Source organism: Aptenodytes patagonicus, chromosome 1, assembly GCF_965638725.1.
Source record: "Aptenodytes patagonicus chromosome 1, bAptPat1.pri.cur, whole genome shotgun sequence".
Classification (NCBI taxonomy): domain Eukaryota; kingdom Metazoa; phylum Chordata; class Aves; order Sphenisciformes; family Spheniscidae; genus Aptenodytes; species Aptenodytes patagonicus.
Genome location: NC_134949.1, coordinates 77327281 through 77443487, shown reverse-complemented (window position 1 = coordinate 77443487; position 116207 = coordinate 77327281). Strand labels below are relative to the sequence as shown.

The 116207-nt window shown below is 40.0% G+C and overlaps 2 protein-coding genes across 9 annotated transcripts; both read right to left on the bottom strand.

Annotated features, from left to right (window-relative positions):
• Positions 1 to 310: 310 nt before the first annotated feature.
• Positions 311 to 39407, bottom strand: BMAL2 (basic helix-loop-helix ARNT like 2). Of its 6 annotated transcripts, XR_012995820.1 has the most exons (18): positions 39258 to 39407; positions 30672 to 30819; positions 29311 to 29346; positions 26106 to 26144; positions 23272 to 23429; positions 21070 to 21149; positions 20232 to 20324; positions 18118 to 18235; positions 17161 to 17304; positions 15233 to 15473; positions 14390 to 14496; positions 13644 to 13794; positions 12401 to 12456; positions 11483 to 11591; positions 5745 to 5832; positions 3890 to 3998; positions 2156 to 2582; positions 311 to 716 (listed from the first exon to the last, which is right to left on the bottom strand). XR_012995820.1 is itself a non-coding variant. In XM_076343504.1 (17 exons), exons 1-17 carry the CDS (start codon positions 39316 to 39318, stop codon positions 2446 to 2448), a joined length of 1875 nt encoding a protein of 624 aa, XP_076199619.1. In that variant the 5' UTR covers positions 39319 to 39349; the 3' UTR covers positions 311 to 2445. The 6 variants fall into 6 exon arrangements, 5 of the variants coding, with proteins under 5 accessions (XP_076199619.1, XP_076199590.1, XP_076199612.1 ...); XM_076343504.1 differs by having other exon boundaries at positions 311 to 2582; positions 39258 to 39349; XM_076343482.1 differs by lacking the exons at positions 311 to 716; positions 2156 to 2582 and adding an exon at positions 4789 to 4888 and having other exon boundaries at positions 3931 to 3998.
• An 8856-nt stretch (positions 39408 to 48263) lies between these two features.
• On the bottom strand, positions 48264 to 101477 carry STK38L (serine/threonine kinase 38 like). Of its 3 annotated transcripts, none has more exons than XM_076343445.1 (14): positions 101401 to 101477; positions 70694 to 70838; positions 68769 to 68820; positions 67340 to 67462; positions 66658 to 66741; positions 63810 to 63933; positions 63096 to 63250; positions 62128 to 62230; positions 61276 to 61337; positions 59397 to 59514; positions 58852 to 58975; positions 55909 to 56004; positions 54158 to 54249; positions 48264 to 52442 (listed from the first exon to the last, which is right to left on the bottom strand). In XM_076343445.1, exons 2-14 carry the CDS (start codon positions 70825 to 70827, stop codon positions 52315 to 52317), a joined length of 1395 nt encoding a protein of 464 aa, XP_076199560.1. In that variant the 5' UTR covers positions 70828 to 70838; positions 101401 to 101477; the 3' UTR covers positions 48264 to 52314. The 3 variants fall into 3 exon arrangements, with proteins under 3 accessions (XP_076199560.1, XP_076199567.1, XP_076199576.1); XM_076343452.1 differs by lacking the exon at positions 101401 to 101477 and adding an exon at positions 76702 to 76722; XM_076343461.1 differs by lacking the exon at positions 101401 to 101477 and adding an exon at positions 73702 to 73712.
• Between the last annotated feature and the right edge of the window lie 14730 nt (positions 101478 to 116207).

The following is a 116207-nucleotide window of genomic DNA, read 5'->3' as shown; positions in this document are numbered from 1 at the left end:
GTCAGCAGACTAACAGCTGTGCATCAAAATAACATTTTATTGACCTGATTTAACCACATCCTCTGATAACCTGCACCGTGCCAAGAAAAAAACCTGTCCATATCTTACTAGAATTGTATTGTTATATGAACAGAAATAAGCACATACTATCTCAACTGTATTAAAAAGTATGTATTAATTTCATCGTAAATATTCACAAGTGACACTTTTTCTTGTAAGACTGTTTTAAACCAGAAAAATTCACAAACAGTAAAGGGAGCATCTAATAAATGAATTGAGAGCCACAATATTGATCAATGACTGCAAAAGACTCAGTTACATTTTTGTTTTTATTTTTTAGGGAAGTCCAAGAAGAATCCAAAAATAGTGGTTTGACTCTAGATGGTTATATAAATCTTGTGAAAGAACAAATATGCTCCTTCGATAACAACATCTGCACCATTTTCAAACTAATCCAGTTAAAAAAGAAAGTATGTTGAGGAAAGGCTGTATAATTTAAGTTATTTATTTACTCATTTATCTGTGTAAGCTGCAGTATTTCTTGTTTTATTTAGAATTTATTTCTAGAATAAAATAGAAAAAAGAAAATACATTTTACAATGGCAAAAATTTAAATTCTTAAATTTTATTTATACAAATAGCATTCTACCAATTCTTAGAAAGTACCTCTTTTTTTTTCCCCACTTTGCTCCATGATATAGCCCAAAATTCGTTTTCTGTGAAGAAACAGAAAAGCTTATTCTAATAAAGCTAGAGAACAGATAATTTTGGCCCCATGTCTGTAAAAAAAACATTTGAATGCAGGAAATCACATGCAAGTTAGAAACAAAAAAAAAATCTATAGACTTAAAAAAAAAAAAAATCGGTCCAACAAGCCGTTCTAGAAAACCTGGACAAGATGCCACCAGAAAATTCATCATTTGCAAAACGATTCATATCTATAAGATATAAAGCTGCTCTGTCAAAGCATAGGAAGTCAGTGCATGACAAAATTACGTATTCCTTCAGGAAAGGGTAGTTATCCAACAGTAGAAGTGTGACATCTAGTGGCGACTACATCTATTTGTTCACACACTTCAGCCTTCGTAAAAGGATCTAAGACAGGCTGCCTGTCGCTCATCTTTAGTGTTAAAACGAATGCAACAGTGCTTATGGCGGTGCCTGTGTTTAAATGTCCGTATTAAAAATATACGCACGTATCAAATGTCTTCAAATGCTTCCCTTTCATTACCCGAATTAAAAAAAAAACAGAAAAATTATGCTTTTATGATATATAATCGATGCAAAAATTTGTCTAAACCTTTAATACCAGAGATAAAAAGACCCACTTTATATATTAATGCTGTATTGTTCTAATACAACCTATTAAGTGCCATGTTCTTGAGTAATCTGCTGTAACTGCGATAGAATTCTTGCAAAAGCTGGCCCCCCAAAGAAGATCATCCTATATAGCATTTACTTACAGACAGCACTATATTACACAAATATTTTAAAAAGTCACAGACTTAAGCAATAGAAGATCACCCTGATCTCTCCAAAAACATACAGACTATAAAAGATACTATAGAATTTTAAGATTTTTTTCACCAATAGACACTGCTAGCCTCACTCTCAAGCCAAGACAATCTATCCAAACTTCTCTAGTGATGAGACTCAAGTGCTTTATTACAGTTATAGCATTACTTTTCCTAGGTTCCATGCACTGCCCCTCTAATAATACATTACAAATAATATGAAATAGTAATTAAGATTTTGCTGCTCTTTTCTTATACCCTTATCATGTTTGCGTACTGGGGAAGTGACTATTTTTCTCAAAACATTCTCTTCTTGTCATTATGGTGACCTAATTCAAGTCCTTGCTCCCAGAACTGTACACTTTATTTTCACTTTTGACTACAAAAACTGCACTTCCAAAAAGGGCAAGGAATCACAAATTGCATCATCTGAGAATTACAATACCTTATTGTACAACTGTAGTGTGTGCAAATCAACATTGCAATGAAATTTAATCGTTACAAATATTCTTAAACTAAGTACAGTAGGTTCTACAGAAAGTAACATGGGTAATGAATATTCTACCATTTGAAACAAACACAATAAATAAAAGTTTAAGTATTAAAACTAAGAAAAAATATTCCTGTACATTGTACAGTACCTTTTGGTTAAAGCTTCTTAGCAAAAATATAGTAATGTGTTTTAAGCATTCCAGTTACAGATGGTTCAATATTAAAATTTCAAGGATTCCTCATCATGAAAAAAATATTGCATTTTTCCATAGGTGCAGCAGAAACTGTCTCTCTCTGAACAAGACTTCAGTCTTTAAAAATATATAGACAGTAAGTATGAATTCAAATGAAACATTAAAAAATTATAGTACAGTACTGAGGATGTACGGTTGTTGTGCATTACGGATTTTACATTTCTTCTTATTTTGCAAAAGCAAAACTAGAGAGCCCATTGTATATCACTGAGTTCAGCTGGATCCCCAAGTCCTCCATCAGCCTCCAAGTAATTCATAAGAGCCGTCATAGCAGTGTCATCATTTTCACATATTGCATCAAAGTCCAGCTGAGAATTACCACCTATAAAATTATTAAAACATTAAGGTATGCAGTACAAACTATTAAGAATATTGTAACTTTCAACACATATTTGTTTTCAAACAGCACCTTCCTTTGAAGTCGAGGCAAACATTTACATTTAAATGTTAAAAAAGATAATCAAGTAATAGAAATAATGGCTGTCCGCAGACAGTTATAGGGACATACATAACTTGATTTAAGACGACTTAAGTCTTGCCAATCCATTGGACTACCTCCAACTGCTAGCTAGTAGAACTTGTATCCATGCAGTGAAATTCATGTCACCGAATTAGAAAACTGCTTTCGACTTGTGTCACCTTAGTGGGAAACACAACCACGTACCTGAATTCTCATCTGATGTACTATGCCGGACAAACTCCTGAAACCTTACGCGTTACTGTGCGTTAGCTCTAGAAATCAACGCTATACCCTTGCCTTTAACAATAATAAGGTAAAATGCTTTAGCTTAAGTATCAATGAAAAACATTTCCTTGCCTATGTTGGATAGATGTTGTTAGTTTTTTAATTTTTTTTTCCCAAAAAAACCCTTATTTGAGGATTAGCTTTTTTTCCCTTTGTTTTTTTTTTTTTATATAAAAGTCTCATAGCTAAACTGGAAGAGAGCTATAGGTTATAAATAAATACATAAATAAAGCTCTAGTAACTGAAATAAAAGAGGGAGACTGAAAAGTTTCTATGAGCTGAAATACAGGATAAGCATAAACATTGCTTTTATAGCACTTTGCCTTTTATGTTAAAAATAATACAGTGGCATTCTCCTCTTACAGGGTCAGGGAATCCTACCTCCAGACAAACTGCTGCCTTAGTGCACGCTTGAAGGGGGGGGGGGGGGGTGGTGGTGTCAAAAAAATCTTTCTGAAACATTTTGACTAGCCCTTTGTATTGACTATTCATAGCTTGCAGTTAAGAAAGAGATAAAGCGGTAAATGGTTCACAAATAACAACCAGTTCCCTTACATTGCACTGAAATACTTTTCCTTACCCACCTCTCTTTTCTGGAGAGAGAACTAATAAGTATCTAATTAAAACTGTGGCATGCAAGAATGCAATGGTAAACTCCTGTTACAGGATATTATGTTTGCCATGAGATTCAATCTCTGATGAAATTTTGCTGTTTGCCTTCCAGTGATAACTTACCTGTTTCAAGAGTCCTCTCATCTTAAGACATACAAATCTCTCTACCATTTATACATGGTTGTAAAGTGGTGCACTCAGAAATTACACCATTTATCAGAAATGTCTTCCCCTGCAACCCCCAAAATATCCACAAGAGAAATAAATCTTACTGAGGAGAGGTTCATTATTGGGAAATGGAATAGCACCCTGGTTTGGTTCTGAAGTCTCTAGAACTTCTGTTTCGGAAGGACATAACTGAATCAACTCTTTATTTGGCACCTGAAAGAACAGAAGTAGTAAAAGGGACAGAATTAAACCCTAAATTTAATCACAATTATTACATTACAGAAACATTATAAATCCCTGTCGAAGTATTAAGAACTAAATAGAGTAAATGAAAAATATGCATCAACAGGCAGATCTACTGCATTTAAAAATTTTTTTAGAAGTTCACATAGCACTGGACTTGGCTTAAATGAAAGGTGTTACTTACACATCTGTCAAAGATACTTCACAGTGATGGCATCTGCTTTATTGAGCATCTAATTCAATAATCAGCAAGTAAATCCAGCACAACAAATTGTACTGGTATATACTTTCCATGTCTAGTACCATAAACTACAAATTCCCAGTGACACCATATTTGTCAATGTCAACACATTCTAGCTAAAAAATAAAAAAAGACCCTTATACCTCCTATGTTCTATATGCATTAAACTATATGAATTATAAACTTTCTATCTAAAATCTCTTCTATTATTTTTCATCTTGTTACCATCATGATAAAAATCTAAGTAGTTTTAAATTACTTTTTGCACTTTGGAAAAATGAGGCTAGCAACAATAGAGATGGAAGTCATCCTAACCCAAACATATCAGAAAAAAAAAATCTTTTCTTTTTTTTTTCCCCCCTCATTTGTTTCATGTAACACATACATGCAATTTAGCAGGATAGATTTCTTGGGTTGCCTGACTTGTGTATATTCTACTAGGAAATTAATAAAGTTGAAATGCTTTACAAAAGCATTTTAGGAACAAATGGGATACCAAAGCACAGAATAAAGAAAAACCTTCAATGAATACAATGAAGTTATCCTTATGATGAGATGCTGGATGATTTAGGGAGTTCAGTATATATAAGTCAACCAACTCTTCTCCAGGGAGAAAGACCTGCGGTAAGGCATGGGAGAATTGATCATAAAAAAGGGAGGAAGCCAAAGCAATCCCTAATCCGGAAGAGTATTGTTAAGAAATGAAAATTGCCATGGGAAGATAAGCTGTCTTTAAATGGAAAGAAATTTACATTCAAAGAAGTGCTGATGGAGAAATAGATGTTTGTTCATACAGTGCACAATATACAATGTACTTAGGTAAAAAATGTTAGTTATTCCATAGCTATGGTCAATAACTATGATAGTTATAGTTTGTGGTGTTACCAGCACTACCAGATTAGCAAAACAGCATATTCTATCAATTTTTAGAAGACTACTGAAATACCGTCAAAGTAAAAATTTTAAACATTTCAAAACTGAGAACATACAGCATAGATTTTTAAAAGGGTCTTCAAGAACATTAAAAATACAAGTGAGAGAAAACAAGAACTGGTCTTTTGTTTAGGTTGTTAAACTGAACAGTTTTACTGTTCACACTTTTACTCTCTGATCGTTATTTAACAAAAGTTTTAATGCAATTCCAAATCCAGAAGAGTCCTCATCACATGAATCAAACTCATATTTAGTATATTCATAGAGCTTCAGCAGAGATCATAATAATTGAGTGGAGACTGCAGTCCTCTCAGCCTCAGGAACAGCCCCTTAAGGCTTGAACTGATGACTCCATAAGTAAGGTTGGAACTTCTGCTGCTGTCACGTCTTTCAAAAGACTTTCACAGCTGCCAGGTAGTTGGCAATACCTCACACATTCTCTCACAAAACACAAGTCAGGGTAATTTGGTTCAAACATAGGCTTTGAGCTATCTGACATTAACCTTTTACTTACAGATTTTTACAGGCAGTGACATACTCACATTGCTGCAGTTTACAGTTAAAGCTGGAGAAGGTGACTTTCTCAAGAGATGTGATGGACTTAACTCCCCAGATGGTGAAGAATGCAACCTAAAATTGTATATGCTCAGTTGATTTACCAAGTCACATTGATCATAAACTGAAAAATAGCCTGTGTGTTGCAGAACCCATCAGACCTCCCCAGTGACGAAGCACGAGCCAGCTAATCTGAGACAGTGTTGTCAAATTCTCCTGAAGATTCTAAATTCTCCTGCTCCAAGTTTTGATAACGCAAAAAGCAGAAGAGATCAATAAAGGCCATGGGTCATAATTACTGGAGCACGCTTTTATTTTTCTGTTTCATCACCAGCACTGACAGACTGAAGAGTAACAGGTTTCAGGATTACGCACACTGGGACAAATAGGTACATTTCAAATACATACAGAATACAGACAACATAAGGAAGTTCTGCTAAACGGTGGAGGGAAAACAACACATCCTTCTAATGCTCCCTCTACTATTATTTTGTTATACCTGTCTTTCCATATTTTCATAAAATTCCAACCAAAAGTAAAGACCACTTGTTTGTTACCAGAATTCTTTGAGCTAATGCTCATCCTCCCTCACCAAACATGCTAGATACGAAACTAACAGTGAAAATGTCATACCAGGGCCCTTTGGGCAGCTTGCTCCCATCTCCCCCTGCTCTTCCTGACTCCCAAAGCACAAGGCTATAGAAGAATTGGGGCACTCTGGATGCTTCTGTTTCCGTCACTTGGATTGGAGGGAAGATAGAAAATGGGTGAATAAACAGCCTGTCTTAAATAAGTCGAGTTATTTGTGTGGAATATTTGTTAGTCCCCTACATTCCAATATCCAGGGCGCCATTTGATAAGCAGTACTGCCATCTCTAAAAGCCAGGACAGAAACTCCAGATTTAATAGATTTATAGCATTGCTGTAACTGAAATGATCACTCATCAGATGCTAATTCAATTCAGATATGCTTGTAAATAGAGCTGTAGGCATAGTCCTGAAATTTTTAAAAATACTTGGTGATGCCTGATGCACAGCTTGAGAACCATCTGTGTCTTACTGATATTAAAAAAATGCAGAGAGCAGAGTCAGGTAGTAAATGCACTCATCCTATTGGATTATGTTTATAGTCACAGGTATTTGATGAAAAACAGCTGGTGTTAACCTCTGTTGATCACTCTTTTGTCTAATTTTGATTGCCTCAGGGTGTGCAAGATAGTAACTTGATTTCATACAAAAGAAAAATGAAGAAATAGCATGACGTTCTACTCTTCGGCTGGAAAGAAATACAGCATTGTTCTTGGCAATGATTCTGGAAAAGTGAGCTACATCCAGGTGCAAGCAACTACATCCAGACATCTCCAGAAACATTCAGTTGTTACTGATGAGGCCTTCAATGGCAAATTGTAGTTGTGAATGCCTCTTCCTCTTATAGAGATAAAAACTAGTTTATTTTCCCCCAAAACACAGGACTGTAGGATGAATATGATGCCAGAGATCCCAGTTACATAGTGCAACTGCTCCCTTCTATAGCTGGCTTCTTTTCAGAACTGCCCTTCCTTTGGACACAGAGTTTACCTTATTCTGCATGACTTTGCTCTTAACCTTTTCTTTCACCTGCATAGCAACTTCTTGGGCTATTAGTTTCAGCACAAGTTTATTTCTCAATTTCCAGTGTCCATGGACAACTAAGATCACTGAAACAAACACACAAGACTAAAATGGCTCAGATCACTGTGGCTGATGAAGCTGGCAAGCAAAACATTTTTCCTTTCAAAATCATGTGACATTGTCTATTAGTTGAGAAACAAGATGACTGTTCCCAAAGAAAGCAACATAATGTTGTTTCATTCACTAACCAGCATTCAAGATGTGAACATAACCGGGAAAAACACTAAGTTCAATCAATGACTTGAAGAATAAGACTACCTGATGCAGCTTCTTGAGGCGTGTGCTCCTCACTGCCAGCACTTTCACAAATATTTGTCCTTGGAAAGTAGTTCTTTGAATCCAGAACTTGCAGTTTTTTATTTCTCCTAGCAGTCTCACTTTTTAAGTTAGAAGCAAGTCTGAACTATCACTGTGATCCTCCTGAAAAGATGTTTTGGTAAATCAAACTGGGGTAAACATCCTGCTGCCTTAAACTGCTGCTCCATAAAGGAGTAAAGCCATGCTTTACTTGCTTTACTTATATGATGAAATCAAGACATCGACAAAATGAATCTCTGACAGATAGGGAGGTATGCATCATGAGCTTCAAGCTTATGATAGGCAGACAGGCAGAAAGAAAATTATGCCAGTGTTAATACTATGGAAGCTGAACTTTTTGATAAACAAGCTCAATTTCTGTAAGCTCTGTAGTGGACTAGAAAAATCCATTCTTCTTTTGGGATCAGGAAGCATATGAAATAATAAATATTCCTCTGAAATATCCCTAAAGAGGCCTCAGTCATACCTGCCTCACCTGTACAGCTGAATTCCATTTAAACAGACTAAAAAAAAATCCCACTCTTACAAAAAACATTCCCCCAAATTGGGGAGATTAATACCATAATCTCTTCTCCAAATTCCACAATTCTGTCTGTCGTAATGGATTCTTCTGCTTCCTAAGATTACAACAGATAGACTTTGCTCTCTTGTGACCTGCTGAACTGTCACAGAAGAGGAGTAATGGTTTGGTTTGACCTTCATACAAAGCTCACAAAATTCCCCTCTGTTGCTTAGGAAGATACAGCTCCTGAAACTGTTGCCTCCATAGCAATATGAAGAGAAAGAGCATTGCTTGTGGTTCTTAAACACAAATACCAGAACTTTCAAGGGGTAGCTTTGAAGAAAACTTTCCCAGGAATGCATTCATTCTTTCACCATCCAGCAAATTTACTATTCATCTACTTAATAAACTGGTTTCCTTAAGCTGATGACACACATGCTCGCATGGATGAGCATTTTCAGCAAAGGTCAGGTGATCTCAATCAAGAACATCACATTGAGCTGACTGAAGCATCTAGAACAAGAGTCAAATTAAGCTCTTGGGTCATGCCTGGATATTAACTGTCAGAGATGAGAACTTTTGCCAACTTACTTCAGTCTTCAGAAAAATATAATAAAAAGTGAATCTCCTTCCCTCTATAGGTGGTACCGATAGGAGGACATTAACAACAGTATTACCAAAATGTAACATCCCATCTTTGCTATTGAGAATATCAATCCTTTTTTTGTTGCCAGTGCTTTTCCTCCTCCTTGCTGGATAATCCCAGCAACCTGCCAACATGCTGTGGGATGGATTTTTTTTTTTTTTTGAAGTAGCAATCTTTTCATCCCATCACAACTAAACTGTTTATTCTTTTCTTCCTTTCATTGAAAATGAATGATTCCCTGTGCAATCTGACTATTCTAGTAACGGGATGTGACTTCATCGTTGGAAGGCGATTACGAAACACTGGAAACAGAATAAGAAACATCTACCACTGTCACTCATCACACTCTTAGGCTCTGACCATGGTTTTTACTGTTTCAGAAAATTAAATACTGTCTTCTGATGAAGAGACAACTGAGAATACAACCACAGTGCGAAGACACAATGTGTAATCCTGGACTTCAGCATGGATTTACAAAAGGGAACTTAACCAACCTGACAGCCTTCTACAAGGAGGTGACTACAAGGTGGATGAGGAGATAGCATTGGATGTTATTTACTTCGACTTTACTAAAGCTTCTCACATTGTTTCCCATAACATCCTCACAGACAAGCTGATGAGTCAGACTACTACTGAAACAGCAGAAGCTGACAATGCTATAGCATATCGATGTATGTACAGATTGGAGGACAAGAGGCTGGAGTGCAGCCCTGCAGAAAGAGATCTGGAGGGTTTGGTTGACAGTAAGCGCAATGTGAGTCAACAGTGTGCCCCAGTGGCCAAGAGGGACAATGGTACCCTGGGGTGCATTAAGCACAGCATAGCTAACTGGTCGAAAGAAGCAACTGTCCCACTAGACTCGGCATTGGCATGGCCTTACCTCAAGTACTGTGTGCAGTTTTGGGCTCCACAATATAAGAAAGATATAAAAATATAAGAATGTGTCCAAAGGAGGGCAAGAAAGATGGTGAAAGGACTAAAGGGCATGACTTATAAGGAACAGCTGAGGATACTAGGTTTGTTCAGGTTACAGAAGAGGAGAACGAGAGGTGACCTCGTTGCTGTCTACAACTTCCTTATGAAGGAGAGCAGAGAGGGAGGTGCTGATGTCTTCTCTCTGGTGTTCAGTGATAGGATGCGGAGAATGGCTTAAATCTATATCAGGGGAAGATATTAGGAAAAAGATCTTCACTGAGAGGATGGTCAAGCACTGGAACAAGCTCCCCAGGGAAGTGGTGATGACCCCAAACCTGTCGGTGTTCAAGAAGTGTTTGGACAACACTTTCAGATATAAGGTTTAACCTTAGGTTGCCCCATGTAGAGTCAAGAGTCCTCATGGGTACCTTCCAACTCAGGATATTCTGTAATATGAAACTATTCCTTATACCTCTACCATTGTTGCCAAAACTGGCATATTTCTTCCTGGAAGATTTAATATTACTACTCTTTCAGGTCCAGTTGCAAAAGTGCTAGTGGAAAGAACTACATGGGACCTTGGAACACCCTGCTCTGCAGACATAAAAAATTTCTTGGCATTCCTTTGCCTGGAACTGGAAGTATAAGATCTGAAGTCTGAGGGATGGCTTCATCATCCAAAGCTAACGCTTAGATAACTTGTCCTGTGCTGATGAGATGATAGTACCATTATCCTAAATTTGACCTTAACAAAAGTGGTTGGACCTTCTGATGAAGCCTTAATTCCTGAAAGAGTTGTGACTGAAAACAGACTTTTTCTGTGCATGTGCATCCCAAAGTCCTGGAATTAGCTGGCTCAGAGACTTTTTAAAAAAAGTTCTTAGACAACAAACACTGATACAGTGCAAACTGACATAGAGTAATAACCTCTCCCTCTATAAGTAAGTCAGGCACCACTGTGGGTGCACAACACAAAAAATACATAAGGATATCTTCACATTAAAATTATGTTTCTTCCTTTCAAATTCCTTGGCTATGCTGTGTACCTGCTAAAACTAGTTAGTTTTAAAAGAGTCAATCTTTAATTAACAATTTGAATCTTGTATGGATTCCCGTTTGGAATGATGCAGTGAGGTTTTTTTTTTTTTTTTAATCTATGGCTGGGTACTGGGAAGGAATTGTGCTATCACTTTAGTCTATGTTCAGGATAATCAGGAAAGGGACAAGACAGGCTATGAAAGCGCTCCACTGGGGACTGTTTCAAGGAAAGTTTTCCTAGCAGAGCAACGCCATCAGAAAAATACAAACACTACTCACAGACAACTGATTTTCCATTCCCGAATGGTTTATCTACCCATTTCAACATCATGTGAAGAAGCTGCACCACAGTAGTGCTTTTGAAATCATAGTTAAATAATACTTTCATTAACAATGGAAATTGCATGCCCAGAACAAAACTATTTATCAACACCAGTGATGTGTTCTGCCATGCATAAGACTAACATTAGGTTATAATTGGTATCTCATAATGCCACTGCTCAAACTAAAAATATTTTATACATATAACACAATAAAAAAAAAAAAATCAAACTTGAACAACCCCCACATAATCACGTATAACACTTCTCTATCTTTAGTTAAAAGCCTAATATATGATGTTAAGCAATTATTACCTTTGCAATTCTAGTATTTCATTTGCAATTTCGGTTCCTATACTTCCAGCACCAAGAACTGTTCCAGAGGACATTCCAGGTACACTTACTAAAGACTGTTTTACAGCATCTACAGTTAAAAAAAACAAAATAAAACCTTAAGTTTGTAGCAGTTTCGTTACACAGCAAGGAACAATCACCTTCAGGATTCATTTTAAAGCAGTTTTTGTTCTATATCTCTTATTTTCATAAATTAAATTCCTTAAAACACTAACTCAAGGGGGAGGGTGTTGTAAGTCTCATTTGAAATATAAAGATAAGTGAATAATATATTTGTGAAAATTGCTGATCTCCAGTAATGAAATTAACTTTAATCATTACCACCTCCAGTCTCTCTCACAGACAATGCAAAACACATGAGAAAAAAAACCCTTGGATTTTTCACAAACTGAAATCAGTTATTAAAAAGAACAATTTCAAAAGCAAAAATAAAAAGCCTTATAGCAAGATGACAAAACAGCATGTAGAAATCAGAATCTATGCATGGCAGAAAGATATTAACAAAATATATATCAGTATCACCCTACATTCCATAGGTAAACTCAGATAGTACAATTGCATTTCTTCAGAAAACCAGGCAAAATATGAAGAGGGTCTGTGACAGAAGCATAATAGCCTGTCAACCAAAATCCTAGCTATAGTAGAAGCTGCTAGGAGGAAAAGATAAGCCCTTCTGATCACAGTTATGTGAATGATATGAATTAGGATGCTGTGAGTAACTAGAAATTGTCACCAGAATTAGCTTTAAAAAAAAAAAAAAAAGAAAATCCTTCCTTGGACAACAACCTAGAATAAAAAAAATCCTGGATTGAATAAATCTAAAATTGTAATGATTGAACAGGAGATGCACCTATCATAACTGTAAGAAGCAACACTTGCCTTCTGCAGGCTGGGAACCATGGGGGACCTGTTCTTCAGCTGACTCGTTATGACCTCTGAGATTTAAATAAATAAATAAATAAGCAAGTTTTTCAAAGGCAAAACCCAGCATATTTATATTTGATTTCAATAATACTTTACACAGAGTAAAAACTAACATCCTCAAACTAGTAAAAAACCCTAGATATTCCTCACGTTTCAACGTTCAATCCTTTGTACTGTTGTTTCTGAAGCACTGAGTGAAATATTAGTTTTTAGTTATTCTCCAAATAAAGAAGAAAGGCCAATATAGTTGTCTGTGTTCCACGACAAGAGAACAAGGCTACCATTTTTACTCCTAGGAGGGAGACCAGTTAACCAGAAACAACTGCTACAAGGACAGGTCAGCAACTACCTTCCCTCCTCTAGACAGCTGCAGATGCCCAGATCTCCAGGGCAGGCAGAAGTGGCCTTTGGCTGTTGGGCAGCATAGACTGTTCTAACTGCTCTTCTCTGTCTTCTTGAGGAAAAAGGACATGGGCAAAATAGGTGGGAGATGTTGACTTAACACATGAACCAGCTACAGAATGGCTAAAAGGCCCCCTTGGCAACTTGGTTTAATGGAAATAAAAACCCCTCTGTCCCCCTCTCAAAAACCCAGTCATTCGCAAAGATCCTCAGTATCATTGGAACAATTGAAATTATAGCTCCATTGCAAGGCACAGAGAATGAAAAAGAATTAAAGAACGAAGAATTAAACACACACATTTACTGTTTCACAGGCTCCTCCCTTGCAATTAATTTGAAGAGTATCTTTTTGTCCTGCCTTGCATTTCTATGATCTATCAATTATGCTTCTCCACATTCTGACACATGGTAGGTAGAGTAGCACTTAAAACTAGGTCAACTGACACATGTAGTCATATAAAGCTCAGAAGAAAAAGTAGAACTAACTTCACATTTTCATTTATTCATATCTACTTTTCTTAAAAGATCCTTCCCTTCTTCCTTTAAGAAGAAACTCTTTCACCTCATTTTTTCCACTGGAAATAGCACAGTTTTCAGAGTTAAATCCATGACTTAAGCCTGAAATAAAAATAACTCATAAATGCAAAAAAATGTTCTTCCAGGTTACTCAACCACTTTTTGTGCAGTGTTGATATTTTCTAGTCTTGTTCTGCTTCTTAAACAGGTTGCTTTCTGTTAATACTAACTGTAATTAAGACAAAAAATAACATGGGAATTCATATCGTGAATTACTTACAATACCACAGTGTTGTTTGATACAATGTACTCCAGTTCTTTGGTCCACGGATTCATGAAACTAAACCACTGACTCTTTAAAGTAACAAAAGTCCCATCTTTTGCTCTAAATTTGTAGGAATTTGTAAATACTTTTTCTTTATTCTGCAACACTAGATAAAAAAGGAAAGTTGCAATCACCATATTTATACTTAGACAGATAAAGTTTAAAAAAAAAAATCTGTTTTACAGCATCGTAAAACCAAAATGTTTTTGATGGCCAGAAATACAACTTAAATGCCAGAACAACTGACAGGACAGGACCCCTGCTAAAATCAAACTACAGTTTCAGCAATGTTGTTAATCTTAAATTAAAGCCCAAGTACTAAGTTTCTGCAAACCACTAGTAGAGAAACTCCTGACTTCGTGAACTTTCATAATCAGTGCCTTTAATTACATGATTAGGCACATTTGCTCTTCAGGACTCCTTCCTCATTCTTATAAAGAATTGAAGCAGGGGGCTGAAAGCAGCCTTAACATTATTCCCTTGCGACTAAAGCACTGTACCAAGATCCAAGACAACAGAAGTTTCTCCCTGCTTTTATTACAAGCTTTACGCGGGCATGTCTTAATGCAGACGTAGAAAAGGACAATGCTAAGATTGTTTGATTTTATTAATTCTCAGCTTCTGATTTTTTGATTTGTACTGTTTTCACACCGCAGTTGCATGTAGTTACATGTAGTCTGGGAAGACCAATTATTTTGTACCTTCTTTATGTTTTTCAGCTAGATGATTGTGATCATCTTGATGGCAGTACTCGTAACAGGAAGTTCCTAGAAGCTCTTGTGGCAGATACCCTAAAATTGCTGTTGCACTGTTAGAAATAAAAACATGAACTACAATGGATTCAAACAATTGCAAAGCTTGTTTTCTTCAATATCAGATAAAGCAGAAAATTAATATTTAAAGAATATATTTTTAAATATATTTTAAATATTTTAAAGAAATAGATGCTTGTGTTCCTGTTTGGCAAAAAGATACAGCATTAGTATAGCTCTAAATAAACAGGAAATACTATTCACTGCAAATTATCCATTTGCAATGAATGGCAATTCAAAGACAAAATAACAGTTTTTAAACATGCAAACCACATGTACACACAAAATATTTATGATCATTAGGTCTTCCCATTAGCCACTCAGGGCTAATATATTTAGATATAATGTATGTGTTCCAAATAGTAAGATTTTAAGAAGTTCTTAAGTTTTTGGTTAAGTGTTTATTACTTAAGTCATATGCATATCTATGAAGCTCTAACGAGATTTTTCTTTATGAATAAATAAGTACAACAGTGCATTTTACGACATATTTTAATCTTGTTACCTCATCTCTTCCTATAGAACAATACACTTACTTTTATACATTACATTTTATGTTTGACAAAAAACCAAAGCCCAAGTACTCATAGAATTCAGAATGAACTGCTTCCTGTGTACAGCACCTAGAAATTCTATCATGCTTGAGAAATTACACTTCTGACAGAAAGTATTAGAAAATTTAACTAGTGGTGTCATTTTCATATTGTCTTCATTAAAGAACAAAATGCTTACCGCTGATCTACATAAACAAATTTTCCATCCATGGCAAATCGTGTAACAAATTCTGTTGCTTTGACTTTTATCTCTCCACTCTTTTGTGGAACAATATAAGGGTGTAACCTCCCAATTGCAACAAGGCAGTTAAAGTTACTACTGTCCTTTTCTACATCATTTTCCTCTTCTACTCCCACCTCATTAGGAGGCCAATTCTTCATATACCCAGTACAGTGAATGGTACAGTATTTTCTGTGATCTAATAAAAATAAATGAAATAAGAAGCAGTTATGGTTCAAAAAGTAAACTGAATTACTTTTTTTTTATTCTGTTCACCATGAGACCAGCAACTATACTTTATGCTTACCTACAACGACTGTACAAGGCTATAGGTACTTTTACAGAGTATTTTTTAAATTAATTTCATACTACTTCATTTTGGCTTACCTGGAGAGGGCGCTTCTAACCATATATAAGATTTAGGAAGATAAGTTATAGGTGTTGGCAGTTCAAAGACAGTCTCACAGAAAAAAAAAAGTAAACCAACAGTCTGGTAACCCACAGATCACTTTCTCTTTATGTTGTTTCATGTGCATTGTAAATTAAAATAAACTAGAAAGGCACTCTGTAGCTTCCAAATCAATGTACCTTTTGTGAACACTATGATCTTAACATACGCTTACTGCAATTGCTAAAAGAATCAGTCGAGAGAACAACCCAAAACAACCCAGCTTATTTTCTATTTATCTTAGGCTTCCGAATTCCTCAATTTTCTGGGAACACAAATATTTTAAAAGTCTTAAATCACAGTATACACTGTCATTTATTCCTATGGCTGGTAGACTTTTTGCTGCCTATGTAACATCGAAACACCCTCATACGCATCAAGGCATAGAGATGACATTATGTGTCCTACAGTAACTATCTTTCAAAAAATTACCAAAGTATTCTTGATATCTGTATTCTGAACAAATTATGCTTTACATAGATTTGACTGCATTAACACTATCAACCATGGAAAACATAACTACTCTGTAAAATGAAAAACAGAGTTATCCTACTGTGACTTTGTCACAGTTTCCCAGATTGACAAGGTGCCTCCCCTCAATACTGCTTTCCTGAGAAACATTTATACAAGTTAAATTCTTATCTCACTAAGTTAGTTGGCACATCAAGGGAGACTGAATTCTATTTACTTACAATGACACACCTATTTTAAGATTTGCTATTGTATGGTATATCTCAGCAATAACAGGTTACATTGAAAAACAAAAGTTTGACCCTGAAAAAATCCTCCTACAATTTCAGCACACCTTTGCAAAAATCAATACTAAGGTATTAAATAAAAGCTGGAAATTACATTTTAAAAAGATCCATTCACTGAAAACTTGACAAGACTATACTGCTGTACAGGCATACCAAAATAGGAACTAAATTAAAATTATTGGAAAAATGAATGGAATTACTCTGATAACTTTACTATTAAAAGCAAAAAAAGGAAGACTCATACTTTTTAAGTACATACAACACAAACAGTAAATCGGGAAAAAAGTTAGTTTACTTGCTTTTTTTCCTTCAAAACAGTAGATTTTGCAGGCCTCATTCACAGTTATCTTCAAGACATATGTTAGTTAGTTTCATTCTTCTGGTCTGTTCCAGTGCTTTCAAAAATTTCCCTGAGACTTCTAAAATTTGACTACAACAGACCGTACACTCCTAAACAGCCACTGTAACTCAGGTTCCTCCCTCCCTCTTTTCCAGGAGTGAATGGGGAGGAAAAAGAGTACAATTAGACTGTTTTTCAAAATGTGTCTCCAGTACATATTTACACTTCTCTACACTTGTGAAGTCAGCGGTAACTACAAGGGTCACACTACTGACTTGGAACTTAAATATACCAAGTTTCAAGACAGAAAGCCCCCACTTCATCTACACTGTTTGAATACCTTTCTTCTTTGGGTTGGGCAAGCACTCCTTTTCTTCTTTGACTGTGGTCCTACTACATTTTATCCGACAGAAGAAGGAACGTCGAGCACCAGAATTCAGTCGAGCTGGTCCACCTTGAAAATCTGTGTGTACTTGCAAGCCAGCTTACAGAAATTTAGTAAAGTAGTTAAAAAAACAAAATCCAACAATAAAACTTCAGAATACAAGGCCTTTTCTTCATTTTAGCTTCCAGCACATTCTCCTTATTCTTTAGTTGCCTAAATTTTGTCCTTACAATTAAAAATGAAAAAAGTCTAATAACTTAAATAGGGCAAAGAAAACGGGACTATCACACAGACTCCAAAATTAAAAAGAACTACCAAACTATTTTTAAACCCTTTTTGATATTTTGAATGGTATTTTAATAAATACACTTTATAAACTTTCAACTTCTATTTGGTACAAAGAAGAACTGCAAAGATGCTTATAAAAGCCAGCTATAAAATAGTGATTAGCTGCACAGTACATAATGTTTTCCATATCAGAAATAACTGTAAACAAGATTTGGTTAAATTAGGATTGACACTTAGCATTTTCAGAGAAGACAGTGATTCTTGATATTGAAGTATTTTATCCCATGTTCGACTACATCAGGTCTTTTGTATTGACAAGACCTATCAAATACAAGAAAAAAAAGTAGTATGCCTGGTAGGAAGAATGTCAAACCACATCTTTGTAAATGTTTAACAATGCAAATTTCAGTCATTCTTATTATCTAAAATAAATTCTTTTCTGAGCTAGCTTTTAAACTGTAAGTGCATTCTAAGCAGCAGATAAGCATTCAAATATGTTTGGTTCATAGAAATTATACCTCAAGTTTGTACATCCATGCACATACGAACACATATGTCCTGCATAATAACTAAATTTATTAACATCTCTTTAAAAAAATCTGAGCACATTCAAAGATGACTTACTTTTCCCATCTACGAGCTTCTCCCTAGGGGAGATATCCGAAGAAGAAAGTTGCTCCTTAACTTTTGCAACATCTTTTGGATGCAAGTAATCAAACAAACTTTGTCCAATTAAACTGGCCTAGTTAAAAAAAAAAACAAAACACCAAAACCAAAAGATATAAGAACCACATCATTTTAGAACAGGACCCCATACGTATTACTTATTTCAGAAAAGCAACTTTCTACACCATTAAAGAAAAAAAAAAGTCAAATACCAGAATTACTCTAAACATCAATATTTTGATCCACGTTTATTTGCCATTGTTTAATATTATTTTTATAAAAACAGGGTAGTAAAAACATAATTTGTTACTTCCCCTTTGCAAAATAGCAATTTAGTTGGATATTAAAAAACAGTTCTGTAAAACCGAATGTTTTATTTATGTACATGATTCCTGATCCTAGCCAAAGAAGGTTATGCACAAAATAACTCCACTCACAGATTATTGGGGGGGGGTGGGGAGGTAGGGAAATAGGAAGAAATATTCATGCTACCTAATGACTGAGCTCTAATTTGGTTGGATGAAATGGCACCACTGAGCTGTTGGAAGCAGGGGTCAGCTCGCTTCAGCACTCCTTAGTAGGGGATATTTACACAAATCTCTCTAGCTGGGATCCATTCAACCTGCTGACTCTGCTGATGCAAAGTAACTGGTCTGCTGCACTGCTGTAGGCAGCACTACTTTCTTTTGAAACAGGAAGGAATTCTCACAGAATTGGGCTAGTTTGGGTTTTTTGATTGCTTACCTTCACCACAGCAGGTCAAATCAATAGGTAGAAAGGAGCTCTGCTGACAAGCAGTATTCTAGATTCAAATTGCAACTCATTTTGGACCCATGCCACTTGCTATATGATCACTGCATACATAAAGAGGAGCACTTTTCCAATAAGCCAGAGTCAGAAATGGGTTTAATGAAAAGCTAAGAAAGCAGGATAAACATACAGCCTCTTTCATTTGCCCAGCCCCCATCTAACCCTAACGCAAAGGGAAAATGCTGAGTGCCACTGAGAAAGGCTAATAGCAGCCTTGTCAAAATACATAGGTGTAACAGATTAGGCTGCAGGATGGGATTCATAACCTAGAATGATTCCCAAATAAGCTAATAAATTCATGGGTTAAGTCAGTCACGTTCTCTGAACCTCTTTGGCTGGAGTAGTGAAGATCTTATGGGTCTGGAAGTAGGTATGTCTGATGTCCTTGAGTAAATTCAGTGTAGAAGTTTAAAGAAAAAAAAAATCTGCTTTATGCTTGTTCCCATAAGATGATTCATTTCACTTTAATTTAAAAAGATATAGTTTTGGGTTTTTTTAAAAAAAATAAAAATAAATCTATAAGACAGAGTCCAAACTGGTTACCCTTCCGTTTTGAAGAAAATGAACATAGCACAAATGGTTTCAAAGTTATAGAAGTAGACAGATGGAAGCACTAACTGTTTCAGCCTCTGTTTTTGGAACAGAAGTCATACATAGATACACAAACAAGTTATCATGCCTTGATTATTTGTGGTAATTGTCCATGATGTTAAATGTCAACTAAGGGAAGGTACTTATATTTTTCCTATTTCTCTTTTTCTACAGGCTAAGCTAACTCACACTACATCAGTTTCCTTCGAGTTAAGAGTATATACACGGATAGTTATTGTGGATGAGGTGTTATGTAGTGCATCTGAGCATAAAGGCATTACCAAGGAAAGCTTTAATTAACTTCCACTGCTGAACTACCAATTTTCCTTGGCCTAAAAAAAACCCCCAAATCACTTCACCATTTAAAAGAAAATCTCCTGGAGATAGAAATTAGGGCATCTTCAATTTATCCCTTCCTCTCAGACTAGCAGGTTTCTTAAGGATGATCAGTTGAAATCTGGTGCTATTACTCAGGTCAGGAACACTGACTGTACTTGCAAATATTTCATTCCAGGACATTCAGCCTTACTCTGAAGGAGGTTAAATCACAGAAATTCCAAGAAATGATACACAAGGACTGTTTTTTAGTAATATGCAATAAAATGGAAAAGTTTAAAAATTTCTAAGAAAATACAAGGTAAAAGCAAACCAAGAAACTCAGTTATAACCACCTGATCATAATTAAGTATTTTGCAAACTGATTCTGAGACAAACAGAATTTTTCCTCTGTTGCATCCAACCACAAATAGGAATCCATCTGCAGCCTGAAAATACAAAGATACTGTCTTTAAAAACATACAATTAAAATATACAATGAATATTGATGACTACAAGGAAGCACACTTTTAAACCTGATTTTTTTAATTAAGTTATAAATCACACCAAAAAGCAATTAAGATTGCAAGGACCAAATCAGACCTTCAAATACAGACCAGAGCTTTGGGAAGAGAGGAGGCCAGCTGCAAAACAGCTTAATTTGGGAGTCATCTTACAGATCTTGGCAAAGTCTGTTATTGCAGCAAAGGGAAAAGAAAATAGTTGCAAACGAGAAAGGGTAAAGGGGTGTGGGTATATGACGAAGTGCGAAAACAAGAAAGATTTTCTTTCAGGTATTATTTCTGCATCTTTTTCAAAGTACATATTTAAAACTTTAAATGAAGGCAAGCAAACAATTGCAAGTATATTTATGCGTAATTAAAAGCATTCTCTATACTTGCATGCAGACTTCAATATCAACATAAAAATTTTTATGTATTAAATACGCTGATTGTGTACAGATTTATTATCCCTTCAAGGGCTACTGTCTGCCATGCTCACAAATCATCTTCTGTACCCCTTTATGAAAAAGCATGTATAGTGTACAGCGTTTATAAACCAGTAATTATCAAGTACATCAAAGCACTTGCTTGAAGAAAAAGGTGGGAAAAAAAGCACTCTCCAACTAAAAACTCAAGGTAATAGCAAGCTTTAATAAGGACATCATTTAAGCGAGAGTTTCCTTCCACTTACCCTAAGGATTAACTGTCGGAGCTCATCATCCTTTAAAAATGAAGGTTTATACCGGACTTCTGTATAGGAGCTAGTGGAACCTGGAAAATAGATTATTTGTAGGCATAATGTCAAAAGTTACATTTTAAATTTACCTTTAACAGAGTTATACTTGTTTTGTATTTTATAAATTTTCTTTGCAACCACAACAGCTGAATGAAAAAAATTTAAAAATTCTAAAAATATTAAAAACAAAAAAACCTCATAAACATGTGCTGGTAATGAATATGGGCACACAACCAGTTTTTTCTTGCCCTTTATTTAGCATAAAACAAGGAAACTTCTGTTCAGATATCTTTAATGTACTGCTAGAAAAATGGTGTTATGAGAACTGAATTTTCTAGAAACATTTCGTAGGCCTATTTCAGAATCCTTAACATTTGCTGAATCTGAATACTTCCAATGTTATCAACTGTCATGAATAATGCTTCATTAGTACTACATATCCAACAATCCAAAAAACACTCTATTGTAGTTAAATTTAATGTCTCATTAAATGTAATGAGACTGACTCACTATGTTTACCATTCTAGCACCCGTGGCAAGTACTCTAAAATAATTTTTAGCTATTACAAGCATTTCCACAACTTCTTCTAGATTTTTTTTTTTTGTAAATAGCAGTTGAACTTTCCAGCAAATTTCAGCATTCACTATAATTCCACATAGTATCTTGTATTTTCTTAAAGCATTTGTTTTGAAGATACATACGATAACTGTGCTGGATGGAGTCCAGTTTTCATATCCTATTGTTAAAATACAAATGTTTGAGCTGAAGATTTCTTGTAGATGCTTGTTTAAACTGCAAGTGCAATTGCTGCCCTCCTAATTTGTCACATTATTTCTTTACGCAAAATTCTCAGCCTGCTTGGGCCAACGGGCCTCTAGAATTCCTTTCCAACCTACATTATTCTATGATTCTACTACTGTCAAGTTAGTAGCATAATTTGTTTCCTACACTCCTTTGACTTAAGACTAATGGGGTTATTACATATGTTTATTCAATTATCAATTTTTTTGCAATGCAGATAGCTTTTGATCTTTGCTTACAGTTGACCAAATTATTATTCTGAAACAGTGCTGCCAAAAAAATCGAAATCTTGTGTGCTGCTGATAGACTATGCAATATGCAACTTGTATTTCAATATAATTTTTTTAGGGGAGAAAAAAAAAAATCCCAAAATCTAGCTATAGCAAAAGGAGAGGAAAGAATATATCTTGGTTTGATCCTGACACTAAACCATTCACTGAGATCCATGATTAACTTTGCTAGCTGACTGAGGATATAAATTTTTGATAACTCTTCTTCTTGGTACTCTCTAACATTTCATGGTGTTTAAGACTTTAATGTAATCGAAGTCATCAACCATTCTCTTAAAGTATGTTTTGTCTTGAAATATTCCTTTTGACTACTGTTCTTGCAGGCAAAAAAAATAAGTTTGAAAGATCATTATGTCCAAATGTAATTTTTTCTTTAGTTTTATGCAACTGGTTTTGGTTTTATGAAGTTACACTGTAAAAGACTTAACCTATCACTGAAGTGAGTTCTCTGTGCTCCCTACCAGTGAACTACTTACATCAGTTTCTTCAGGTAAGCATTTTTTTTTAATGGTCTTTTTCCATGATGTTGTAAATTTCAAAGTCAACATATAAACATGAAATTCCAATACAGAGACAAAGGGTTCACAAATGTGAGAATAACAAACACGAGTATGAAGACCGTTTGCTTCTCTATTAGCACTACAGCTGTATCAGTAGATCGGTACAGCACCACAGATACTACTGTTACAGAAAGTATGATGGAAAGTGGAGAGATCAGAGAACATACATTTAATTTGGGGGTTGGAAAATAATGAAAGACAGACTTGCTTGATCGCTGTAATTTTAAAAACGATTCAAGGAGTGACTCAGTCGCAAGGCATACCCTTAGCAGACAGAAAATATCAGACACTGAAGGGTGGCTTTTTTTCGGCTATACTAAGCAAAAAAAAGAAATTAAGTTCTGGAAGCTACAAACATGTAAATTTAAATGAAGAACAGACTCGGAACTGAATTAAGTAAGGAAACGTAAAATAAACGACCTTTGATTTATTTAACATCAAAGAAGATACACAGTATAACTCCTGCTAGAACCAGGACTTTCAGGATTAGTTTCCCAAAACCCACCTTTTAAAGATTTTAAGTGTTGCACAGCCATCCGTAACACTGTAAGCTTGTCTAGCTTTCGTGCCATGGGATTGCACTGAGGTATCATAGCAGACAATTCCTCTATCAAATTATTCATTTTGTCTCTTCTTCGTTTCTCTGTTTGACTGTGAGCCTCTCTAAGGAGAAAAATTATTTTAAGAACGATGTAGAACACATGATTTTCCCCATAGTATTAATCAATTCAATTTTGGGAATGGAACATATCACAAGAAGTACTACTGCACTGAAACAGTTTTTCATACACTACTTGTATTTGACAATTGAATTGGATTCACTTGAACAAAGCAGAAATGGTCACAATAATGATGTGAAATATTGAGGGGAAAAAATATCTCAAGCAACAACTTGATTATATGTGGCAGGAACAAGAGGCTATGAAGACTTCTAAAAGTTAAATTCTTCTTGTGACCCTTGACGTCCAAGTGAATACCTTGACACCTTACTGTATACCAGAGAACTTTTGATGTCATTAGTAATCACTGGAACACATTTCTGCTCCCTGGCCCTGTCTCTACCTGGCCTGTGTAACTAAGATGGGGTATTCATTCTGCTACTTTTTTTTTTTTAAAAAACAAAGAACACTCTAAGCACTTGCTAAAGCATCTCTGAACTGTTTTATGCAAACTCACAACAATCTGAGATGATCCATGTCTTCTTGTTATCTCATTACCTTAAAAATTACTCAGATTGAAGACAGACTCAAACACAAGCATTTATTCATAGCACAGCACAAGCAACAGACAATACATTTATATGTGCTTATAAAAGATATAGTGGAAACTGAAAGAAAAAAGTTATGCCTCATCTAATTTCACCAGAGGTATTTCAGAAAGCTTTCCCCGTCATTCACCCAATAAGGTGGTAGAAAGGGTTTCAGCCTCTGTGCACACCTTGTGTTTCATCTCTTGGTAAGCCTCTGTCCAAGAGCTCAACCACAGAAAGAGATCTTTTCTTCTTGGACAGTTTTCATCAGAAAACCCCTTCTAAGGCACATGACAGTGCACATCACAAATACGTTTATACCTCAGGTCACTTTTTCTTTAATTCTTTCTAGTGGAGTATGTTAGCTTTTCTAGCTGATCTCCTCCCCTCTAACATCCTCTAGCAGATCAAGAAAAGTTTAATTCATTCTATTCCCTCCTTACCCAGAAGACAAGCTAGCCACTCAATTAAAATGAAGATTATTTTCCTTTCTGACTGAGACCAGACACAGAGGTAGTTAACCAAACTGAGGGACAACATGCTTTGGTTAACTGATCTCCAAAACCCTTCCTCTTAGGCATACTGTGACAGAAAGCATTAAAGGTAATAAAGTTAACTACATCTGGCCTGTTGAAAAAGAACAAACTACAGTTTGAAAGACCTAATCTTCTATTATTTTTATTTGTCCCCAAAATAAATCCCCTCTCCACACAAATAATTCAGGGTCATTCATCCAAGCAATTAGCTTTTCTCTCTCTAAAGCCTTTTTCAGAATTTAATTTTATCAGTTATTCTCAACTCTACAGGTTCACCCAACTTTTCCTTCGTGTCAGGTAGGAACAGTCAAGTAATATATTGTATATGCTCCTTGAACAGTGAACCTCAGGAAGACAGACACAAACATTTTGGGAAGAGAACAATCTTCCACATCTCTAAGAGTCAATAAGAAGTTATAGAAACCTGAACAGGTGGATGCAGAAATTCAGGTGATGACTGGATGATTCAAAAAGCCTGCTGTAACGTTCCCCAGTTACAAAGGGTAAGGGAGAAAAAAGCAAGTTCTCCAATAAGCTTGTGAAAAGAAACACTGGAGGGAGATAACTGTAAAACAAACCTTCAAAGTGTCTTCTAATTATTTTTTTTTTCCCTCCAATTAATGAATCAAAACTTAAGGAAAAAAAAATAACAATACAACGTGAAATTATTAAAGCAATATACAAAACAATCTTGTATAGCAATCTGGGATACTCAGTAAAGAAAAAACATGAATTTTGGAGTTAAACAAAAAACCTGTAAATATATTTTGGAACACACTCATTTCTTCCATTTAATTTAAATTACAAGAACACTTCATAATTATTAGTTAGCATGCTGTATAAATGCTGCTTTCGACAGCAGAGTGGATTATATATTTCTGCTTTGACATCTCTGCTTACATGACAAATGAAAGACACTTTTATTTTAAAGCAACTTTATAAAACAGCTCTAGTTTTACTAAGTGGCCTGTCTATAGTTTAAAGTATTTGTCTGGATGAATCATGAACGCATTCAGTCACACAACATTTCAAATCTTACAAGTCCTTTATGCGAATTTCCATTTGGATTCAGGTAAGATGCAAATTCAAAGTGCAATGGCAAACCTTGAATAATTCCCTATACAAAAACTTGTTCCAGAACAAGAATTCTTTGCCATGCTTTAGCTGAATCCATTTTCATGTGGGATAAATTTTAAATACCTCCAAGTGTAGATAAATCTAGAAAAAACAATTCTCAAATTCATACAGATTGAGGACCAGCTCCTCCCTTTATACATGACTTGAGTGTACTGCATTTAATTCTCACCTTGAAAATTTTATCGTCAGGTTTTTGCTAAACCATCTGAGATATTCTGCAATGTAACTTTCATTAAAATTAGCAGAAAATAAAATCCTCAAGGACGCTCTGAAAATTACTATACATTTAGGGGGAAAAAGGAAAAGTTTACTGACAAATACTTGACAGTTTTAATGAACGTTCCCCCCAAACTCATATTTTACTATTGTAAATCCTAGTATTTACTAACAAAATGTACTTTTATTGTAAATTAGTACCTGAAATCTTTTATTTTAACATGTTCTTCATCTTCACTCCTAGAGAAAACAAGATGTAGTTTTACATTGCATATTTAATACTAGGCACTTCTTTCCTCCCATGCATTCAAGAAGATATAGAAAATGCTACAAATTTACTATGGCTCTAACAAATGCAAACCCACAAAAATTACTAATATAAAACTGATCTAGCAAGTGATGCATAACAGAAAGAGACCAAAGCATAACTTCCACTATTCATAGTTATGTGAACATATTATGGGGATAGTTCATAATTACAGGGCTATTTCTACCCTGGAGAAAACAAAATTAATGGAACATTCAAATAACTTAAGTCCAGGCTTCATTTTTTTTTTTATTTAAAATTTTACAGGAGACATCATCTATTCATGGTTTATTTCCAAAATCTTACTGATGAAAAAAGCAACCCTAGCCTAGACTGGGCCTAAAATACACTTTAATTGCTCATGGTCAAAAAAAGTAAAAATTAAGTATTTTCCCATACAATATAGCAATGACTGGAAAGTCTATGTAATAAAATTGTAAATGAAAGACAATCATAGTGCCTGTATCACAACAAATACTTGGCAGCAGGAAATATAAAGGATGATTCAAACAAGGGCAATGATCTTTTTTCGTCCCTGAGATCAATGCATTCTTCACGACCATTATTAAGAATTTCAGAACGTGGCCTAATAGGTATGTTGCCAATTCAGTATGAGCGATTTGGTACTTGCAGAGAGGTAGTTCCCATACAAATACTGGCTACTATTTTCCTTAAAATAAATACTGATACAAATATTTTTAATCTTTCTAAAGCAGTTCTTTGGCTTTTTTTTAATTCAGCAGTGGAAACATCTCATGCAGTACTCTAATCTCCATTCCAGCGGAGAGACCCGCCAGCCTATGACCATTTTAGAAGAGGCATATGTTGTACCAGAAGGAGACAGGCCAATCAGTCAGCAGCTGTTTCCTACAAGGAAACGGAAGTAGGACAGTTGGAGATTATAGCTTTAGGAAAGACCCCAAAAGCCGCTTCCACCTGTAACTAAACACTGACCCCGGCAAGGATCCAGCAGCCAGAGCCAAATTAACACATGATTCAGAGATCCAGCTCTTCAACCTGGGATTTCACTGGAACCTAGGAATCTTTTAGACACTCTGATAAACCCAAACACAGGAGTAGGTTGGGCTCGCAAGACCCTGGACTTTTCTTCAGTGAAACTGTTTCAGATTTAGACAGGTTAGCAATAACTAATATTTTTATTTCATTTTAAAAGAAACTTTTTACCAGAAATGTGCATATACTATGAGGTCCAACAGAAGTTACATCGTCTGACCGTAAGAGGAAAAGAGGTAAGGGGGAGCCAGACCAACTGCAATGCAGCATGTGGCCTATTACCTAACTCTCCTTCTCCCTCAGGAGCTCCACTTGGGGAAGAAACTAGAACAAATTTGCTGCTCAAGCAATCAGTCACAGCCTTCAATGGATTTATATAACCTCTGTCCTAACAGCTGTGTTGTTACTGATATAAATAGCCAGATTAAAACTACCTTGACTACGTGAACATAGGGTGAAATTCTACCTCATGGCTATAATGTAGGTATACTTAAATGGTACTATAAAGAACAGAATCTATATTAATCAGGAAAAAATAAAGAATACCACCTTTTCCTCTATTTTCTCAATTGACTTATTAAACATACTTCCCCATTTCTTCTAAAATGGAGGCAGAGGTTTTAAAGACAGAAGAGGAGTATTTTTATTCACACTTTTCCATCATGAGCACCATGGAAAAAATCCACAAAGAAACAAACAACTTACCCCCAACGAAAGATTTTTATACTACCCAATAAGCCATGTACCAAACACTGACTGCCCTGCAGAAAGGGATCTGGGGGTGCTGGTTGACAGCAGGCTCAATACGAGTCAGCAGTGTGCCCTGGCAGCCAAGAGGGCAAACCGCATCCTGGGGTGCATCAAACACAGCATAACCAGACAGTCAAAAGAGGTGATCATCCCGCTGTATTCAGCGTTGTGGCAGCCTCACCTTGAATATTGTGTGCAGTTCTGGGCCCCACAATTTAGGAAGGATGTTAAGGTCCTTGAATGCATCCAGAGGAAGGCAACAAAGCTGGTGAAAGAGCTGGAAGGAATGTCCTATGAGGAGCAGCTAAGGACTCTGGGTTTGTCTAGTTTGGAGAAAAGGAGGCTGAGGGGCAACCTCATGGCTCTCTACAGCTTCCCAAGGAGGGGAAGCGGAGAGGGAGGTGCTGATCTCTTCTCCCTGGTATCCAGTGATAGGATGCGTGGGAATGACTCAAAGCTGCACCAGGGGAGGTTCAGACTGGACATCAGGAAACATTTCTTTACCAAGAGGGTGGTCAAACACCAGAACAGGCTTCCTAGAGAGGTGGTCAATGCCCCAAGCCTGTCAGTGTTTAAGATGGATTTGGACAATGCCCTTAACAATGTGCTTTAACTTTTCGTCAGGCCTGAAGTGGTCAGGCAGTTGGACTAGATGATCATTGTAGGTCCCTTCCAACTGAAATATTCTGTCCTATTTTATAAAAAAGAATACCACACAGCTACATATAAACAAATATATTTTCTAAGTAAGGTATCCAGATGCAGAAAAAGAAATCACAACAAAGTAATCATGTAATTAATAACTATCCCATAACATATATACACAAAGGGTTTACTTATGCCGCACAGCATAAGTAAATATGCTGTGCATAATCTTAACTCTGGTTTGTCACCTTGTAATAGCATTGTTTTAACATCATTGTGGTAGCTCTATCTTAAAAAGCACTTGACAAGGTTAAAACAAACAAACAAAAAATGTTTACATGCACCAGTCCTAGAAGAGTATGGGACCTTTCCTTCACTTCCCTAGTCGTCTTATTTAACTGTTACTTTTCATTCGTTCCCATTCTTACCTCAACTTCAATACAAACAAGTCTGGTAAAGTTATAAGCAAGTCAGAGTGTCGTCTTAGAAAGAAATATCAGAAAACCTTAACATTGGATGGACCTATCCATCCTGTTAATTAGCTATATGTTTATCACCTTGTGCTGTACAAAGACCTGCCCTTAGACAAAGCATTCCTTAAGGCAAACCACGCAGCTCATCTAGCCAAACAGGAAAATCTGACATGTTTATAGCACTGAAAACAGAAATGAATTCATTTATAAAAAGTACCTTTTCTGAGGATCACCATCAACTTCAACTGTATCCCTGCAGAAACAGGTAACAAAGTAAGCAAAATGTAGTTTGAAGCACAAAAAGATTACTCGATATACCCAATGAAAAAAAGCCAAAGAAAAATTTTAGTGGAAACCCCACTAGATTAGTTATTTTCAGCAAGAACATTAGTTTTTAGAAACTAATTTCTAGTTCTTATAAAACAATACTTTTTCAATTAGTATTTCAACTTGAACATGAATTTTTTTTATGACAGAAGTTTCATGAAATCAGAGAGAGATCCAAACTTCAGGGAAACACTATCGATGAACCAGCACTTTTACTGAACAGGTAAAAGTCAACAAGAGACACTGAAAAAGAATGGAGACTTTTTTTTCAGAAACTAATGTATTTCTGGAGTTTTCAGTGATCTACAAGATACACTTGAACCTCCAAGTTGACAATTATATCAACATCTACAGTATGGCTACATTCTGTAGATCAATGGACTATATATGGAAGAAGCAGTGATTAAAGAGAATTGCTTTAATAATCACAAATACATGTAAATTTCCTACCTCCCCCGCTTTTTTAAACATGGATTTTCCACACTAGTTTGGAGATACTTGTAATGCACTAGATCTGCAGGCTGACTTGTGTCCCTTACTTCTGGCTGATTAAAGTGATCTATTCAAAGCTGTATTAAAAAAAATATTTTTCTATGTAAATGATTATTTGGTTAACTGGCATCTGTTTGGCAGTTATAAAACAGGAGAAAACAGTTGACAGTATCATCTCAGTAGTCAAGCATGACCCACTTAAAAAGACTGAGTAGTAATGTAGGACAGTCCTCATTTTTAGGTCACAGGTCTGTCTGGACATTTAAGTAAATGGCTGCCCTAGTCACTGAAGAAGCAGTTCTGATTCTGCAGTTCTAGATCAAAGAGCTTAACTAGTAATCTTGTTTCACACTTTAAGGTGATATTCTAGTGTGCACTTTTGAGACTTCAAGCAACTTGGTAACAATTTGCTGCAACGAGAATTTGCCTTTACTAGCAGGCAAAGAAGGGGTGGGGAAAAAAAAAAAAAAAAGAGTTAGTATTGAAATTTCAGCATGAGACACATTACCCAGTCACTTCAGGCCAGGAAACGGCATTAGAGACATATATATATATAAAAACAACATATATCCCTTAGATTTAAGGATTATTTTTTCTATTTTTAATAACCCAGGACTGTCAAAGAATGCATTTGGAAGAAACTGTAATAAATAATGGTAATAAATAAAGGAAAGAAGATTAGACGGTTACCATGTTGCATAAATAACAGCTGAATGTCTCAAATTTATGTCGAGACATATACAGAATTGATTTACTTACTGGTTATCAGAATCACTTCCTTTGCGCTTCCTTGGAATCTCAGCCACAGAAGTGTTGAAAGAAGTGGTGGTAGCAGGCTTAGTTACTGGATTCATGAGGCTGGGGACTCCAGAAGCAATGCACGGGTTTCCATCTATTGAGAAATTATCTGTGAATGAGGAAAAAAAAGCTCAGTGTCCAGTAAGTGCTATATAATCGTGTATCCATTCTGATTTTCATTTGGAAAAAAAAAAATTGTCTGTGGCTGGCTTCTATGCCTCTGCACAAAAACCGTAAAGGTTACACTGCTACAACCCAAGTACAGAAAAGAGTACACTGTCTTCCCACAGTCCTGTAACGATCTCATCAACCAAATCAACACACCAATACAATATAAAATACACTATTCTCCTTCTTACACAATCTTAGCAGACTACACTTAAATCCCCCAGCACCTCAAACATCCTGCTGCAAAATCACAAGATGTGGCATCAGTTAGCAGATCAAAATACTGCGACTAACACTAAATTAAACTTAAATATATAGTGAACTACGTTTTTTAAACAAGGTGGACATCAAAAAAAAAATTGAAAGTTTGCCATAACTATGTTTCTGACATAAAATCTACAATTACACATAACGTCAGTCATGTAAGTCGGAAGAGTCTTGAAAGCTTGTCAAGTTCTACCTCAAAGTTCCCTTCACAATTCTCCTCTTAAGGAAAACTGCTTTGTTCCTGGGAGGGACAGAAGAGAAGTCACAAGCCAAAATAATCCTACCAACCTACTGGAAAGGAAAACAGTCTCAAGGAATCTAAGCACTATCACACTTTATCTCAATGCAAAGTTATCACAAAGAATCACCCAGTTGATGTCTAGGTAAAGAATCAGAATTAACTCTGTTTCAGCAAATGTAGGCACTCCTTCAGGCTTCATGTGCTAGCGAGGAAAGTATCCTATGTGATACATCTCGAAACAATAAAGAATTAACTCCATGAAGGGACAGATGAGGGATTGAGAGAGGTCATTTAAGGAAGTGAGCATCTCCTACTTTTAGCAGGAGGCAAAAACCAAGATGAGTACTTTCTTCATTGTGAGCTTTCTTCTTTTTTAGCATCTGGGCTGTCTGTAAATGATAGGTAAAAATGTGTAAAAAGAATGCTACACAGTGTTTGTTTTTTTCCTCTTAGGTGTAAGCACATCTTACACCAGAAAAATTACCTTCTAGGTTCTCATTTTCTGCTGAAATATGACTCTGGAGAGTTAAATGAAAATAGGCTAATACTTGAACAACAGCTTGCCCAGTCTTCCACTAATCCTCTCTCTACCAAGTCAGACTACAGAGAGTCAGCCCCTGTTTTATTTTAGAAAGCTCTTTAACTCATTAAGTCACACAGGAAGTTCCAAAAAAAGAGGTGGAAACTCAAAGAATCAATAAATACTTGACAAATAAGTAACAGCCTTTGGGCATCTGCAACAGAAAGAAAATTTGGTTACTTCAAATACACAACATATTCAAGTTAGGGATATTAAAAATATAGCAAAAGAAATGACATCATAAATACTACAAGGGCACAAATGGTAGACGTTTGAAATATTTTTATGATTAATCGTCACTTCACAATAGACTCATTTTATATTTCTACTATAAATTTGTGCAATTACAAAACAAACAAAAAACCTCCAACAATTCCAAAGGAACTCTTTATTTATAAAGACTAGTTTTAATTCACTTACATCATAGCAGCCTATAATTACTAGATTAAGTTATTGAAGTATAATCATAGTTCGTGAATATTCATGAAAGAGTACTTACTAAACAGAAATCTACATGTATCAAAGACAAGAATGCCTTCAGCACAACAGGTCCTTTTGTCCTGGAACAAAGCAGGACAGAACAGACCCACTGACCTAAATACTCCTTTGCACACAGATGGCCAGCTTGCTTCCTAAACCACTTCCCTTTAAAGAAACAAAATGAAATGCATCATTTACAGCTTTTCCAATTTATCCTTCATATTATCAAAATAACTATTTTTTCCTCACACTCAAGCAACAAATTCTGAATACTGCACTTACCTCCTCTACATTTCCTAACAAAACCCTCTTCTCTTTCTTAATTAAGAAAATCAAAAATGTTTAGATTATCAGCAACAATGACCTATTAAGAACTTCTACACCACAATTTTTAGGTGATAAATTGAATCCTAAATACTATTACTGTGACAAACTAAATACCATGTTAAATGCCATCTAACTAAATGCCAGTAAGATAGCTGATTGATCTTAAACAAAAATATAAAGTTAAGAATCTGTATTGATCCCTGACATGTACAGTATGCAGCATATATTCTTTATATATATTCTTTAAGATTCTCAAAAAAAACCCAAATCAAGCCCAAAAAACCAAAAACAATGCAAAAGAAAACAAACAGAGAAATTAATTTAAAGCTTCAGAACTACCAAACTTAGTAGAAAAGCAATTATTTGGAATTTAACAGACAAGAGCAAATCTTTTTAATACCTACTACTCACTGAGTAAGAAGCAGACAGAAACAGTTCATAAAGCTAAGTCAGCTTTGAGAAGTCAGTAAGAGCACTTTAAAATAATCTCTTAGGGCTTTATAATAGCTATCATTATGATACTAGGTGATTCCAAGGTGCTTACTCTCACCCTGAAGAGTGTCTTAACCTTGTGTAGTCTGTGATGAAGGATTTCTTTACTTCTCCGGCTTTGGGAGAGCTGGATAAAGAATTTAAAAATCTTTGGGTTCACAAAGCAAACGAGCTAGAATGCACCCCGATAACCAGGATGTGCTTCTGTGATAGGAAAAAGCCGGATTCTTACCTTTCATTTGTGCACCTGTCTGAATTTCTTGTATTTTCAATTTCTGTGAACATTTTCATACCATTAACGTCAAAACCAAACACCCCTAAGAACATATGAAGCAAAACTGAATGTTTCCCAATTTCATAGCACTCTTGCTTCATGAAAAATAATATCCAGAAAGACCATTCTTTGTTACAAGCTTATTTTCCTGGAAAACTGAAATCATTAGTCAATTTTCAAACTACTAGAAACAGTTTAGTTCAATTAGAGATACTTTGTTTTACCACCCCAAAGGCTATTTCTTACACTAGTCTGGTTTGCAAGTCAAATAAAATTCCAATTGAGAAATGACACTTTTTTAAAAAAAATTATTACTGTTCATTTCAAAGTTTTGCTAATGCCCTGGCATACTGATAACCAAATTTTAATGGTAAGTGAATAGTTCCTCAAATACGTATGTCTATTTATGATCTATGCTTAGCTCTCAGTATTAAGCATATATGCTTATCTATATTTAAAATATTTTAAAATCATATTATGCACATCAGGACAGATGAAAGTAATACTGAAAAAACCCCACTGTAATCATTCTCTCTGCGAAAAAGCAAAGGCCATCCAAACATTACAAACACACCATACTAAAAATAGCTCATTCCCAGTAAGTGTATTGGAAATAAAAACCTATTGTTTTAACATTAACTTTAGTACATTTCATAATCAGGCAAACAAAGTATTTAAGGAATGGTTATCAATATATACAGTTCTCATCACATCAACATATAAGACCATACCCTACTGAACTACAATGTCTCTCATGTTTTTCTAAATAAATAAATAAATAAATAAATTACAGTCCCCAAGGGGGTTGGCAAGGAAGTGAACAGCTGCAAATGAGTTCCATGAAACTACTGTTTAGGGATGGGATATGAAGTAAAGATGTAAGAAATCAACCGTATTCTTATGTTCAGCAAAGGTTCTGTGTAAATCCCATGCAATGCATTAAGAAACAAGGCTTGGGAGACTCTACATTTTTCCAATTACTGACAATAATATTTTCTAAATGCATGCCACATTCCTGAGCTGTTTTCTCCACTAACAGTTTTAAGGTTTTCAGTTCCTAAACAAACACAATCTATTAGAAAAGGCTTATGGCCAAACTCCACCAGCCATAAAAGGTGAGATTATCTGAACAAATAAAGATGTCCACATCTGAACTAGCCATTCTAGTCCCTCTCGGAGGGAAGACGACATTTCTAGGGTGATTCATCTCAACCTAAAATAGATTCCTACAGTGGGCTAGATGAAATACAACATTTCTAGGGTGATTCATCTCAGTCTAAAATAGATTCCTACAGTTGGTTAGATGAAATACAGTCCAAGAGTGCCTACCTCTATTCAGTAATTACATAAAGACCAAAGTAACTAGCTCAGACTTGGATATCTACTCTGTAGACATCGAAAGATAAGCGAGATGAATCCCACCCAAGGTGGCTATAGAACTACCGTGCAATTCTTAAAATATAACGGCCACAGGCAGCACCTGTTTGTGTCACATGCAACAAGTTTAAGCCCAAGACAGTCTTTCAAAATTATTGCCTTAATTATGCACTACCACCTCATGACCCACTCACCCCCCTATGAAAGGTTAGCTTTTCTGGCTAGGTTTAGTCCTCATAGGCTTTCCTAAAATATTACTTTAGTACTAAAACATTATTTTGACTTTTTAGAATCATCAAAAGGAAATCATACAAGATACAAATAAGCACTCCGAAAATCAGCAGAAAAACACTAGTCATGTAGGTATTAATAAATTAATTAAAAAGCTGTCAGTCAGCCCTTATTAGCCAGGTTAAAAAAGATCACCTAAATCCATCAGGATATTACAGTAAAATATGTTTGAAATAAAATGTCAATGAATAAGTGCACTTATAAAACTTATGGGTCTCACTCTTCATAGTCTGTGAATAAATGTACACACCAGACTTGGGAGAAATGTCACAGCTCTGCAGCTGCTTAAGTTAACAATGTGGTAACACTGGCACAACCTTTCTAAGAATAAGAAGACACTTTCAATCCAGCTTCCTATTTTGATACATTTTCTGGTAGAAGGAAAGGAGAAGAAAGAAGCTGCTTTGAATTGAAATTTCTAAGACCACAGATGCCACAGATTATTAAAATGTGTATTTTCCCAGCATGCACAAAAACCTTTAGCTAGAAATTCAAGCTTTGACAAGTTTAAAGAAGTCAAAATTATGTTAGAAGTGACTGTAGTTAAAGTGGCACATAAGGGTTCTTTAGTCTAACTAGATGAGTTATTAAAATTGAAATCTACTCACACAAGCTATGTCTACAGAAGCAAATACAACGGCATAACAGCAACGGGTCAGTAGAGAGAAGCAGCTGGTGCAGAAGCCCCTGTTTCTAATTTGTAAGTAGTTCAGGGAGCTTACACTAAATCACATTTAGTCTGGTTCACTGGACCAAAAATCCTTACAATGCATGTGTTTTAAAGCTGTCTGAGAACCAACCACTGGTTCAGACCCTTATGTTTGGAGTTGGAGTATGTTTGGTATGTGCCTGGAGTAGCGCTAACCTTGCTACAATAAAATTCTAGTTTAGTTTCTTCTGAAAGGAGTCCAGTTCCTTTATACCAAAACTGGTCTGCAAACCAAACCAATGAGCAGTAAGCGGGGAAGATGGGATTCAATTCAAACCAATGCTATTGCTCTGAACCAAAACACTAATGTGCACACAGCCTCTGAGCCCTTACTTGAGTTCAGGGTCTCAGTCTAAAGTCCTTAGGAGTGCAGTCATACAAAGAAGCAGATATATATACACACACACGAATCTAGGCATGCAAGCAACATAAATTTTCTAAACTGAGGTACTACTCAAGACGTCAAGTTGGGTTCTTAAGTTTTGTCACAATTGACATGCTAACTTTTTTTTTTTAAGATATGTCTCTTATTACCTAAGCAATTACAGATATATCTATCTATACAGGCAGCACACACACACAATAGCTATTGAGTCAAATAATTTCAAATAACTATGTCATGTAAATTGCTTTATTTCACTATGGAGTTATTTTTCTAAAATTATTTTAATGAATTCTTACTGCAGTTTTTCATTAGAGAATGAGAAAACTATACCCATATCCTACATACATACAGTACTGTATGAGGAAGAAAGTTACAGGTGCTGCGATATGCATCACTTTACAGGTCCTGCAGATCTGAACAAAGAACCATATTTTCTAAACAGGGGCAAGAGTTGTATTAAATATTCTTTTTACTTATTTATTTTAGAGCTTTAAAATAGGCCATGAAAAGCATCTTCAGACTAGTTACAGCAAGTCTGGCATCCAGATCATAGCCCACAACATCTTTCATTGAAAGTTGGGGCAACAATTTTCATTGGAGTTAAGTTGTGAAAACAATAGAAATGTACTGTCTAAAACATCCCCCCCCCCCCCCCAATTTTATAAGCATGCATAATGCAGGAGCAAGATACAGAGACTTCAGTAATGAAACCATCTTATGAACAACACTATACAGAGAATAAACTCTTATAGGTTAACTTAAGAACACTGGATTTGTTTTTAATATCACAAAATGATGAAAGGAAAATTATAATATCCTGAATTATAGAAACTTAAATCAAACATTAACATAGGCAACTGATTACTTTCTGCATCTATTTTTACTTATTTTCACCACTCAGAAGAGTAGTAGTCAAGAATCACAACTTACCAATTAAATAACACATTTACTTAATAGATTTCAAACACCAAATATTTGGCCAAACCTATTAGCGTCTTAAAAAGTATGACTGTAACTAGCTAATGAAAAGATACTACACAAGCCCTTGAAAGGCTACCCTGCTTTCCCAGTCGCTTTCAGGCTCAAACCAGGTCGCTGGTGGAAATCGAGTCTCATATATCATAGTTCATCACTGAAAAAAAAAAAAAATACCTCTCCAATCATATACCGCTAAAAGAATGGAGGGTAGCTGTTTTCTTGTAAGTTTTTGATTCATATTATTGTAAAATGCTGATTCCTATCAAGTCAGCTGCAGAAATTCCATGGTTTTAGCTGGCCCTGGAGTCCAAACAGGGAATTTTCAACAGAGTATTTGCAATGATTCGCTTCCCACAATCACCCGCCAAATTATTTCTTCTTACAATGAGTTTGATTCTTAGTTGATGTGAACTGTCCAGTTTATGAGTTTCCTTTTCATAATGTGCAAGTATACCAATAATAATGTGTACACTCAAGTGAAAAAAACTATGAAGCAGCTAACCTTATTGTAGACCTATTCCACGAAAATTAAGATACTTTTATCTTTAAAAGAAAAATAATAGAAAAAAACTGTTTCTTCAAAATCCATTAGAAGAATAGGTATAAACACGGGTAACCAAAGAAACCAGGGACGGGGGGTTCTTTCACAATAAAACATGAAAGCCTATGGTTCATTGCTTTCCCAAATCTATTTGGGGTTTTCTTTATTCTGATTATTTCCTTTCCTTACAGTATGTGCATGATATAGAAACAATAAATCTTTGTTTTAATTACAGTTTAACAGACTGCAAAAACTCTACAAAAAAACCCACCAAAAACCCCACTTTGTTTTCAAACACTAGATTACTTGCTACAAAATTATACAAGTATTTAAACAATCAAGCAGCAGAGACAGAAAAATGCCAATTATTCTAGACAACCAGGATCCCCATATACATTAAAATACATAACCCAACAGACATTCAGAAAACAACAACGACTACTATACCTAGAAGAATTGGTGCTAACTAAACAGAACTGCAATGATGACTTAGGAGAGATTTGCTCACTTCTGTTTTTCAAAACCCCGTGCAAAACACTTCTTTCTCCTCGGAGAGGGGAAGCAACATATTCATTTCAAAGCAGAAGGAGCAGTAACAGCTGCTGCTGGTTTACAGCTAGCCTTGTTTTAGTACCAGAAACTTATGATTAAGAACAAGGAAGGAACATCAAACCTTGGTCACCATACAAGCGTGGGCATGCACACACACACAGAAGCCAAAATCACTACACCTAAAATACTAAACTATGTTTACCTACAAAAAAATCATACTAGCGTATTAGGAACACATAAAACAGCTAAGTGTATATCAGAAACAGTAAACTACATACTAAGTTAAAAAAACAAAAACATGTTTAGTGCACATCACATCAGTATGATGACACATCTATAGCAGTAATAAACAGAAGCACAGAGTGAACATTATACTCGGGATTTCTCTGTAAGCGCACGATACGACGCCGTTGCATCCACCCCTGTGTACCTTTACTGTACTTCAATGGGAGAAAGGAGTTAGCAGCGTCCAGGTCATACTTTGGGCCAGCGCGCGTGCAGACTACAGCGTGAATTAAACCCCCACCACCACCACAGGGTGATACTGGGAACACGACTAGACCGAAGTGCCCTCACAGAAAGGCTATACCCCACGGACGGCGGCGCACAGCCTGGAGACACGCACCTCTGCCCTCGCAACACCAACCTCACAACAGTCACCCAGGGCTCGCTCGTGCCACATCACGGAGGCAGGCAGGCAGGCAGGCAGGCAGGCAGACGGACGGACGGACGGACACACCCCACCCCGCACCATACGTACCCATGATCGCCACACACACACATACAGTGCAACGCACCACCCACAGCCGTTACAGCGGAGCGGGGGGCACCCAGCCGCCGCCCGCCACTGGCTGCCCCCCAAACGGCCCCCTCCGCCGCCCCCACCTTCAGTGGCCCGCCGCTCCTCCTCGGCCCCCTCGGCGCTTCCCGCTGCTGCCTCGGCCATGGCGGGCGGCCCGTGCCCCGCTCCACAGCGCCCCCGGCACCGGCGGCATGCAGGAGGTGAACTAAGGTGAGGAGAAACAGCCCGTCCTGCCGGCCCGGGGGAGGGCTCACAGGCGCCCCGCCAGCCTCCCCCCTCACTAGCACCGCCTCAGCAGCGCCGCCATCCCCCCGCCCGGCCCGGCCGGCGGAACACTTCTCGCGAGATTTCGGGCCGCGCGCGAGCGGGGAGCGGCCGGTGTCCAACGGCCGCCGGTCAGGGCTGGCGGCACGGCCCCCTTCTCGCTGTGCCGCGCCCCAGGCGGGGGCCCTTCCCTCATCCCCAAACAGAGGAGGGCTGGAAGGGAAAAGTGGGGGAAGGCTGGTGCCACCCGCACGGCCCTCATCTAGCTCTCTGAGACCCGCGAGGGTAGTCGTGGCCGTTGGACAGGCCACGCCACACCAGCCGTGTTGAATACGATGGAAGTGCCCCAGCTCCCTTCTGGCATATTGGAGAGCCAGGGTAGGTGTGGGCCACTTCTGACTTTGCAGTGGAGGAAAATCCCCAAATCCCTTTGCCTTGGCCTGCAGACATGTTACATTTTCAGGGTGCTGTACAGAGGACACCTTGTCTGAGGAAGAAATCAGGATCTTGGAATGATTTTGTTTGGGAGAGGCCTCTTCGGGTCATCTGGTCCAGTGTGTGGTGAAAGCAGGGCAGAGAACAGTCACACATATCAGTAAAAAGTAGCATAAAAATAGGGTTCACTTTTACCAGTATATTAAATTGTGTTAGTAGACCTCGATTATACTAGATGCTGAGGCTGTAGCTATGTTTTTTGCTAATACCAGGAGTGCACTTTGGAAGTGAATCTGCCCATCATCCTTGCTGTGCTTTGGTTCACATCCTGGAGTAGCCTGGGTGTGTGTGAAGTGTATTCCTTTTGCATGGAGACCTCAAGATGCACTTCTAAGACCTTAATGTGCTGCAGCTGTTAACAGGCATTCACAAGATGCCACTAGAGCTAGTCTGAAATGAAACCTCTACAACACGTACAGTGTGGGCATTGGGACCTCAGCAATGCCTGTTCCACTTGACAGAACTGCTCTTACTGTGCTGCCCTGCTTGTTAATGTGGATGTAGCCTGTGCTTGCTCAGTTACAGTTGAAGGTGCGGCAGAATAGGCTGTTGCCTAGGACTCGCACATCCTTACCTGTGCCATTTTCATGGGCTGTGCGTGTGCCTGCTTCTGCCTGTTGGACTCAGGTATGAGGGGACTTGCACGTACAGTGCAGCTGGTATCACTCACCAGTAAGGCTGGATCCAGATGATCAGTGACCTGTGTGAAGGAAGCTACTTCTGCAGGTGTACTGTTCAGTAGGCTTTCAGAGCTTCTGTCTGTCATTAGTAATGGGGGGTCCTTTGGAACTAACAAAAGTATGTGTAATACTTTGCAAAGTATATTACATTCTTTCGTTACCTGTTTTAGTGGTTAACATCTAAGTCGCTAAAATTTATATCTTTGAGCTGCAGAGAAGTGATTGGTTTTTTTGGGTCCGGAGGCATAATAAAATTACTCTTAAGATAAAAATATCCTTTGCTAAAAGTGAAAAAGGAAGTGTGACTAAATACACAAAAAAGATCCATGTGGTTTTAATAAAAGCAAGAATACTATTTACCTGAGTATTTTCATCATTGACTACATTATGCTGAGGGGAAGTATATGTGTGTGAATGCCAGTTATCTGTCCAGGTCCAAGGAAGCTGCAAGCACGCAAAGGGTGAAGACAAACCTATGGGTTATAAAACTGCTCTTGCAGAAATAAATTGCTTGAAAGATAGTTTTTTGAAAGGCTGTTTTCTTCAAGAGGATAGTCACATGCAACCAAACAATGAGTCTGGAGCTGTAGAAACAGTGCAGAGGGGCTCTTGTAGTAATGTTTATAAGCACCTCACCACTGGTGGTAAGACTACAGGTGATTATGGTTATTTATAAAATGACAAGAGACTGTTTACTGTTGAATCTCTCTCAAAAAAAGAAAGCTTTTATTTTCCCCCTTCAAAATTAAGGAAATTTTGAAGTCCTACTAAAGATTCTTACTGTAGCGTGATATACCTGGACAAAAATCTTGTATGTGTAAAACAGCTGTTTCTATGTCTGTTTTTTCTGTGTAGGAAAGGTAATATTTTATCTTGGGAAAGCTAATGCCTTGAAACAGAAGTCTCATCAAATCTTTGCTTTTCTGCTTCCATCATCCCATCTAAGACAGCAGTTCAGTATTGTCTTTATTTTCATTATGTATAAACATGTATATCTGCCAAAACACTTTAAAAAACTTGAGAAAGTAAATCCTCACAAAATGACATGGGCAAAATCCATTTGAACACCTATGAATTTAATGTAATGTGGTGGAAGATTAGTAACTTCCCTCGTCAATGATAGAGCTGGGGAAAAAAACCCCCAGAAAACAAAGATGTGTTTCATTCATAGCTTTCTGAGATTGAGGCAGAATTTAGTTGGCTAAACTCCAAACTATAATCTTGACAACGATTACTCAGATGCAGTCCTGAACTCCGTTTGTGCCATCTTTTATACTTTGAAGCTCCCAACACATTTCACATTCGACTTGGAAGCCCCCCGTCTGTATGGGAGTGGGCAGCTCAGCATCTTGCCTGTAGCTAAGCCCAAGGGTTAGACTAAGCATGTGGAAGGGCAGAGTGGGTGAACAGCTCTAACAGAATATGCTCACCTGGCCGGGGAATCATGGGTTGCAGCTGGAGATGTTGTTGAACAAATGCAATTGCGCTACTATAACATTCTCAATGCACACCTTTTCATAAGGTACTACTTTTCCCTTGCAAATCCAACTTTTCATCTCAGAATTTTAGGTTATACGTAATCCCACAGTTACTATTGCAGTGATATATAAATTCCACCATGCTGGGTTCAGTTGGTCTTACAGAATTTGTATTGGAGAAAAGCTATTACAAACCACTTCTGCCCTAAATGAAATAAAAAGCAGTAGGAAGAGGTAAAAAACAGGAGTTAGACAGTGTTGCCATCTTTTAGAAAACAATTGTCATTAATGCACATTTGTTTTATTCATATACTACAACTGATATTGAAAAAAATTCCAAAAATTTGTTCATAGGAAACGTAAATGTCATGTTTGGCCCCGCTAAAATACTCTTTTGCCCCGGTTTTGAAGCTAAGAGCTCCCTCCTCCAGGTTTGCATCATCAGTGGACACCCAAATGTTAAGGAGATTTCAGAAGAGTGAGTCAGCCACATTGACTGAAAATGTTTCAGAGACTCAGTAACCTCAGAAAGTTGAAGATGGCCGTTGTTATAAAGCTTAGTGAGTTAAAGGTTTAAATAGCTCCAGAGAACTGTTTTAACAAACTTAGTAGCTTAACAGCTATTAAATACAAACTCTCTCCCTATGGCAACATTCAATAAGGACATTCAAAATGCAATAGTTTTGTTTTTTTTTTAAACTGACTCACCAGAAACAGAGCTCATGTACCTTATTGACATTTTATTTAATATTTTTTAGTGCAACGGTAGAAGTACTTGTAATTCAATGAACGCAGAAATTTTTGGCACTGTATGATATGTCTAGGCCAGAAAATCAGATCAATCCCTCAGCAATATTTCTGCCTGTCATGTTTTCTTCTGTGTATTTCTCATCCACACTCAATGTCACATCTCCTGGCACTTGGAGAGCTCTTATAAACATAATGCACTGCCAATTCATTAACACGGATTTTAAACATGATTTATTATACTTGTTTCTTATTCAAAGGTGGTGATTGGTCCCTTGGTTGAACATTTCATACATTTCATATATGACAGTAACTGGTGTTTATAGCATATAGTTAGCCTTGAGTCTTGGCAGAGTAGGATCCCACTTTATGTAAGGCACTGATTTTGAGTAGGCCACACTTGATATTTTTGCCCCGTTTTTAGGTGAGCACTTTCTCTTGAGTAGCTTCTAGCTATAAAATAGAGAACAGAATGCTTTATGTAAGCAGCGGATAGCCTCTTTTTTTCCAAACAGCTTATACAACAACTTGCTAAAGGTGTAAAAATAACAATCAAACCTCAGAGCAGTTAAATAATAGCCTGAGACTGGGCAGTTAAAGAAAGGTGTCTGTATTATTACTCCTTTTTCTTTTCTGTAAATGATTAATGACATCTGAAGCATAGCATGTCTTAACTGTTACACAGGACATGAAGAGCATCTAGTCAGCATTTCTCTGAAATACCATCCTGAAAAGGATGCGAATTTCTTTATGTATTTGCTGGGGCCAAGCTAGCACTCTAGCATGCACGCCACTCTTAATTAATGAGACCTATTTCAGAAGCTGAGAGTGACTGGAAAAAAGCACTCTCCTCCTCTGAGGGAATACTGAGAGGTTGACTGTGTTATTAGAGTGACTTATATTGCTTCACATAAAAACATACTTAGGTGACTGCTTAGGGCTAGCTAGCTAACTTTTTTCTACTGAAACTTAATAGCAGTAAACTGAAGTTACTCAGCATACCTGTAAATATGAATACAGATTTTTCACAGACTTCTCTTCCAGAACACAAGCGTTTATGGTTTCCCCTCAGACCACAGTATTACGTGGCTCAAAGTAATGTAAAGAACAATACCTGTGTCCTGAATCAAGTACGTTTTATAGAGTACATGTGAACAGGCTAACTAATTAGAGGAATGAATACAATTTAAAAAAAAAAAAAATTTTTAGTCTGTGGTTTGTGTTTGAAGGTCACTGGATTGCTTTTAAGGGCACCACAAGTAACTTTTTGACTTTGCTGTGAATTCTGTGCCTATGCATTAGTAAAATCTGCTATCATTTTAAAGCAAAAGTTCTTCCCCAAATCAGAGAGCCTTTTGCTTCAAAAAATATATAAATAGTATAATCATACTGTAATCAGCCAATTACAAAAATAAGCTCTTTAAAGTTATTTCCACTCAATAATTGGTACAGAAGCCCTTCAAAGAAGGAAAAAACCAGCACAAAAGAATTCAGGCATTGCCAGCAACAGGCTGTGCTATGCTGGCACAATACAGTGAGTGAAGTTGTATGGATTATGTTATGCAGAACATCAGACTGGATTGTGATAGTGATATAGTCTGGCCTTAAAGGTCTATGAATCACGGACAAATTCCTTGCATGATGAAACAAGTTTAACTTGAGAAGAGCTTCCCAATCCTACTTGCTCTCCCTCTCTGATCTCAGTATTAGAGCCAGTAGGATGAGCAATTTACTTTGTGGTTTTCTAACAAAATTAAGTCAAAAAGATTAGCATTTTCCAAAGTGCCTACGTTATTTTGGAGTCCTGGCTGGTGAGGTTTGTGCCCACAAATTAATTCACTTACTTGTAAATCTCTTACTTAAAAGTCTCTCAATTTGATGGTGCCACTTTTGATTTAAAAACAAAACAATCTTCAGTTTTTAAATAGCCTTTTCATTCCTGGCAGAAACGGGTATTTTCTGAATGCCTAACAACAGCCTAATGTCTAATGTCTCTGAAAAACAGTACTGCTCTTACAAATCTCTACACAAGGATAAATAAAGCTGCTTAGGGGGCCTGTTGAAACAAAAAGTGATTGAAATGTGCCTACGGTGCACAAGTAGCAGCCCCCAAGCTGAGTCCTACCTCTCTAGGACCAGTGAGAGCCCACCCAGTGCCTTTTCTGCTGTGGCTGAAAAAGAACAAAACCAGCTGTGAGGGCAGCGTATCTCCAAGGACAAACCACCTTTTCTCGGGTTTGTACACACCAATCTGTGAACCTCCGAGCTGCAATTGTCTCATCCATCTTGCCTGCGAAGCTCCCAACGATGCATTACATCACTGTCTGAAAGCCTTCTTGATTAAGCAGACTTGTCACCCGCAGTACAGATTCCTGATCTTTTCAAGTGTTAACAGCCTCATATTAAACAGCTGGTATAGGAACAACGCAAAGATACAGAAATGTAAACCACCTTAAACCTGTGCCACTAAGTCAAGGCAGAATTAACTGAAAAGAGAAACCGACTGTTGCACAGAGTGGGCCCATAAGTATGTCTGACATCACTCAGCAGAACTGTGCCGACTGAATGCAACACGTTCACTGTTCACTGCCTGTGAACTTCACAAATCAAGGTCATGCTGAGCCGTCTGCTTCCTAGAATATGCAAAATGCGTACTGGGGCCCAGTTCGGGTCAAATCCCACAATGATGTACTATGCTACTTCAGAAAAATGCATTTAAATAAATTGTACATTTTGCAAAGTTTCCTTGAGGCATTCGTTTAATTTTATCAGACAAAATAGGTAATATTTTCTTCCTTAATAGCAGAAGTACCCTGCAAGTCTGTCACCTTTGTATTTGAAGCCACAAGATATCCTCTTCACATACGGCTTTTCAACCAAGTGAATTCTATAGATAGTAAAATCTTGTTGTCTCATTTGTAACAAACATAAAAGCATGGCATCAGCAAACAGCTTGCTTTTGAGACCATACTTGTTCACTTCTTTCTTTGGGCTTTAGATAGGGGTCTTTCGCTGATGTCAGTGGGAGCTGGATGAGACCTCAAAGGCAGCCTGCTGGACTGAAAATCTTGAGATGTGTGTCTAGTTTACCAGTGATTCACTCCATCGTGATCAAAAAGTCACTGGAGTTCTTATCTGATCATTTGTTATTACTAAAAAGCTATATTGAAGTCAGAAGTAGACTTTGTAGGGAAATTAAGTGTCCAAGACTAGCAGAGCTATTGCAGTTTTTGATTAAGTCCTTACACTAGAGTACCTTCAAATCAGCGCTCCCATTTCGCGTCTCAAAGTTTTGTGGATGGCCACACGTGCACGGACGTGGCCCAGGGGAACGTCTCGGCACCTGCTTCCTGTTGGAGCTCCATTACCTTCACATTCCAGCCCGTACATCCACACTGAGGGGCAGATTCTGCCTAAATCCCTGGAAGGAAACAAGGTGTTGTGTAGACTTGGTGTGTATGTAACACTTGCTACCTGTGGCTGCCGTCTGTTTTTCAAAATGCGGAGCAGGGGCTCTGGTTACGCTTTTACACAACAGCTTCAAGGTCACAGCACTTAGGCTGCTGATGAGCTGTCCTCTCAACATCATTTAGTTTTTTGTGGGCAGGAAATGTAGACGCAAGGGCAAAGATTTTGTCTTTGGATGGGGGAGGATGGGCGGAGACACCTGGAGGGGAAGGAACTGCTGCCAATGGAAGGTAGACTGCCCGGGGACAGCACATACAGAGAGCACGTATTCCTAGAGGAGAGAGAAGCAGCAGCAGATGGTGGCTCACTAGAAACAGATTAAAGCAGCTGGTATGGAAACAAGATGTGGCATCAAGGGTCGGTTCAAATCAGAAACAAACTGTTCCTAGCAGAGCTCAGACTTGATTGGGAAATGAGAAACCTGGGTTACTTTCCCTCCTCAGCATGAGAAGGTTCAAGCCAACATGCCCCATTTCCCCAGAGAACAGTAAACTCCCCACTATCAAATAAGCTGGAGAGAGGTGGTGGGATTAGGTGATGAGATGAACTCTCTCTGCATGTGTAAAGATTAATTTCCCCTCACACTGACCGTAGAAGTGTTCCTGTGCAATGAAGTGTACAAATCCCGGTGCCATTAGTATTGACAGAGAATATGCTCGTTGTATTAAATATACATCGACTTGCCCTTTAACTGTGCCAACAGTTAACGTACCTGGTATCTTTCAGACGGTGACTTCTTTTAGGCAGAAGGGCATTCTGTGCGGCAGAGCCTAGCACTGCTGAACCCAGCGTGGCTGACAGGTTACAGTCTACCGGCACCCACTTTTAAAACCTGCTTTTATCTTTAAAATTCAGCTATGGGATAGGCATTTCAGAACCTCTCTGATATTTAAAATTTACATGCATGATCAGTAGAATTACCTTAAGGAAGTACATTAAGCAGTGCCTGAACTGCAAATACATCCTTGTCTAGCCCAGAGCTGGGAACTGCTATTGTCATCACTCCCAACAGCAAGAGACAAACTCTTTTGAATACTCCTCCCTTCTCTTTCCATAGGAAGATTGTCAGAAAAGACATTTTATTATCCAAAGCATAATTGTTTTGCTTACGTACAAGGCTCACTTTGTACAAGAATAAAAACATGAAAAACGCACAACAGGTATTTGCAGTATGTTTTATAAACACTGAACTATATAATATTTAAAAGTGGTTGATTTAAAAAAAAAAAAAACACATTTCTGCACATGCTGAAGGCATAGCCTTTATATTTGCCATTAAAGTGCTGTATTTTTGAGGAATACCGAGTTTGGTAATGCAAAGAGATAAAGAACTAAGCCTGCATTTCCTTATGATATGTAGTTCTGTGAGATAATATCTGGTTACTGGAAGAAAAGTGTAATCCCATTAAATAGAATTTGTAAAATTCTGTTAAAATTGTATCATTTACTGAGAGCAGCAATTCTCAAGTGGAAGGCTGTTACTCACTGGAGAGCTCCAGAGAAGGCCAGTCACCAGCTGCTGGCTCCTCTTTGCTTTCAGCTGCTCAACTCCGTAATAATTTTTTTACGTGACTATTTCACAACTGCATCTGCTGCCACTGCTCTAAACGCGAGGAGGAACGGGGAACAGTAGGGCAAAATTGTTTCTATAGTGAATCAGAGGACTCAACTGCCCGTGGAAGCCTTTCTTGAATAAATTATGGTCTACAGGGAAGAAGAAAAGTCTCTTGTGAAGAGCAATAACCATTTTAGAAGGAGCTTCACGTGACTGCAGTTGGTACAAGTTGAGTGATTTTTGCGATCGCTACTTTCTGATTGAGAGTAGCGACGTGGGTTTTCACTGTCCATGGAATTGAAAATAAAAATACACAAAATAGTGTCTCAATTCCTTAGATGCCTCCCATTCCGGAAGAGAAATAAATCCAGTACACTGGCGTGAAAAAATAAACCCAGCAACTTTACAAAAAGAATGCTACTTTTATTTTCAAATGCTGTAAAAAGCCTCATATAAATTTTTATAATGCTTCTATGTAACTTTCCCAACCACAACTAATGCAACAGTCTAGGAAAAATATAGCAGTTGCCATTTCGACTCCAAGAACGAGCTGCTGTAATATATCAACATTAAAAGGACAAGGTACAGTATGTTACAACGCTTGTAATTGCTCATATTATTGAAAAAGTGAGAGCACTTCCTAAGCATTAGAGTATAACCGGGCTAAACTGCAGTATTCCCTACTTGCTGTTGCAGAGGAGGAAAGTCACCTCTTTAGAAGGAGCCGACACAACACCCCTTGTACTGCTTATGCCCATTTGTCTTCATAGTGTGGAGAGCTTTCAGCAAGCCCCTTTGCACTTAGGTGAATTCACCCACGTCAGATGCTATTATTCCATACTGTATCCAACGGCTCAGGTGTTTAACAATTGACCTATAAAAATAACACTTATATAACTCTCCAGCAAGGCAAATTTAACAGTGCAAATGCAGTATCAACAATATTTGATTTCTGAATGCTGGCAATTTTTTTAACTCCTTTTGCACATGAAACAACCTCTGCTGATGTCCTGTACCTAAGGCCACTCACTCACGCTGACTGGAGATGGAACAAAGTGCAAAAGCTCAGCTGCGTTTCCCAATCCAAGCTTCCTCCCCAGTTTCAGGGTATTCAGATCCAGAATTTGGATTCAGGCTCACCACTTCCATCGATGCACTCAAGTTCTCCCTGCTGGAATAGGTTAACTTCCCAGCAAACCTCTGATAACAATCTGCATACACAATTCCACATTTTGACAAAAGTTAACAAAACATACTTCAAGAAAATAAATTTTCACATGGTTGTAATCATCAAGCCATTTCAGGATCTTTGGTACTCCAAGAATAAGAAAAATAAATGGCACGCTGACAAACATCGCCAAAGGAAAAAACACAACCATCCAAAGGAATAAGAGAAAAATAACATAGCAAAAGATATGTTGCACTTCCATTTTTTGAAAGCCAGTGTAGATTAACCTTCTGTTCTCTTTAATCCATTACAGTGTCACAGTTTCACCTTTAAAAAAAAATAATCTATCATCCTAAAAGCAGTAGTTAATATTTTGTTTAACTTGACTTACTGATTAAAATTATGCTATGTTAAAAAAAAAATATCAACTACCACAAGACAGGAGTTTATGCTAAATAGGCTGCAGGCTGTTTCCCTATGGATATAACTCCTTTGTGAGCACTGATATGATTAATCATCTGCAATTTTAAATGAGTATTATCTTTAGTGTTACGAATATAAGGGTTGAGCTTTTTCCCAAGTTTGTAAACCAGTATGTACAGACATAGTTGTTTAATAGATAGCTTTAAATTAAGTGTGTATTTATCTCCCCTCCCCCAAACCCCACAGGAAAAAAAAAATCACCAGTATTACTGAGCATTTGCAGTTTCCATGAAACTTATCTTGTCTTAGCAAGTTCAAGCAAAGACTTCTTTTTATATTATGCAAATAGGGTTACTGTGGTCTTTTGAAATGTGTTGTTCGCAGGAATTCCACTTCTGGTGCACATAGTGCCCCATGAATGAGATTGGAAATGAAAACTAATAAAAATTCTCTTTTGAATAGCAGTGTCCTTTGAGGCCAAATTTGCAAGCTCCTCTGTCTTGGTAGAATGGATTGAAGGCCGCAGAAAAGGAATTTCCTTTCCTGAGAAGCCTCAGAAGCTGCTAGGGCACAGGTAGAATGAAGTCTGAAAGTGTAAAGGTGGATTTAAGTGCGTTACTGTCTTTGGATGGATAACGGGTTGAGCTTCACTACATTGACAAGGCTAAAAACAACACCGGAGAATTTCTGAGGGATCTTGCCCCAACGGCAGTAAAGGGGTGTTAATTAGTGTAAGGTCTGGGAAGAAGAACTGGGAGATCAATGAGCTGTTCCCACTAAGTCCAGCATTTAGGCAAAAGTTTAGCTTAGCCGTGTTCTGATATAACACTGTATAAATTGGATGGGCCCTGAGGCACTGGCAATTCCTCTTTGGTGAGCCGGAGACTAAAATTTTTTGTAGAAATACAGTATAAAGAACAGATATTAGATGCTTGAAGGGAGACAAAATACTGGAGGAAAGACATCACTGAAGCCCTTGAGGAACCTAGTAGTTGTTGGATCAGGGAAGACTACATGCACATCAGTAAGCCACTGATGCACAGAAATCTTGCTGGTAAATGGTCTTTTATGCAGCAGATGAACACTCCAGTATGTTTTTAAAGCATACAAATAATTCAGAACAGCTGATACCATGGTGCCTAACAGCAATAAATATTTCTGTAATGGCTTTATAAATAGTCACTTCCATTTTGCTGCAAAAGCTAGTCTAATGGAGTCTTTCCTACTGTATGCCAAAACATCCTGTGCTTCACTCCGATGGGCGTTGCAGAGGTTTTAGAGTGCCTTTCACTTGCGTTCAGAGGAGGAAGACAGCAACAGTGACTCTGCTTGTCCAATTACTGGGCAATTGTTCATTGCTGTAAATCTCTTGTAACCAGAAAATGACATCAAAAATCTCTACTACATTGTGACAGATTCAAAGTACTGCAGATAATATGCTAGTACAGGCAGAGATACAGATAAATTTGCCAGCGACCAGATAATTGCAAACTGTTCGAGGAGTGCAATTCAGCCCTGAACTGCTGCTGGGCTGAGAAGCAAAACCATACCCTGCATATGGAGGGATTTCTGCTTCAGCTTCCTCGACCTAGGAGAAGGAGACCCGTCTCTGCTGTCAGTTTGTCACCGACCTGCAGACTGGGGAGAATAGCATTTAGATGCTCTGCCCAATTCAGTCGTGGTTGGTTGTGGTTCCTGGAAACTGGGCTGCAGATTCAGCTGATCCCATGGTAATCACATGGTCCACATTAGATGGAGATACTAGAAGAAGATGGAGCCCACAGGAGAGTCTGAGTCTAGTGGGGTGCTCCATTTCCTCTGGCTTGGCAGAGGCTGCTACAGGGTATTCTGGAAAGAAAAGGCTAGAGCAGGATCCCTTCTGCCTGGAACTTCTTAGGCAGACAAAAAAGAAAAAGCAATTTGATTACTTTCTAGAATATGTTTTGCACAGATAGAAGAGGCTATTTGAATTATGAGTAGCAAAACGATGATCTGCCTTACAACAGAGGCAGGAATGCGGTCCTGGAAACCCTGCCATCTTTACACGACTTAGGATCAGGGAAAAAAAAAATGCCCTTCTGTTAAAAATCTTTATCATTTTTATTCAGATTCCTTTTTTCTTCTGAAGTTGCCAACCGGTATCATCATCTTAAAATATAATACCCATCAGCTATCATTTAAAGCAGAAATACCACTAAACAGGTCACAGGGACTGTCTCACCACCACACAGAGTGGAAAAAGGAAGAAAGAGAAGAAGGGATAATTGGCTGATAGAGCCCTCCAGTGGGAGGAGCAAAGGCAGTCAGGGTACAAGTAGACCCCACAGGACACTGCTATTTAAAATAATCCAATGTTGCCACACTCATGGGGTATCTGCAGACCACAACTGGAACACCCTTGAGCAACTGCTCAGAGAATTTTGCAAATGTGGGCAATGGTTTTTTATACTGCATATCTAAAACCCACCAGGTAAGCAGTATAAGAACAATGCTGCATAAAATGATACGTTTTACTCCTGGGTGGATTAGATGGTTTACAGTACAAACAAAGCCACAGTACAGAGAGGCATAATTAACCGTTATACACACATAGGCAGTGCAGTTATAGGGATGTACGTTCCTTTTATTCCAGTACCTTTGTATAATAAAGTTAACAAAAATATTCAAATATTAAAAAAAAAAAGCCAGCTGGCACTGCCAACTAATTCCTGTAGTAGTCTTAGAAATCCTAATCCTGTAGAATTTCCTTGTGAAATTGATGCGCATCAGAGTCAATGTATTGATAACTAACGCCAAGCGGGTCTGGTGATGCAGCTACCTGAGGTTTGTATTTTTATTTCTTTTGTGGGTTTGTGTTTTGTTTCACAACTTCCCGGCTTTCATGTAGGAAGGGATCGAGCCACGCTGCGTGAGCCCTTCAAACCTCTTGTAGGTATAATTGAGGAAAACCCAGTCTTTGGATTTGTAGTCAGGTTCCGTTGTGTTTGGCACTAGAATTTAGAAACAAAAGTAAAACCAAAACAATTAAAACCAGCACTGCTTCTGAGAGGACTTTTCACAGAGCACTGACATAAACAGTCCTGAACTCATTTCTCTAGTCAGCAGAAATTCCTTGAGGAAATCCTGTTTCTAATCACGTCAGTTGCCTTTTGTCAGTGGTCTGAGAAGAGTTATAATTTCAGCATATCTCTCTAAAGTGGAAAAAGTTTTTTTTTGTTTGTTTAGGTTTTGGATTTTTTTACTATGCCTACACACCATAACAGGCTCCCATACCTTGACAGGAACCCCTAACACACCCACAGACTATACAATTACGAAAAACATAACATTTAGGATGCTCCACGCACAACAAATGCATATGTACATACAGTGTTATCCTCACCACAAACAGAAGAAAAAGATACATCCAAGTTCTCCCAAGAGAATGACACATATCACGCATATATTATTCTCCTAGGACTTCCTACCTGTTTATAGCTTCAGCGAGGCTTGTACAGCCTCCTTTTATTTTATGAACAGCCCACGTGGCTGGTGTGCTGCACACGGACATTTACTGCAGCGGGCTTCTACATTTAGCTCTCTGGTTGCTGCTTTTAGAGTTCTATAACAGTATTTTCAACTCAAGATGCCAAACACACAGATATCAAAGTTTGTATTTAGGTATCTAGATGTACAGTAACATTTTCAGTGGGTCTGAAATGCCAAAACCAATACAAATCTACTTGGCGTTATCCAAATATGGACTTAAACAGCTTAACTTAGGCACTGGAGATTGAGATTGCTTTTGCATTAAAAGGACAAACTTCCTTGCCATTAAATAAAAGCCATTTCAGAAAAAAAACCCAGCTTTTTGATAATTCTTATGGTTGTTAGCACATCTACACTTACCTGTCATCAATTAATCATTGTTATATATCTGCCTACCTTTAAGCCATTAATAATTAATTGAAAACAGTGGGAGCTGGAAGAATTTGGCATGTCAGAGAATCAAGCCTTTTATGTATAAAAATTTCCTACTACTTGCTAATAGAAATTAACAATTAAAAAAAAAAAAAACTTAAGTGATTTGCAGAGCCACTCAGGTTCATAAATCACTATGTTAAATAGTCATCTGTCTGAAAATTTTTGCCCACAAATATGTGAACATTTATGTTTGGCATGAAACTCAAAAGTCACTAAAGATCAAAAGCAAATCAGTGCATAATGTTTTACCAGAATTTTGGTTAGACAGACTGTATGGTAGAAAACTGGACTGTTTTCTGTGCTCACTATATATGCAAACCATTTTTACTAATAGATTTAACTGTTAAAATCTGTGGGCTTTTCTTTTTTCCTCCAAAGTCCTAAGGAAGTAGAAGCTATGAGAGATCATAGGTTTACATTTATATTTGAAAGAAAGTCTCTGGATCAAGTCTGTGTATTACCTTGATTAGGGTATCAGAAAAATGAATATAAACAACAACAACAAAAGCATCCGTGGAGTATATAAATCATAGAATCATTGAGGTTGGAAAAGACCTCTAAGATCATCGAGTCCAACCATCAACCCAACACCACCATGCCCACTAAACCATGTCCCTAAGCGCCTCATCTACACATCTTTTAAATACTTCCAGGGATGGTGACAAGTATTCTGTCTATGTCTGTGACAGAGTATTCTGGCATGTCATAGATAGAAATCTGGAATTTACAATGGCAGCCTCACCTGGCTGTAAAATATCAGATTCAGGAAATTCATCGAAGTTGGAAGTGTCATCAATACTTTTGATTTCTATAGGGATTGCAGCTGGTCTTTCCCTGCAAATAGAAATAAATGCCAGAATAGTGAATGCTAGGAAAAGATACATTAAGTTCTGGTTTTGTTTAATTTAGCTTTTTACAGTTACAACATCCCTTTAATTTAAAGCACAAAGGTTCCACTGAGTCCATCAGAGATGTATCTGACTTGCCTGTTTGCTGACATCATGGGGAGATTTATTGGTTTCCTATCTAGCATTAGAATCTTCTTGGCAAACTTGGGGAAAACATAATTTTCCCATTAACTGAAACAGCATTCCACACTTACCTGTCATATAGCTATCGCTACGATCTTGGTTGTCACCAAGAACCACTGTGGTTACCTTCGTTTCATAAACCCAGCCTACCCAGCCAAGCAGGATTTTACTTGCATTTGGAGCCATCAGATGTGTTGCTTTACAATTCCAGCGCTCATCAGCCTGGACCTCATCCAAATACCTTTTGACTGTAGCTCCTATTTCTGACACTCAGTCGCCAGTATCTCTCATCCAAAATGAGTTGGCTCTAACATGTTACTGCTTATTAGCTTAACAATTAGGCAGCCCTTTAAGAAGTTTGAAGGTGGCTTTCGAAGTTGCTTAAGTGATCTGTCCCACGAAAGCGTTCAAACTGGAACATGGCACTGTGGGAAAGTCATTAATTTACACCTGTAAACTTACTACGCTTGTAATTATTACAATTACAATTAAATCCACTTCTGGGTGGAACAGGGAAACCATTTTGCCAGGCTGCCAAATGTGGCACGAACAGATATGTTACTGCTTTTGCTGCTTATTAATGTCTCCCACACTGAAAATAAGTTAAACGAGGCTTTGTGCACCAGAGGAAATGAGAAGTACAAAAGCTGGACAATGACACGCCCACAATATGGATTTTCATGTAGAAAACTGTAGTATTACTGAAAGAGCAGACTACCTCAAACCTGAAAGAGCTGATCAGTAACTTTCAGTTGAAATGATGGCATCTGTGGGGCCACCAAAGTCTGCTCTAAGGGTGTTACCACTTTGAGTATGTGCAGATGTAGCTCAGCAGCTGCAGGCACAAGCTCAGACTGGAACTGCACAGCTGCCTCGGCCGGGTGCTCTACCCAGGCTTGGCCCAGCAGAATTTGGCCACAGAGGCTGCGACTCTGAGGTGAGTCAGTGCCTCTGCCCAGCACTCTGTGGACATTCCGGTTCACTCAGCTGTAGTATCTGCAGCGTGCAGTAAAGACATGCCCTGTGTTTTCCTCCTGCTTGCTGCCTCTCCTCTTCATTCATCTATTTCCCCTGCATTTTTAGAATAGAGTTTGCTTTTCTTGTGCTCCTATTACAAAAAAGTCAATTATAGCAACAGCTGCAGAGCCCATTACTACTGGAAGAAGAGCTCTCTGCTGGTATCAGAGCATATACATCAGGAATAACACAGCCACCCTTCCACAATTTCTTTCCATCCTGGGCACTCTTGGGGCATCTCAAGACAGTTAAACTCTGATCAGATCTATGAATGTCAGCAAGGCCTGAAAACCTTCGCTGTCACCCACCTACTGCCAGTAGCTGCCTTTTAAAATAAAGATAAATTGGAAATAATTATCCTTGACATCATAGTACATGAAATTCTTACTTTCATGGCTTTTATTCTCTCTATAAAATGTGTGTGTGTATATGTATATATACATACCTGATATGTCCCCAGTCCACTCCTTCAAAAAACGGATGACTTTTTATTTCCTCTACTCCATTACTACCAATTCTATTTTCTGAGTCAATACAAAACCTAAAAAAGTGGAAAAAATAAAGGGAATGTTACGATAAATGCAGACAGAAGCAAGAGCAAATAAAACTACTGTGGTATCCTGTATCAGGAATTTGAGGAAGTTCTTTCAAATTGTTCCATCGCTTGGGGTAACATAAAAGCAGCCCGTTGCATCTAGGAGGGAAGGGAAATAGTAGAAGCAGAATATTATTAGAGTCCCAAAACAAAAAGCTATGACGACAGTAACTTACACCTTTTCTAAACTGTTGCATCCCCATCTTCAAGGTTTGTGAAAAGTTGCTGCAAGCTCTAGCCTTGGAAGATTAGTTTGGAGTGGAGGCTTAAGTCCCTACCACTGAAAGCTCCTCTGCATGTTCTCAACTATTTAAAATCCATGTTTCAAAATCAAACTAACAGGAACAGATACACTTCATGAAATAGGACTACTCTCCGATGTCACACTTTGGAACTACAATGAGCCAGACACATTCAAAACATGCCATGTCCCTATTCTCCCTGTCACCCCCGCCTCCCTCTCCTTAGAGGTCCAGGTGCTGGTGGTACAAAGACCCAAGGCCTACTTCTGATATGGCCCAGCTGCATAACCTTGGCTCAGACTCCAGAATAAATTGTCAATTTATGAGAAGCAGCTGTGAGAAAGTCCATAGCATCAAGTAAAAAGAAAAAGGTGAAACTAGAGACAGAGATAGGATTGCTGAGACGGGGACTGTTACCTGCTTAAGTGGGCAGGAGGAAAAACACCAACAAGGAAAAGTATAAAATCCTAAAGAAGAAAAAAATAGGAAGGTAGAAGCTCTCTGACAGCAACTCAGTGACATCAGGATTTGTTCCAGGGAGCAGCAGAGGCTGACCCTTCTCCTCTGGACTGACGCCTGCCTGGACCGATGCCTAGCTGGCTGGAAAAGACTCTGAAGTATCTCATCAAGGAGATGGTGAGCATACCAATGCTTAGCCTAGGAGTTCATTAAATCCTAGCTATCTTTTGTATGTGTTAGCAAAGATATAACTGCTTTATATTTTTACACTGTCCTTGCAGTCTCTTTGAGGATGGCAAAAGGTGTCAACAGTGACACGAAGAGGGAGGTTTACAATAACAGGAAAAAACGCCCATGTCAAACAAAAAGCTTGGTCTTGCCAAGTGTGGAGTCACCTGACGACCTCCTGGAAATGGGGAGTACTTGGTAGCATGGGGATGTGGGCCTCCTGTTGCTCTAAAAGTCAGTTGGCCTTTGTTAAATGAAATCCTGTTTGCCTAAATGAGCAAAGCCTCTGGTTGTTGATTTAGTTATCCTGAACTCATAATCTCTCCACACGATCACATCATCCAGATTCCCAAGGCACTTTTCACATCAATACATTGCAATACAAAAAAGGTCACCTTCTCGCTAGTTAGTGAAATTTTCAGCAGGTAATTTAGTAACGTAGCAAGTTAGGCTATAAACTGTCTCCAATTACAATCTGTAATGTTCTTTTACTTGTAGTTGGGTGTCACTTGGGAAAAGAAAAAAACTGCTTGTATTTCCACTGCAGCCCAGCCAGTTGGTTGATGCCAAGTACTAACAATAGACCTCAAACCTTCTAACAACAGTTAACCAGACCAGGTCTCAGGATTTGTCAGGCTTTGAACCTGAGCTTATTTTAGTTTGGTTTTATCTGTATCCATAAAAATAAAGAAACTTTAGCTTTGTCTGCAACTTCCTTTAAGTTGAAATATATGTTGTCTAACTTGTCCAAGTTGTATTGGACAAAGTACCCAATGGCCAGGTGTTTGTTGCCTGACCTGCTGTTTTGACCTCATTTTAGTAAATTGTCTATAACTAAAGATGTTTTACCCTAATTTAAATCCTTCCATATATGAAGAAAAACTAATAAATTCAAGTTAGTAATTGTATAAGTAAATTCATGAGCAAGACATGTTAACAAATGAACTGCCTGAAATATCTAAAAATGCCCCAAACACAGCCAAGACTGAGGAGGAAGAAATCCGCAGCAGCAACACACTACTCTTTCCAGCAAAGATCTCAGGATGCTGACAGCATGCAGGAAAGGTTAAGTGGAACACTAGAGAAATAGATACTGAAAACGTACTAAAACTGTTATACACAAGCTATTAATGAGGATTAGCAATAATTAAATAATTTGAACTGTTAGTATCACTGTAACTGGATTAAGAATAACTGTTTGTTGTATTTGTTATGTTTGTTGTATGCAACTGGAGCACTGCTTGGACTCATAATAAAACTCTAGTTCTTGGCTCTGTCTATGAAGTATATTCCCCTTTTTGCCTGTAACAAAATTGTGTAAGCTTGTAATACTATCTTTGGGGAAAAAATAATAATAATAAAAAAAAATATCAAAGCCAAAAACCACATCCCCTCCAAACCTCCCAGGACAAGAGAGCATTTCTGCCTGACCTTGACACCAAAACCCCTCGCAAAAACTTCAATGCAAATTGAATGGATTAAAAACTGTCATTTTGGAAAAAGTGAGTAAATCAAAAACATCCAAAGATTTCTGTTCAGTGCGTTAAATGCTGGCGAGCGGTTATTTTCTAGTTCCCTCTGAAAAGAGAAAAATTGTGTGTTAATCACTTTTTTCCTTCTTTTTTTCAGTCTGCTCTGTTTCTCCTAATACTGTGGTACAAATCAAGATTATTACAGCTTATTCCTTCATGTTAAACAAATGGCAAAGGGAAAAAGACTAAAAAAAAATCCATCAAGGGTGGCGACACAGAAGAAACCAACTTTTCCTCCAATCTAAAGCTTCCTTCATGCAGAACAGAAAGTTAACCTAATGGAAGACGACTATGTCTGGGTGAGTGGCCAGAAGTGGGCTTTTGTTACTGACCTTAGAATTAAATCCTTTGCTTTCTCTGAAATGGGCACCTCTGGAGGAAATACCAACGTTTCTTTCCAGTTCATAACTTTCCTGTAAGTCTCTTGCGGCGTTTCTGAGCAGAAAGGTGGATACCCTGCACAAACAAATAGAAAAATTAACAAGCTTTTCCCAGAAGAGGAAAGTGACCTGGGCCTCTGCTTTTGCCACTATGGCTCCCAAATCTAACAAGTAGTACTAGCCAAAAGTTTTCTCTTTTGTAATGCAACACTAAAGGTTATTTCGTTACTTCCAAGTAACGAGACTGAACTTCAACAACGTTTAATAGCGAACAGTTATTCACTGAAACAACTAACTAAGGCATCATCTCTTGCTGTCTTCTTGGAAAGGTGGGAGGACTTCAAAGTTTTCTGGAAGCTGAATTTGGGGCTTATTTCAGGCAGAACTGAATGAAATTCTGGTACCTCCACTATGCAGGGGATCAGACTCGGTGAACTAATGGACCCTGTTACCTTTGAACCTTTTGAATGACTCTTAAGTTGGGCTCTTCAACATACCTATGAGCATTTCATACATAATCACTCCCAAAGACCACCAGTCACACAGCTTGTTATACCCAGTCTGCATAAATACTTCTGGTGCAATATAGTCTGGGGTTCCAACAGTAGAATATGCCTGGAAAAAAAGAATGAACTCCTTAAAAGATAAATACTAGGTTTTTACACATTGCAAAACCTTTTCCTGGGGATTCACATATAGGATCTTGTTATTTGGATGGACAAGAATGCTTAATTTGAGAATTCACAGTATCTAAAATCCCAAAAACATTATTCTTTTACATGGGTAAGCAGAGAGAACCTTGAAAGTAAATGGAAATCATCCTCCTAAATGTGACAAAATCATAGACTATTCCCACTGCAATATCAGAAAGTCATCTTAGCTAAAGTTTCAGGTAGCCGCATTACTAAAATACCTGAAAAGTCCTGTTGTTGTAGTTGTTTGTTTTTTTGGGGTTTTTTGGGTTTTTTTTAATGGGATAACCAGTGGTAGATTCCCATGTGTGACACTCATGATACACTAGCTGTTCCATGTATTACCTTGTCTTTATTGCAAAATTAAATTTGAGCTTTTACTGGACGCAGGCTCCATCCTTTTAGCCATTTAAATGTGCAGCCTAGATGATTCTGGCTAATGACTAAATCTTGAGCTATTTGGGAATTTCTCTTTACTGCTGGAAAATTGTGCATGGGGTGGGGGGGAAGAAAAAAAAAAAACAAAACCCAACAAAACCCCACAAAACCAAAAAAGTCCACCAAAACCAGTTTTGCCAGAAAAATCTTTTACTTTCATTTGTCTGACCAGAAACAAAATACTTCATTTTATTGAACAGAGCTGACACGTTTAGTTTTGAACCAATGGAAAACCAAGAATATGGTTCCTTTTCAAATAGTGTCGATACAAGTTGTCATTTTGGCCTTTTATTCTCTCTGTTGGACTGTCTCATGATTCATCTAGCTTCACCACACAGTTCTGCCATGTCAGTCTTTACTGACCTGGAGATGTAGTCTTTTCAGGGATCTAACTCCAAGCAGGAGTAAGGGTGTGAAATACAGCCCCTATGAGGCAGCACGGTTGCAATGTAATCTCATTATGTCTCATGAGGAAAGAAAAAACAACCCAAAAGCTTTTTGGGAATACTGCAGCATATCACTTTTTAAACAGAGTGTGCAAAATAAGAAGTTCCAAAATTTGAAAACTGAGGTTTTTGCAACTGCTTTTTGGTGAAAATCACGAGCAGGGCTGAAATTCTGAAATCTCTTGGCTGACAGATACTTTCCCTTGATTCAGTTAATGCCAGAGCTCCCTTTATTACTTGACTTCTCTTCAATTTTAAACCCAGGCTGCGGCACTCCAGTGCCAATACCTTTCACTGCCTTTCCATCATATTCTCGTTCAGCAGGAAAAACAAGTTTTCCCCACAATTCTCTGAAAAAGAACCACGCAGCTATGCATCTTCTTGCGACACTGAACTGCAGGAATTAAACCCAGGAGCTCATGCACAGTGTCGATACCAGGTCAGTCTAGGAGACAAACTCAAGATACAGCTTTGCTAAGCGGCTGCTGACACCTGAGGTTAGTTAGTCCAGATGCTCATAAGGGAAACAAAGGCATAGAGAAGAGCAGGGTCTTGCTAGTCACAGCTCTGAAAACAGACAGACAAAGCAACCCTGATCTCTGAGCTATTCCACAACCGGAATCACTAAACCACCTTCTTTTGAGTTATTTGCAATTTTGGGAGCTTGAACAGCGACATCTATAAGGGATGAGGGCCTTTCAGTTTTTAAAAACCAGCAGCGTTAATGCTGAGTTTTTATTTAACGTTTTCTGTAAATAGCTTAAAAGAAGAAAAAATTATACATAATTTTATTAACTCACCAGCTGTCGCCTGTTCTTCTTCCATGTTTCTGCTTTTCTCTTTGAGTTCATATTCTGAAATGCTAATTTACAAAATAGTTATTAGATAATAAATGCATTTGTGAGAATTAAAAGAAAAGATTGATAACATTCTGTTTTCAAAGAATAACTATTTTGTATCTTTAGAATGCTTTAGTCTAGAAACAAATACTTGATTATAACTGGAGATGGGAAAATGAATAACTACTGTCCAATATGCAGCTGAAACTCATGTAAGTAGGACACACGATCAGCAATTCTAAATTAGAACTTGCTAAAAGTTTTACAGATTGATCTGAGATCAGCAGCACTTATTGTTGCAGCTGGCAATGTATATTCAGCTACGGGCGATGTTTTTTTAAGCAAGAAGTGAGGAATCCAAAAAGAGCTGCAGAGGAATTTTACATTTGTAGAATAAAGCACTAATGTGGATGTGTCACCAAGGCATGTTAATAAACAATTCTACTCTTATGAAAAGCTTCATGAGATTGTCACTGACTTCAGTAAGTCGGCACATGAAACCTATGTCCCTTCCAAAAGGGTGTTTCTGTAACTTCACTAACATTGTTATGAAAAATACATTAAAATATAGATACATTACATTATGTATATTTGTATCTGTGTACAAATGTGCAAAAATACATTAACACTGCGGAAATCATAATTTCTTTCCTGTGAAATGCTTCCATGTCCTGGGGAACATGCATTTCCAGTTTTCCAACTAAATGCAATCAGCCTGACCAATCTTGCTTAACCCAGCAGAAATAAATTATGATGTGGCATAGCTGCAGCTCAAAACTATTTAAATGTTTAACTAGGACACCTTATACTTACAGAAGTCACTCGGTGGGTTGTGTGTAAGGTTCCTGTAGAACTCTGTTCTGTGAGCTTTCTTTAAACCCGTGCATAGCCCAAAATCAGACAGTTTTACATGACCCTAAAAAAATCAGAGAAGATAAAAAACATGATTTAGAAAGATAGTGCTCGAAAAAGAATGTTTTAGTAACTGCACTTGCCTTCTCAGGCCATCATGGACTCGCACAGGACTACCTAATCCAGGACAAGTAGGCAAATAATGACTGACTCTTGATGTACTGCAGGAGTGTGTTTTCTCTCAAAAGGGTTATCGCCCCCTGGGAATGGTTACATCTGCAATTCTGCAACAGCTGAGGGCAGACAGTTTGCCTGGTTTTTGTTTTGAACTGGATAACACTGAGACTGAAAAAGCCTCCAGGACAAAATTCCTTTGTTTTGTTTTGATGGCAACTTGTTTTTAATCAGGTTTCCAGACATCAGTGCTAGATGGTCTACAGATTTGTGTACGATGCTTACTGGGTCCATTTCATGGCTCGCTATAGTCAGTCTAACAGACAGAGTGTTTCCACTGGTGAGTGGGTAATAAAACAAATGAGATAACTGCAGAAATTAATGCTAAATAATCAGTTCGTCTGAATGTTTCTTGCTTTCCTTCGTCTTGAAGTAACTAAGCATATCAGTTTTTAATGTGTATGAATATGAGCGTCTGGACACCCTAAGTGGGACTTCTCACTTCAAAGGCTTTCCTTAAAAGCCTTAAAAGGGTTAAAAGGCATTCCAACAAAAAACAAGAGCAGTTTTGCTTTGTTTTAAATATACTAGTCTTCTACAAGAAAAAGAGAATGACCACTTTCTGCCTTTACTCCAGCTAGTTTAAAATCACCGGTGTGGCACTACTGGTTCCCACCGATTAGCACCACTATAAATGGCATTCTCCGCAGACTGAGATGTTTAAAGCATAGGCAGTTTACATGCACATGACATGCCTTAGCATCCAGCAGAAGGTTATCTGGTTTAATATCTCTGTGGATGAATCCCAGCTGGTGAATAGCATCTATGGCCAGCACAGTTTCAGAAATGTAAAACTGCGTCTCCTCTTCTGATAAGGTGTCTTTCTTCATTAGTAAGGTCATCATGTCACCTAAGCGAAGAGCAGAAAATACAGCTTAGAAATCAGAACATTTTAATCACAAGACTAATTCTACGTGAAACCCCAGTAGAATCCAAATCTAACCTTGTAGCTGGCCTTATAGCTACTAATTATAAAACTATTCCTGCAAGGACCTACAAACCCAACATACTTTTTTAGTAAACTGGATGTAAAACTGTTGAAAATCCTAGATAGGAATTTTAATGGGATAGCCCAGGAAGATACAGTGAATTTTAGTGCATAATACATGTATTGCATGTCTTTACTAGCTTTGTGTATTGCATGTATTTACTAGCTTCAGCAGTAAAAAGCAGAACGTTGGATCAGAATAATTATTTAATCCAAGTCTGTTTTAACACCCCTCCATAACCTTTCTCCTTCCCCTAAAAATCCGGAGTGGTTACATTACTGGGACTTCATTTAAAACAACATTAAAATTTTTTATTATAACAAATTACACAGCATGCTTGTTTCTAACATTTTGTGAAGCTGACAACAAAAGCCAAGGAAGAAGTACTTCTATCACCTAACACCACAACATACAGCTTACCTCCAGGTAAGAACTCCATGATCAGGTAAAGATTTCTTTTATCCTGAAAGCTGTAAAACATTTTCACTACCCAGGCTCCATCCGCTTCAACCAAAATATCTCTTTCTGCTCGGATATGGGCCACCTAAAATTTTTTTACAAATACTATTATTAAAGGACAATTTAAATATTTCAACAACGAATGCCGTATTATAGTCCTAGTCCTACAATATATTTTCATGATCATATATTTTCCTACAATATGATTTCATGATCTTGATATTTCAAGATCATTTTCATGATCTTTAATGAAGAAACTATTTTTCATACTCATATTTTTCATAGTTTTTTACTAGATCCTACAAAGTCCTCAATAAATACCCAGCAGAAACCCACAGAAGTCAACTCAATAACTGTTCACACAACTTTCCAGAAGCAGTCTCTAGAAACACAAAACATAGCTTGTTAAGCTGTTTCTGTTTGTTTGGAAAGAACTGAAAAAGCTGGTGGAAAAGTGCAATTCCCTTTTTTACTATGCCCTAAAATGAAATAGGAACATTCGAAAAAATTAGAGCTGACCATCACAGAGCTTTATACAGTACTGCAAGCTCAGACAAAAATATAATGTGCAAGTCAAGATGCAAATACTGACAAAATTATTGGAAAAGGCCAGAGCGGGTCTTAAAGAATGCAAGAACCAAGAGGTAAAATGGTAGATGCATTATGATTACTGTCAGAAGTTACCAGATTTCTCATATACGTATACAAAGAAACAAAAAACTAATAGCTACCTCTACACAGATATCTCACAGTTTAAGCTTGGCAAGATAAGCCTGGGGAATCTTCTCTAGCAAGGGTGACAGAGTGCCTAAACTAATTACTTCCTGCAAAACCCGATTCCTTCAACACTGTGAAAAGAGAGAAATGCCTGATTTACGTTATGGTGAACTACTGCCTAGTTCCCAAACCCACACTGTACATGCTGCTGATGGTGCGTGAACCCCTTCCAGATGGTACACGGAGACTGGTCCTGCGTGTGTACACGGCGAACCTTACTTGAACTGCACGGCAAGTGCATTGGCCAAGTGGGAACAGGGCTGGGATGAGTTTCAGCCCTTACAGATGACGGCAGGTAGCAGTGAGCGCAGTGGCTAGTATTAAAGCAGTGCAAAAATGGTAAGGGTCTTGGGCTATTTAAGGGGGGAGAAAAGGGAAGAGAAGATGGAGCCATTCCTCCAAGCGATGTGCATGAAGCTGGCCCGGAACTGATATGACCACCGCTGCCGCTGATGTTGGTCCTCGGCAAGTGAGTTTGGGAACATCTGACCTTGCTCAGGATATTCCAGTCCCAGCTGAGGCTTTGAAAAAAAATATACGGAGAGCTGCTACCCCATGAATTCACTGGAAACTAAGAGTAATGGAGATTGGCAGAGAGGTGTGTGTTTCACTAGAATGTGCACTCCTCCCGAAGGAAAATGAAAGACATATGCATGGAAAGGTATTTCTTGACAGCTGTAAGATTTTCATTATTCGTACGCCAGAAAGCAACTTCTGGAGAGAAAATATGTACCACTATTCCAGCTTCGAGGGCTATTTCCAATAAGCAGCAAAACAGAGTCTTCTGCGTCTCTTCCCCAATTCTACTGGCCAGGAGCATCTTTACATCTGTGTGTTCTTTTCACAGGGTTTCACAGAGCAATGGGTTCTCTCGCTGCAGTAAGCACTGCAACTTTGGTTTATCTAGCTCTATCCTCGTTAGAAAAATATTTCTTTCCATCCTCCACTCCTCAATGTAGCTATAAAATATAATATTAAAACCTTGCTTAAAAAACAGCCAGGATATCTCCCAGTGCTATCAGGCTTGGGGGGGGGGGGGGGGGGGGGGGAATCTTAATTTTCTTGTATTTGTGTCCTGTGTTGCTTTCCATTGAACAAACCAGGCAATGAAAATTACAGCAGATAAACACTCTCCAGGGAAGATTACAGTCCCAAACTAAATGGAGGGTGTGAGCTCAGCCTCCTTGCCACATCAGGTTATGAAATGGGGACAGGGCTTCAACCAGAGTGCCACACACATCCTGGCTGCTGTGCAGAACACGCTGCTCTTCTGGTTGCCTATATTCAGGGCATGGGCTTGAGGAGACAAAAAGTCTGCGCCAGGAAAAAAAAGAAAAAAAAAAAAGTAGTACAAGTACCGCTGCAGGGAAATGTAATACAAGAGCAAATGATGGGTATGGTTTGGACAGGTAAGGAAAGCCCTCTTTTATCTGCCCTTTCGCTTGAGACATCCACGCTTGATTTCTTTGCTTTGTGGTGCTAAAGTACTTGCTGTGTCCTACCAGGAATTTGCAGTGAATTGTTAACTAAAAAGTAAAAGCAAAAACCAAACCAAACTAACAAAAACAAAGCAAAAAACCCGACCCAACTAAAAAGCAAAACAAAGGAAAACAAAGCCAATGAACAATGTGACATCTGTTGGTATCTAACCATCAAAACAAAACACCGAGTACTCTCAGTTTTTACTTTGGCACAGTATTACTTTTCAAGAAGCATTTTCCTTGAAATGCAGTTTTACAGATTAAGTACTATAAGGTCTGCGTTGATAAAGGAAGGGGGGGGGGATCTCTGTCACTATTCCAAATTGGTTGTAAATAAAACATTTTTCAAAATGCTGTTACATGACCTTATTTCCTAACTTCTACTTATTCTTGTGTACTGTGGTAGCAACTCCATAGAAGCTTTGGACTGCTATACCATTATTGGGGCTTTCGAAGTGGAAAATCTGACCAAATAGTATCTGCCACAAAGAACTTCGGCAATTTTCTAGACAGCGTAAGTTTGAAATCTAGGGGACTTATACAACACAAACCTGCTCTTTCTCCAGCATATCTGCTTTTCTTAATATCTTCATTGCATAAATATGACCAGTATCCTTCTTCTGAACGAGGCGTACCTATAATGAGAAGTATAACCCAATCAATCTTCTCTACCTCAGAAACTAGACCCCAGCGTGGAATCTACTGGAAGGCTCAAAATTGCTGGGCATGGAAAAGTTATTTTGTTAAGCATTTAAAAACACACGGAACAAAGAAATACTTCTACATCATGTACAACACTAACGCTGGTGATGAACAGACAGTTTGAAGTAGTTATTGTTTTAGGAAACGTTAGCAGGCACACTAATTCCAGGTAGCTGTGAGATTGTGTACGCTACAATTCAGGAGCGGATACAACCGTGATGTGACACAAGGCAGGGAGAATGTTTACGAAGAGGAGCTGTGCAACTGCAAATCCATCATTTCAGGGGGCCACACGGGCAACATCGGTTTGGGCTAATAGGAAGCTGTGTGAAACTAAGGGCCTTTCCAGGGGCCTTGAGAAATCGGTGCATGTAATTCATTACTGGACTTATCACACTTATACAGTTACTCAAATAGCTGTTCTTCTGCAATAAAACTCCCCAACTGGAACTTTTTATTCTGTAATTAAAATGCTTCATTTTAATGTTCAATCCAATCTTAATATCCTGTTCAAGCAAGAATGCCACAAACCTCCCCAAATGCTCCTCTTCCTATAACTTTCAAAGATTCAAAGTCATCCAAGCCAAGTCTAGTCCTCTTCAGTCGCAGAAACTCTGTTTCTTTGCGAGCATGTTGTGACCTGCGCAGTTTTTTCTAAGGAGACACATACACAGAAATTTGTAAGTCATTTGACATTAGAAAGTCAAGATATACAATCTCCCTTCCTGTGAAGTATTCTCCCTCCCATTAGGATTACAGAGAATAGGTAAAAGAAGAAGTCTTTCTGAATTTCTCAAAGTATGATCCACGAGCAAGGTCTTTTCTATAGAGCCCTCAGGCCCAGTTTCACTTTTTTTGGGGGGCGTGTGTGTGTTTTGGTTTTTCTATTACTTAGACATAAAGAAACAGTAATAAAAATTAATGAAAAAAAAATCATACTGGTTCGAAGTACATCAGTCCAAAGGCCAAAGTCACCATCTGAGGCAAGGACTCTTGTTTTTGGGCAGTGTGAAGGATCAATAAAAGCTGAAACTTGCACCCCACCAAAAAGAGCGATGACAGGCAACAAGCAGCCTAACAGGCAGCAGAGATCCAACTTACGCTATCTATAGCAAAATCCATTCGGTTTAGGGCAGGGAAACACTCGTATTTGAAAGAAAGATCTGTCCAAACCCTGTCATGTATTTTGTTCTATAAAAATGTCAATGGGATTCACCCTGAGAGAAGACAAACGCCGACCTGTGCTCCCAAAGATGCTGAGCAGATCTCAGAGACTGCTAGAGAGACCCATCGATCAGGCACCTGCCAGATTCTGCACTAGGATGACAGTGTCATTTAAAACCACAAGATGGCATTACGCACCCACACTCGCTTTTTCCCTCTTCCCAGAACTTCGGCAGCCACACGAACTCAGAAATGACTGAGGCACTGTTCCTGCTTATTTCCCTGCCCATCCTGAAGGCAGTACAGGCAGCCATGGTGTGATGAACCTCAGAAAAGCAACTTACTGACCAAAGTTCTGAGGGATGCCAAATGGACAGAGATCCCTCCTCATCCGTATCCAAATGGAGCAAGGGTGTGCCCAGTTTATTGTTTAAATCAAGAAAAAATGGTTCAGCATTTTTGCTTTCTACTCACTTCTTCCAAGCACATCTCACCTTTTTTTCGTGCCAAACATAATGGCAAACCATTTTAATCTTTGAAAAGCATGCTACATACTTGCTGCGGCCATACGTCTCATGACCAAGGGTGGCAAGAAAAGCCTTAGCTACTGCAAGTATCATTTAAGCATATTCACAGCTTCCCTAATAAACAAGTTATTTACAGGGGCAACATTCATTTACAAAATAAAACTTAATGTCATGCTAGCTAATGTTTCTGTAAGCTCCTCAAATGCCAATTTGAAGTAGTGCGACAAAAGCAAAGCAGTCTCTTCACAGGTTACTTAAGTAGTATTTACCTCCTCATCTGCGAGGCCTTCCTCTTCCATAGCCACTTCTAGCTTCTTCTGCCTGCGAAGGGGAGAAACAGGAGATTGCTTTTTTGTTATTTATTTACAACAAACATAACACTACAGCAAGACAGCACCTTTACTTCACATATTCCAGATACCAAAGAATTTGCCTCAAATGGAAATTTCAAGACTTACTGCCCACTCCATCCATTTACTCATTTGTGACCAAAGCTGTCGAAAATGTATAAGCAAATTTAAGGACATAATTATGTATTTGCAGAATTAGGCATTAAAGGTCCAAACATATAATCACTCTAATGACTTATATTTCTTCGTATGATCTTGTTGAAGTAAGGCTGTTTTTATTGATTAGGATTATGAATCAGAATAAACATGGTTTTTTCCACCATTTCTATCTCAGTTCTACCTCCAACACTTCAGCTAGCTCCAGCTTTCACCCCCAGTCTCAGCCTTGCTGACCTCTCCCTGGTCACACACCTGGTCCTGCTCCCCTTACCCTCGTGCCAACTAACTCCACCCTCCTGAATTCGCCATCATCTCCTCCCAGTGTCCTGCCTGGGCCAGGGCTCACTGGTCCTGGGGATCCTCCAGGCTGGTGCCATGCCAGGCTGGGAGGGTCTGAGCCAGGAGCGAAGCCTGGGAGTACCCCACAGATGGCAGGGGGTCAGCACGTGGCAACGTGTCTGCTGGACCCCTCTTTTTCCACCCGCAGGATGCTTCTTTACGACTGTCAGGGTGCAGCTTTCAGAAAGCTGGTTACCCACTAGCAGCAGCCGAGAGTTCAAAGGCCGGGCGCCAGGCTGCTGGTGTCTTTCTGCACTTCGGGAAGTAGAGCAGGATCCCCTAAATTAAAGGCCCTCAGCAGACAGTCTATTCTCCTAACTATAAGCAACTCAATTACATGGGATAATGACTAAGTATGATGAAGAGAAAAACCCTGCTGCTTGGCTGAAAACCCCTCAATTAAAAACGTATTACCAGGGGAATGATAATTTCACATGCTTATGACAATTTGAAACACAACATTCATTATAATCAAATGCCTGGTGCTTTGACACTTAATTCAAGTAGCACTTCACCACATTGGAGGCAGAATTGGGCACCAGTGAGAGAAGTTAAAAGTGGACAGGACCAACGCATACTCCCACGCGAGGAGTACCAGTCAACACCACCCAAGAAGAATTTAGAGGTGGGTATTACATTATCCCCAAAGTTCTTTCTGCCCACCCAAGAGCCTCTCAAACCCTCCACCACCCTATGCCTTTACTGCCCCTTATCTCCACCCCAGGCCACCCCCAGCTTTCTGCCTCCTTTCCTTACCCCATTACCCTGTCAAACACCTCTCCTATCAGTCCTGTTCCCCACCTCCTATACACTCCCTTCTGCAGGGTTTATGAGTCTTGGCATGAGCTCCACGCTGCAGAGCATGAATAGACACCACAAGCCACTGCCTTACACAAAACCAAGTTACCACCCATCAGCAGCTCTGCAGCATCTACCTCTGTAGAGCTGATTCCCTGTGGCAAGCATGGAGGAATCCGGAGGTCACCAACCCCAAACGCAGAAGTAGAAACCTCACACGTGCTGCAAAATAAGACCCTGCACAGAGCGGTTTCCGCAAAGTAGTAATAATCTGATGAGGAGGTAAATTGTACGAGAATGCCAAAAGTGGAGGTCCTCCGTCACTCAGTGACTGCTTGGTGCAGTAGCAGGGGATGTTCACAGGTCTAACAGCACAGCCAGCAGCTGAAAGGTAGCCTGTGCCCTTCGGGGATTAGCTCCTTGCTACCAAGTACAGAAAAGCTTCTGAGAACTGCTCCGTGCATGGGGATCAAAGTACCCTTGAACAAACACCGCCAAAAGCCAACCAAGAAAAGCTGAAGAGGAGTGAGAGGAAGCACTGCCAGTACCTGGTTTCTCTCTCTTCGTGCTGTATAATTAGGTTGCTGTAGAAGTTCTCCAGCGTAAGTTTGGCCACTGTCACTCTCTCCCGGGTGTGGTTACTCATGGGAAAGGATGTTGTAGTCCCTGCAGTCATCGCCATGGTAACATGTACTGAAACAGAGAATGTCAAATCATTACTCACTTGAAAAAAATAAATTTAAAAAAAAAAAATATTTTCCTCTTTCCCACTCTCCATCTCCAAATTCTTAGACGCTACAGAATTCACAGGGAAGGCACTGTTCTTTAGATGTAAGAAACTCCATTAAAAAACTGTATTATAAAATTATCCCAAGATAGCAGGAGGACTTACTACCCACTCTCTAAAAAAATAACAAGATGTTGGCAAAACAAAGGGTGAATCACAGCAAAGAATTATGCAGGCTACGGGCAGCTCACCCAGCAGCACTTGTCCATAAATGAGGAAAACGTACCTCCGGCGGACTTGAGCCCAGCCTGGGGGAGGGAAGAGGTGGCGGAGCGGAGCATGGAAAGGAAAAGGGGGGAGCAAGAGGACGACCAGGCAGCTCCCACAGCTGGACATGTCACAACTCTATGACAATTTCAGACTCCAGAAATGCTAGGTGCTACCAAAAGGACAGGATAATATGAAAAAGTAAGTGGACAAAACCCCTAATCCCATCCAGAGGAGAAGCTGTTTCAAGGATAGAACATACCCATTAAATATCTTCGAATTTTAAAGCCGCTCAACAAAATTACACGTGGACAGCTGGGGGGACTTCTAGAAATCATTGCATGAAAATGAAATAATGGAATTGCCGTATTTTAAATGGAAAACTTCTGTTGCTGGTTTTTTGTTTGTTTGGTTTTTTAAAGCAACCACCAACCACCAAGAATAGAAAACCCTTCCCCACCACAAGGCCATCAGGCAACCAGTCTTTCTGTTTGTTTCCTTTCCGACCACCTCTGTGCCACGCCACCGATGAAACGAGCGTTTTCTGGGGCTGTTTGTTAGAGCTCCCTGTGTTTGGATTCTCAAATTCGGGGGGGAATCTTCTTACACAGCTGTAAATACATTACCCATGTAGACAAAGTACTTATAGGTCAGGGCACGTGGTTACTGAGCACTTAAAAACTGGGAAGAAAGAAGAAAGGCTGCTCTCTTTCATAGCTTTCATCTTAAACCCAAAGAACTTGGGCTAGAAAAACACTTTTAACACTGGCAAAAGACATCTTAGGGCAGTCCAGAGTCCCTTGCAGGTAGTCTAAGGAACCCAGGGGAGATTTAAAAAAAAAAAAAAAAAAAAAAAGCAAAGCAGTTTGTCCTAGGACTCATGCTCTACCTGGAAGTGGGTTGAGGCACTTTAGGAGAGCCTCACGGAGTGGAGCCGCAAATAGCAGCATCTCAGCCACACACTCATTTGTTCAGGTTGTTTTGGGGTTGGTTTTGGAAAATTACACAGAAGTACATACACTTCCTTTCCATTATTTACGTAATCCTTCTATTTCACCAGGGGATTTTGAGGAAGACAAATCCCAAATTAGGTTTATGATCTTCAAGCAGATCCTCATACCTTTTAAGGTGAACCGATTAAAAGTTTCATACAGAAGAAAACTTGCACATCCACATCAGACAGGAAGATTGCTTAATTCTGCTCTGGGTTTTTTGTTTTGGATTTGCCTGCTACCCTCTGTGAAGACAGCATTTCATCTTGTGGATTTTTAATTGGATTTGGTGCCACAATAAGATATTTGTTGCCAGAAACGCAGCTGCTGTGTCACAAATAAAGGCGTTTTATAGCATTATGTAGATATTATTTTAGCTGTGTATTTTGGAGTGCGCAAGACGCCGGAGTTCTGAGAATAAAAATGTATCTCTCTATACATATACAATGAGGTTTCAATAGCACTACAGCTGCTTTATGATGATGTCAATATTTCTATTTTTTAATCAATCTTTTATCCCCTTCAATTTTCTACTAAAGAAAGATGAGAGCTGACAACTGTTAATAATCTCTACTAAAAATTAAGGGGTTTATTCTTCACACAAACATGTACCCCATACTGGACACTTCTTGAAAAGCTGGAGAACTTGGCTCTGCTCTCCGTATTGAGTCTGTTATAGAATATTACACTCTCTTTCTCCCTTGATAGGTGGGAAAAGATAAATATAAAACAGGTGTCTGAGAGCAAAACCTACAGCACGTTGACACACCCAAATCAAACAGAGCAACTGTTGACCACATGCTGGCATCTGTGATTAAGTTATTTCAAGAAATGACCTAATAGAGTAAAAATGGGCCTTCCGATCATTTTGGCATGTCAGGATAGCATAGCATTAACCCAGGCTTGAAATGGATTAACCTTTACTTAAGGTATAACGAGCGCACTCTAACACCGGCAAGCAACAGGATATTTATCCTTTGCACGTCTTGTATTCCTGGTAGGATAAAACAACACTGCAGTTTTGTTTCCTGTTAGTTCATTTTCCCCATGCTCCTATACTCACAAATGCAGACGTTACCAAATAGAAAACCTAAGTCACTTGATTTTATTAAGCCTGTGAAAAGTAGATAACAACTCTGGCACTAGCACACCACACTATAAACAGGGAGGCTGACCCTCACTGTGGTTCTACAGTAGGAAAGTATAGATGAGAACCCGGCCCACAAGCTAGCAAACTCAGAGAAAGCTATTTAACAGAGAAGAAACTTCACCATCATACCATGGTGTGAGCCCACCAAAGCAGGAGGGATACATCACCAGAAGCATTTGCTTCCAACATCCCACGTACCCTGCTCACACCTCACCAGCCCTGCCTCCAGACCACGCTGTACCACAGCATAGCATTTCCTTGAGACAGAGTTTACTTTACATTCGCTCAGTTTGCAATCGGTGGCCCCAGGTGGCCCCAGTTAGCTCTGTCACTGTGGAAAAAAAAATAATCAACTTTGTAAAACCAAGAAGTGCCCTGAGGTCCCCAGGTTCCCCAAAGTAAGTGGAAAAGAGCACAGACCTGGCAGGAGACACAAGGTACCCTGCAAAATCCTACGTCAACTCACATCCGAGAAAACCTCCTCATCCTTTTTCCTCCCGCCTCTCTGCTTCCACTAACAAACCCCCAAACAAGGCACAAATCCACATCCCAGACAAAATATTCAGCTGGGAGTAACCAAGTAAAATCCTTAAGTATGACCTTTATAAACAAATGATGCTGGAGGCGATGGGGGTGGGAAGGAAGAAGCTTCAAAATGGGGCCTTTTATTGACAGCACACTACTTCTACTGACCTCAGCACATTAACGGGAACATTTTGAAAAGGTGCCACCCATAGTTCTTGGAAATGCCCTCAAAAAACTACTAATTCACCCAAATTCATGCCATTTGCATAATGGAACCATTCTACTCCTGCTGCATCACCGGCCTTGCATTAGGCTCCCTGGACCACGAAGAAGGTCGTATTAACCAGCCAGATGCATTTGGCCAAAACTCCCCTGGCCGACGAGGACAGAAGACCTTTCTTTCCGAAGAGTCTGTTACTTCGGAAAAAATGATACACCGCCGGCTGTGAATGAGAGAGACATCAAACCGACCTAACCGACAGGAGACACTGAGCAGTGCGCAGCCCGCAGGACAACCTCTCGGAGCTGCCAGAAGCAGAGACGCCATATGGGCTGCTTGGCCCAGAAATCGAGCCTGTGCCTCCTGGACGGATGGCTGAACTCAGAGCGCGAGCCTTTCTCCTGATGCCTGCTCTGCTCAGCAGCAAGCACCTATGGTGTGGTCACAGGAGATAGAGGGATGAGGAACTACAGGTGCGGGCTGACCAGGGGACATCTGGCCCCAAGAGGAAGGTAGGACAGCAGCATAGCAGGGAGGAGATGAAGGATGTTCCTGAAGGACAAGGGAGAGCCGGGTGCAGCAGCAGGAAGGGGACAGCAGGCCCAATGCTAACAAGCTGGAGTTTTCAAGAGTCTCCTTTGAGCAAGTCTGTTCTAACCAGCCATCTCCTTTCTGATAGAAAAATGCTGCCTGGTCCAAGCATATGTTTGATCTTTTTATTCCCAGATCTTTCCTGATTGGGAAGCAGAGAAAAGCCAAGCAGTGTTTACAACTTCAGTCTGTGCTCCCATCTATCACAACAGCTCGAAGTCAAACCCTTGACTGATTTTCCTGAAAGCGTTTCCACTGTTGAAAACCCCACACTCAGCTTTTGCTACACAACTGGTAACTCAAAACTCACGTCCTCTCCAGGGGGCTTCTTAGCAGCTCCCACAGTCCATCATTAATGTTTTCATATTAGACTATTGGATTCAGGCTCCGGTTAATCAGAGCAAAATCACTGAGACATCCAATCCCACCTGCTACGGCTACTCAGAAGAGGAGAGATAGAAGAAATCAAGGCACCTAGAGAACTGTTCTCCCCTGAAAGAAACACTTGGCACCTTGCAGGATCATTTTCTAATCAGGAAGAGATGAGAACACAAAATGCAAGCCTCTTGCACATTGTCTCCAGCCTCCACAGCTCCATCTCAGGACATCCAGGACGCATGAAGAAGAGAGTGAGCACAGAGCTATTGCTTGGCAGGAAGGAAGGATGGAGGTATGACACTCTCGGCAATTTTAGAGCCTATTTCTACATATCCAGGTAGCTCTAGACTTTAAAGAGAAAAGGATAACGAGGGATGAAACAGGATGCCGACACAGATGTGCTACAAGATCTCAAGAAATTTGCTTTATTACCCCATGGCATACTTTCCACCCTGTAAAATGGAGTGACAGGACAGGGATGTGGAGTAGAGCGCATAATCATAACACTTCACATCACCAAACATTTGAACTGTAGTGATGGTGAAGATTCAAATACTTCAATAGGAAAAAGAAAAAAAAAACCCAAACAACAAAACACACCAAAAAACACCCCCCCCCAAGCAGATATATTCATCATTTCAGATCCTTCTAACATATTCTTCCAACCTTTCACGTTTACTTTTTTCATGATTTCTCACTTCAGTGAGAATATAAATACATGAGAATATGCTACAAGCAGTGAAAACTGAAACCAATCTTTCCAGCTATCTTCCTTATTAGAGGGTTTCACATTTCTCAGGATACTACAGTAACCTATTCGATCAATTCTTGCTTTCTCTTACACAGATTGCCAGCAAAAGAGCAAGTCTGTGCCAGTTAGACAGTGGTGGGTATCACGACCGGGCCTCACTTCCGTAAGAATGTGTCCGAAGGTGCCAGTCTCTTTACAGGCAAGTCTCCCGCACAACTGTGTTGTATCATATCGCTTGTTCTTACTATCAAATAAGGCTGGATCTATACTACCAAATTAATCTGGACTTAAGTCACACAATGGAAATATCATTCTTATTTTTGAAACCATGTGTGTAGTATAATTATACAGCAGCCCTAGAATAAGTTTACTCGGACTCATTACTTAGCGCATATTTAAGTTAGGGAGCAAACACCACACACAACTCTCTCAGAGAGAAAAGCATGTTTTTTTCCGTGTGACAGAACGATGCTACTTATGTCATGCTGCTGGGTCTCCGATTCGGATTTAAAATGTAAAGCTACATACATGTTCAGCAGGACAGGGAACACCAATCCTTCCTCCCAAAACAGCTATGTCACTTCACAAAAAGGCTGATAATAATTTTCATTTATACACCCAAGCACGCCCCTAAAGCCCAGCAATTAGGAAGGCAGTTCACTATTGCAGTAAAAAGGGTAAAACTTCAAAGTTTATAAAGTTTCCATTTACATTCCAAGGGAATCTGGCTGTTGAGTGAAAACCTCCAGGTAAGGCAGATACTGAAACGTATTTCTTCTGCCCTTCAAAGTTCCCATTTTCTCAACGTGACACATTTTGTCATTCAACTTGCTCCTGAAATGAAGCATACAAATGGCATTTTTCAAGAATTAGGAGGTAAAAGAGAAAGGAGAGATAGGCTTTCTGTGCCAGACCTGTTCCAAAGTAAACACGTACAGCTCAATAAAGTGAGTACCTTCAGAAACGCCAGCTATCACCACCGTGCGTAGTGCTGGAGCTCTTCTGGGTGAGAAGCTAGAGCGAACTTAGTAACGCTGCTTGGCTCCTTACAGACAACACAGCAAAGCAACTCGCAAAACCAGGCACTAAAAACCACTGGTGACAAGGATTATATTGAAAAAAATAAATGCTATCTAAGAAAGCAGCATGGATACAGCAAGGTTTCAAGTATGAGCGCCAGCCCTGCTGCCTCCAAATTGTTTGGATTCTCTTAAAGAGAGACAGGAGAGAGAAAGATATATATAGAGAGAGATATATATGGGAAAAAAAAAACCCAAAAAAACCAACCCACCATACACAAATAACAGCATGATTCACACCAAAAGGCAGTGGGCAGGGACAGATAAATGAAATAAGCAACCAAAGGCTCAGCAGGATGAGGTGGTGTGACATACCAGCAAGAGCGAGGGGAGGAGCAGCAGCTGCCCAAGCACCCTGGGCAACTTCTGAAACATGCAACTGTACGTGGTATGAGCTGACATGCAAACAGAAAGCAAAGATAAAAATGTTGTACAACAGCTGATAGCTCCAATGATGAAACAGAAGGAGAAAGTGGTCATACTGTGGTATCAGCCCGGAGGGAAAATGACTTTCTGTGCTACAGTTTCTGCTAGCACAAATTTGGCAACTGCGCTGTGCATATTTTCACCATCCAATTGTTTATACCGAACCTCCTCCTTAAGAGGTTCCCTGCCTTCTTTTTCTATAACCCACTTTAAATCCACTTCCAAAGCTTTTGAGAAACCTCCAGAAACAAACAAAACACTACAGGATCGTGAAGTCTCCAAGCAGCAAGCAAGAAAGAAAACCCCGCTACTCCAGTCTACGTCAATTATGAGCCAATATTTTTCAACTCTCAGAGCCTGATCTTAATACTTGTGTTATTACTAAATAAAGATTTCCATGTTCAGAACGGAACCTTGTCCAAAGTGTACTTATGTCAATAAACCCCCCCCCTTCAGCTCAATAGGTTTTGACCTAATATTCCTATTCTTGGCATCTGGATGATGCTAGCAGTGCTACTGCTGTTACTGAAGTTCACAGTTATCAGATCAGCATGTTTTCCAAGCACTGCTCTGGGGTATGTTTCAGGAAAAAAAAAAAAGTATTATGTTCCTATGTAATTCATGTTTTCAGTACTATCACCATTCACAAGCCCCTGTTTTATTTAATATGCTACCTGAAGGAAGCAACATTCCCTGCCAAATACAACAAATCAGGTAATTCACACACAGATTCTTCTTTGACGTTATTGCCAAGACTAGATCTTTCCGACACCCTCCAGTTTTTACAACAGTCCCCATCTGAGACGGGAAAGTGAAATAACAAGACTGCAACAAGCTGTCACTGACACTTTAGCATTTCATTTACCTCATTTATATACTTCATTTCCTTTAGTCTGTTATTCATTCCCCAATGTGCATTATGTTCTAATAAGTTTTGCTACTTTAAAGTTACAGAATGAATTACATTTGTTCTATTTAAAGTAGCGCTAAGAAACAGGGTAAAATTAGACCTGTTGGAACAGGCTTTGCTATTTAAAAGCAAAAGATGTTCAAATGTTTTAGCCATTTTAAGTCATTCTTGCTTTCCCCATGGAGCGTCTGGGTGAGTCGCCCGTTATAGTCACAGCTAAAAGCAGAGAGCGCTCCATGGCTCGCCCAGCCCCAGCTCGTAAACCAAAAAGAGCAGACTCTCCCAGTGCCCTGCCCCACGACCGTGAGAAAACCTCGAGGAGACATTCACAGACACGCAGGACTTGGGGACGGAAGCGCTGCACGGATCCTGCAGCCTCAGCGGCTGCTGCGCTTCTGGGACCGATGACACCAGGGAAAGCCGGGGGACTGCGAGGCCCAGAGAGCAACTCGGGGTGTCAGTGGCTGGCTCCAACATGCCCCCTAAACTCCAGAAGATCTTTTCATCCAGTGCACCCAAGTAAGAGATGCTTTCAAAGTGAAGGAAGTTACTTTCCTACCTTGGGGTAGACCCCTAAACCTATAAATACCCCAAAACATAAAGGAGGGGTTCTGAGTAGAGCAGGCAAAAAACCCCACTGAAAAACACCAACACCCCACCCCCCCACCCGGAAAGGCCACGGTTGTATGCACACCGTAAGCTGGCATTAGCCAGTACTGTTTCTGAAAGAAGCCGTCCCACTTTCCATCAAACCATCTGTTTGTTTCTCTCCCGCTGCCACTCGATGCTTTGTGCCAGCACAAGAAGCTGCGTAACCCAGATTGAGGAACCGCACCAGGCTAAAAACTATTTCTTTTAAAACAGTTTTGGTGAGGCTGGTTTCACCTGCGGTTATTGAAAAGGGCCACCCCTCCCCAGGCTGAGCCTCTTCATTCCTTCCCATGGAGTTTGTCCGGAGGCCAGAAGTAAGCGACAGGGCCTTGTCTTTTAATTTGGCTCACAGAAATTAATCTCACAAATCATTCCAACACACCCGCAGTAATGATAAGGAAATATTTCCTAATATGGAATAAAAACTGAATATTGGAGTTGTGCTGCACTCCAGGATTTCCTGCTATTCAACGAAGCCGAGCAGCAGAAGTCTCCCATGAACAGCGTCTGTGATTCAGTTCTCTGCTACTTTCAACACGCAGCAAGCACGGCTGACAAACACAAATTCATTTCCCTGACGGGAAAAGATACGGGCTGGGTGAAATGTATGTATATGCAAAAATATGTATGTATATGGCTGTATATATATAAACTATGTATATCTACACCTATATAAAAATATATGCACTTTGTTTTCTTCCTTTTAGAGTTAACCTTTTGTCCACTTCAAGTAGCAAAGAAACTTTTTATCCAAACAGCATAACCTTTGCTTTCACTAACAATGGGAGACCGGTCAGCTAAAGTTTAGAAACACAAACTCACTAATAAGGTCACTTCCATCTCGGCTCCACTTGCCTCAACCTTTGGCGATACAATTACATTCTTTATGCTCTACTATCAATAGCTCTGTCCCAAAGTTAAGAGTACATTTTGAGACATCCTGTACTTAGAACACTCACTCAGCGTTGAATGACTTGCAATGACATACCAAAATCTTCATGAGCTCGGTCCTTTCAAATAACTCATTTTATTTTCTTTACAGAAGGGCTTTTTAAGACAATCCAATCATTTGGGTTTTAGCAGTACCCACTCAAATTGCTTTACTGTGCCTGTGTGTGCGGCTGCAAGATAGGGCTCCCCTACCCACCCCATTAACCTCATGTAGAGAGAGAGGAGAAAATAAGAGAGGTTGTACTTCTGCTCCATCAGCAAGGACGGAGGGCTAGAGCTAGGAACAGGAAGGGAATAGAGGTGCTGGTGTATCCACACACTGCTCTGTCTTCCAAGGAGTGCTCCAAGTGGGAGGTCAGCTCAGGACAACACCCTGGGCGACTAAATGAAGCACAAGACACGATGAGGGAACTAGACTTGCAGTCCCATGCAGCCATCCCTCTCTTCTAGGGTTTACCGCGGCATCTGAATTGATGCATTTTAATTTATTGTCAACAAGACAAATCAGTAGCTTGCTGAAAAGCTAACAATGCTGTGCAGTGAAATGGCATTTCATAGCTTGCTTCAGCTTACTTCTATCTTTCCTTTCTCCTGGCTCTCCACAAGTTTCACAGTGCTGCAAAACTTTGTCCTCTTAGAAGTGTCTAAAAACAGGAAGCTCTTCTATCTACTGAAGTAACTGCATTCCTGTGCACTTAAGTGTTTTCTCAGCTTTTAGCAGGCACGTGCACCCAGGCATATTCAAGAAAACATTATTTTAAGATCTGCTAAATTAACTGGCATAAAAAAGCCCATGCTAAATATTTTTCTGCAATGTTTTGGATCATGAAATAATTACGAACAGAGCAAGGTCAATGACCAAAAATCTGCTTCCTCCTCAGTTACTGGTTTTCTGGATAAAATTATACTCAGGTCTAATGAAAGATATGTCCCACTCCAAAACATGTACAACTGTCTAAAAGTAAAATTCAGTCACAGTGGACTTCTCTACATCTGGCTCTTTCATGGCCAAGAGACACAACTTAGGACAGAAGTAAAGAATAAGAGGAGGAGCTTCTAACATGGCACCTGCATAAAGTTTCCTTGAAATTGTAATAAATTTTCAGCTTAGATCCAAGAAACTCTACTCTTGAATTTTAGGGATGCTGTAAAGGATTTTAGGATTGCTGTAAAAAAAAAAAAAGCTATTTTCTAAGGAGGCTAGGGAGGCAGGAGCAGAGGGGGGCTTTGCCTTTGGGAACTAGGAGGGACTTTTGCACTGGAGAATGCTGGAGGAGAAGAGGGCACTAAGTTTGTTTTTCTTTTTACTGATGTATGTTCAAAACCCTGACTCTCGCTAGGCTCTTTTTAGATCACAGCAATCAAATTAAGTATAGTAATTACACATGATAAGTCTGTGCCAGCAAAGGAGCTGACTGCTAAATGAGATGCAGAACATCAATGACCGGCTACGGCCTGTGCAATGCCCGTAGTCGGGGTTAATGAGCACAACAGACCCCTCTGGCCTTAAAAAGCTGCAAATGCAGGTAGTGCATCTTGTGAGTATATGCAATACTGGAGAGTTTGCATTGAGTTTGCCCATTCAAATCCCACCACAATAGTTCATTTCTTTACCTATGATTTTTGGAGGAGGAGACAGCTGTTGGCACATAAAGCAGACTACCTTGATGAGGCCCTGGGTACACAGAGATGAAAAGATACATGTGGTCTCTTGACTTAAGAGAGGAATACATGGTACCATCTTCCTGGTGCCTGAAGCTGGGAAGCAGATTTGGAACAGTGGGGATGGAGCTGTGCCATACTCTTACCACCAAACCATCAGGAGCTCTGGCCATCGGTACCAAAGGTGGAGAAAGAAATACTATTTCATGAAGGAACCATGATGGCAACATCTGATCCCTACAGTGATAACAAAGACAACTGAAAAAAGAGAAAACATTACCATTCTGCCTTATTATCAGACTGTTTTAGGGGAGAATAGTCAACAGAACCAAAAACTGTGGTTTTGCATTTCAACATTTATATCACTTTGAGAACAAAAATACCTGCAAGTGGGTAGCTGGGGCTTATCCTTCTGAGATGTAGAGGTTTAGGTATAGAGAAAAACAGCTCTTTCAGTATCAAACTCACAGAGCCTTGCCTTCATGAAATTTGAGAGTCTTCCTGAAGCCTATTGCTTAACATCCCAACTGCTCATCTTCTCTAGGGCTAAAGAGTGATCAGAGGAGTGCTTTGTTATGGATATGTGTACATACACATAATCCCTCCTACACAATCGCATATCCACCCTCCTAGGAAGATAAGAGAAAGGCGAAAAAGGAAGTAAAAGATTTGCACCTAGGTGAAAGATGAGGAGGTTTGTGATGGGCATTAGTTCCCTGTGGAAGGTCATTCTCCAGTCTTGGCCTGGGAAAGCTCACTCAAAATGGGTGGTGTTTTCCTCTAAATTAATCTCACAGATTTGATTCAATTATCTGGTTTCCTAGTTAAAGGACAAGAGAGGCTAAAGCAGGGTGTGGACAAAAGCTCTGGCTATATCCAGCTGCAAGAGAAAGTGAGAGGAAAAAGGAACAGAGGATATCTGCTTAAGTTTCTAGAAGATACTAAGGCTGTATGTAGCTGCTATGCTCCAGTTAAACATGCAAGAATGGGCAAATTTTCAGATTAAAAAAAATAATAATAATCTTAAAGAGCCTACTTTCATACACTTTCAAGATGAAATCAATTATGGCAAGAGTAAGAGAACAAGACGACAACCTCTCTAGGAGCAAACCTTCCCCACCAAGAAAGCCTTCAGAACAGTCTTGCAGCATGTCCTGAGGGCTAAGCATGCTCTCCACTGAAAAAAGGAGCAAGACTTGTCAGTAAGAAGGACTCTTCATGGTCACCTCATACAAAAGTATGGGCTTTATGGGAAAGTAGAAGGAAAAGCAACACTTGTGTTCCTGCAGAATGGCTCTCACTGTTCCTTTTCAAGGTGTAAGTCTCTATTGCCCTGTAAGGTGAATAAGTGTCATTGTGCCTCCCTTTCTTTATCTGTCAAGCGCAAAAACAAGCGGAGTTACCCGCAGGAGATTCAAACAGAAATACCAGTTTAGTGCCAACAATGTGTAAAGATGGAGACTGGTGGAATGGCATATAAAGAAGTCTTTCAGGCAGTGATCTGAATTGCTTGACAAATTGGATACAACCAGCTATTTCCCATAAATAGTAACCAGAGAAAAAACCCAAATAAGCCGTAGGAAGAATGAGATCATTTCCACTTTTGAAATATTATTTAACATTAACGTTTCCTTATGGGGATGGGCCCCATGCACAAGGTCCTCACACAGAAAGGATAGACATCGCTGCCAAGTTCTGTTTCAAGGAGTGTCAACGCAGGTCTATGAATTGCTTCTTAGAGAGAGAGGTCCCTCCCTCTCACTTTGCTGATCCCTCCAGTCCTGGCCACGCATTCAAACAGTTTTCCCAACAATGCAGCCGCAGCCACAGGCGAGTTAGGTGAACGTAGCAGCCTGACAAACCTAAGCTACCAACCGCTCCCATCCCCACGTAAAAGGGAGATCATTCTTCCATAAAATCAGCAAGTTAGTTTGTCCCACCCTCCAACTACACAACTGCTAAATTCTGTGAAAGAAGAGTAATGAAACATGGGTAGGCACAGAGGACAAGGGGGAGAACAGCACTGTCCCTTTTGCAGGCACCTAGATTTGGACTACACCCAAGTAGGATTTGGATACGCTTGTGGTGATGGGAGGACAGGACTGTCCCTTTTCACAGTGGCCAGTAATTCAAATTGAGTACAACGTAAAACCCAGAGCCTAACTGTGACAACTGTTAAAAGAAATGCTCTCACCAGTGAGTCACATTCTTCTTGCACCAGCTTTTGCTGGCTCCATTTGGAAATGGGCTGACGGAGAGGACAGCTTTGCAAAGCTCTCAAAAGACAGGCTATGTCTACTTTCTCACATCCTTTTTACTTCAAGCTGCAACACTAGGGAACACAATTCATTTGATATTGATGAAAATGGTTATGGTGAGGCTGATCATGATGAACAGCTGAACACCTATCCTCTAGGTGGTGTATGATATGCTGCACTCTTCATAAATATAGCTAGGGTCATCATAAAGACCAGGAAGGGTCTGTACTATCTGCTGCTTCTGCTTGCTTTGGAAGCCATACCAAGTTCTCCTCCTGGAGCGCTGCTTGGTTCCTGTACGTTGAACAAAGCCCAGCGTGGACAAGCAAGCTCAAACAGCAATGCTGACATGGAGCAGAAGTCCACACTATGCAGTAGACAGACATAATTTGTGCTTGAATTTGAATAGTTTTATGCTCACCCAAAGAATGCCAAGAGCAAAGACTTAGAGCAAAGCCAGGTACCTGATCTACAGTAACACACCAGGAACATCCACCTTAAGACCCACTCTAATTTCTCACTCATTCCTTAATGTGTCTCCTCTCATTCTACTCAACGACTCTACCAGAAGAGTCACCAGCGAAGGTATCCCTAACACAACCTCTAATGGTGACTTGAGGTAGACAAGTCTTTCTGCAGAATAAAACCACATTAAATTCCTGGTATCTGCCAATGATGCAAGCGTTGATATCATGAATATTTTGAGTTTTCTTTTTCTAATTGCAGATGACGTATGTACAGAGGAAGGATGCTCTTGCAGCTACAACACAGGAAACTGTGTTAAGTAACAGATGACCTGGATTCTATTTTATTTCCCAGGTGCAAAAACAAACCCTACAGAAAAAAAGAAAGAGAGAAAGAAAGAAAGAAATGTACTTACGGTGTGCCTCAGTTACCCTACATGAAAACAAACATATCATTCCTGTACCTAGCAGGTCATGTTAGGAGGATTAATGAATTCATACGCACAAAGAACCTGGGCTCTTAAGAGAAAAGATGCTAATGAAGTATTAAAAACTTACTTATTAACTCATTCTGAAAATTCATTATTTAATCTGGCCCCAAAACTTAAGTGGCCACATGCCTCATCTTTGTCATTGCACTTCTCTGAGCTGCCCATTCGATCAGACTGGACAACCAGTTAACTACTACAGTCGACGGCAGAAGAGGCATTAATCTGTATATTGTGGATTTGGAAGGGCGTGTGGCAAGATAAGCAACTGAGATGTTTTTCCACTGTCCCAAGGACAGGGTTGAAGTCTCTGCCTGATTTCAGAACCTGGAGGAAAATATATGGGAAAAGGCAACAGAAAGGACAATTAAATATTAATACACTGCAAGTGGCCAAGTTTGGCGATAACATTTCCAAGTTGAGCTACACTCAGCCTTGGCAATACGTTGCTACTGTGAATCCAGCTGAAAGCATTCATTTGAATGACTCCCCGGTCAATGTTTACACATTCTGTTGCTCATATGCAAATAACATTAATCAGCTGTCTTTTAAAGTACTGATAAATGGACAACATTTGGAAAGTTTTACCAGTTTCCCGGTAAAGCCACACATAATAGCAGGAATGTAGTTTGTCACATTGATATAACACAGGGTAAGAAAGAATACTTCTCAATTTCACGAGTCACTAGGAAGCAGATGCTCTGCTATATTCTCTTCACTTCTTCTAAAAATATAAAGAACACTAAAAAAATAAAAAGAGAAGGGAGTCTAATAATGTAGTATTAAGTACAGAATCAAAAACATTTACATCTGTGATTCCTCAGACGATTAATTATTCCTTCAATTGAGTCTTAAAATACATTTCAACTTGCACTCATTTACAAAAAGAAAACCAAGTGAAATCCCTTATTTTAGAAGTACCCCTGGCAGCCAGAAAAGGTCTGTGCAAAAACTAGCACTTTTTACCCCACAGATCATGCCCCAACTGATATTGAGCCCTACCTACCTCCCTAGCCTAGTTGCATAATAAAAATTTCATTACTCTCCCCAGGTCTAAAATGATAACACAGGGATGGAAGCAAGATCTGCAAGCTAGTCTATTATTTTTGCGCATCCCCTTGAGTAAAATCTTGCAAAATAAATCAGTAATAAAATAAATTATGGAAATTTCAGCAAATCCTGAAAGCACAGGGAAGCTGCTGTGCTGGTAGCCTCCAGGAGGGAAGGCGTGCCCTCCCCCTTCCCAGCAGGCCCAAAGCTGCAAAGGTCTCTTGGGGTTGTTACCAAGCCTCAAGCTGCTTTCCCCTCCTTTGGGTTATTCCTCATGTTAATAATGCCAGAAAGCATCTTCATCTTCCAATGAACTGGAGCTCCAAGCTTTATTCTGCTTCCCTGTGTGATGTACCTGCCTCCCAGCTTTCAAGCAAATTATGTTTTGCCCTTTTAAAGTATCTTCCACTCAGATCTCAAGGTACTTTGCAGAACTGAAACATAAAGCACATCATCTTAGAAAAGCAAGTCAGCAATTGTATCACAGCTGACTATGAAGGAAGGTAAACGAACCCAGGCCCAATCCCGGGAGGACTTCAAAAGTGTATGAGCAAGGGAAGAACTTGACCAGAGAACCCTGGTTCTAACTTCTAACAAGTGTCCACAGCGACCTGGGGAGCAGACCCCTTCCATCTCCACCCATTTATTAGTAGAAATATACCCAAGATGACATATAGGTTTACATAGCACTCTCCACATATAGTTCTCAAAATATGACGACAATTTCAATCTGATTTTAGAAATGGGGCAGGTAAGGCACGACAAAATTAATCAGAGCTGCCAAAATAAAAAATAAAAAATAATTTAAAAAGTCAACTATGCAGCACCATACCAGCATCTGAAGCACAAAGTGTAATTTGTAGAAGCTGCCAGAAACCTGAAGGAAGAGCTGAGATGTGGAATCGCTGCATTAGTCCTGACTCTTACCTTGAGTTTAGTATTACGGTCAGATCAGGTCAACACTGGGGAAAGGCAAGCTGTTTCTCTGGCAAGCCTTCATACAGATACACGTTTGAAAAATAAAATGTGTGCACTTAAGAAACATAAAAATGTTTTATGGAATCCTATTTTTAACACTAAATGGCACAGTGAATTATGGGAAAAACTAGAATTACAGCAGGAAACAGAAAAAAGCTCCATTGACCTGAGCCTGGGGTTTTTCAGAGGTGCAACTGCAGAGGAGCTCTGCCTACTTACACTGCTGTTTACACCGTGCTCTGGGGCTTTCACAGCTGCTATTGAGGAAGCACATTCTTCATGCTCTTCTGGAGAAAAACAAACGGATTCTGACTACGCTGTTGGCAAAACAAAAGAAGCCTGTGAATTCACAAGTTTTTGCATGCACCTGCAGGGGTATTTTACTACGGTGAAGGCAGCGGATTTTATTTTTGTTGAAATTTCAACTGCCATACGACACTACTCAGAAGTCACACAGCAGTATCAGAGTGTATACATGCATTCGAGGCTGCACAACTGGAAGTCCACCGGGGCCTTGCTTGTACCCATCTTTTTCTCCTGGAAAATGTGTTAACCTCTGTTCTACCAGCTGTAGTGGCAGAGTCCTAAAATAGTCATGCTCGCAGAAGGTAGAAGCAAACACCTCCTCCTAGTGCTTTTTCATCTCCACTGACTACAGAGGATGGTTAAGACAACTAACTGGCTTGGATGTGCAACTTTTAAGCACCCAAGGGTAGGTAGATGAATCCCACCTGGCAGCTGACACAATGCCAACTCTCATTGTGATGAGGGTACCTGGAATTAATCTTTGGATTTAGCAGTTTGCTTCTGATCATCTCAAAAGCCTGTAACTGTTGGCCATGTCTATAATAGGTTTCTCAAGCACTTTAAGAAACCCAGCCTCATCAAATAGTAGTCCTACAGCAAATGCATGTGACTTACAGTTAAAATACGTTCCAAGGGCCAAAGGAAGCAAAAAAAAATAGATGGCATCCCTCTCTGATCCCCATCTGCACCACAGAGTGCTGGACTCTCCAGCAGAGGAGCACCGGGCAACTGTCTGTAATGTGCATAGACCCAGCTCCCACCAAAATTAAGACAATTTGAATCCAGCTGTGGTTTAAGCATCTTGCCATTTTTACACCCTTTAACTCTGGGCTCCTCACAGACAGTAAAAATATTCTCCACATAAAGAAAAAAGATGCAGATCTGAAGCTCTATATATACTGTTTGCTAAAAATACCTCTCTGGAGACATCCTTTGCCAAATAAGTGCCAAAACTTCAAAGCCTGAATTATAATGTTGAAATATTTATCATGCAAGTTTGTTATGTTTCTTGTGAAGCATGGCTGGCAGTCGGAGATGGCATCTTTCAGCTCAAAGACCTGGTCCAGGCAATAACTGGAAATAGCTCTTTGGTGGCTTACGTGAAATGAGTCAATGGATCTCAGTCCAGCTCTCAACAAATTAGGAACCACATCACAAAAGCATCTGTAAGAGTCACTTCCTTTGTTGATACCACTCTAAAAGCCAAGGACTGAATAAGGTGGGGAAAATGAATTATCCTCCCTCAAAATAGCACATTCCTTCAAAACACGAATTCCTTTTACCTAGCATCTTTGGTGAAAGTATCCCAGTGTGTTTTTACAAAATATGAACTAATCTAAGTATTTCTTTAAGTAATATATGTAACCCCACACTTTCTCAGTAGGAAAAACCAAGACCTGCTGACTTTCAACATGCCAGAGCCGTGCAAAAGGAGAGCAGCCAACAGGAATATTCCCATCCCACACGCTAACTGCATTTCTGCTCTCTGGAGCCAACAGAAGTTTAAGAACTCCCAAGTATTTTTCTTTAAGAAAATTTAGTATACAAACACAGGCTCACCTTGAATAAACCGCTCAATTTCAAGGACTCACATCATTAGGAATATTTGCCTTGTCTCTTGCCAGTAAAGGGGCACAAAACAAGTAATACAAACTTAGAAAACTAAGAAAAATTAACAACATTTTAAACTCCACTTTAAGAACACAGAGTAATTTTAAGAGGACACAGATAACATGGGATCAAAATCTTTGATCGTGAACATCAATCTTCAATTCTCATAATAAATCCCCACACCCACAGAAAGCATCATATAGAACCCAGTGAATTAACTTTGCTAGAAAGCAAAGCCATACGTGTCACAAACACAATTCAGAGCAATAGTTTTGAAAAAACAGTCAATTATATTAATTAATTTGAACTTTGTTGCATTTGGATGGCACAAGTTAACTGAATATAAACACACTTAATATTAGGGGATTGGTGCTGCTCAGTAAATTTAGAGATGCCGAGTTGAGAGAAAAGAACATGTTTCATTCAAAGAAGATGAAGGCCTTCTGAATTTTGGTGCTTTGTAAATAGCTGCTAAACTGATTGAACGATGCCTGTGAAGTTCGCAGGGTCAAATGTGGTCAGGACCTCAAAGAGCACCAGATCTTTCAACATTGAAAAAGCACTTATAAAAAGATCTTGGTACGTTCATATAGTCTCTCTCCGCCTATCACTTCAAAAATGTCCTAGGTATCCACAACAGAGGCTGGATTATCCTTTGCCAGGCCCTTCTTCCTCAAAGTTGATGGGAATTATACCACCAAATTCAATACGGGTAGTAGATTTCGCTTTGTATCAACAAAAGAGGCTTCTTGCTTAGAAGCCGCATTGACTGAGGTACCAAAGGAAGCCAAGAATTACAATGAAATTCTTAAGTGTTTATTTTATTCATACATTAGTCATTGGCAAACATTAATTTAGATCCCATTAATCTGGAAAGCCATTAGAATGCATTCAGTGCAGCTTCCTTGTAAAAAGTAGGGTTAGCCAAATTTTGTTTCTGTTAGAAATCCTACACTCTCGGTCAAGCACAAACTACCTTCCCGATCTACCCAAGGAAGAGAAAAGAGGAGGAAAAAGCAGAGCAGGTGCAGCGCTTGTTATACCACAAGCAAAAAAGCCCCTATTTCCCTCCCTAGATGTACATATATGATGGGAGCCTACTTCTGTAAGTGACTTCATGTTGTAAATCAGATGCTTTGTTGACAAGATGATCACCACCCTTGAATAGAAGGAAGCTGCACCCAAAGCACCGATTCAGACGTTCCAGACAGAAGTCTGGCCTTCCATCCAAGACAAATATGGAGCTTAATCTGCACTGCTCTTACTGTGGTTTATTAGTTTGCAATATCTGGGGAGGATTTACTTTACGACTCAAGGAGAAGGTGTGTGTGGGGGGGGGTGGACCTTATTCAACCATCATCTTCGCGGTAAAATCCAGCCTTGCCTTGGCAGGCAAGAAAGGGAGAGAAAGCACTTAGATTCCACAATGACAGAAGAAAATCTCACCATGCAACTGCATTCTTCAACTGCACACAGGCAGATGCAGATTCACTATCGCTCTCTAATGTCCTAAGTAAGAATACAGAAGCTTTTATCCTCTTAGTCTGTATGGCAGCATTCTTTAAAGATGACATGACTGCTTCAGAGCACTTAGTCAAAAGAACTAAGAAAATACATTTACGCTGTGTTTTGCAGACTGAGAAAATTACAGTCAAATCGAAATAAGAAAGATACTGTCAAGGCTAGTTTCAAAAGTGAGCTTCTATGTGGAAAAAAATACAAAGAACATTAGCGGGTTTCAGGGTTTTTTTTAACAAAAGATAAATAGTATAACCAAAATTGCCATCATAATTCTTCTCTTGCAGCCTTTGCTCCCTAAACAACACAGGCTCATCCCATGCCTGGGGGTCAAAATCTGAAACTGAGATTGGATTGTAAACAAAACCAAAATTGGCTTTCTAAATATTACTGCTTGTTTAATAAAAAGGGCAGAGGGGAAATTAGCTAAAATTACTTACCTTTATTAGAGTATAACAATTTTCCCCCAATTACCTCATAATTACTTCCTTTTTCATTTTTGACTTTCCACTATTCTTTCAATCCCTTCACAAATGCAGTGATCTAAAGTACACATGAAAAAATGGATGTGTATCTCTTTTTTCCTAAATGTTGCTTTTGATTGTAAAGATTATTTTACAAAGCAGAATGTTATTTTGCTTATTTAAACAGGTAATGGGCAAGCATATTTCTTCTTTGTACCCTCACCATGGCCAGAGTTTTGCATCTTATTGACGAGTGAAGGTGAAGGCAGCGGCATTTTTGGCAGGCTCCAAGGAACCTCTTTGCTAGTTTCCAGCAAAGGTGTTCAGCAAAGTTATTCTGTCAGCAGCCAGGCTGCAGCACAAGCTGTGAGGAGCAGCAGCTGAAATCAGTGGTGTAGGTCAGGGTGTATTCAGACATGTGAAATTCTCTCATCTCTGGTTTGGGTGATATAACGTTCATCTATTTTTCCTGAACACTGAAAGGGATTTGTTCTTTTTTCTTTTGCCACTACACAATTGGCCTACATGTCTGTGAGCAAAAGCAAACAGTTAACGTGAATCAAGTGCCCTCTGAGATTAAATGGGGCTTAAAGGCATCCAAGTGCGAGCCTAAGACTTTGGAGTTATGAATGAACCATAGCTGTCAGGGACAATGCTTTCAGTATGAACTTAGAGCAAGTGGCACTGTGATAGCAGGGAACATGGCAGGTCGTACTCAGATGCCTCCTGAAAAACCAAGTGGAAAGTTCCTTTAGGTCACCCTACAGTAGTATCAGCACCACTGATGTTGATTGAAGGAGTTGGGATTAGAGCTGCAATACATTAAGACAACTTGAATATCCACATATTGGTTAGCCCACTAACACATCCATGGTCTGAGATTCACAGCACCATCAGGGGGATTGATCCTACCAGTACGGCATTCATTTCGCACTCCTCATCGTGACAAAGCCCAGAGCAGTAAGTCTTGGAAGGCAAGACGACACATCACCATTCCTATCACAAGAAACTTTGATACAAGTTCACTTGCATCTAAATTACATCCTAGGTGTAACCAACCCTCTGGAAATGCCAAGATTCACATGCTCAAACTGATTAGCTGGTAAACATATTATAATCCTCACCTGGACAGCTCCATCCTTCCATATATTACTGCCAAACCAGCACAGTTGAAATCCAAGTTTTCATCCCACACATTTGTTCCCCTGTAACACTACCTTAGCTACGTGGCCTCAAATCTTTGGAGTCAATTTTGCATTTCCTTGTGCACCTGGGGCTCACAGTGACTTCAGTGTGTTCCTTCCTGTTGAAGGAATGGATGAATGTTGCCTGTAAAAACTGCTAATTACTGAGAACTAGAGCTGGTCAAGAAGTGGTGCACACTGCAACATAAGAAAGAAGCTAAAAAAAATTTCCAATTTCTTTGAAGGTTTGCCAGCAAAGCTTGAAAATCTAAAGCATTCCACTTTGTTCTTTTCCCTTTATCACTGGCTCATGAAAAAATGACAGGGAGAGAAAAGAAAGGAGAGGAAAAAGATTTAACAGGGGGAGGAAGGAATCCCCTCCTCTAGTCCCTTCATCTTCCAAACCAAAATAACTGTTCTTGTTTTTCCAGATCTTTATCTCCCTTCATCTTAAAAGCTGTCCTTCTCAAAATCGTGTAATAAATTACTTGAAATTAATTTTCTTACTTGAAACTATTTCTGAAGATGATTGTTCCTAATATCACAGCTCATCATAACTTAGTGATTTCCAACCTGTGGTCCACAGACACTGTCAGCAGCATGCTGACAGTGGTCAATGGGACTGGAGAGGTTTTTAATCAAAGACGCGTGATGGTCTAGGAGTGCGTTGTGGCTTGACAGTACTCTGTGGTTCACTGGACTTGAGAACCACAGCCTCAACTTCTGTTGCTGTCTAACCACTCCATGGCTTGTATAACTCAACCTCAGAGACAGCTGTAACACTCAGATTCAGCTGAAGAATATCAGGGGGAGCTTTATTTGACTTCAGTTCCACATGTATCTCTTTAAGCAGATACTAAAGGTAGATTATATTCATGTTTTATACTACACACATGTTTTTATTTCCCCCTGTGAGGATCTCCCTACCCTCTCATCACTAAATGTTTGATGCAATATCTGTATTCTGCACTTTGGGCTTTTCAAAACAATCTCTGCTCTATAGATTTTTATTAATCTTATTGTCATTTTGCATGACTTCAAGTTCACTCAATTTCTAGTTGGAACAATTCAAAGCATAAGCAATTTACAGGAGATTATTCCATGTGTTCTTAACATAATTGCTTTTTTTATAAAGGAGAAAAAAAAAAACCCAAAACCAAAAAACACAGAAAAGCTTCTAATTGCTACTTATGCAACTGAGCAGTGAGGTCACCATATCCAGAGTACAAGTGGGCTAAGATGCTCACATAATACATATTTTATATGAACTCTCCTTCTCTGTTAAATGAAACTCCCTGAGAAGATAAACAGGACAGAGTAGGGAAAGAGTCTCCATACAATAATTAACCATAAGAGAACCCATCTAATACACTTCAATATAAAATGGTTATCTACATACTTTGCTCACACGAGATTTCAGAGCTGAATTCCTGGAGAACTCCTATTTTAAGAAACCTTGCTTCTCTGCCCTTAGTCATTACTTTGTAAGATGCTACCTATGCCTGTTAAGATTGGGGAAGGACTAAACAATAAGACTTTACTAGAAATTGTATTTACAATATAATCAGGGTTGTTTGGTTTGGTGTCGTCGTCGTCCCCCCCCCCCCCGTAAACTTGAATGTGAATATTTCCTTTCCTACAGCATTTGCAGAAACCAAGATTCATGCTGTAACCAATTTCATGAAGGAAATAAATTATTTTAAACTGTAAGCAGGCAGCTTAATTTAGTAAGAGAAATTTTCTTTAGGTACAACAAAACTTTTGATTTACAGAAGAGAAATATGGCAAGTCAGTCATGAAGAATATCAGCTCACCTGCTCAACCAGAGTTCTTTACCACTTTAGTGGACTAACCAAGTACAAACAAAACCAACAAAACCCAGTGACAAAGATGCACACTAACGACACCAGAAGTGATAAAATTCCTTTCTTTCACCTTATCTTGACAGTCAGAATTCGCTGTGATGCACTTAACTGCTTCCTGAGACACGCCACTATTACGATCTGCACCATAAGACGACCTTACTTGGTAAGTAAGTCTCACCAAGTGTATTTGCTACACAAATATCTGTTAACCAAAAGCCATTACTCCACTAAATAGGAATGTGCTTTAACAGTTGGCTGTTAAGTGTTTGTAACAGCCATGTCTTTCATTGATATGATTGCCTTGTGTCCCACAGAGAAGCTCATATGCAGAACACAAAATTCCCCTACAGTTCCAGATGTAAAGCTTGTTAAATTATACTTTTAATTACTGTTAAACAGACTTTGTTCTCCACATTCACTTTCTACAGTTTGTAGAAACAGGTACTCCCATTAAATCCTTACCTTGTGATTGAATTTGTTCTCCTTTCCTGCTCTGCCAAACACTAAATACCACAAAACAGAAAAATCCAGTTACCTTTAACTTCAAAAAACAACAACTGCCTTTAAACAATGCAGTACAATGCTTTTGTCTGCGGAGCTACTAATATAAGCTTTCCTCTTCATACAGGACTCAGCTTGCTAAAAATTAGTGACATTTTAAGTGGAACAGTTCTTTCATCATCAGGCTGATATTTGGCTGGCGTTCTGGTTACCTTCCTTATAAGGCACCAGTGAGAGGGAAGGGCTGGGAACGCATTATGCAACTATTCATTGCAAAAAAATAATTAAAACAAATTTTAAGAAATGTCTGTGATAAACACTTTTCCAATATACAACGCAAGACAAAAGGAGCCTGATGCCATTGGACTAAGGTCTGCTATTTCTACCTGGCTAATTTGGAAAAATGGAATTTTTCCTGAAAGGTTTTCCTCAGTTTTTATGGGAAGAAGTGGAACACCTAAGCCTGCGAGCTGCTCCTGCCTTCTCCACATTTTGGTTCAGATCTAGCTAATCAGCCAAAGAGGTAGTTCTGCACTGGGAAATAAAGGGGAAATACCAGGCCACACCTGTGTCCTGTCACCCTCTCCTCTGTGCTCAGTTGGGACACATGGAAACCTAAGACAGCTAATCATAAGTTCAGCTTCAAACAACGGTAAGGGGGTTCTGTGGCTAGGTCATCCGCATATTGGCTGGCTTGTACAAAACGGCTCTCCTGCAGACAACGAAATATCGTTTGGAATTTAACTATCAGTTCAGCTATAAGTAGGTTCTTTTTTTTTTTTACTGGAACACTCATAACAACATTGAGGCTTTCTACCAAGTGAAGCTATAGCTGTTCTGGTGTTACATGGCAGTTGAGTCAGGCCTCTCCCAATATTAGATTCAGCTCTACTCATTCTGGAAAAAACAAAGTAGAAAACAGCGATCTGTGGGAAAGGTCCACTTTATCAAGCGATCCCCCACAAGTGACTGAGCTCAGATTGGTAGCGGTGCCGGCAAATTCAACGTTTGCATACATGGCAGAAGCAAATCTACCTTGGAAACAAACACTGTCCCTGGAAAACCCTCTTCCCACAGAGCAGACTCAAGAGTCTCCAAACTGGCAGTGGTCTGGCAGGAAGAGGACATATCTGTCCTCCGGGGGGGTTCTCAGTGATGCTGACAGAAGTCCACAGTAGTGTACTAGATAAGTTGTCTCACTCTCTGTTGCATCGGGGACAGGGAGATGGAGCCTAACCTCGTACAACCAGGAGAGCCCCCTAAGCACACACAACTCCCCACTTGTAGCAAGCCACTTATGTCAAGCGATTTTCTTTTGTTGTGTCCTTCTTCGCAGTAGTTTCAGGGCAGTCACGTGTCTTATTGAAGTTATGACTTTTGTTCCCTCCCCCCCAGTTTAAACTCCTGTGTATGGAAGCTGACTGTATTTGTGTGGTGGGTTGACCCTGGCTGGATGCCAGGTGCCCACCAAAGCCGCTCTATCACTCCTCTCCTCAGCTGGACAGGGGAGAGAAATGTAATGAAAGGCTCTTGGGTCGGGATAATGACAGGGAGGGATCTCTCACCAATTACCATCATGGACAAAACAGACTCAACTCGGGGAAAATGAATTTAATTTATTACCAATCAAATCAGAATAGTGTAATGAGAAATAAACCCAAATCTTAAAACACCTTCCCCCCACCCCTCCCTTCTTTCCGGGCTTAACTTTACTCCCGATTTTCTCTACGTCCTTCCCCCCAGCAGCACAGGGGGACAGGGAGTGGCGGTTGCGGTTAGTTCCTCACACGTTGTCTCTGCCGCACCTTCCTCCTCATACTCTTCCCCTGCTCCAGCGTGGGGTCCCTCCCACAGGAGACAGTCCTCCACAAACTTCTCCAACATGAGTCCTTCCCACAGGCTGCAGTTCTTCATGAACTGCTCCAGCGTGGGTCCCCCATGGGGTCACAAGTCCTGCAAGCAAGCCTGCTCTAGCATGGGCTCCTCTCTCCACGGGACCACAGGTCCTGCCAGGAGCCTTCTCCAGCAGGGGCTTCCCACGGGGTCACAGCCTCCTTTGGGTGCATCCACCTGCTCCGGCATGGGTTCCTCCATGGGCTGCAGGTGGATATCTGCTCCACCATTAACCTCCATGGTCTGCAGGGGGACACCCTGCCTCACTGTGGTCTTCACCATGGGCTGCAGGGGAATATGGGCTCCGGCAGCTGGAGCCCCTCCTTCTTCACTGACCTTGGTGTCTGCAGAGTTGTTTCTCTTGCATATTCTCACTCCTCTCTCCGTCTCCTGTTGCACAGGTTTCCACCCCCACCCCCCCCTTCTTAAATATGTTATCACAGGGGTGCTATCTTGGAGCCGGTTCGCATTGGCTCTGTTGGACATAGGGGAAGCTTCTAGCAGCTTCTCACAGAAGCCAATCCTGTAGCCCCCCTGCTACCAAAACATTGCCACAGGAACCCAATACAATTTGTAACTCCTGTGGCTCGGTGTGACCTAATACCTTCATTTCAACTGCACCCAATTTAAGCACAACTCTATTTCTCATATGCATTATTCTACTACAGTGGCTGATAAAAAGGGCCCTAAACCAAGTGCTTCTTTCTGGTAAGGTACCCACTTGACTAAAGTTTTCTAATTGTTTGTCTGGGGGGTAGTTTGCTTGGTTTTGTTTTACTACAAGGACATTTAATTGCTAACATTTCTTGGCACATTTTATAAACGCACTAGTAGTGCCTTACTTAATGTGACATTACACATGGTACTCTCAGAGAATTGTAAACTGCTATCTTTTTGTTACACATAGTAGAAAAAGGTCTCATGACCTTTCATCTGTTCAAAGATAACAAAACATTTTTTTGCTTCCACTTCTGTGGAAGGAAATTTAACGAATTCCAATATGCCAAGATCTTTTCTAAGTCTGCAGCTCCTCTACAGCATGTCAGCGACCACAGGCTCAAATTCTGGAACATAAGAGACATAGCTAATATAAATTGCAATACAATGAACACTCTTCCTCTAAACACAGTTACTCTCCCCACAGAGATCGGAGTTATCCCCTTACTTCCTCCCTCCCATTCATTCTGCCACCTATGATAAACTCAAATCTGTTTGCGCAACCTGTTCGCACCAAACTATTACTCAAGATTGTCTGTTCCGTGTTACTAAAAGGTGAATAGTTGTCTCTCTTTTTACTGCTTCAGGAGATTCTTACTCTTGTGAAGTCCCATAAACCCAGACTACCATTTTAATCAACCATTGTTCACTTTTACAGTAAAAATATAGCAGTCAACTGTTCCTTTGACAATCAAAATCTCATATAAGTAGTCTTCCGAAGTAAGTTTATTACATTAAAATTCTAGGTATCTGCTTTCTTCATATTCTATTCAGTTGCAACTCTCAAAACCATATGTCAGCTAACAAATTGCAAATTTCTAGGTATAAATGTTAAAGACGTATGTCACAAACTAAGTTCCAAATCTACAGTTCAAACCAGAATGCAAAATCCGATGCCAAAATTACTGAGAAATCAGAAAACCAGATTTTTGAAGCATAAAGATTAATATTCTTTCCCGATCCAGTTTTCCTTTGCTTTTTTAATCACTGCAAAGTATTAAGTGAGATATTAATGCAAGCCTCAAAAAATTACCCGATTTCACAAGTAAAAGACAGTATTAACTATGACAACTGCCTGTTTTAATGCTTCCCATGCTGATCAAATTATTTATGACAAGGAAAATAATTTTTTTCCAATAAATTCATTCATCCCCCCAGTCCCTGTTTTGTTTTATTGTTGTCAAAGAAAAACGTTCTATTGTTTCCTCATGCAGATGCAGGAGCAGTGGGACTGCCACAAGTTATTCTGTAGTTCTAGACTATCGAGCTGCAGGACTTTCCGTACCAATCAAATGATGAAGTCTACTCTTCTGTGTTTGGCAATGACTAACTTCTGATCCTTCCAGAAAAGATCCCCCACCTTAAATACAGTTCACCATATAAATTCACACCACGCACTAAACTCTTTCCTGGGTTCATACCCCATAACATTAGATTGGGTTACCCTCACTGTTACTTCTTTTTGCACAACAAAAGATGTTATTTAGTCACCAGACTTTGAAAAATCCTGCATCAACCCATCCCGAAAAATTAGACTTCAGTCAGTTATTTATCAAAACGGCACTTTCATGCTACAGTAATGCAATTACTACTGATGGCAGGTCTGCTCTAAGTGCAGCTATATGTTGAAATGAGCTGCGAACAAGAGAAGATTAAATGATTTTGTGGACAATAGTATGTTTGATTTATGTCAACTGTCATTACCCTAAGACAAATAAGGCCTCTTTCTGGGGGACTAAAAGCAAACCATTTACCATATAATATCAGCTTAGTAGTCTTTGTGCTGATGAATACTGTATTCAGAGAAGTAATTCTTTTCATTGTAATTTACATGTCTATCCCGCACCTCCTAGAATACAAATATCAAAGTTTATCAATTGGCTTTACATTTTAACTAATCTTTGGCTTAAACTTGGTGGGAAGAACAACATTTTTATTAGTGAAATGGACTAAGTGAAAACTGAGTTTATAGGGAGAAGACAAGCTCTAAAAGCAAGACAAACCCATTGCCTAGACAGATACAGTGGACAAAAACAGTGCTTCTCGAACTGTGACCAAGCTCCCTGTGGTCACTAAAGGATTCAAGAGAGATCTCAAACTACAGCTGGTAACTTAAATGATTAAAAACTCCTACCCACCATTCAACCTTCAGGGGCATACAGACAGATGAGCCAAAAGGAGGCTACACAGAAGTCCTGAGAAACACCAGCTAGGCAAACCTCACCCACGTGCATGAGAAGCTATGCGTGCACTGAACTCCATTCACTGTGCCATCCCATGGCACTGCAATCCACGAGAGGCCCACCGGCGACTTCCCTAAGCACAGGATCAGACCCTCAGGGCTCAGCACCAGAAGGCTTGCACAAGCAGGTCCCCAGTGGATCACGTGACAGAAATGCAAAACTTCTGTTCTCCTGGGAACATTCCCTCATTGCGCACCTAGAGCATAGGGGCCTGGTCCAAGTCCACTGCAAGTTAACGATAGGGTGTGGGTTTGTTGGTGGGTTTTTTTGTTTGGGTTTGGTTGGGTTTTTTTTGTACAAAGACTAACTTTCTGCAAAAAAACGCAGAAAGAAATAAAGCATGATACCTGTCCACTGTAAATATTTGCTTCTGAATTCTGTTTAACTAGTGGTTTGGGGGTTTCTTTTCCCCTGAAATGTCTGAGAAATAAAATGTTTTAGAATTTTTTTAAGTTCTATTAAGCAAAAAATATTTAAATTGAACATATACTATGCCATGTACAATGTGAAAGACAGATGAGTTCCAGTTTCACAGAACTATGCAAATTTGATTTTTCCTAATCCAAGACACCTTTTAACAAAAGCAGGAAAACTTGTCTACATATAGCACAGAGGATAAAACTGCAGCAATTCTATCAGATACAGTAACAGATTTTTCATGCAATGAGTGTGACCACTGCTCATGACCTCTCAGGTTAGTAGCCTACGAGCTAGTATTTCACTTAACTGCTCAGAGTAAAATTAAGACTGATACTCTTTCATCCCTAAGTTCCTAAAGGATAAGGAATAAAAGCTGTTTTTAAGATTTCTGTGTATATTCAGGCATCTTTTATGGAACACACACAACAATTTAGTGAGATTTATTAGTGTTATATACACTCAAACAAGTTCCCTCTACTTCAGGGGATTTCAAAAAACTGTAATCAAAACACTGAAACAGCTTATGTGACAAAACCCAACATCTGTGGTCTCCAAAATAAATTTCACTGCTCTTCAGCAAAGAGCAAGTAAAAGCAAAACAACATGAAAATATCCCACTAAACATCCTATAAGAAACTTCTTTTTTTTTAAAGTCAAACTTCAGCATTGCTTTTTATTCAGAGGCTACATCAAGGCTCATTTATTCCTATTCTGGATTTTGCAACAGGAAATCAGGTATGCAACATCAGTGGGGGCAGCCTTTTAGCATGCGTGTGAACTCTATTATTCTAACCCAAGACGTTTCAAATTAATTAAACCCAAACAAAAACAGGAGACATCTCATAGATCTTAGCATTTAACTTTTATCTCAGTCACTGTAAATTGCCTACAGATACAGAGCACGAGCTGGACTGTCAAATTACGGGCCCAATCCCAAACTCCTTTGGCTCAGGGAAACGTTACGAAAGCAGGTTTTGGATTTGCTCATCTGAGAGTGGAAAACTTGTGAGGTTTTGTTTGTTTGTTTGTTTGTTTTTTAAGCACATTACAGAGATAATTTTGCCCCTTTATCTATTTATTTTTAAAGAGGGCAGGACACCCGAAAGCCCGAAAGCCACGCCGTCTACCGCGGGTGCACCCCACGCCACCTCACGATCGCCAGCCGCGCCTGAGCCTGACCCTCACCGCGCACAGGACGGTATCCACACACGCCCGACTTCGCCTCCCACCCCGCTAAACGCCGAACCTGCCCACCAAGCTCATCTCTCCCCCCGCCGCCGCCACCCCGGGGGGAGGGGGGGGCACCCCCGCCTCTCCGCGAGCCCGCTCGCCACGCCAGCCCCTCGGCGCTCCCTCAGCCCGCCGTGCCCAACCGCCAACCGCCGGGGGCGCGCGGGGCAAGCACCCGCCCCGACGGCGCGCGGGGCAGGGAGCGCGGCGCGAGCCGGCCGCTGGCTTCAACCGTCGCTCCCCCCCCCGGGGGACGGAGCGGCTGGCGGCGGCGGCCGTGGCGGGGCACCCCAGCGCCTCGCCGGCTGGCGGCACCCAAGCCGGGGAGACGGACGAACTCGGGCAACTCGTGCCGCTGTCAGGCTGCGGCAGCCCCTGCTCGCCCGCCGGCTCGGCCGCTGGGGGCAGGGGGAGAAGTCACCTGAGGGGCAGCGCGCCGGAGGCAGGCGGGCAAACTGCCCTGGCGGCTCCGAAGCCGGGAGCCACCCCCGATCCACCCGCCTCCTCCCCGGGCTGAGCAGCAGCCGGGGCTAAGGCTGTCCTCCCTCAGACTCTACGGCTATGGCTGCTCCTGCTGCCTCACGGTGGGGGGGAAGGAAGGAGGAGAGGGAAGGCAGAGGGAGATTTCCACTCTCCAATGACAGGGTCCCTTCTCCCCCCGCACCACGCCAGGGGAAGGCTGCTCCCACGCCTCCGGCGGCCGCCGCCGGGGAGAGGGCCGGGCCGGGCCAAGCCGAGGGGCGCCCCCACAGCGGAGGGCTGCGCCGGCTCACCGCTGCACTCACCTCTCCGCGCCGCCCTCCCGCCGGCTCCTCGCTCGCTGCCTGCAGCCGGCGCCTCTGCGAGCACGGCCCCCTCCTCCGCGCTAATGGCAGCAGGAGGAGGGGGAGGGGGAGGGCGGCGGGAGGGCCTCGGCGGAGGGATGTTTACTCGGCGGCTCTCGCGAGATCCCGGCGCCGCCGAACCGGGCCGCGATTGGCTGCTCCCGCCGCCCGCCAGCGGCACGGCCCGCCCCGCCCCGCAGGCAGGTGCCGCGGGAGCCCCAGCGCGCCCCGCGTCCTCCGGCCCCCGACCGCCGGGCGCCCAGGCTGTTCCTTCTCCTCCTTCAAAACAGCCGAAAGTTCCTCAGGAGGGGCGGCCGGGAGCGAGCGGCCTCGCCTCCGGCTCTTCCCGGAGCGCAGCCGCTGCCCGGGTCCGCCCGCCTGCCCCGGATCCCCGCGGGCCGAAGGGACTGCCTGTCTCTTCAGTCTAAGCAGCCGGCTTAAACCTTCGCTCTCAACAGGCTCTGGCGGTAGGGGTTCACCGAAGGGCTTGTAGTTGTGAAGGGATCTCACAGCCAGGAGGGCACTGTTAAACTTGCCTTGAGCATATGTAGGTGCCCAGGTGCTCAAACAGAAGACAGCAGAACTAACTGGAAATAGTGCATTTGCAGGCCTTTTGCTTTTATATCCTTCTGTCCCACCGCTGAAGTACAAGGGTACTAGCTCAGGCAGAAGATAAGTGAAATCCTGCTTTGGTTTTAGTACCACCTGATCATAAAACAAAGCAGCAGCATTTATGGGGAGAACTGTTATCCCAAGGGTGCCAGTGATACAGATTTCTTACAAAGCCAGCTACCTAGAAGGCAAATCTGAGCTCAGATTGAAAGAATGACAAAGTACAACCGTCTTCTGATTCTGTCACAACATGCAACACGTGGAAGGTAGTGAAAGTTTGTCCTAGTGTCATCAGTTGACTTGATAGTTGCTGATGAAAAGGACTTATTTGGCAGCCGCATTTAATTTGTTTTACCTCATTAGTCTTTATGTAGAGACAAGGGTTTTAGGAGCTCTGTACACTAAAGCAGATTTCTTGCCCAAAGATCTTACAGTCTCAGGACCTGCAAGTGTATCTACATGTCCCCTTTGCCTGCAGGCAGAGCCAGGAAATTCACCATGGACCTCCCTGAGCTCTGTGGACCTACCTGCTGAGACTGGTTTTCAGGAGCATTAGATTTGGTAGGTTTGAAATAACAGAAGCCTAAAATTAGCATGTTTTAACTTGAATGCGATGCAGGAGTGCTTCCTGGAGGGACTGCCTTTTGTGATATCTGAACTCCGTTTCCACATTTGGAGCCTGCGGTAATGAAGTTGTGCACTCCCATTTACCATGTTGCAGTGTTGAAAGCACAGACACCTAACCCAGAAAAAGAATTAGCAAGAGGGGAAAAGACACTCTACACTATGATAAGTAAATTCAAAATAAACTGGTTATGGATCTAGAAAAGCAGTGTTTCACTAAAGCACTCTTCTCAGAGCAAAAGTCTTTAAAAATCTTTATCAATAACAATGGTAAATGGGAGTGATAGACACCTCTGCCCCCCCCAACAGGAACGGGGACTGACTGGGGATTTCTGGTGTTAGAGAGTTTCGATTTCAGTATCTTGCTTCTGTCTGCTCCCCTGCTCTAAAGCTGTCAAAGGGAAGTTGGGGGAGGCAAGGTCAGTCTCGGAGACGATGAGGACCGGCTGTGACAATGAAAATTGAATGAATATTCACAACATGACGTTACAGTTCCTGACTTGCTGCTGCTACTCTTGTGGGTCCTGCCAGCACAGCAGATGGCAGACACTGAAAGACTGTTGTTCCAGTGGAAAATTACTGAGTTTTGTTGGTCCTGTGTATGTGTGTGTGTGAGGGGGGAAGTGGGGCAAACTTCTATTAATTTAATTATTTTCATAAGAGGAAAGGAAAACAAATGGTTCCTAAGACTACAAAAAATACTGGCATGTAAAGAACCAGTCTCTTATTTTAGGGGAATGATAAATGTCTGTTCACACTGTAAGTTTTCCTTGTAATTCCATATAACTCTCCTCATAAGTCAGAATTGTGAGTTTTCCTAAATAGTAGTGCAATTAAAAAGAGAACAACATTGTAACAATAGGACTGGGTGTTACTTAAGAGACCTATGGAAAAACTAAACTAAAAGTATTTATGTTAGTGGATTTTCCGCTGCAAAACAGACATGGTTTATTTTAATTAATTTTTTTTTTTTACATAACTACAGACATAGAAAGTTATCTTACTTGATCTTGCAATGGGATCACCACTGTTGCAGTTGAAGTCAATGGGACACCTAATGTGAATACAGTTAAGCATGTCCGTAGTCTTTGAAGATCTGCACACTTACTTAAAAAAAGTTACAACCAAATGATCATCCTGAAATGAACCATGGCAGAACCAAACCTGCAAATAATTTCTGTGCAGGCAAATGAAGTGCGGAGAGTTGACAGAAATACATAAGGTTTTAACAAAAACTGTGATGCAACTTAACAGTTATAAACAACAGTGTTTGCCCAATAACTTCTGTTTGTGCATACTTGCAGAGTTAGCCCTTAATTTAGAGGTATAAGAACCTATTCACTATGTAGAAGGGCAACATCTGTTTAAGTTGCCAGGCATAGGACTTAGAAAAACATTTTGAAACAAAATCTTTGCTCTAAATGTGCATTATTCTGCAGACTTTATAATGTTCCGGTCCTGCAAGTTGCAACAAGCAGCAAAAGGTTCAGCACCCTCTGCTCAGACGGTTCCGGCTGCAGCGTCAGGACACACCCTGGTGCGCAGCAATTAAAGGCAAACACAAAAGCCTAAATACCTCTTCTCAAATTCCACTGAACATCTGAAGTCTTCAAAAAACTTAGAGGAAGGTCTGTAGCAAACCGAAACAGTATTGTCCTCATGATTGTAATTCAAAAGAGGGATATCTTGTCTCTGAAAGGACATTTATGTGAGGTTTTGACATACATTTCTTTCTTCTGCAGTCAATTGGTGTAACAAATACAAATTGCTATATCAGAGTCATGCTGGAGATGTCTCTTGGAAAGATTCTGGTTTTTTTTTAACCATGAAAGGTCCTTCTCAGCATCAGAAATAACCTGTAAATGTTTAATTCACAGGGGGCATTACAAGTAGTTTGCAACTAACTACTTAATCAATGTAACATTTAGGAATCAATTCTGACTTTCCTTTCTTGCTTTCTTACTGTTTTTTTATACAATATAAGCCAGTTGTATTTCTTCAAAATAAGTGAAAAATACCAAAACTTTTAAGACTGGTCAAGAAATAATGCAGAGCTAGGTAAGCATAGTGCAAGTCATACAGAAACATTCACACAAATTTTCCAATGTCTTATTATGATTGTTTTAGCTGCTGTTGATACTATTTTTAATCCAAATTTTACTTGTAACTCCCTGATCTGCCTAAATAACAAAAGTACATGTTTTTGTTGTTTAATACGTAGAAGGCCAGGAAAAAACACAAATCTTTTAATCTGTTTTATGACACTTACCATGCTATTATACAATTCTGACAAGATTTCACACCTGCTGAATGTACTGTAGATCTTTAGTTGCTTCATTCCTGTGGGGCACAGAAGTGAATCAAACAGTTAGAAAATGCTGCAGCATTACATCAAGAAGATGTAATTTCTTAGTAGGCAGAATGCAAACTTAGAAGGAGGCACATACGGTTGTACTTCATATGCAATGTTTCACAGTTGAATTAGACAATTAAGAAGATCTTGGGCCTGCAAACTCTTGAAGAATTAGGTAACACTGAAACTGATTGGGTTTACTTCTGTGAGACTGTTCACAGAAGTAACATTACCTAGTTGTTTCCTAGGTCTGGCTCCATATTTAGGAAACTGTCATCAATATTTAAAAAGACGTAACAACATAGGAATGTCTGCACTGGTTCAGACCCAGGCTCTGTCTAGGTCACATTTCTGTCTTCCTGGTGATCATGGGCAGACACCTAGGGAAAAGGAAGAACAGAACAAATTCACGATGGATTCCTTTAAAAACCTCCCACCCTCCACCTATCCTGAGCCTGATGTGGTCTGTCTAAATAGTAACTCCAAGGGGTTGCTCTTCCAAGTGCGTGTGTAGTCTCCTTTTGAAACCTTGTAAACCTCTTGCATCTACAGAACACGGGAGTTCCACAGTCTGTTGTGTGAAAATCACCTCCTTTTGCTTGTCCTGAACCTGGTTCCTGAGAGCATCTTGGTGTGGCTCCTGGTTTGGGTGTCAGCATAGACAGTGAACTATCGATCCATGTCCGTTCTGGCAGTGCTACTCTTTTTTTTTTATATCCTGTCTCTTCTCAGTTGTCTTTATTCCAGACTAAAGAGTCCTAGCCTGGAAGCCATTCCACACTTTTCATCATCCTTGTTTCCCATCTCTGAACCTTTTCCATTTCTATTACATTTTTGGAAGTAAAGAGACCAGAATTTCCCTATTCAAGGTGTGGATGAACCATGAATTTATTCAGGGGCATATACTTCTTGCCTCACCTCCTAGTTTGAAGGCAGAATACACCATTTGCTATGTCTCTTAAAAATAGTAACAAAGTTAAGCAATGTCAGCAAGTAAGTAACATTAGTTAAGTTTTTAAACGAGCTTCCTTTCGAAGGCATTTGCAACAATACAGCTCTGTTCTATACAGGCAACTACAGACTGTTGGTATCTCCACATCCCTTCTTAGAAAGTTCTAGTTTATACTTTCCTGAAAGCCCAGATAATTTGCTATATATTAATAGCATCTATGTCACTGGGAAACCATTTGTGTTTCCATATGCGTAGTCTAAGGAACAAAGCAACTCATTCAGCTATACAAAATCAAGGAAATTACTATAGTCACCTTGCAGACTGTTAACTTGTATCCTGAATGTCTTAGCAATTCACAACTACCCTTGCAAAACCAGTTTTTTGCTAATTTTCAATACCATTTAAATTACTTCTTTCCTATGTAGGTATTATTATTTTTTAGCATGAACTTCTGGCTTGGCTGTGACTTTTGCAGGCAATTTGGAACCCACAGCATGGTTCTTCCTGGCACGGAGATACCAAATTCCTCATGCAGGAGTTAAGGATGTGACAAGTTTGATTCATTTTGTAAGCAATTAAAATATTTATAGCTGAGTTCACTTAAACAACGTCATCTCTTAAAATATTATTCCTGGATTCTCTTTGGAGAAAATCCTTAGTGGACTTGCAAGAGACATATTTAGTACATGATCTTTTTCCATAAACAAAGAAACACGGAAAGACTTGAACAAAAAAGTTAGCAAAAACACTAACTAATAATAACTATTTTTAATTATTAAAGAAGCTCAATATTCTTTGTCCGTTAGCATAGTCAGCATTGTCCTTTCTTTAAAATTCTGGAGAAAAATGAAGTTGACAGTCTTTACAGCCAACCCCAAAGATACAAAACAATATATTTAACAAAAATACTCCTATTCTTCAGACATTTTATTCTTAGTTAATACATTTGATCTGTTCTTACACTGTCTCAGGAGTGACCATATGCTTTTTTCCTCTTAGCAAAGATTCTCTGCAGATTCTTTGCTAGATCCATTGTTATTTTCACATTACCCTGATACATGGGAGATCATCTGTATATTGCAAGCTTACCACACCCTCTGCATTCTTACTTAACGTCTGCTTTCTGTTTGTCTTTGCTATATATCTATCTAGTTCAGCTTTTGTGTATGACATAAAGCTCTTAAAATAAATTAAGAAAAAAAGAAACTGGAACAAGATGTAAACGAAATGATGCAACTTGCTATTACATTCTGTTCTCTGTTTTTCAATCCTAATGCATCTATTTTAGGGTCTGATGATACTGAAGTCTCTATACTCACAGGAGCTATCCCATTGAACACGGGCTTCTGGAACAGCCTAGGGAGAGGACATTCTTGCTTGGAAGGGATGGCTGGCATCACAGCATAGTGTAGCTCTCATAGGAGAACCAAGGACAAGAACATAGGCACAGGAGGCATGGAGACTAACCTGACTGGAACTGGACCTGCCATATTTCTTCTACTGTAACTCTAAACACCACACTTCAGGTCACAGGATAGGGTTGTGTGTCTGGTCACACAGAATGGGGCTGAAGTTTGCCTACGCAAAGTGACAAGCTTCCTGCCTGAAGGCCATGGACTTCTGGCCTCTCTCCCTCTTGATATCTTCATGTATGGATGGTCAGTTGCAGGGGAGTCAAAACCTGCAGTTGGTTTCAGAGTCTGTAGCTCAAAGTATGGAGTCAGCATGGAAGGCAAGAAGAGGACGGGTAACAAGGAAGCGGGATAAAACATCACTGGGGTTGTAAAGAAATGTTTCTAGGACCAGGAAAGACTTGTCCAAAAGTGGCTGGTATAAGCTTAGAACATAAGCTTGCATTCATGTTCAGGCACTCTGTTGCTAAGATGCATGGTCCAGCTGTAGATACCTCAGAGGAGCTGCACTGAAGGGAGAAGGATTTGGTGAGGGAAGAGGCTAGAGCAAGGGTCACAGATAGCCTGAGAGAACCACGGTTCCAAGGATCAAGGAGTCTCAAGAGCAGACCCGCTCTTTCCATGATGGAAGAAGTAAGGACAGTGTGAAGGGATCACCAGAAAGAACTTTGGAGGTATTTCTTACCCAAAGCTAAGCTAATCCAAGACTAATGCAGCACTGCAAGCTCTTAAGTGCTCAAAAATCTTAAATCAGCTGTCCCCTCCCAAACTTTCACAAAACCCTAAGTCCGGAAAAGAAGGAGGAGGTGATGAAATCCTGGGGTTAAGTCAAGTGCTTTGGTTATTTAATTTCCTCTGCCTTGTTCCCCCACTACCCTCCATTTCAATGGACTAATTGAAAGCCTGAAAACTCCATCCTAAATATGCACACAAAGATGCAATCCCTGCTCTGCTGCATTCTTGATTTACATTTCCAGTCCTTTCCCTCAGTCTTCCAGCTCCATTCCCTAGAGCCCTCCCTATTCCCTAAGTCCCCTTAGCGTACCTGACTGTCCCTGCACATTCCTACTAGATTTCCCCAACCCATTAACAGATTGGCACAGCTTCTCCTTTGTTTCCAGTGTGTGTGAAGCATGTCCTTGTGACGTCTTTCATTACGGACTCTTCCTTACTGAACAGTATAGGGGGTATTTTCCCTATTGCTTGCTGTTTAATAACATGAGAAGTCCCCTCTGAATTTTTAACACTAATCTAGTTCTTTCTTGAGAGGTGTTGCCTCTCAGCCAGCACTGAAGACAAGTGCTTGAACCCTTGCTGTTTCTACCATCACTGTGCTTCTCCTACACCTCTGCTCCTCCCTCAAAGCTATAGGCTGCTAGTGAGGAAGGCACTGTTTACTGACAAAGTTGCAGAAAGGGCACTTCTCTAACCTTGGCAGTAAACAGTAAACTTTGGCTCTGCTGCACAAAGAGAGAGAGAACTCTTTGCAGGAGCAAAGCTGTCAGCTCTTGAGGTCTGGGTATTTCTCGCACATCAATTAAATGCAGTAAAAATCTACAGGGATATAAAAATAACAGTTCTCAACTTGGCAAAGATCAGTTCTTAAATGAGCTGGCTTCTTCGCAAATTTGCTTAGCTACATGTATCACCTCATGTGAAGTAGGAGTTTCTAGACAAAATATTTCAAAATCCAAGTGTAATTCTAATTTGAAATGGGGGTATAAGAATCAGTTTCCTCATGTCTCTCATGCAGTCCCTATAAATATCCAGAAAATGTACTCTTTTTTCTAGTAAGAGATGAATTGTGCTGCTGGTGAAGTCTTGATAAACTATCAAGAATCAGTTCTTGGTTTTGTGGGGTCTCTGACTCTGTCCATTTGTCTGTCCTAGGCACGAACACATACACACACAGTCAGTGTAATTAAATCTGGCACGTGAAGATGTCGAGTGTACTGGCCTATGTCAGCAAGATCACTTGCATTCTTAAGTTTTAATGCCAATAAAGAACAAGTAACGCTACATGCTATTGCCCTACACAGTAGAGTATCTGCCTGAATGTTCAGCCAGTGTGCAATGCGAACACAGAGATGAGCGTGTGCTTCTCCCATTCATCTCAGAAGTGACCCTCTGAAGGTTCCCAAATGAAGTGCTAACTACTGTAAGCATTTCAGCAACAGTTTTAGCATTTCAGTAATAGTTTTCAAAGTTCACTAAGGAGAGGAACTGGTCAACCATTGCATTTGTAGGTCAAGCCCATAAGAAATTGAGAAATCACCCTGTGAAGCCATACATAATAAATGGGATGACATTTTGAAGTCGCACCTGTGTTGCAGGCAGAGCTTGCAATGATACTATCATCTTCCCAATTCAGCCTCTCAGCACAGAGATTTGATTAGGCAGCCTTTTATGCTACTTTTGTAGTAAAAAATATGTAAACATGCCGTAATTTCCTTCCTTTTTTGCTGCTCTTCTTCATGAGACTTACCTTTGTTGTCCTTCTTTTTCACTATCAAGGTAATTGAAAACATAAATTATATAACTAGAGTTTTCACTTTTAATATACCACAACCACACACTGGCATATAATGATCTAAGCACAACCTCCCTGTGCAGGAGAGAAGAAAGTGATTCCAAGCTAACAAAATAGTTACAAATTTAATGCAGCCTCACACTTGTTTAGACTACTGATGAGGGAGAGCAGAGAAAGGAAAACAATTCCGTTCTATTCCAGTTATCTTGTGCGCTTGGATCTTTAAATGGAAATAATCCAATTAATTGTCACAGCATGAAGAAAACAGTTGGGTCTGATAAAGATGAGGCAGAACCCTAAAGAAAAAAGATATGTTTAAGGTCTTAATATAAGCCAGCAAAGGATCTCCTGGTTTCCGTGCACTTATTCCAGAGCCTTCTCTGCATTGTCTCTGAATAAGTATAATGTCATGGAGGGGTAGAACAGTCATCCCAGGCACAGTTAGCAGGACCAGTTGTACAATGCTGGATCTCTCCGACTGTCGTTACGTCCGATGAAATTCTTCTGGAGTCCTCAGGAGCGCAGAGCCCTGTGCAGAGGCTGCTGTGCACGAATGGAAACAGAGTGAGTAATTAAGCCTGCAGTGCTCAAGTCTGCTATGGAGAAAGGCCACAGGGGGCCCAATGAAGAAAAGCTTTTTAAAACGGCATCAAACATCAAATCCCCGGAACTCTGTTCTCACCCTCCCAGTCAACAGTCAAGGAGCAGCCACATTTTTCAAAAATGATTGCAATTCAGAAAACAGGGGCAATAAGCTGCCAGCAGGGTGTCAGTGAATCTGGAGCTGCCAAAGTAATTTCCTTGTCTCTCCAAAAGGAACAGAATGTTAATCAATGTACTCATTTTTCTCCTTCCACTATAATTAGCCATGCATGGCCACAGCTTGACCACCTGAGTTAACTCAAAACTGTTGAAAAAATCAGTATACTCAGAAGGATTACTGACAAAAGAAAGTAGCTTTGGAAAGACAAGAAGAAGTCAAATATCTAGCCTAGATTTGTGAGGGTCTATTAAAGCAAGCAGCCTGGTGATAGGGAGTGCATACAAAAAAGAGTAAGCATGGATGAAAACTCCCTTAGATTTCTTATGATTTTAACTAGTCTCCTGTCTCCCTGGGACAGTAGCATTTCTTAGTAAAAACAATAGTTCCAAGGCTGTTTCCAAAGAGATTGCATATATTAGGGTTGTTTCACTAGCTGGAAATTTCTCATCAGCTGAACTAACTAGGAATCCCTACTCTTTAACGAGACTCCTATCCTTTTGCATGTAGAGGCAGAGGAGTGACCCATGGAGCAACTGTAAAATCAGGCCTGAAGCCTTTGGTTCTGCACCCTAAGTATTGTATACTAAGAAAACATCATGGCAGCGAATATGGAAAGGGAAGATGCAACAAAAGCAAACACCAACCAAATTCTTCAGAGAAGCTGAAGAAATTTCTTATTGGAAGAAAATATTTCAGACGTGAACAACTGGTCAATAAATAAGATCCGGAAGGTAATTTAGAGAGTAATTTCATTTATGCTAGGAGACAAAGATGTGAAGTCATGCTGATACTAGGTGGTACCTTCTAGGTCTTCCTTTGTTGGTGTTAGGTAGAGTCAGGGAGCAGCAAGAGCAGGGTTTCTCCATGACTGAGGACAAGCTGGGGCCAAGGGTGACCACAGCACAGATAATACCCTCGCTGGCCAGGGCACAGTCCCACAGTATGTGAACAGGGTGTGCAGCATCCATCAACAGTCCCAGGCAAGGCAAGGTGATGGTGAGGTCTGGAGTCTGTCCAGGGAGTCCAGTCAGGAGCAGCACGAGACACAGCTGGAGACAAGACTACAATGTAGATCTGAGGTCTGTCCAGGAGACAGGATACAAGCTACCTACAACACGGATCGGAGATCCAACTGGGAAACAGTGCCAGAGACAGGGCTGGGCACAGGACTATCTACAACATAACTGGGGCGAAGACTGAAGGCCCTGACAAGGAAAAATACGCCAGGTCCCTCCTGACCAGGGACGCAAGTCAAACATCAGTAAGGTCGAAACAGAAGGTTTATTGTCCTCTGAACTGCAGAGATCAAGTGCAGGGCTGTTGCAGGTACCTCCAGTCAGTTCCTGTTACATCATTTGCATTCCCTTATAGTCCCCTTTTCACCCTCCCAGGTTCTTCCTCTTTCCCATGCTCCTCCCCTCCCAAATAAACAACCCACACTGGTTAACTGTTGTCCCATCGTCCCTCCTGTTACTCTTTTTGTTTCTTATCATATCGCTGCTTTAATAGTTTCTACCTCAGTCATCAATTCCATTTTGTCAGAACCCCTCCTTTGTTACATATGTTTCTCATTTCTGCCATTTTTCATGTTATTATCTTGTTAGTGTAGCCACAGGTCAGGGATTGCCAGCTGCATATACATTACTGCCCCTTTGCTATCTCTAGCTCCTTGTAGTTTTTCATGTTGTTATCTTGCTCAGGGATGACCGTCTGCATATTTCAGCAATTTATATCAGCTAGTAAATAAATTGAGAGCATTTAACTTGCAACAGCAATAGACAAAAATCTGATTTCTTCAGTTGTGGGGACTATACAGTTCATTGGAGTTTTATTTCCAAGTTGAGGACATACAAACTTACGTAAGAAGTTCTTGTTAGTGGACTCCTTCCCTTTCCCAACTCGTCATTCTTATTGCCTGCTACAGATAACTGAAGACAAATGAAGATACATATTCAAAGGTGCTCATTTTGTGTCTGTTTTTTCGAGGTTCTCGAACCTGACCCACACAATCTTCTGTCACTCCAGGCCTCAGTCGAGGCCCACTGACACCAGTGTTGGGTAGCAGCAAGAGCAGAGATGGAGATGCTTCCTTATCATGATCTGTCTCTGTCCCAGCTCCTGCTCTTGCTTAGAGTTGAACGTGTGATATTTACTCTTTAAAAACTGAAAAGAGACCCAAACCCCCAACTCATTGAGGGTCATTGAGGTCTTTCCAAGCTTACCTACTAGTGAAAAATACACAAAATTGCTAAGATTTAGAGAACATTTATTTTATACCTTTAAGTGAAGATATTTTTGTCTGGCTACTCACTTTTTCATTATGCCACGTCCTGTTTGCATGTTTACTGTTTCCACTGTTTAGGGGACACAGGGACATCTCATTTGTCAGTTTGAACATCGTGTATTATTTCACTTGCATGACAGAGTAAGTCTATACTGCTGATCTCTGTGCAGTTCTGTGACTGGACTTTAATGTAGACAACTTGGAGCAAGTTTTAAACCATCCAGCCTGGAAACTGGTGACAACAGAGTTGTCTCCAGGCATCCCAGCTGCAGAAGCAAAATTAGGGTTTTTTTCTGCTTCAAAGAGGAGGGGCTGGAGTTGGCTGGGTGCTTCCCACCTCTGCCAGGAATGGGGCCAGCAAAGGAAGTGGCAGATATAAAGCAAGAGCGCCTTGGGAAACTGGGCTTGCTGCTCCTCTGCTACTGGACAGAGGGGACCCTACTCCCTACCACACTAGCTCTGGCCCCATGCATCCTCTGCTGAAATACCATCCTGACTCTCACAGGTTAACTGCCCTGTGAGACTGATGATAGGAAGCAGCCTAGACAGAGTAGCCCAGAGATCAGTTCAGATAATCACCTCTGCAGGTGCCCTCCTTGTCAGGATGGTTTGGAAGCCTGCTGTGAGCTCCAGGCTGCTGCCAGTAGAGTGCTGGCAGTGCCAAGGCAGTGCCAAATTTAAAATTAGGTCAGATATACACAGTGAATTAAGAGTCAGATCCACATCTCCAGTGTCAACATGCACACACCTATGCTATACAAGGCTTTTACAGCTTATGGACCAAGTCATTCTTGGAAGTCACAACACAAAGCTTTCACCTTTGCAGGCCAAAGTGTTATGGGCTCACAGAGAGTACATGAAGGCAAAAGTCTCAAAAGGTATTTCCAGAAGAAAGAGGAACCCTTGAAAGACTTTCAGAAGAGAAATGTCTTTGAAAGGGAATGCTCTGTGTCTCTTCTGTTAGTCTTTTGTTCTCTAGATCTGACAGGACCCCAGTTTGGAGCCTTTTTCACACATTTACAGGCATATTGTGGACATAACATCCTATTTTCTTGATGTAAGCGGTGGTGGCAAAGCAGCAGCTAGTAAGATATAACTCCATAAATTGTTAATGGAGGAGGGGAGCTAGTCACTTGGGGCCAGGTCTGAATGGTCTAGGACATTTTCACCAGGCACGTGTTCCTATTGAGTTGCTATAGTTTTGTCCAGCTCTCTCCAAGAAGAGAGAGTTCATTCAGTAAGAATGCAGTTCTTACAAGCTGCATTTTTTCCCACTTTTAGAGTTAGCAAGTCTTGTACAGCTCCATGTTTGCCTAACTAGCTGCCCAGGTAAGGTTTCCCCAGTAGGCAACAATGTGTGTGCCACCAGTTCTCCTTCCTGATCTGTCAGGGCTCAGCAGGGGCTGGCTGCTCCCCAAGGGATGGGAAGCCAAGCATGATACCATGGCCAGCAGGACTGGGGCCTCACCAGCCAGGCCCTGTCCCACGGCCTCCAAGCAAGGTGAGCAAGGCAGCCCTGGGGATGACAGCTGGGGTCAACCAAGAGTCCAGATCACCAAGCGAGTCTGTGGTGATGAGGCAGGTCCAAGGGAACATGAGTTAGGAAGTCTGGATTAGGTCCAGTGTCAATAATGAGGGTCAGACTCAGCTGGTGATCACCAAGCAAGTCCAGAACAATGTTGCAGGTCTGCAGTCAGGCCTGGTCCAGACCAAGGGTGTCCAGGGCCAGCATAGCTGGAACTAAAGACAGGCACACCTACAATGTAGGTCTGGCAGGGTCTGAAGCCCAGGCTTGAGCTTAAACAGCCCCATGGCCCCTGCGAGAGGCTGTGGGTAGATGCCCCAGGTGAGGCTGGACAGGACAATTAAGGCCTATTGGTGCCCTCAGGGCCCTGCCAAGCTCTTCCTCATCCTCCTTCTCTCCTGCCAAGCAGAGACAGGGGAGAAAAAGAGCCTTTGCAAGGCAGGGCATGGTGGGCTAAAGGCAATCTTTGACCACCATGACCAAATTGCCAACATTTCTAAGCATAAAAGCAGAGCTGAAAGAAGATGTCATTTTTCGTTTGGACATGAGTAGGACAGTTCTTGTTTCCATGCTCTTTCAGCTACGCTCCTGAAAAAGACTGAGGATAGACTTTACTATAGGGGCTAAAGAGGATGCAACATCCTTTTCAGTGTTGTACACCATAATGCAAATCGCTACTGCACTCTTTTTATGTGTTCAGCTGGGTTTTGGATATCTCAATGAATGGAGACTGCACAGCATCTTTGGGCAACCAGTGCCAGTGTTGGAGTGTTTATCCACCCTCACTGTAGAAGTTTTTTCCTATCTTTAGATGGAATCCTTTGTATTTTGTGCCCATTGCCTCTTGTCCGTTCACTGGATACCAGTGAGAAGAGTCTGGCTCTGTCTTCTTCACATCTTCCTATCAGGTATTTATAAACATGGATAATGTCCCCCCTGAGCCTTCTCTTCTTCAGGTTAAACTATCCCAGCTCTCTCAGCCTCTCCTGGTATGACAGATGCTTCAGTCCCTTAACCATCTTTGCAGCCCTTTACTAGACTTGCTCCAGTACACCCATGTCTTGCTTTTACTGGGGAACCCAGAAGTGGACCCAGCACCACAGATGTGTCTCACTAATGCTGAGTAGAGGGGAAAGATCACCTCCCTCGCCCTGCTGGCAACACTACCTAATGCAACCCAGGATGCTGTTGGTCTTCTTTGCTGCAAAGACACATTGCTGGCTCATGTTCAATTTGGTGTCCACCAGGACCCTCGAGTACTTTTCTGCAAAGCTGCTTTCAAGCTGGTTGGCCCCCAGCCTGTGTTGGTGCATGGATACTCATAGATGCACAGTCTGTTTGTGCCTGTAAACCTGCAGCACAGCAACATTGGCTGGCAGGGGCCTCTGTAGATCATCATGTCCAAACGCCCACTGGAACTGGGGCTACCATGAACACTACAATAGGTCATCTTGTCTAGCAAGTTCCTGAAAACCTCCAAGGGCATCTACTCCAGGGTTCTTCCACTGTCCCACCAAAAACATATCCTAATGTGCAATCTGGACTTCCCAGAACAGTTTGTGACCTCCACATCTTATACCATCTGCCACTGCTGAGGAGCGTTTGGCTCTCTCATTTTTGTAACTCCCCTCCAAGTAGTTTTGTTTTCTCTTTAATTCATCTTTTTAAATAGTTATGCTACTTTAATGAGTGTCCACTTTACAGGATGCCAAA

Bases quoted from the DNA above. Each gene is read 5' to 3' on its own strand.
- BMAL2 (XM_076343504.1), bottom strand. From the start codon at position 39,318: ATGGCCGAGGCAGCAGCGGGAAGCGCCGAGGGGGCCGAGGAGGAGCGG. The intron at 21,150-23,271 runs GTGGGTTTTGGG...TCTATTTTCCAG, and splicing joins ACACTTAAAATCTTTAAAAG to GTTCCACTAGCTCCTATACA. The intron at 13,795-14,389 runs GTACAAAATAAT...TTTTTTATCTAG, and splicing joins AGCTGAAAAACATAAAGAAG to TGTTGCAGAATAAAGAAAAA.
- STK38L (XM_076343445.1), bottom strand. From the start codon at position 70,827: ATGGCGATGACTGCAGGGACTACAACATCCTTTCCCATGAGTAACCAC. The intron at 62,231-63,095 runs GCATGTCATGTG...TGATTTTTTTAG, and splicing joins ACCTTCTGCTGGATGCTAAG to GGTCATGTAAAACTGTCTGA. The intron at 58,976-59,396 runs GTATGTTGAAGA...TTGTTTGTGCAG, and splicing joins TATGTATGAAATGCTCATAG to GGTATCCACCTTTCTGCTCA.